At 45.5% G+C, this 142,117-nt stretch overlaps 4 protein-coding genes across 8 annotated transcripts in view; 3 read left to right on the forward strand and 1 right to left on the reverse strand.

The window, feature by feature from the left end:
• Positions 1-1,839: 1,839 nt before the first annotated feature.
• Catspere (catsper channel auxiliary subunit epsilon) lies at positions 1,840-59,934 on the forward strand. Of its 3 annotated transcripts, none has more exons than XM_090341520.1 (22): positions 1,840-1,937; positions 3,426-3,474; positions 4,760-4,833; positions 5,199-5,271; positions 5,690-5,757; positions 8,077-8,101; positions 9,564-9,641; positions 15,494-15,600; positions 18,503-18,995; positions 21,064-21,541; positions 26,630-27,072; positions 27,467-27,525; positions 28,954-29,029; positions 31,867-31,919; positions 32,779-32,829; positions 33,593-33,626; positions 33,895-33,971; positions 43,129-43,228; positions 47,626-47,712; positions 49,073-49,230; positions 57,511-57,564; positions 59,438-59,934. In XM_090341520.1, the coding sequence occupies exons 1-22, from the start codon at positions 1,873-1,875 to the stop codon at positions 59,589-59,591; spliced, it is 2,856 nt and encodes a 951-aa protein (XP_090197646.1). In that variant the 5' UTR covers positions 1,840-1,872; the 3' UTR covers positions 59,592-59,934. The 3 variants fall into 3 exon arrangements, with proteins under 3 accessions (XP_090197646.1, XP_090197645.1, XP_090197648.1); XM_090341519.1 differs by having other exon boundaries at positions 33,892-33,971; positions 59,438-59,933; XM_090341522.1 differs by lacking the exons at positions 57,511-57,564; positions 59,438-59,934 and adding an exon at positions 50,383-50,709 and having other exon boundaries at positions 33,892-33,971.
• A 4,697-nt stretch (positions 59,935-64,631) lies between these two features.
• On the forward strand, positions 64,632-111,114 carry Desi2 (desumoylating isopeptidase 2). Of its 2 annotated transcripts, XR_016536900.1 has the most exons (6): positions 64,632-65,064; positions 94,434-94,506; positions 98,716-98,809; positions 99,958-100,099; positions 107,724-108,024; positions 110,951-111,114. XR_016536900.1 is itself a non-coding variant. In XM_090341523.1 (5 exons), the coding sequence occupies exons 1-5, from the start codon at positions 65,023-65,025 to the stop codon at positions 107,955-107,957; spliced, it is 585 nt and encodes a 194-aa protein (XP_090197649.1). In that variant the 5' UTR covers positions 64,632-65,022; the 3' UTR covers positions 107,958-109,158. The 2 variants fall into 2 exon arrangements, 1 of the variants encoding a protein (XP_090197649.1); XM_090341523.1 differs by lacking the exon at positions 110,951-111,114 and having other exon boundaries at positions 107,724-109,158.
• Positions 111,115-130,673: 19,559 nt separating this feature from the next.
• Cox20 (cytochrome c oxidase assembly factor COX20) lies at positions 130,674-132,659 on the forward strand. The gene is made up of 4 exons (XM_090341526.1): positions 130,674-131,007; positions 131,338-131,452; positions 131,548-131,611; positions 132,267-132,659. The coding sequence occupies exons 1-4, from the start codon at positions 130,963-130,965 to the stop codon at positions 132,421-132,423; spliced, it is 381 nt and encodes a 126-aa protein (XP_090197652.1). The 5' UTR covers positions 130,674-130,962; the 3' UTR covers positions 132,424-132,659.
• Positions 132,660-139,515: 6,856 nt separating this feature from the next.
• The window catches only part of Hnrnpu (heterogeneous nuclear ribonucleoprotein U), a 9,687-nt gene continuing 7,085 nt past the window's right edge, over positions 139,516-142,117 (reverse strand). For both annotated transcript variants that reach the window (XM_090341524.1, XM_090341525.1), the window contains exons 9-14: positions 142,048-142,117; positions 141,775-141,943; positions 141,431-141,685; positions 141,041-141,225; positions 140,759-140,830; positions 139,516-140,356 (exon numbers count right to left, since the gene is read on the reverse strand). The exon at positions 142,048-142,117 is cut by the window's right edge and continues 59 nt beyond it. In XM_090341524.1, the coding sequence (XP_090197650.1) occupies positions 140,303-140,356; positions 140,759-140,830; positions 141,041-141,225; positions 141,431-141,685; positions 141,775-141,943; positions 142,048-142,117 (805 nt within the window). In that variant the 3' untranslated portion in view covers positions 139,516-140,302. The remainder of the gene's footprint in view (positions 140,357-140,758; positions 140,831-141,040; positions 141,226-141,430; positions 141,686-141,774; positions 141,944-142,047) is intronic.

Consider the following 142,117-nt stretch of genomic DNA (forward strand, 5'->3'; position numbering starts at 1 on the left):
ATAGAGTGCTTGCCTAGCATACACAAAGAACTGGATTTGATTTCTCGGTACCACATTTACAGAAAAAGCCGGAAGTGGTGTTGTAGCCTTGAGAAAGCCTAAGGACAGTGCTCAGGCCCTGAGCTCAAGCCTCAGGACTGGCCAATATATATATATATATATATATATATATATATATATATATATATATATATATATATAAAAGAAATAGCTGAAGGTGCGGGAATATTTTGAGATTACTTGTGGACTGTTCATTTTATTTCAAAATCACCTTCTGTAAATACATTTTACCCTATTCAGAGTAGCCAGTCCTGAGTAGGCTGTGAGCATGAGTTCAGCCAATCTGCACAGCTGAGTTAGGGATAAACTCTGAGCTAACTGCCTGCTCTGCGTGCCTGCTTGCCAGATTTTTAGTTGATGGTACACCCTTTTGCACAGGAGTAAATTTTGGCTTGAGGAGGCAATTTTTATTTTCTAGTCTATCGTTGTGACTCCGATGGTACTTGGAGAGCATATTTGTAACTGTGGTTAATTGAAGATAAAAAAAAAAGTCTCATGGACTTTCCTGCTAGCACTGCCTTCAAACTGTGGTCCTCAGACCTCAGCCTCCTGAGGAGTTAGGGCGACAGGGATCCGCCAGCCAGCACCTGGCTTGCTCTAGTTATTATTATTATTATTATTATTATTATTATTATTATTATTATTATTATTATTTTGCCAGTCCTGGGCTTAAGCTCAGGGTCTGAGCACTGTCCTTGGACTTTCTCAAGGCTGGAGCTCTACCACTTGACCCTCAGTGTCACTTCCGGCTTTTTGTTAGTTAATTGGAGGCAAGAGGCCCATGGACTTTCCAGACTGATTTTGAATGGTCACCCTCAGATCTCAGCATCCAGAGTAGGATTACAGGCCTGAGCCATCAAGCACCCAGCTCATTGGCCATTCTTGTCATTGTTTTACTGAGTTCATTGAACTTTTTTTTTTTTCCAGTCCTGGGGACTGAACTCAGGGCCTGGGCACTGTCCTTGGACTTTCTCAAGGCTAGAGCTCTACCACCCGAGCCACAGCACCACTTCTGGCTTTTCTATGTATGTGGACTGAGGAATCGAACCCGGGTCTTCGTGCCTGCTAGGCAAGCCCTCCACCACCGGGCCAAACTCCCAGCCCCTGCTCTAGTCATTTTTGAGCTAGAAATGGGTGCAGTGTCCAGGTGTCCGTGGCCTGTCATGCTAGCTACTCAGGAGGCTGAGATCCGAGGACCACAGTTCAAAGCCGGCTGTTCTAGTCCCCGTGAGACTCTTACCTCCAACGAACCACTCAAAACCCAGGAAAGCCCCAGGACAGTGCGCGGGCCCTGAGCCCAAGACCAAGACGGGCCAACAAACAAAACAAAACCAAACATGGTGCAGGGGATAAAAAGAGATGGCGGCCGGCCGCTGAGCCCCGGCCATGAACAGGCTTTTCCTGGCAGGACAGCCGAAGCCCCGTCTACTCAGATCCCTGCGCTGCCATCGTGGGGCATCGCCCCGGGCTGGGAGTGGATCCACGCCTACGGCTCCCGAACGCCCTTCTACGGTCCGGAGGGGAGGAAGCGCTCGCGCCCACCAGATGCCGGGGACGAGGGGAGCCGGAGAGGTCAGCCCGATCGCAGGCCTTGCCCCCTGGCCTCGTCGAACGCCTGGGCCTCCGGCGACGCCTTCTTTCCCAGTGGCTTTGCCCCGAGCCTCCTCCCCCGGGCGCGTGCCCGCGGGGAGGGCCCGTGAACGGGGGAGACGCGCGTGACCGGGGGACGCGCGTGCCCGGTGGAGGGGGCGCGTGCGCGTGCGCGGCGGGGAACGCGGCGGCGGGGCTGTTGGCGGAGGCGCAGCGGGCGCCATGTCCGCCCGGGCGGTGGCGGCGCTGCTGTCCTGGCTGAGCTGCTGCGGCTCGGCCTTATGGAGGTAGGGCACCGCGCCCCGGCCTCACCCGCCGCCCCACGGAGGGTTTGAGGGCGCTGCTAGCGCCCACTCCTCTCTACTGTCCTCACGCGGTGCCCTCCACAGCGCAGGCGCTGGGTTCGGGTGCGGGAGGCCGAGCCCCGGCCACGCCCCCGGGATCCGGCCACGCCCCGGGCCCCGTCCCCCCCCCCCGCGTCCGAGCCCGGCCCCGCCCCCTCGTCCGGCCCCGCCCAGGGCCCCGCCCCTGCGCCCGGCCACGCCCCCGGCCCCAGAGTGCGGTGAGGTCCCCAGGGTCGCTTGGCACCTGCGGTCAGTGAGGCAAAAAGGAGAACAAGGCTGCCTGTGGACTCCGGGCTCATCAGTTTCTCCTTTTGTTTGAAAACCAGATGTCACCAAACACTTCTGTAAAGGATCCAACAGTATTTTAGACTTTTTCAGGCAATCCTAGCCGCACAATCTTATATTAACCCTACTCAGATCTCTGCCCTACTTAGGGAATCGCACAACGGGTGCAAAGCCAAGCAGCTGGAAGCTCATGCTTGTAGTTCCAGCTATTCATGAGACTGTGGCTCAAAGCTAGCCTAGGCAACAAAGTCCATGAGACTTCTATCTCCGATGAAGCATCACCACCAAGCTGGAGTGGGGGGCTGGGAGTAGAGCTGTGGTTCAAGAATGCTAGCTGTTTGCAGAAAGGCTCAGAAATAATGCCCAGACCAAGTTCAAGAACCAGAACCTTCTCAGAGACAGAGACAGATAAAAACAGAAATCTTTTTTTTTTTTTTGCCAGTATTGGGCCTTGAACTCAGGGCCTGAGCACTGTCCTTGGGCTTTCTCAAGGCTAGATCTCTACCACTTGAGCTTCTGTGTATGTGGTACCAGGGAATGGAACCCAGGTCTTTGTACATGCTAGATAAACACTCTACCACAGGCCAAACTCCCGGGCCCTGAGACAGAAATCTTAAATTCAAAATGATCATGAAGGGCCAGGAGTTTGGCCTAGTGGTAGAGTGCTTGCCTAGCATGCATGAAGGCCAGAGTTCCATTCCTCAGTAACACATACAAAGACAAGCCAGAAGTGGTGCTGAGGCTCAAGTGGTAGAGCTCTAGCCTTGAGAAAGCCCAAGGACAGTGCTCAGGCCCTGAACTCAAGCCCAGGACTGGCAAATAAATAAATAAATAAATAAATAAATAAATAAATAAATAAATAAATAAATACTGGTTGTTATCCAGATCTTACTAATTTTTAATTTTGATTTTAACTCAAGCTATAAAGGAAGGAATCAGAGACAATATCTTCAACAATTTTTACCCCACAAGTATATGTAGAGAGTATCTACTTCCTATTTCACTTAGTAACTTCCGGTGGTGAGTCAACCCTAACACCGTACTGGGAGGGAGGAGACCCCTTCCCAGGAAGTGGGTACCATCCACACAGGCCCTTTTCTTTGGAGAACTCACTGCTAATATTTATATTTGCCCTTTTCTCTACAGATATACAAGTAACAGCCCAGATTATCGCATTTTTAGTACCAGAAGTGCTGTAAGTGTTATCAACAGGCATTATAATCTTAATTTATGTTTTTTAAAAAAAGCAGTATTTATATATGTACAGGGACAGATGTTAGAGAGTGAAAGTGGGACCCAGCTCCAGCTGAGTAGAGGACAAGAAATGATAGAAAGTGGGCCAAGATATAACAGAAGGGGCAAAAAAGAATCTCAGACTTACAAAACAGCGAAGAAGGGGACAGGAAAAAAATAAAAGCAATCAAGTCCTCCTGACTGACAGCGATATGTATGGATTCCTAGTTTAAAGTGGCTTTTTGCCTGGTCCCCAGACCCATCTGAGCATGAGTTTCCTAGAGGCTTCAAAGCTGATTTTTGAAGTAAAGGAGAACGGGACGTGTGTTAGGCCTGGATGTGGTATAGTAGAAGTGTGTGTGTATGTGTGTGAGACCTGCATCTAATCCTCAGCCGCAACTAGAAGTTTCAAAAGCTTATTAACTTTTGAAGAGAGGAATGTCTTAGGAAGTTGTGTCTCCTTTGCCATGTGACTTCATACAGCTTGGGAGAAAAAAAACTCAATTTCAATAAATAAGAATCAGAAAACTAAACTGTCCAATGAATACTGAGGGGGGCATTTTGAAGCAGTTTTCTATTTTTCTTTTTTAACAGATGAGCCATGTTTGGATATTCACTGTCGTAGCTACTACTCTTACTGCTTTTGTTTTCTCTGGTCAGTCGTGGGGCTTGAACTCTGGGCCTGGGCATTGTCCCTGAGCTCTTCAGCTCAATGCTAGCACTCTGCCACTTCAGCCACAGCACCACTTCTGGCTTTTGGGTGGTTAAGTGGAGAGAAGAGTCCCATGGACTTTATTGCCCCAACTGGTTTTGAACTTCGATCCTCAGATCTCAGCCTACTGAGTAGCTAGGGTTACAGGCATGAGTCACCACACCCGGCCACCCTCACTTGTATAAAGAACATGTCCATCAATCTCATTCCACTTAGACCGAGCCAACCACTGGTCACCTCCTGTCCCGACCACGGGCTGCCTCCTATAACATGTGGTCCTCGGGGCCTGACTGCCATCCCTGGGCATGGCATCTGCAAGGCTGGCCCGTGGGCTAGCACAAATCCACTCCTCCTTCCTTTGTAATGGCTGAATCCTGTTCCAGCATTTGGATTTACCAGGTTGTATTTAACCTTTGGTCAATCACAGATAATTGAGTTGTTTCTGCTGGGAAGCTGCTGTGAATGTTGCTGCTATGAATATTCACATAGGTCTTGAAAGAGATTTTCCATCTGGGCTCCTTACTTCCTTTTGTAGATTAAATTACACTATGAAGGAACAGCTTTTTCTGAGTGGAGTGCGCCAGGAACTTGTGTTATCCAAGATAAAAGGTAACATTTTCACCACAAAGATCACTGCGTGGGGACTGGGAGTTTGGCCTAGTGGTAGAATGCTTGCCTATCAAGCATAAAGACCTGGGTTCAGTTCCTCCGTACCACATACTTTGAAAAAGCTGGAAGTGGTGCTGTGGCTCAAGTGGTAGAGCGCTAGCCTTGAAAAAGCCCAAAGACAGTGCTTAGTCCCTGAGTTCAAAGCCTTGGACTGAAAAAAAAAAAATAGTGGGGAACTGGGCCCGCATTCGCACATGCACACACACACACACACACACACACACACACACACACACAGGGGCAGAGTGTTTATTCACCTCATATGCATTTCTAGTTACTTTTTTCCTGTTCTTTCTCCACATTAGCTCACCCACAACAGAACTGCGTTGTTCCATTCCTGGTATTCAGATGATAAAACCAATAGTTACAGGCCCCCCGGTAAGTTGATTTTAATGATTTGTAATGTATTGATGAACTCTCGCTTGATTGTCCCTGTTATACTTCATTTTGCCTTTTTTTTTTTTGCCAGTTCTGGGCCTTGAACTTGAGGCCTGAGCACTGTCCTGGCTTTCTAAGGGTAGAGCTCTACCACTGGAGCCATGGCACCACCATTTCTAGCTTTTTTTTCTATATAGTGGTACCGAGGAATTGAACCTGGTCTTCATGGATGCTACGCAAGCACTCTACCACTAGACCAAACTCACGTCCCTTCATTTTGCCTTTCTTTTGAGCTTTTCAACCTAATTTAATATGTTGTTAAATAGTATTATAAGTATAAAGAATTATTTTAAGCTAGGTGCTGGGGGCTCATACCTGAAATTCGAACTGCACAGTCACCTTTTGCTTTTGATTTTAGGAAGAAGAAGCACGATACTTACGTATAGAACACTCACACATCTGCTTTATGTGGTATTACAGAGTTATGTAAGTCATGTGCCATGAAATACAATGTGACACTACTTAGCCTTTCATAACTTACAAATGCATCTTTTGGGGGGGGGGGTCATGGGGCTTGAACTCTGGCCTGGGCGCTATCCCTGAGCTCTTCAGCTCAAGGCTTCCATGATACCCTTGAGCCAAGTCCCACTTCCTGTTTTCTAGTAATTAATTGGAGATGAGAGTCTCTTGGGCTTTGTATTGCTTTGTATTGCCCAGGCTGGCTTTGAACCATGATCCTCAGATATCGGCCTCCTGAGTAGCGAGGATTAAAATATGAGCCACTGTGCTGGCCCAAATGCATTTTCTGTATTATAGTTTTCATACAAATTTTCCTTCACCAGCAAGATATTCTCCAAGTAATAGTTATCTACAAATAATTAAAACACTATATGGACTCAGGCTACCTATTCATACTTTATATAAATGTTTTCAATTTTCACAGTAATTACATAAGTGTAAATTATTTATTGAATAGAAAATAGAAGTGTAGGCTGGGCATGGTGGCTCATTCCTGTAATCCTAGCTACTCTGGAGGCTGAGATCTGAGGATCTAGGTTCAATGTCAGCCCAACACAAAAGGAGCTGAGATTATCTCCAGTTAATCTCTAGAAAAGGGAAATGGGGCTTGGCTCCAGGGTAGGATGGAAGCCTTGAGCTGAAGAGCTCTGGTACAATGCTCAGGCCCAGGGGTAGGGAGTAGCTTTGAGCGGAAGAAGTCATGGAGAGCGTTCAGGCCAAGTTCAAGCCCCATGACCCACAAAAAAAAAATAGAAGAAGAAGAAGAAAATAGAAGTATAAGTTTGGGTGAGTTAAGTAGCACAAAAATTCAAAGCTTAGCCAGGTGCTAAAGGCTCACATCTGTAATCCTAGCTACTCAGGAGCCTAAGCTCTGAGGGTCAAGGTTCAAAGCCAGCCCATGCAGGAAAATCTGTCAGGCTTTAATCACTAGCTAATCACCAAAACTCCGAAAGTGGAGCTGTGGTTCAAGTGCTAGAGCTCTAGCCTCAGCAAAGAAGTATACGCACCAGCTCTCAGCTTTAAATGCCCTGTCAACGCAGGGCTCTCTCCTCTGCCGCCTTCTTCTCTGCTTTTCAATCTATCTCAGAAAGCTGAGGACACTAGGGAATGTCACACAGAGCTGCCAAGTCGGCTGTCCGCCCACCCCCACCCAGTGTCATCACTTTAACCTCAGCAGAGACTGACTCCTGCTCAGTTTCAATGCCCAGGCTTCTTTTGCCATCTGCTCAGATCTCCTTCTGTCTTCGGATTTGCCTTCCCAGATGCACCAGTAACTCACTGTTGCACTTTTCTTCTTTCTTGTATGTCTGACAAATGACATCAAAAAGGGCAGTTGTTATTATATCAGAGATGTCTTGTGTGTATGCATGCGTGTGTGCGTGTGTGCATGTGTGCATGTGTGCATGTGTGCATATGTGCATGCGTGCCAGTACTGGGGCTTGAAGTCAGGGTCTAAGTACTGCCCTTTAGCTTTTTCTGCTCAAGACTGGAGCTCTACCACTTGAGCCACAGTTCTACTTCTAGTTTTTTTGTGTGTTTCATTGGAGATAAGAGTCTCACAGACTTTTCTATTCAGGCTGGCTTTGACCCCCGACCCTCAGATCTCAGCCCCCTGAGCAGCCAGCATCACAGGCGGGAGCCCCAGCATGAGGCAGGGATTACTTTGGTCACCCTGGAATGTCACTGAGCCCCATTTAGCACTCAAGTTCTGTGTCATCGACAGAGCACACAGGAAAAGCTGTGTTCATTGGAGCGTCTCAGAAACTCACTACGTCGTGTTTGCGGATTGCGTACATATGGGCGTTTTGTTTTGAGCAGAATTCTGTCCTAGGCACTACAAGTGGAAGAATATAATCCTAAAGTGCTATGCAGAAGCATACAAGGGGGGAAGCCATGCAACTAGACATATAATTGGAATTGTTCCTTTCAAGCTGGTGAGTGACAGATGAAGGACTGGATGTAAACCACGCCTGTAACCACTGCTCTTCTGATGTGAAATGAAGACATCAGGTGAAAGTGGAGGCAATGTGACCTTTGGTAATGTGTGCTTGCAGGCTGGTTGGGAAGTGGGCCAGCCTGCACTTGTTCCAACTGCTGTGGTCACCAAGGAAAGCGGTCACAGCACGGTACAAAACAAACAGTAATTCCTATGTGTCCACCTCTGTTTCTGTCTCTTACACTTTGCCTCTTAGTGTGTATATGTAATGGAATATGAAGAGAATTTTCAAAGAGTCACAGGCATCAAGGTGTTAACTAAATTATGTTTCCTCATTTTTTTCTCAACAGAAATATTGTGGAGAATTTAACCCAGGTAAATTGTATTTTCAGTTTTGTATATGCTTTATTAAAAATAATCACTATTATATTGTTCTCTTGTGTTTTTCACAATTTCCAGATGAATACTTTTCCAAAGTCGAAGTCATTTCTGCCATAAAATCTGTGTGTGGGGGGGTTGCGGGGCGGTCATCCTGGGACTTGAACTCCAGGTCTATATGCTTGCTCTGAGCTTTTTGCTCAAGACTGGAGCTCTACCACTTTGAAACACCGTTCCATTTTGATCCTTTTTGTTTAATTGGAGATATGTCTCTTAGATGTTCCTGCCCATGCTGGCTTTGAACCCTGATCCTCTCAGTAGCTAGGATTACAGGTGTGAGCCTGAGGGCTTCATAAAATCTTCTTAGGGCAGTAGCCTTAAAAGCCTCCATAGACCTCTACAGGGAACCATGAGGTCTACTGGGAGCACCCATGAAAACAAAGCACTCAAACAGCAGAGGAGAGCAGAGATGATGATCTGGCTGTCTTCCTTTGCTACAGATATGAAGGGAATTTACACACACACACACACACACACACACACACACACACACACACACAGAGAGAAACAACCATTCTTCTTACCTCAGTAGGCCTTTGGATTCTTTCAGTTTTGTTTTGTCTTGTTTTTTTTTCTTCTTTGTTTATTTCGTTGGTTTTTTTTTGTCGGTCCTGGGACTTGAACTTTGGGCCTGGCCGTTGTCCCCAAGCTCTTCTTTTTTTTTTTTTTTTTTTTTTCCCAGTCCTGGGCTTGAGCTCAGAGCCTGAGCACTGTCCTTGGACTTTCTCAAGGCTAGAGCTCTACCACTTGAGCCTCAGCACCACTTCTGGCTTTTTTCTATGTATGTGGTACCAAGGAATCGAACCTGGGTCTTCATGCATGCTAGGCAAGCACTTTAACCACTAGGCCAAACTCCCGGCCCCTCCCCGAGCTCTTCTGCTCAAGGCCACCATCCTACCCCGCGAGTCACAACCTCACTTCCGGTTTTCTAGTGGTTAATTGGGATAAGAGTCTCAGGTTCTTTAGGGCTGACTTTGAACCTTGATCCTCAGATCTCAGCCTCCTGAGCAGCCAGGATTACAGGCGTGAGCCACCGTACCCTCCCAGCTTCTTGTGATGTTTTTAAATGAAGTGAATAAACAAATTAAATGTAGGGGGCGGGAGTTTGGCCTAGTGGTAGAGTGCTTGCCTAGCATGCATGAAGACCCGGGTTCGATTCCTTGGTACCACATACTTAGAAAAAGCCAGAAGTGGTGCTGAAGTTCAAGTGATAGAGCTCTGGACTTGAGAACAATCCAGGGGCAGTCCTCAGGCCCTGAGCTTAAGCCCAGGACTGGAAAAAAAAAAATTAAATGTAGCAGAGTCATAATGAATGAAACCATTCTGTGGTTGTGTGGCCACAAAGAAAAAGCAAGATGTGTCTAGAATGTTAAGAAAGTGCAAATGTTTCCTTTTGCAGATTATCACAATCTGGGTGTATGATCCTGAAAACGCAAACTCTGATGAGATTCTGTGGACTGCAGACACCCCATCAGCAGTAAGTAGGAGCAGCCTTACTGATCGAATAAAATGCTTTCTTCCTTCTGGAAGGGCTGTGAGTCATTTATAAGCAAAACTGATAGAATTTAACTGTCCAGAGCTCCCTTAAAACATTTTCATTACCCAGCTCTTTAGCCAGTACAGAAATTTTGAACTTGTGCTCTTCACTAAAATTAGAATTTCTCCAGAATATTCTTAGCCTATTTCTTATATTCTATAGCTTCATTATAGGTGCAGAGACTAGCCATTAACATGTCTACGCTGAAGCCATCCCTCAAAAATCTCTCTAATGACATCCCATGCTCATGGCTAGGGAGAACCAACAGAGTGAAAATGGCTATACTGCCAAAATTGATAGACAAGTACAATGCAATCCCCATCAAAATCCCAAAGACATTCTTTACTGAAATAGAAGATATAATCCAAAGGTTCATATGGAACAAGAAAAGACCTAGAATAGCCAAAACAATTCTAGGCAAAAACAGCAATGCTGGTGGTATTACAATACCAGACTTCAAACTCTACTATAGAGCTATAATAACAAAAACCACTTGGTATTGGCACAAAAACAGACCAGAAGATCAGTGGAACAGAATAGAAGACCCAGAAATAGATCCACATACCTATAGTCAACTTGTATTTGATAAAGGAGCCAAAGATATACAATGGAACAAAGACAGTCTATTCAATTATTGGTGCTGGCAAAACTGGGCAGCCACATGCAGAAAACTAAAAATTGACCCTAGTCTTTCGCCATGCACAAGTGTTAACTCAAAATGGATCAAAGACCTCAATGTCAAACCGGAAACCATGAAACCGCTACATGATAGAGTAGGAGAGACACTGGAACTCATAGGCACAGGCAAAAGATTCCTGAACAGAATCCCAGGACCACAACAGATTGGAGAGAGACTCGATAAATGGGACTACCTAAAAATAAAAACTTTCTGCACAGATAAAAGCATAGTCGCAAAAGCAGAGAGACAGCCAACCAAATGGGAAAAGATATTCACCAATAATACATCTGACAAATGCTTAATATCCAGAATCTACAGGGAACTCAAGAAACTAATCCCCCCCCACACAACCCAACAAACCAATCACTAAATGGGCAAGGGAACTAAAGAGAAACTTATCAGAAGAAGAGATTAAAATGGCAGAAAAACATATGAGAAAATGTTCATCATCCATGATCATAAAGGAAATGCAAATAAAAAACACCCTAAGATACCACCTTACCCCAACAAGAATGGCCAAGATTTTGAACTCAGACAATGACAGTTGCTGGCGGGGTTGTGGAGAAAAAGGAACCCTACTACACTGCTGGTGGTATTGTAAGCTAGTTCAGCCACTCTGGAAAGCAGTGTGGAGGTTTCTTAAAGAACTGAAAATTGACCTTCCCTACAATTCTGCCATACCACTTCTGGGCATCTACCCTGAACATCATAACCCAGGACATGATAAGGACACCTGCTCAGCTAGGTTTATCTCTGCACCATTCACAATAGTCAGGCTATGGAAACAATCCAGATGCCCTACTGCAGATGAATGAATACAGAAAATGTGGTATATATATACAATGGAATTCTACATAGCCAACAGACAAAATAAAATAATGGCATTTGCAGGGAAGTGGATGAATCTAGAACAAATCATGTTGAGTGAGACAAGTCAAGACCAAAGGAACAGAAGTCACATGGTATCCTTAGTATGTGGCTATTAGATCCACACAGTACAAGAACGAGGACTCAATATTTGCATACCCAATGTTATGGAGATGGTAATGGAAATATAAACACAACTACATAGACATAAAAAACCTATGACTCTATAGATATAATGTTTTATTTCATAAATTAATATGTTTCTATGACATACAAACCCTTAGCCTAATTGTGATTAAGTTCTAAATACTAAGTCCCAGTGATTGTAAATAGAGATTCCCTCCTTGAACACTTGTATGTTAAACTTGTCATTTAAAATATGATATAAAAATCAACATTAATAAATTCTTTAAAAAAACCCTATGACTCTATAGATATAATGTTTTATTTCATAAATTAATATGTATCTATGATATACAAACCCTTAGCCTAATTATGATTATGTTGTAAAAACTAAGTGCCAGTGATTGTATGTAGAGATTCCCTTCTTGAACACTTGTTTGTTAAACATGTCATTTGAAATATGATGTAAAAATCAATGTTAATGAATTCTTTAATAAAAAATCTCTCTAATGAGGCTGGGAGTGTAGCCTAGTGGTGGAGTGATTGCCTAGCATGCATGAAATCTTTGGTTTGATTCCTCAGTACCAGATACACAGAAAAAGCTGGAAGTGGTGCTGTGGCTCAAATGACAAGTGCTGGCCTTGAGCAAAACATGTCCAAGGACAGTGCCCAGGCCCTGAGTTCATGTCCCAGGACTGGCAAAAAAAAAAAAAATCTCTAATGCTTTAGGATTTCCTAGAGTGTCAACACAATAAAAATAGAAGTCCTTTCTTTAACTTGTTATAAATTTACCTCTTCTAAGATTTAAGTTCTGTCTCCTATTACAAATAAAATGTACTGAAGCCAGGCATCGTGGCTTACCCCTAAATCCTAGCTGCTTGTGAGACAGAAAACATGAGAATGAAGTCTGAGGCTAGCCTGGGCATAAAAGTTCTTGAGAGTCCAGTTCAACCCATGTCTGGACATAGTATTACATGCCCATCATCCTGGCAGCACAAGGAGGCTGGCGGGTGCCGTCCCTGAGCTCTTCAGCTCAAAGTTACTGCCCTACCCCCGAGCCACAGCACCACTTCTGGTTTTCTGGTGGTTAACGGGAGATAAGAATCTCATAGACTTAGTGCCCGGGCTGCCATCCTCAGCTCCCAGCCTCCTGAGTAGTCAGGGTTACAGGTGTGAGCCTCTGCACCCAGCTGGAGCCAAACTGTTTTTTATAAATCACCATATATGCTTGAAAAACTTAACTTTCTGCATATGTTTTATTTGCTTTGTTTTATTTTGGTTTCTTTTGAGATAGATTCTCTGTGTATGAGCAAAACTAACCAGAAATTCATTCTAGTACAGGTTGGCCTCAAACTTACTATCCTCTTGTCTCAACCTCCTTTTTTGTGCTGGTTCGAGGGCTTGAACCCTGAATGCCATCCCTGAACTTTTGTGCTTAAGGCTGGTACTCTACCACCTAGCCATAGGTCACTCCCAGCGTTTTGGTGTTTAGTTGAAGATGAGAGTGTCACCAGCTTTTCTGTCCTCACTGGCTTTGAGATCCACAGTCCTGAGACCTCAGCCTTCTCATAGGATTGCCAGCACCAGCCACTGGTGCCTGGCCTTGTTCAGTCCTCGTGACTGCTAAGGTAACAGGTGAGCCTGGCAAGCATGAGACCTCAAACGCCACAACCAAAAAAACAAATGGTCATGGACTCCTTTTTGTCGTTGTTGTTGTGTTGGTCAGTACTGGGGCTTGAGCGCAGGGCCTGGCCACTGTCCTTTAGCTTTTTTGCTCAAGGCTGGTGTTCTACCACTTGAGCTACACACCTCTGTGTTCGTGTGGTTTTTTGAGTCTTTCAGACTGCCTAGGCTGGCTTTGAACTGTGATTCTCAAGTATCAGCTTCCTGAATAGCTAGGATTGTTGTAAGGGATCTCAGATGTGAATCCAGTCATGAGAAAACAGAGAAGTGGTATTTAGGAAGGTGGAGTGGGGAGCCAACATCTGCAGGACTCCTGTCTCCAGACACCTGCAGCCCTCTAATGCACTTCTGACTGTTAGAAAACAGAGAGGGCAGGGCCGGGAGTATGGCCTACTGGCAGAGTGCTTGCCTAGCATGCACGAAGACCCAGGTTGGATTCCTGGGTACCACAGAAAAAAGCCGGAAGTGGTGCTGTGGCTCAACTGGTGGAGCTCTAGCCTTGAGAAAGCCCAAGGCCCTGAGTTCAAGCCTCAGGACTGGAAAAAAATACTTGTAAGAATAACAATACAAAGATCTATGATAGTGTAATGAACATTTATCCTGTCATAGGTTACTGGTAACAAAATAAAAAAACATGCTTCTTCGAGAAATCATTTTAGTAGTACAAACCAAGGTGTTTTGTTTTTTTTAAATATGCCTAACTTTTGATCCAGGAATCACTTTTCCCAGAATCATCTTATCAAAATCAGTAGTCTTAACTGTGGAAAGACTGTATCTGATTCTGCCCAGCAGTGACGAAACTCTCTGAACATCTGATGGGCGAGTGTTAAGTGAAGTGCCTTGGTGCTCTGCTTGTAATGTGTGAGGAAGAGACTCATGGCCGAGACTCCCTCTGGGTAAGTCTGGTGAGAAGGCATTCAGTGTGGCTCAGTATTTGCTCCTAACTTCCCTGTGGCATTTTTTTTTAATGAAGTTATCTTTAATGACTCTGAATCCCCTTCTCAATGGAAAAAAAATGCATTTTTTTTTTTTTTGCCAGTCCTGGGCTTGAGCTCAGGGCCTGAGCACTGAATGTCCTTGGACTTTCTCAAGGCTAAAGCTCTACCACTTGAGCCTCAGCACCACTCCTGGCTTTTTCAATGCATGTGTTACCGAGGAATCGAACCCAGGTCTTCCTGCATGCTAGGCAAGCACTCTACCACTAGGCCAAACTCCCGGCCCTTTATAATCTTCTTGAATGTGTTTCTTGCTATACTGTATTTGCATCTCATCTTCTGCAATTATGAACACGTTTATGAAAGGGAGTTGTAGTAAAATTGTGAAACATGGCTATGATTTTCAGAAACAAAATTAAAGCATCTGTCGTGAATTCTAAGCGTTTGCTAGGCACAACTCTGTTTCTCTGTCAGATTCAGTGAAGGTGTGTTTTGCTGAAAGTCATCAAGACGGCTAACCCACAGGGCCTGAAAGCGGTCAGGCAGCCCGCCTCCCTAGAACAGTCACCTTGCTGAGCCTCAGCGCAGCCCTCCCAGGGGCTCTGAGGGTGCTCCGCATCTTTCCAGAAAGTTAAACAAGTGAAGTCGGGAGGATTACAACAGAAAGAAGCTGCGGGATTCTACACTGACCTCGTTGTTGGGAGATTTTATTGAAGGGATTCCCTGCCATGAAGCAGTTGCTTCTTCAAACTACCCTTCTAGGAACAGTCGTGGCTCAGGTCAGCTTCTACTCCAATCACAAGCCGAAATGAGGAAGTACATAAGCTCTGAATTCTGAGAGACTTTTTCTTAAAAACTGCATACCTTTTGAAACCTGCCTAAAAAGTGACGATGGGTTCCTAGAGGAAGACTCTAATGCTGAGCTCAGAAAATTCATGATAGTCACTGAGATTAAAACAGAGTTATAGCTGGCCACCCATGGCCACCTGTAATCCTAGCTACTGAGGAGGCTGAGATCAGAGGATCATGATGAAAAGCCAGCCCTAGCAGGAAAATCTCCAAAGAAAACGCCAGCAGTGGAGCTGTGGTTCAGGTGGAAGAGTGCTAGCCTTCAGCCAAAGAAGCCCCGGGGCAGTCACTAGGCCCTAAGTTCATGTACCAGGTCCAGCATGAAATCAAAGCAAAACCAAGACCAAGAACGAGACCCTGATCCTTCGTGGTGTTTTCAGCAGGACAGGCACTGAACTCTGCCCTGGTTGCCGCTTTGCAGGCTGGGATGGAAGCCAGAGCTCTGCACACACTGGACAAGGGCAGCCAGGAGCTGCACCCCAGCCTAGACCTTCCAATCCGTGCTGTTCTCCCAGGGAGGAGGCTAGGCAGTCAAAGAAAGGGAGCAGAGCCCTGAGAGTGGCAGCACTCAGAAATACAAGAGGAGTCTAGACTAAAACAAATTCACTACAGGATGCTGCTCTTCTCAAAATAAAAACCAATTGTGTTTTTTACAGAATTCCATTGTGTTAACCAAGGTACTGTCTGCCTTGGGACAGAAGCCTACAATACATACACTTTTGAAGAGGAAAATGTACTCCCCAGATGACATCAAGAATGAGGGGTATGCATTCTGTGTATGTTGGGGGTGGGGGGCATGTGTGTGCACACGCATGTGCACGTGCTTGTCCTGGGGTTTTAACTCAGAGCTTGGCTGTTGTCCCTGAGCTTTTGTGCTTAAGGCTCACACTCTATCATTTGAGTCACAGCTCCACTTCCATCTTTCTTGGATAGTTACTTGGAGACATCAATTTCATGGACTTACCTGCTCAGGCTGACTTTGAACCATGGTCTACAAAACTCAGCATCCTGAGTAGCTAGGATTGTAGGCACAAGCCACTGGTGCTTTTTTCTTTTCTTTTATTAAATTTCAAGTGTCTTTAGAAATCAAGAACATTAGAAATTTAAAAGAGATTTTTTTTTTCCAGCTGGGAGTGTGGCTTAGTGGTAGAATGCTTACCTAGCATGCACGAAAACCTGGGTTCGATTCCTCAGTACCACATACATAGAAAAAGCCAGAAGTGGGGCTGTGGCTCAAGTGGTAGAGCCTTGAGAAAGCCCAAGGACAGTGCTCAGGCCCTGAGTTCAAGGCCCAGGACTGGAGAGAGAGAGAGAGAGAGAGAGAGAGAGAGAGAGAGAGAGAGAGAGAGAGAGAGAGAGAGAGAGAGGAAGGGAGAGGAAGAGAGAGAGGGAGGGGGCGAGGGAGAGTGAGTTCAAGGCCCAGGACTGGAGAGAGAGACAGAGAGAGAGAGAGAGAGAGAGAGAGAGAGAGAGAGAGAGAGAGAGAGAGAGAGAGAGAGAGACAGAGAGACAGAGAGAGACAGAGACAGAGACAGAGAGAGAGAGAGAGAGAGACAGAGAGGGAGGAGGGGGAGAGGAGGGGGAGGGGGAGAGGGGAGAGGGAGAGGGAGAGGGAGAGGGAGAGGGAGAGGGAGAGGGAGAGGGAGAGGGAGAGGGAGAGGGAGAGGGAGAGGGAAAGATTTTGTTCAACCCCTACTAGGATTTTATGGAATATAACTTACGTGTCACTTCCAAGAGATTTTTTTTCCTCGTGACACAAAAACATAGTGGGAATGGCTCCCTGCCCCCACCCCGTCCATGGCTCTGCCTGGTTTGGATATTCAGGTAGCATCATGTCCTCAGCACTTCACTGGTTTTTTTGTCTTGTGCGTGGCTAGGTCCCCTTTGGCATAATCATTCTTCCAGCCGTGAACGTTGTGGAAGCCGCCCCTCTGGGGCCGTGGTGAATAACAAACACTGTGTGAAGCTCTGGGTCTGGGCCTAACTGCCACACATTCCTTCCTCTGGGGACTACACCGGGGACAGGACTTACCCGCTATCTTCATGCTTAATGTCCTGAGGAGCTGCCAGAATGTTTTGTGCAGCCACCATACCAAATTCGACATTCCTGTGGGTAGTGTATGAGAAGGCCATGTATCTCCACATTCTCACCAACACTTGTTATTATTTCATTTTTACATTATGTAACTGGGGGGGGTGAAGTACTCTGTCATGTGCTTCTGGGCTGTTCTCAGGACTAATGATGCTCAGCACATTTTCATCTGTATCTTCTACCTGAATATCTTCAGATCCTTCCTCGTTTTATAATTGGGCTGCTGCTCACTGTTCCTAGTAAGCAGGAAGTAATAGCATCCTGACTGCTATTGTCAAGGCACTGGTATGTGAATGACAGCTCAGGGATGGGTCATATGGAAGCGTCCATTGTTCCACCTGGCCCCTTCCACGTGCAAGCAGAGGCCTGACGCCTAGTGAGTCTCTGTGGATTTTGGAGGCACCCTTGGGTGTATTTCTCCAGACCTTTGACTAGTTGGTCCAAAGAGCTGCTGGTTTTGAAGTGGCTCTGGACAACACTGGCTCTGCAGGGGTCCTTCCCTGTGCTGACCGCTCTACCACCCAGGCCAGGAGCCCCCATGGATCTGACAGTGGCAGACTGGGATGTTACCTAAAGCCCTCGGCAGGCCCAGGAGTACAGTGCAGAACCTGAGGATATTTGGATCTAAGCTCTGCTGTCAGATCTCTACCTTTATCTCAGGGTCAGTGTGCGCTCTGCCACTGGGCTTCAGTAGCTGCTGACGGCTTGACCCCTGCTCCCTGAGCGTGCAACCCACGGGGCATACAGCAAGACAGGACTCCACCACCAAATGAAAATGGTGTCTGGTGGCCAGGCTCTACCTGACCTCACATGGCCACGCTGCCTTCCCTCTCCCAGCATGTGCCTGTGGCTCCAAGGGGATGAAAAGTCGGCAGCTGGTCTTAATGGCACAAAGCACCAGCCGAAAGTGGACAGTTGTAGCATTTCAGTCCCTTGCTGGGCAGCCCTGGAGTAGAGCAGTAAAGGGTGATCTCAGCGAGCAGGGCACTGGTGATTCTCTTTGAGTGTGGGTCTGCACTGGCTCCTGGGCCGTGGATGGTGGAGGACTTCAGAAGGGATCAGGAAACTGGTGGCAAATTTGGAGAAGATGTATCTGGCTAAACCTCTGTATGGACAAACCATCGATCAGTTATCTGTGTCTCATGTGAATGCCCACAAAAGGGGGTGGATAAGGTAGCCCATTCTGGGAGTGTCAGGCAGCTCCTTTTCCAATCACTGCTGCCATTGCTCTGAGCAAAGTGGCCCAGGTGGCAGTGGTGGAGGTTAGGCCTAGGTCCTCAGCAGAGACTGCATTCGCCAAGGGCAAGCTGGCCAAGGCCCCTGTTCCATGCCCCATCTGCCAGCAGCAGCAGCCAACTGTGAGCTCCCAATATGGCACCAGTTGCTAGGGTGTTCAGCCAGGACCTAATGGCAGGGTGATTGCACTGGACCTTCCACCATGGAAAGGGAAGTGTTTGTGTCCTTACTGGAATAGACTAGACTTACAGATTTGCTTCCGTGCCAAGCACCCCCATGGAGGTGCACACCCACTGCTCATCTGGTCCTTACCTCATTTCCCTCCTGTTGCTCTTAGGACCTGGACAGTTGAGATACCGATGACCTCCGATGACATGATAAAGGAGATCAAGGGGAACCAGGTGGCGTTTCAGGATTGCTTTATTGCACACCTGCCTTTCCTGCTGACAGTCCCTCTGCTCACCATACCCGAGACTGCTGGCTTTTTACCGCTCACTTCACCAGCCGGGACTCCACTGATGGTTGTCTGGAACGCCTGTGTTCCTTCCTTTGCTGTGGTGGTTGCCAACATGGAGACCTTTCAAACCAACGATTCTTTTCATACTTGGAGCAGAGTGAGAGTGCCTCCAGACACTCTGAGTGACGTGCAAAGGCACAGTGTCACTGATGTCATCCTGTTGAGCCAAGAAATCGTTTTTCTAATCCAGGGCTCTCTCTACCTGAGAACCCTACAAGAATTTACGAGGCTTGAAAGCGACAAAGGCCTTCCTGAGGGCGGGGTCCGTGGCATTGAAACAAGAAGATGGTGCGGGGGCATATACATTTTTAAGGTTAGTGGAAGATTCTCTATTGTATATGTCTATTACAAATACACATCCAGCGGTGTTTATCACGTAACTTATTCAGTGTGACATCAGAGATGAAACAGCATTCTGTACTGATATTTAACCTGAAGCTCTATTCTAACTCAGCTCCTCACAGGCTGCTTTATAGGAAAGATGCATCCCCCACAACAAAGGATTAAAATGAATTGTGTTGGTTATTACTCCACTGCTCAGTCATATCTGGTGTAGGGCCACTGGAGCTTGAACTGAAGACCTCATATTCTCCTTCAGCTTGTTTATTCCAGGCTGGGACTCTACCCCTTGAACCACAGTTCTAGAGACAGCCTCTGGCTTGGCTGGACTTCTGGGTGGCTTAGAGATATGTGAATATTATTAGGGTTGGACATAATTTTACTATTTTGGAGTCTATTTCCTATTAATCCCATTTATTCTCTGTTCCTTTGATTCTCCTTTCTTACTATATTCTAGATAATATCTGACTTTTTTTTTGTCAGTTATGGGACTTGAACTCTAGGCCTGGGCCCTGTCCCTGAGCTATTAAGCTCAAGGCTACTGTCCTACCCCTTGAGCCACAGTGCCACTTCTGGTTTTCTGGTGATTAATTGGAGATAAGAGTCTCATGTACTTTTTAATGCCTGGGCTGGCTTTGAACCACGATCCTCAGATCTCAGCCTCCTGAGTAGCTAGGATTACAGGTGTGAGCCACCACACCCGGCTATATCATTTTTTAAGAACCTCTATTGTTGGGGCTGGAGTTTGGCCTGGTAAAGAGTGCTTGCCTAGCATGCACAAAGACCCAGGTTCAATTCCTCAGTACCACATGCATAGAAAAAGCTAGAAGTGGTGCTGTGGCTCCAGTGGTAGAGTGCTAGCCTTGAGAAAGCCCAAGGACAGTGCTCAAAGTTCATTGCTGCTTCTTTTTCTATTGGTGTTAGTCTTGGGGCTTGAACTCAGGGCTTTGGCCCTGTCTCTGTCTCTGTTTTTTTGCTCAAGGGTAGCATTCTACCACTTTGATTCACAGCACCACTTCTGGTTTTTGGGTGGTTAATTGGGGATAAGAGTCTCATGGATTTTCCCGCCTGGACTGGCTTCAAATCTCAATCTACAGATCTCAGCCTCCTGGGTTGCTAGAATTACAGGCGTGAGCCACTGCTCCCAGCACTATTTTAAAAGGGAAGAAAGTTTTGTTATTTCTGCCAGGTGATTTTAAAAAGAAAGTGAGATTTGTTATTTCTGCCAGGGGCATTGGCTCATGCCTAGAGGCTGAGATCTGAGGATCTCAGTTCAAAGCTAGCCTGGGCACAAAAGACCGTGAGACTCTTATCTCCAGTTCATCACTAGAAAATGGGAAGTGGGACTGTGGCTCCGGGGTAGGGTAGTAGCTTTGAGCTGAAGAGCTCAGGGACAGCATCCAGGCCCAGAGTTCAAGCCCCGTGATCAACAACAACAGAAAAATGTTCTGGTATTTCTGATACTAGGAACAATATGTGAGAGAATAAAGTTGACATAATAGCTTATGATTTTCATGTGATGTGATATATTTTTTTCATATATTTTTATTGTAATTAATAGAAGGGTTACATTATATTCACCAGATAGAAGGTGCATTAATTCACATACATTGATACCCTTTCTCATGTCTTGGTTCCATTTCCCTTCCCCCCACCCCCACGTGATGTGATATATTTTTCCATTTTGATTTGTTGATATCAGTTATGGGGGGAGAGGGTCATGGTTGTATCTCCACACCTTTACTTTGTATTCCAATCACTCACCCCTTTATAATGTGATGTTTTTATTTAATATACTTGTAAACTTGAAGTGTCATTCTTAAATACATGATGACAAAATTGACCATTAGTGCAATTTGCTTTAGGAATTCATTTTCTTGTTACTGCAGGGTCCAGGGCCTTCATGTATTCTCATCTCCTGCTCTACCTCCAAACCACAGCTCAGCCCCTGCCTTTTCTTTGTAAATGGAAGCTGCTAGGCATCAGACATTGTGAGATGTTTAACACTCACTCTTCTAATTGTCTTTCCATGTTTCTCACAGATTAAAAAAGGCCACAGTGTCATATTGGCCTGGACAGAAAATGAAGTTTACCTCGGGTACTCTTCAGACACATTTGTCAAACTAACAACCACAGAAAACCTGAAAAGTCTCCTCGGTCTTCCGTCACAGGACACCCTGACCATACAAAACCTGGAGTACACCCTGCACCCCGCAGAGTTCGCAGTGCTGCTCCAGCACTGTGTCGCCTGCACCGACACCAAAAAGATTTACATCATGATATACAACGAGTACTCAACACAGTGGGTGTGCCAAGACTTTACACTCGATATCCCCATGGATACGATACTCATTCCACGCTTCTTGTACTCAGCAATGCCAGATTTAATACTCTGGGACAGCCACCGAGTGTACTATTGTTACCAAAATTTCACTGTGACTGGAGTTGTACGAACAAGTACTGGAGAGGAAAATCTATCACAGTTATCAGGTGGCAGCAAAATTCATGACATTTTTGTAGGTGAGATGCTCTCAGTCCTGCTGGAAGTACTGTAACTTCCTTAGGAGGGGGTGGTCATTTCAGATACTCCGGCACGAGGGCTTTCAGTGGTTCATGGCACCTTTCTCGCCACCTAGAAATGAATGGATCTGAAGTGCAGCTACTGTCACTATGATCTCACAGAGCAGCCTGGTAGATCCCGATTCTTCTTCCCAGCTTCCTGTTGGTCAGTGAGTAGATGCTAAGGAAGCAGTTTATCTGGCGCACTGTTGGGGTAGACAGAGCTGTGCTCTCTGAATTCTGGGGGGGCCCATACTGGTGCTGCTGAAACCCTGGCTTCCCAGGTCTTTCGTTTTCAACCTTGTCACCATGTGGCTTGTCCTGGGGTGTCTCTGTCTCCACATGGCCCAGTCAGACTGGGTGCCTGGCCACTCCAGGAAGAAAGACATTTCTTAACCAAGTCCAATGATCCTATTTCCAAAAGTGTTCACGCTCTAAAGTGGACTTGGGGGTCAGAACTTCAATGCATCTCTTACAGGAATGTGTTGTAGAACCTGGCTCAGTGGCTCACGCCTGTTATCCTAGCCACTCAGGAGACTGAGATGGGAGGAATCACAATTCAAAGCCAGCCTGGGCAGGAAAGTCCCTCTGTGAGACTCTCATTTCCAAAAGGCCAGAGTACTGGCCTATCACAAAAGCTCCGGCACATTGCCTAGGCTCTGAGTTCAAGCCCCAGGACAGATAAAAACAATAACAAAACAAAACAACAGGGGCTAGGAGCATGGCCTAGTGTAAAGTGCTTGCCTAGCATGCACAAAGCCTTGGGTTGATTCCTCAGTATCACATACACAGAAAAAACCGAAAGTGGTGCTGTGCCTCAAGTGGTAGACCACTAGCCTTGATAAAGCCCAAGGATAATGCCCAGGCCCTGAGTTCAAGCCCCAGAACTAGCAAAAAAAAAAAAAAATAGGGGCCGGGAGTTTGGCCTAGTGGTTAAAGTGCTTGCCTAGCATGCATGAAGACCCGGGTTCGATTCCTCACTACCACATACATAGAAAAAAGCCGGAAGTGGTGCTGAGGCTCAAGTGGTAGAGCTCTAGCCTTGAGAAAGTCCAAGGACAGTGCTCAGGCCCTGAGCTCAAGCCCAGGACTGGCAAAAAAAAAAAAAATAGTAGACTTAGATAGGCTTATCTGCAAGTCCACAACAAGCCAGTGAAGTTTCCTCAGTTTCCTAATCTATACTATACTCCTGTTTCAATTAGACAAGGAATTGTACCTAAAATGCTTAGAAAAAAATGCTTAGCATTTGTCAGCATCACGTTATCGGAGAACTCCTTCCCAGCTCTTAACAAATTAGATGTGTATTTGTTTAGTAGGCAGATCTTTCACAAGAAATCAACTGGGACTTTGTTCTATTTGCTGCTTTTAGACCTCCGTATCTAGAACAATGTATAACCAGTGCTCTTCAGAATAAGTGAATTTTTAAAAATTCACTAAATACTGTTTTCAAGGCACAATGCAAGGGACTGGAGCTGCCACACTGAGTCAGACGCCATCCCACCCTCCCCAGGTTTAGAAGCTGGCAGAGGACGGACACCAATGCGCAGATCAGACAGAGCCAGGAGAGGGCACTGTAGACACACACAAATGACTCCTTATCCACATTTGAGGGGGCTGAGTGGGGACTGAGGAAAGATTTCTATTAGAAATGGCATCTAAACTGAGATCTGGGAAATAAATGAAGACTGTTGAGTAGAAAGACAGTGACGGCCCGAGGCACAGGCAGGATGAGAGAGAAAGTCAACAAACTAGACACATATTTCTCCTGGAGAAAAGTTTCTTCAGCAAAACCAGAGTCAGGCCATGTAAAGCCTGATAAGCCTTGAATGTTTCCTCCCCCGAGACCCTAGAGAAGCTGAGATGGTTTCAAGCCAGAGAGAATCAGGATTATGCTTGTATTTTTTGTTTTTATCTTTTTGTGCCAGTCCTGGGGCTTAAACTCAGGGCCTGGACACTGTCCCTTACTCAAGGCTGGCACTCCACCCCCTTCCAGCTTCTTTTGTGTGCTTAATTTGAGAGAAGAGTCCCACAGACTTTTTTTTTTTTTTTTGGTCTGGGCTGGCTTATAATACATCCTCATGTCTCACCGTCCTCAGTAGCTAGGGTTACAGGCATGAGCCCCTGGGACCTGACTTTCTGTAGTGTTTTTAAAAGCTCATGGGCCACTGTGATAAGGAAATTCATCAGAAGGACACATTGGGGGATATTTAAGAGGATTTCTAATACTAAGTTTGAATATTCCTCCTCAGAATCATGAAATAAGACGTTCAGGCCACCCCTCCTGAGTGAGCGTCAGAGCCGTTCCTGTTTCTGTCAGCTCACTTTTTCCCACCCTTTTCAGAAAACAAATGCAAAATACAATGAGCATACTTTCAAAGCAACTCAGTATATCAAAAACTAATACCATTTCAGCCACTGGATAATGTTCCATTTTCTGTGTTCACTGGTGATTAACAGAGCTAGAGATACTTAGATAGCAAGGCGGTTACAACTGATACTCAGAGAACATACAGATATACGCAAGAATTTCTGTACAAATAACTGAATTCCTGAATTGAGAGGCAAGGTAAAAGTAGATAAGTCCTCCAGTCACCTTCCAGCAAGGTTTACCACAAACCACTCTTCTAGAAGTACATGAAGGTGTCGGCATTTAACTTTTCTATTATTTACCATTGTGTAGAAAAAAATGTAATTTTCATTTGATGACACATCTTGTAACTTGAGGTGTTTAGTTTCATGTAGCAGCTGTATTCTTTTGCTTCAGAATTTTAGAATTTTTTTTTTAATTCTTGCCAGTACTGGGGCTTGAACTTAGGGCCAGGGCACTGTTCTTGGACACTTTTTGCTGAAGGCTAGTGTTCTACTGCTTGAGCCACAGCACCACTTCTGGTTTTTTCTATGTATGTGATATGGAGGAATCAAACCCAGGGCTTTGTGCATATTAGGAGAGCACTCTACCATTAGGCCACACTCCCACCCTCCTGTTAGACACTTTTGCATGGGGGTTATCTATTTGCATATGGTTTTTTGTTGTTGTTATTGTTTTGTTTTGTTTTGCTTTGCTGTTTGCTTTTTTTTTTTTTTTTTTTTTTTTGGCCAGTCCTAGGGCTTGAACTCAGGGGCCTAGGCACTGTAACTGAGCTTTGTATTCAAGACTAGTGCTCTACCACTTGGGCCACAGCTCCACTTCCAGCTTTTGATGTTTAATTAGAAATAAGAATCTCATGGACTTTCTTGCATGAAAGATCATTTTCATCTCTTCACTGGGAATTTGTGTTTATCTTTAACTGTGAGACAAGTTTCTTGGACACAACAAATGGTTGGATTTTGTGTTTTGCTCCAGTCTGTTATTCTGCATCTTTTGGTTGGAGGATTGAGCCTGTTGGTGTTTAATGTTACGACGGAGTGATATGCCATGTTTCCTGCCATGTGGTTGTTTTCCTGCAGTGTACTTTTTCCCTCTGTGTTTACTAGTCTGCTGGTGATTTTTAATTTTTTTAATTTCCAATCCTGGGCTTGGGCTCAGGGCCTGAGCACTGTCCTTGGACTTTCTCAAGGCTAGAGCTCTACCACTTGAGTCACAGCACCGCTCCTGGCTTTTTTCTATGTATGTGGTACCGAGGAATCGAACCTAGGTCTTCATGCATGCTAGGCAAGCACTTTAACCACTAGGCCAAACTCCCGGCCCTGGTGATTTTTATTCAATGCTGTCTTTTCTTGACTTTGATTGTTTTGCAGTGCTGCTTCATGAGTTCCTTTAGTTTTTGTTTTAATGTCATGGAAGTTTTTAGTTTCACCATCAGTTGTGAATATTAGTTTGGCTCATGAACTTTATCTTCCTATTATTCTGAGGTTACAGAACTGTCAGTATAGAATTCTGGCAAGGCGTCTACTCCTGGTTTATAGACAGCCACGTGTCCCAGAGATCCCAGGGGAAGGAATGGGAGCAGGGGTCTGTTCCAACCAGCCCCATCAGATTTGTATCCCACCCTCGGTTGTCCTATAATCTCAGGCCCTGCAGGCCCTTTCTTACAGAGGGGCTAAGGGCTTCCCACAGGAATGTGAGGGGAACATTCAAGTCCCTCATCAGGACTATCTCAGCCATGTAAATCGTATGATAATTGAGTGAGATGCAGTGACCAGAGCGGAAGTGAGTTGGGAAAGTAGAGGAGTTCTCTAGTACAGGTAGAATTCAGAGTTCACACTTGCAATCCCATTTCCTAAAATCATACAGTGATTGTGAAAGAAATGGTTTAGATTCAAAATATGCTCTGAGTGCCAGTGGCTCACACCTGTCATCCTAGCTCCTCAGGAGGCTGAGATTTGAGGACTGAGGTTCAATGCCACCCCAGGCAAAAAAGTCGGAGCCCCCCCCCGCCCCCCCCCCCCGCCGCCTCTTTCTTTCTCTTTCTCTCTGCCTGGGCGCTGTCCCTGAGCTCTTCAGACAAGGCTAGCCCTCTACCACTTTGAGCCACAGCACCATTTCTAGTTCTCTGGTGGTTAATTAGAGATGAGTCTCATGGAAGCCAGGTGCAGTGACTCACGCCTGCAATCCTAGCTACTCAGGAGGCTGAGATCTGAGGATCACGGTTCAAAGCCATCCCAAGCACTAAAAATAGTCCAGGAGAGTCTTATCTCCAATTAACCACTAGAAGGAAGTGGGGGGGGAGCTGTAGCTCCAGGGGTAGGGTGGTAGCCTTGAGCTGAAGAGCTCAGGGACAGCACCCAGGCCCAGAGTTCAAGTCTCATGGACTTTTGTGCTTAGGCTGCGATCCTCAGATCTCAGCCTTCTTGCGTAGCTAGGATTACAGGCGTGAGACACCAGCACCTGGCCGTGTGAAACTCTTATATCCAGTTAACCAGCAAAAAAGTTGGAAGTGGAGCTGTGGTTCATGTAGAGTGCCAACCTTGAGAGAAAAAAAACAAGCAAGAGTACAAGGCTCTGAGTTCAAATCCCAATACTGGCACAAAAAAGAAAATATGCTTCAGTAAAACAACATGATTCCTGGTTACTTAAAAATAATACACAGTTTTCTCTTTTTTCCCCAGATACTTTTGGAAATATTATAATACAAATGGAAAATAATATAATGTTTTATTTCAAGATTAACACTAGAGATGTAATAAAACTGCACTTGTGGACAAATGAGACAGTGAAATCCTGCTTCTACATCAGCTCAGCTTCCCAGGTATACCTGGTAAATGTGTTTGACGATGGCAGAATAATACCACAGGAGTACCCCTTGAACTTGGAAGTACAGAGTGTAACCTCAAGAACAGAAGACAAATGCCCATACATGGTATTTCAAAATAATATTTTTAACCTTTTTTATTTTTTGGACAAAAGAGAAAGCCTCACCATTTGGTCTCAAATAGTTTACCCAGAAAACGTTGGTGTATATATTCTTGTGGAGTCATATGGCCCCCAAATATTAACAATGCACACAGTAACTCAGTATGAAATCGCCCTGGGATACTGCACAAAGACTACAGTAAGTTCATATTTTAAATTCCTTCATTTGATTTTAATAAATACACAAAGCATAATTATTTTTGCTTCTTTCTGTGTGTGTGTGTGTGTGTGTGTGTGTGTGTGTCTGTGTGTGTATGCTAGTCCAGCAGCTTAAACTCAAGGCCTCGATGATATCCTTGAGCTTTTTTGCTCAAGGCTAGCACTCTACCACTTGAGCCACAGCTCCACTCTCAGCTTTTCTGCTAGTTCAGTGGAGGTAAGAGTTTCCTGCACAGGCTGGCTTTTAACTGCTAACCTCAGATCTCAGCCTCCTGGGATGACAGGTGTAAGAACCCAGATGTGGAAGGCTGTGACTTTCCATGTGGTCTCACCCCTACTTTCCTGCTTCATATACACTTAATTTTCTTTTTCAGACAATTACATTTACTCAAGATGCAAATTATGAATCCGTACAGGATTACTTCAATATGCAGTAAGTGTGGCTTTTAAAATTGCTACCCCGCTATTGATTTGTAGATAGTCTTTTATTAAAATGGCTCCATATATATTTTCAAATGTCCATGACATACAGATGACATACAGACCCTCAGCCTAATTATTATTATTTTTTGCCAGTCCTGGGCTTGAGCTCAGGGCCTGAGCACTGTCCTTGGACTTTCTCAAGGCTAGAGCTCTACCACTTGAGCCTCAGCACCACTTCCGGATTTTTTCTATGTATGTGGTACCAAGGAATCGAATCCGGGTCTTCATGCATGCTAGGCAAGCACTTTAGCCACTAGGCCAACCTCCCGGCCATCCTCAGCCTAATTTTAATTATGTTCTAAAATCTAAGTGCCAGTGATTGTATATAGAGATTCCCTTCTTGAATACTTATTTGTTAAACACATCATTCGAAATAGGATGTAAAAATCAATGTTAATAAATTCTTTAATAAAAAAAATGTCTATTACCCCACTGCCCTCTGTCTGCCCTCTAGTGGCCTGAGCTCCTGGTGCTTTGGGTTGGGTCTTTAAGGAGAATCATGTTGAAGAAGAATACAGATCAAATTGCCCAGGATGTTTTCGTTTTGTGTTCTCCTGGCTTTTTGTGTGCAAATCAGGCTTTCAAGCTCTTTTCTTCGTTTATTTTGGAACCTTCACGTTTTGTCTGAACACAAAATGATTTATGAACGTTTGATAGGAAAGACTTTTCGCCGGGCACTGGCGGATCACATCTGAAATCCTAGCTACTCAGGAGTTTGAAATCTGAGGATTGCAGTTCAAAGCCAGTCCATGCAGGCAATCCCAAGAGACTCTTACCTCTAATTAAGCACCAAAACAAAAACAAAAACAAACCAGTCAGAATTAGGGCTGTGGCTTAAGTGGTAGCCTTGAACAAAAAGAGCTCAGAGAGAGAGCCTAGGCCCTGAGTTCAAGCCCCAGGATTGGGGCACGCACACACCCAGGCACAGGCACACACACCATTCTGTTTGATTTCCCTCTGGACTGTAGTCTGATGATATGACACATCTGTAAGAGGTTTGGAGCCCGACTGCTCTTTGCTGTTTCTGAGCCGTCACCTGGGAGGGGGTCCTGCAGTGCCGGCCGGGGACTCTACACAGGGACCCTACGGGACTCCTAACTCCTCATTCTGGCCTCCACCTGGGAGCAGGCAGGCCCACAGGCCGCAGGCAGAGTCCTGCCAAACCATACCATCCAGGTGCAAGGAGATGTTTCTACTTTGCACTGGGCCTGCCATCTGGGGGGGTCTGGGGGAGGGAAGTGCCCTGCCTCCACCAGCAGGGCCCAGGCCCCCTCAGGAGGCCTAGTGGTGTCTCACTCGGCCTGGGGACAGAGACGTGTGAGTTGGTCATGACTCCCCCTCTGGCGGTTCTCTAGTGACCTGTGGTTGCTTTTCCTAGAGAGAAGAACTCAGGACTGGTGCTCATTCAGCTTCGACCTAGTGAATACTCAAAGACATGCCCAGTAGCCCAAAAGGTAAGCGAGACGAATCCAAACCTTCACCTCCAGAACAGTTGGCATGGCCAGTCGACCTGATGGCACATACTGTCTCCACTCTCTACTTGGCAAAGGTTCTCAGCTCCCAGTGCCCAATGGCATTGTTTTTATTTAGAAATCTTCCTCATGTGAGTTCACCATCTAAACTGGGATGTGTAAACAGACAAAGTTCATGTGAATGCACATGTGCACGTGTGTCTCTGTCTGGGGGGCGGGGGTGTTGGTACTTGGGCTTGAACTCAGAGCCTCATGCTCTTGCTTGCTTTTTTTACCTCAGGCTAGTTGGTGCTCTACCACTTGAGCCACATCTCCACTTCTGCCTCCCCCCCCCACCCCCCAGTTAATTGGAGATAATAGTCTCACAGACTTTTCTGTCTGAGCTGGCTTTAAGCCTTCAGCCTAGATTTCAGCTTCCTGAGTAGCTAGAGTTACAGCGCGAGTCACTAACACCCAGCAATAATTGGCTTGAGAGCAGACGGTGTAGAGGGAAATGGAAGCTCACGGGACAACTGAAGTTGGGTTTGTAAAGACTTTTGCCAATGTGTGAGAGTTACAGCTGGCCACCCGTGGCTCACACCTGTAATCCTAGCTACTCAGGAGGCTGAGATCAGAGGATCATGATTAAAAGCCAGCTCTAGCAGGAAAATCTGTGACACTCTCATCTCCAAAGAAAACGCCAGAAGTGGAACTGTGGTTCAGGTGGAAGAGTTCCAAGCCCCAGGACACACAAACAACAACAACAACAAAAAGTCTGGGCTGGCTTTTAACTGCAGTCCTCAGATCTGAGCCTCCTGAGTAGCTAGGATTACAGACATGAGCCACCGTTCCCGACTCAGCCCTATTCTTTTCAATGCTTGCTATCTTCTTAGGTTTTTATTTAATGTATACACAGTAATTGTTTAAATTCTGTATAATCTGAATATTATTTTTAAGCAACGTGTATTAAGCAGTTCTAGTTAGGGTAGGGGACCTGGTACCAGTTCATTTTCTTTCTTTTTTTTTTTTTAACCAGTCTTGGGGCTTGAACTCAGGGTCTGAGCACTGTTCTTGGGCTTTCTCAAGGCTAGTCCTCTATCACTTGAGCCACAGCACCAGTCCCAGTTTGTTCTGTGCATGTGGTACCCAGGAATCAAATCCAGGGCTTTGTGCATACTAGGCAAGCACTGTACCACTAGGCCACTCTCCTGGCCCAGTTCATTTTCTTAGTGGCAGAGATTTAATGAAGTTAATAATCTTTCCATCTTAAATATAATCCTGTGCATCTATTAAGTATAACCTATTATCTTAATGAAGCTGCACACACACAAAAAAACCTTTTTAATTTAAATGTTCGTCCTACTACTCAGAGTAGAATTCTACTCTGTCCTTCCTTGGAATTATCACTATTATCCACCAGAAGTGTACTGGGGAAAATGCAATCTGCTTAACACTTCAGGGGAGGCAGAGTGGTGCCCACCTGAGTCCCTCACACTTGGAAGCTGAGGCAGGAGGATGGCTTAGCTCAGGAGTTCAGAACTCGCCCAAGTCCTGACACAATGACATAAACAGATGTCTGTGAGCATAAACATATGTGTGCCTACATATGTATATGTGTGTGCAGGCATAAATGGGTATGTATGGGTGTATATGAGTGAGGTTTTATTTTGTTCTTTTAATGTCACCCATTTTTGATACTGAACTGCCTTTCTTGGACAACTCCACTGTGTGAGACGAGGCGCCATGCCAGCAAGTGGTGGTGTGCTCAACTCTACCAGAACTGTAAAACGTAACACACACCTGTGGGGCTTTTTGTGCATGCCAGTTTGGGTTTTTGAGATTGGCTTTTACAAATACTTTGGCCAGCTCATAACTCATGAGCTTCCTGCCTCAGCCTCCTGAGTTATGAACTTACAGACAGAAATAGCCCACGGGGCACTTATACTTTTGGAAAAAAATAAACTCCCCATGAATCCTGTGCACAGAGACCTCGGCCTCCTGTGGCCGCCACAGGACTGTGAGGCACTTGGCTAGCACAGCCAACAAAAATTTGGGGGTCCAGTGGCAAAAGGCAAGTGTGAAATCCAACAATGGTGTCATACAGACACGCTGTGCATGGCGCCTTGTGTGGCTTGCGAGGGAAGGGGTGAGCGCAGGTCCCGGCACCGCTGCTGCAGCTGCTTCCTCTGAGCAGAGCAGAGCCTAACGCGGAGTAAGCGTGGAGGAGGCCACGGCACCGTTCCTCGTGCACAGCGTGATACACCATGAGTCTCGAGGAAAGAAAAAATCATAGCAGTAGCTGGGCCCATTGTAGGCACTGCCAGCTTAGCGACAGGGGCTGGTGGGCAGCGCAGAGCCCTCAGCTGTGGTGGAGAGGAGACCAACTCCATTGCCTGGCAGCAGGTAGGGAGGCTGGGAAAGGTCCTCCGGCCACCAGGGCAGACAGGCAAATGGAAGCAAGGAGAAAGGGCCTCGTGTGCCACGGGGGTGGTAGACTGTGTGTCCCTCATCCGAAATTTGACATCTGGGTAGGCTCCAAAGGCTGAACATTTTTGAACCCCACCATCACACGTGGAAATTCCATACCTGACCCCAGGGGACAGAAGGAAGGAACACCCAGCACCCGTGGGCTGTGTGTATATGAAGCGTCAGTGAACCCCCTTGTGAGGCTTGGGTCCCCTCCCTCAAGACCTTGTTCCCGGTGAGAAAGCCCTGGAACTCCCCATGCCAGCCATTCCGGCTGTGCCGCTCCTTCTGTTCAAGTCCACAGTGCCACCGCCGTGGGCTTTGCCGACAGCTTTGGCTCCTGTGACTCACTAGCGACCTTTCTTCATTTTCAGGTGTTCCAGATAGCCGTGGGCTGCGATTCTCATAAATATATTGCTGCTAGTGGGCAAGTATATTTCCATGTGCTCTTTTAAGATGTAAAATAAACAGTCTGGTAAGCAGTCGTGACTGGTGGTGATGTCAGCCTACTGGCTGACACACCCATCATGAAATCTGAAATCGAAGGAGCAAGGGTGTAGGATTTCAAATCATTTGAACTTGATGCCAAGTTAAATAGTCCATGCGAATCAAGGAAGGGATGTCTTTATCACCAGCATGTGTTTATTCTCCTTTCCTTTCAATAAGCCTGTTACTTCTCTGGGCTCTGCAGTGCACAGTTTGCCATTATCTCTGCTTTGCACAGCTGTTAGAATTCCATTTCCCCTAGGGCAACCTGCACGACCCAGGAGGCCGTGGCCTCTGCGCCAAGCCCGGCCACGACCAGGACACACAGGCACTAAGCGCGCCTGGCACACGGCGGGGCAGCCCTGCCTTAGGGTGGCAGAGTGGTGCTGCATAGGGTGGAATGCCACATTTGGGGACCCATGGACTCACAGATAATTGGAGCATGAGTACTAGGGTACATGTTTCGTTTGAATATCTGTTTTCATTATTTGGGGTATGCGGGGCTGCTGGGTCCTGTGAAATCCTGTGTCTAATTCACTGAAGAACTGCCCAATTAGCTCTCACAGCCGTGACCATGCTCCACTTCTGGCTTTTTCCTATGTATGTGGTACCGAGAAATCGAACCCGGGTCTTCGTGCAAGCTAGGCAAGCACCCTACCACTAGGCCAAGCTCCCAGGCCCGAGTAAGAACCCTTTTTTGGCCGTCTCCAGTGAGAGAATGGCTGAGTGAAGTGCTTCAGTGTTCCTGTAATAGGTGTGAGATACTGATGTTACCCACCTTACTCTGTTCCATTCTGCAGGTTTAGTAAGACTGAATGTCAACACCGTGATTTCTCTTATGTGATTGACAAGTAAGAAACATTTTCTAACATTTGACATCAGTGTACGACTAATAATTTACCAGTAGTGAGTGCTTCGATGAGCTCCTCTCAGCATGTGTGGGTCTGGCTTGACACTGGGTAGTCAGTTGCTATACTAAGTGCGTAGGCATGGAAATGAATCTTCTCTGAAACACACAAGACAAAGGCTCCATATGATTGGGGTATGCAGAGCAGGTCTCAGTCTCCAATCCATGCTGTTCTGTCTGGTTTAAGGAAAACATGCAAGAGGATTTTCTTCCGATATCGTCTCTCCCCACTCCTACGTGCCTGTAATAGTTAAGTCATCACAATTTGTAGACTCCTTTGAATTTATAAGAAAGAAAGAGCCCATTGTAGTAAGACATCTAAATTAGGAGGTAACTGCAGTTGCAAAAGACACATCTATTCTTACTGATTCTGAAGTGCCTTCTTTCATCTATGACCATTCACATGAGTACAGCGCAATGAACACAGCCCCCATAAAACTATGCATCGGTCCAAGCAGGAAGGAGCTAGGCTGTAGTCTCGAACCATTCGTACTCAGTATCTGAGAATGGTGTGGCACATACAGGAGAAGGCGGTTGTGAATGTGTTCATGGATGTGAAAATACGTATATAGAAAGTGCTCAGTCATTTTTAGCCACATTTAGCTACTTTTGTGATGCCTTTTTTACCTAAACAAAGTCGTCATTTCCATTTTTAAGTTTGAAAAGAGGAAAGGGAAATAAATAATAAAAACTATCTTTCTTTACAGGTCATATCTGCGACATCGACCACCTAAAAACTTGGTAAGAGGGGCCAGAAGTTTGGCCTAATGGTAGAGTGCTTGCCTAGCATGCACGAAGACACAGGTTCAATTCCTTGGTACCACATATATATATATATATAAAAAAAAGCCAGAAGTGGTGCTGTGCTCAAGTGGTAGAGCTCTAGCCTTGAAAAAGCCCAAGGACAGTGCTCACGCCCTGAGTTCAGGGGGAAACCGTTTGAAGAAAACTAATTCTGTCGATGGGCCAAATACATACTGTAACTTAAGTGCTTTTCTTTTTCTAGAAGGTAAGGTATGACTGGGGAAAGTATGGCTGCCCAATGAAACTTGATTTCAGAGAAAAGTTTCAACCTTTGATTCAACTGTAAGTATAATTCTCATTTAAAATTTTAAATGATTTTCAAAAGTTTCACAATATTACTCATGCACCTAATGATGTGTTTTTAGCACAAAGTACATCTAAAATTTGGACTTCAATGCTAGTTTTACAAAGTTGGGCAAAAGTAGTCCCTGTGTATTGAGAGAGATTGCATAGTTTAGCAGCCAGGAGGTGAGTGGGCCATAGCCAACGCCTAGTGTTTGGGGGTTTCTGTTTTTGCTTATTTCCTTGTTTATATAATGCTTTATCCCTGAGATATATGTGTTACATATATACATATATGTTATATTATATATATATGTTATATGTATGAGGTAGACAGTTGAATACATTCTTCAAACCTGCTCATTATTATTATTATTATTATTATTTTGCCAGTCTTGGGCTGAAGCTCAGGGCCTGAGCACTATCCTTGGATTTTTCTCAAGGCTAGAACTCTACCACTTGAGCCTCAGCACCACTTCTGGCTGTTTCTAAGTATGTGGTACCAAGGAATCGAACCCGGGTCTTCATGCATACTAGGCAAGCACTTTAACCACTAGGCCAAACTCCCAGCCCTCTGCTCATTATTATTATTTCCAATACCAAGCACTGAGAATTCACATATTTATAACAGAATTTCTGTATTCAGAAGTTTGAGTGTCTGATGAACTAGGAGACTTAGGACTTGCCCTGCTAAGTAGAAAATAAGAAAAACTGGAGTGAGTGCGTGGCAACCAATGAGTCTCAGAATGAGAGAATCCAACCCAGTAAAACCCGGTAAGATGGTTCCAGAAGTTGTTTTAGAAAACCTGCACTTAAAGCCAGGCACAGTGGCTTACGCCTGTAATCCTAGCTACTCAGGAGGCTGAGATCTGAGGATCAAGATTCAAAGCCAACACAAGCACAAAAGGACCTGAGACTCCAATTAATCTCTAGAAAATGGGAAGTGGCACTGTGGCTCAAGGGCGTAAGGTAGTAGCCTGAAGAGATCAGGGACAGTGCCCAGTCCAAGTTCAAGCCCCATGACCCACAAAAAAAAAAAAAGAAGAAGAAAAAAAGAAAACCTGCTCTGAGTCACTGAGGCTTAAAGAATGATGACTTATTTAGCTGAGTCAGAGGGAGAAGGAGAGACATGCAGAAGGGATTAGTGTATATCATCGGGTAGGCCCTTCAAGCAAAAGCTTATGGAAGAAATTCTCTAGGAAATGTCTAATTTTAGAGCACAAAGTGAGTGCCATGTCAGTAGAAAAGGCTGCAAACCTGCATGGGCAGAGTCCAGGTCATGGAAGGCACTCTTCCATTCTCATGGTGACGTGGAATGGTGGAGTATTTGCTAAAGCCAGTCATATGGCTGTGGTACGGAAAGCGCTTGGCAGAAAGACGAGTTAGTGAAATGGTCCAGGAGGTAAAGAAGGACCAAAAAAGTAACAAGTGCAAAGAAAAGGAGTCCCTTCCGAGACACAGATACTAACAATGAGCCCGGCTTGATGGTGCCACAAGACAGGTGAGCCCAAGAAGTGTGGATCAGAAGAGAACTTCCAGCTCCGCCCTCTCTCGTCACCTGTGTCCATCACCACTGACGCTCAGGTACACCATCTGAGCCAGAGAGACGCTTGGAAGCCAGCGGCAATGTCACGAGGTCCAAGATAGTTGTGAGTGATCAGAGGTCGTTGGGGTATCTAGGTAGTCTGACTGCCACCCTCTTCCCAGCCCAAGTCCTGGGTGACAGAACAGGATGACATAGAAATCTGAACAGGACAACTAAGAGCCACTTGCCACAGACAAGAATATCTTGGCAGATGTGGCTTACGTTTGCAGAAATGGAGCTCTCTGCTGCCACACCAGTTACCACAGGGAAGATGGAGGAGGTATGTCAGCACCCACAGGATAGTGGATCACTGCTGAACTTGCTACCCCTGGAGGCCCAGTAAAATGTAGAACAGAAAGGTATTCAGAAGGATGTGGAACCCTAAAAGCAAGCCATTCCCAAGATGAAGACACTGAAGCAGAGCACGCACGCCCCACTTCTTTCCTCGAGAGACCAGTGTTCTGCTCACTGATGTCCCTCCACATAAAAGGGGACACGTAAGCACTTAGTAATATTCCTATGAGATTCCCCAGCGTGGGAGGGGGCTCCAAAGAGAAGCAATCCATGGCAAAGATGATCCCTACCAAGACAAGACGGTGCTCGAGAGTGAGCGGAGCCAAGTGTGCAGAATAAGTCCAGAAAGGACGTTCACAGGAATTTCAGGATGACTTAGAGAAACGAACGGAATAACAATTTTCAAGGTAAACATTTTTTCCTGGGAAAGAAATGAGAATTTGTAAGCAAGTATCACATTTGGAGACCTAGTGAACTGGCCCTAAATCGTGCCCAATTGCATGGGACACTGGTGTGTCACCTTGGCTCTAAAAGCAGCTGCTATGTGAAAGTTGTGTGCCGAGGCAGACTGCAGGGCATCTGCAAGGTGAGGTCCAGGCAGGTGCAGGCAAACGTCATCTACAATGTTTTCACTCGAGGAAAGAGAGGACAGAGAGGAACTGACTTATAAAGAAAAACAGAGCAAGGTACTGATGGCTCACACCAATCCTAGCTGCTCAGGAGGCTGAGATCCGAGGATGGCAGTTCAAAGCCAACCCAGACAAGAAAGGTCCATGAGACTCTTATCTCCAATCAAGCAGAAAAAAAAGGCAGAAGTGGAGGTGGCTTCCTAAAGAGAAAAGATAAGCATATTTCCAGTGGGAGGATAAAGGTTAAACATGAGTCGTAATTGTGGTGATATAGCAGACTGAGCTAATGAGTTATCTCCATCCACAATAGATGTGTCAGGGGCAAGAAATAAATTGAGAACTGCTCACCCAGCAGTGAGCTGAGGCCTGTCTTCATCCAGGAGGCTGGATCTGGGGATGGGCAGTTGGGCTTGACAGCCTCTATAGGGCCTGGAAACTCCTTTATTGATCTTTAGTACGTGAAGAGTGTGTGTGGGTGTGGGTGTGTGTGGACTAGAAGGAAACTAGAAAACTGGAACTAGGCATGGTAGTAAATCTCTGCAATCCCAGCACCTGATAGCCTAAAGCAGGAGGATCAATGCTCAGGGCAGCAGACTAAGGTTCTATCTTAAAATGGGAAGGAAAGGGGAAGAGAAAGTATAAAAGGGATAGGAAAGAAGGAGGGAAGGAATGAAGGAACAAACATGGACAGCACCCAAGCCCTGAGTGCAAGCCTAAGTACTGGTACACCTACACACGCACACACACTCACACATACACGCACAGAAGAAATTGAAGATAGCTCAATGAAAATTATCCAAATTGAGCCACAGGAGGGAAAAAAAACGTCTAAGTGTCTCTGGAATAATGTCAACAGTTCAACTTAAAAATAATTGAAGGAGAGAAAAATAAGAGAGGAAAAATGTCTAATCTTGGCTGAAATGTACCCAAAACATCAACTGTAGAGCCCAGAAAGTCAGTGAACCCTACACACTATATCATTAATTTAAAAAAAAAAAAAAACAAGCCAGGAGCACTGGCTCATGCATGTAATCCTAGCTACTCAGGAGGCTAAGATCTGAGGATCAAGGTTCAAAGCCAGCCCGGGTGCAAAAGGACCTGAGACTCTTATCTCCAATTAACCTCTAGAAAAGGGAAAGTGGAGCTTGGCTCAAGGGTAGGGTGGTAGCCTTGAGCTCAGGGACAGTGCCCAGGCTGAGTTTAAGTCCCACGATGCCACCAAAAAATAAATAAATAAAAAATAAAAATAAATAAATAAAATTTAAAAACAGTTAAAATGCTAAAAGTAAGTAAGGATAAAAATAAGTCAGTCATTAAAACCTGTTGGGGACAAAAAGATTCAATCTATTCAGAGGACAAAAGATAAGAATGACAGCTGACTTTTAGTTGGGCTGTGTGACACTGGAATGGGTTCAAATTCTGGAAACAAAGGAATTCTCCAGTTAGATTACCACACAATTTGGCTGCTCCTTGGGGCATGAACCTACCCTGAAGGTGAAAGTGAGGAGGTATTTGAACTTCATAAAAGAACTTCATTCACTCAAGCTAGATGTCAGATGGAGGCAACTAGCTGTCCCATCAGGAGATGGTTAGTGACAAAATCTGTTCTCCACTGGCAGGCTGAACTAGGAGAGTGCATCTGGTGGGTAGGTGTGATACGTGCCCTGGGGCACTCCCAACACACCATGAGTTCATTGCATCACAGCTTTGTCCTGAGTCCAGAAGGATCTGTGCACACTGGATGGAATGTTATTTAGCCATGGAAAGAAAGAAAATCGTGCTGGGCGCCAGAGGCTCCTGCCTCTAATACTAGCTACTCAGGAGACAGAGATTTGAGGATTGCGTTCAAAGTCAACCCCGGCTATCTGTGAGACTCTTTTTTTTTTTTTCTTTTTTGGTAGGTTGAAGGACTTGAACGCTGGGCCTGGCCGTTGTCCCTGAGCTCTTCAAGGCTAATGCTCTAGCACTTGAGCCACAGCACCACTTCCTGTTTCCTGGCAGTTAATTGGAGATGAGTCTCATGGATTTTCATGCCCGGGCTGGCTTTGAATCTCGATCCTTAGATCTCATCCTCCTAAGCAGCGAGGATCACAGGTGTGAGCCACTGGTGCATGGCTAGTCCCCAATTAGCAACCAAAAGACTGGAAGCGGTTCTGTGGCTCAAAATGGTAGAGCACTCGCTTGAGCTGAAGAGTTCAGGGACCGGGCCTAGGCCCCGAGTTCAAGCCGCATGACTTTTACATGATCCTCGCTCTGAGTGGAGTGAGTAATCACATCCGTGGAGACAGAAGTGCAGGGTGTAGGGTGGTTCCAGAGAAGCAGGAGGAGGGGTGGAGAATTATTTTATAAGTAGAGATTCCTCTTTGCCAGGTGAGCCGAATTCTGGAGATGGGTGGTAGTGGCAGTAATCCAGAGAGCTGCACACTTCCATGTGGTTAAAATGACATCTTTTATGTTACTGACATTTTACTATAACACAAAATTAACCTATACTTACCATACACCACAAACAAGGTGAAAAGGGCCTGTTGTTGACACACAAATAGCACAGGACGGCACTCTGGCCCAGAGAAAATGTCCCCAAAGCCAGGTTCCCAGCTAGCAGCCAAGGGCCAGCCCAGCGAGCCACCCTTTGGGAGGGTAGCATTCTCAGGCTGCCAACTTAACTCTTTTTGCAGAAGATAAACTATTTGGTAACCAAAGACACTGCATTTTAAAACAATATTCCATTTCATACGCATCAAAATGGAAAAATCACCTATCAATTCTACCAACTGCGGGCAAAACCATAGAAAAAATGAAGATCCAATCTGCAGCTGACAGAAGTTATCAGCTAGTGCAGCCACCTTGGGGACTGTGTGGCAAATCTGAAAGACTCGATTTTGTTAGGGATTTTCTTTATACACGTCCTCATGGATGAAACGTCAGAAACAACCTAACACCCCGTGAATGGAAGCCTGGGTGGAGAAAGGGCGTCACTGGCTAAGATGGGCAAAGTGGGTTGTTTGAGACACAGGGAATGAGATGCGTACCATGAGTTCTGAACTGGACAAAGAGGGAAGAGAGGTAGGGAAGAGCTTCTGCTGAAAAACAACAACAACAGAGGCCAAACAACTAGAAATCTCTTAAGAGATATCTCAAAACAGAACATTAAAATGAGAAAGAAAGGCACAACAGAAGCTCCAATTTAAGGTCTTACATACTCGAAAACCCGGCAAGTAATGGAGACTCGGTGACATGTAAATCTGTGCACACGTAAAGCACAAAGCACGGATGGAAATGGGAGGCAATGGTCTTTACATCCCTTTCTGGTGTCCTGCATACTAGAAACGTTGCACAATTAAAATAAAACTGGCTAGAGGGGTCGGGGGCTTGGCTCAGCGGAACAGCCCTTGCCTGGCAAGCGCAAGGCCCTGGGTTCGGTCCCTGGCTCTGGACAAACATAAATAAACAACTAACACTGGCTAGAGAAACAAGCAAGGCCAGACAGCAAGTTAAATGTGGAAGAGCTGACTCTCCCGGACTTCGGGGGGTGTGCAGGCAGATGGAGGAGGGGCTGCTTCAGGAAGGGGACTAAGGACTTGAGAAAGATCCTGTCTGGCAGTCTTGGCTGAGTCCATGGAGGAGGGGGGAAGAGGACTCTACAGAGAAGAGGCTTGGGAAAAAGGCAAGCATCTATGAGGGCAACACAGAAGGGACTGGCATAAGACTGGTAAGAAGATCCCTGGGGAGTTGAAGGCCCATCAGAGGTGAGGGAGGAGGAATGGGTCCGGTCAGCAGAGGTGAGGGAGGAGGAATGGGTCCGGTCAGCAGAGGTGAGGGAGGAGGAATGGGTCCGGTCACCGCAGATGCTGCCTTGGTGAAGACATCACATGGTGAAATGCCAAGCGTTGGATGCACAGGAATAACTGACTGTGAGTGAACCCAGCGCTGGGGAGACGGATTCAGATGGCCAAGCAGGAGACCAGGAAGCAAGGAAGGAAGTGCTGCACAGAGGTCAGGAAGAACTGGACCTGGATGTGTCTGTGAGCTGCTGCAAAGATGGAGGAGGCACAGCCAGAGAAGACTCCAGAAGCTTACTGTGGACGATCACCGACGCATTTTCCTAACAACATATTCATTTCTCTGCTACTGTGATACGCTTTTTTCCCCAGTCTTTCTAGATTAATCAAGTATTAGAAGGAACTACAGAAAGAAAGATAAACAAGGCTCACTGTTCAGTTGAGTTACAACAAAGCATAGTTAACAATCATACTCAGTCAAACATTTCTCACTGGCAAAGTTCGGTGCTCAGCTCGTTTTGAAAATCAGGCTGGCTTTGAGAACCTGGCAGCAGTGGCCCACCGAGAGTTGCAATTGTTAGTCTAAACCTCTCAATTCTAACAAAGTCCCTGCCCTTGCAGGGAAATGATCTAGAGCAAGGTTGGACAGAATTTTACAAGTAAAATAATAACAAGCTGGGTGCTGGTGGCTCACACCTGTAATCCTGGCTACTCAGGAGGCTGAGATTTGGGAATCAAAGTTTAAGGCCATTCTGGACAGAAAAGTGTACTAGACTCCAAGTCGAAAATAAGCAGCAAAGGGCCGCGAGTTTGGCCTAGTGGTAGAGTGCTTGCCTAGCATGCATGAAGACCCGGGTTCAATTCCTCAGTACCGCATGCATAGAAAAGCCAGAAGTGGTGCTGTGGCTCAAGTGGTAGAGTGCTAACTTTGAAGAAAGCCCTGAGTTCAAGCCCCAGGACTGGCAAAAAAAAAAAAGCAGCAAAAAGTCATGCTAGAAGCATGGTTCAAGTAGTAAAGTGCAGCCTAGCAAGTCCCTGAGTTCAAACCTGCTATCACCAAACAGAAAAATAAAAAAGATTCATCTCCAAAGGCTGGAGTGTGACACCTGAGGACATAAGGCACCCAGCTGGATCTGCTTCCGGCACTCCCAGCTTGCAGGAGGGCTTGAGAGCACGGGGTCTGGCTGCAAAAGGGGCTCCTGGAACGGAGTTTACTGCCCTGAGCCCTGGAGACCCCTACCGCTCCCTCCAGATCCAGCAGAGCCCCATGTTAAAGCACTCTAACATAGAAAACGACATCTATACTGAATACAATGGCATCCACCAGGCTGTGTGCAGTCGGTTTGCAGAGCAACAGGTCCAAATGAGAAGCCAGTTGCTAGGAGGTTAATAGCCAACTGGTGACATTTCTAATCTATACCAAAGTATATTAGTGAAAATAGACACTTATTGTTAAGGCAAGTGTATTTGTCACATGTGCTCGGTGAAAGGAATAAAATATTATCAAACATGATTATAACCGGAAGTCACGGGTCATGCAATGCATGGATATGGCCACAAGATGGCACGATGGCTCTTTGCACATGTGAAAGTCAAAAGCCAGCGCTAGGGATGGTTCAATAAAGATCTTTTTTTTTTAATTTTTAGTTTTTGGCTGTTTTTCTTGTTTTGGAAAATATAAGACTTTGCAATATTTCTCAGTAATTCAAGAGCTCCATGACTTTTGGAGGGTATGATAAAAAAAATTCTGCTCCTTTAATAAAGCTGCTAGAGTGAGAGCTTTGCAAATCCTTAACTAACTAGACATTTGTGTGTGTGCCTTGTTTTTCCTGTGATTAGAGAGGTACGTGCTCAGGCTGGAATTTTAGGGCTCTCCAAAGCCTTTCCCCCCACCCCACCAGGTCAAGCATCCGAAAGCCAGATATAGCACAATCCACAGTGGAGATCTGGGGGGTGAGACACTGTCTGGGACTTACTTTTTATGATGTATCAGGAGAGATATTAAAAGCAGAAGGTGGGTGGATAACTGAGACCAGGATGCCTCCGGTGAGTTTAGCAAACAGCTTCAGAAATATGATCAGTAACGGTTGGAGAAGGAAGCCAGACTGTTTCCATTCCTGCGAGTCCGCTAATACCAAGTGTGGACTCTGCTCACTGGGGCTTTAGCTTGAGTCTCAAGGCTCTATTTTTGTGTGTCAGGAAAAACAGGCACTGCAGGAGGCAGTTTCACACCTGTGAAACCCCTGCATCTGAGGGACGTACTGTCAGCTCGCGGGGGGGGGGCACTGCCGGGGTTCACAGTCGTGCCCCCGTTTTCATTCTAGTTGGGAGCAGGCAGCAGATGAGTTTGTGGATTAAACGACGTGAAGGAGCCAGCCTAGCCCTTCGTCCTCCATCACCCAGACCTCCCCCTTCTCCTGAACCCTCTTCTCATCACACACTGTTCCTGTCCAATTGAACCAAACTTTGTCACTCAAAGTTGACATTCTACCGCTTGAGTCACCACTTCCAGCTTTTTGCTAGTTAATTGGAAATAAGAGTCTCTTGGCTTTGTCTGCCAGCCTGGGGCAGACTTCAAGCCACGATCCTCAGGTCTCAGCCTCCTGAGTAGCTAGGATTATAGATGTGAGCCACGAGATGCGAGCCGGTTTATTCATGCACGCTTGACAGAAGCAACCTTTCCAATTACAATCATCTACAGAGACGCAGAGGAAGGGCTGGAGAATTTAACTTCCCCAGGATCAAATCACAGAGCTACAAGTGGTAAAGACAGAGCCAAAGCATAAGCCCATTTGACTTAGAAGCAGAACCCCCCACCCCGCTGGCTTAAGCTACAGTTCTAGTTCTGTGTTTGTGGTTCCTTTCAGATTTGATGAAAACGGCTACGTGAGAGATGTTGAAGTAAACTTCATAATGTGGGAGATACACGGCCGGGATGACTACAGTTATAATACCTCTATGATCCAGGTAGGAAGGCTTTGAATCTAAGCAGAATTCTATATGCAACGAGATGTGTTTTTCTAAGGAAACGGTAGCCAAATTGTGTCCGGTGGAATTTTTGTTTTGCTTTGTTTTGGTCGGTCACGGGGCTTAAACTCCGGGTCTGGGCACTGTCCCTGAGCTCTTTTTACTCAGGGTTAGTGCTTTACCACTCTAAGCCACACCACAACACTCCCAGCTTTTTGGTGGTGAATTAGAAATAAGAGCTTCGTGGACATTCTTACCCGGGCTGGCTTCGAACCAAGGTCCTCAGATCTCAGCCTTCTCAGTAGCTGGAATTGCAGGCATGAGCCACCAATGCCTGACTTCCATAGAAGTCTCTTTAAACCTATATTCTGTTTTAAATAACTACTAAAATTCATTTGTCACCAAAAAGCCATTGTTATATAAAACAGACAGAAAGGGGTCTGAAAAAAGTATGTTTGGAGTAGGATAATGTAATTACGTGGGAATACTCTGTCTCCACAGGGTAGTTAGTGTTAGATTCTTGGTCTTTCACTCCTCAGTGACATCCCTCACACACAACACAAAGGCCCATGGTGTGCCCCACCAGCTCCCCCTCTCTTCCTGGTCTCCCCTCACCATGGCCCCACACACTAATTCCCAAGGCACAGCCTGCCTCGGTGGTACCAGGAGTCCTGGGTCCCTGGCCCTCCGCAGGGGCTGCACGAGCCACCATCCAACAAACTCACCCAGAATATGTGCTATATCCACGACGGAAGCCCCTGCTCCGCCCCTCCCTGCCCCATAGTCTCACCTCCAAACCACTGTCCACACCCTACAAATCCCTCCATGGACCACAGGTCTATGTCCTTTCTCCATATTATTAACATACCAATGTTCAGGTGCCAGGACTCCCACCTCTAATCCTAGACACTCAAGAGGCTGGGATCTAAGGACCACAGTTCAAAGACAGCCCAGGCAGAAAAACCCATGAGACTCTTTTCTCAAATAAACTACTCAGAAAAGGCCAGAAGTGGCACTGTGGCTCAAGTGGGAGAGCGCTAGCTTTGAGCGCAAAGAGACTCAGGGATGGCACCTAGGCCCTGAGTTTAAGCCCTAGGACAGAAAGGGGGACGGGAGAGGGGGAGGAAAAGGAAAGAAACAGTGAAGTCCACAATATACACAAATAGATGAAACCTTAGGATGCAGCAGGTCTACAAAATCACAAATTGTCCCTCGGAACAACGGATAAAATCATTTGATAATTGGGGGAAAAACAAGAGAGAGAAAGGGGTCTAAAAAGCAAATCTCGGGAGCTACAGGCCAGCCTCGTGTGTGAAGATCCCTCAGTGTGGAACACACCAGGGCTTTCTTCCTCACATCCAACGGCTACGTCAGCACCTTCCACCGTGTGCAAATGGAGAGACAGATGCCTCAAAAAAATCTGTGATACAAGAAAAAAAGTTGGAACTCAAAGCTTAGAGGGTTTTCTGATAAAGTCTACCAAGTACTAAAGAAAAATATAAGCCAAGTCCTTCCTTCCTTCCTTCCTTCCTTCCTTCCTTCCTCCAGTTCAGCCATGCCCCAGCCCTTTCTTTCTCTGTGCTTTTAGTTATTTTAAGGTTCAGTTTCTCACCCAGGCCATCATTCACTGTACTTCTCCTGTCTCTGTCTGCTGCAGAGCAGGGTCTGCAAGTGTACACCACCATACCTGAGAGGAAATTTTGCTCTTTGGTTTTTGGGCTTTTTTTGCCAGTTGTGGGCCTTGAACTCAGAACTTGAGCATTGTCCTTGGACTTTCTCAAGGCTAGAGCTCTACCACTTGAGCCACAGCACCATTTCTGGCTTTTTTCTATGTATGTGGTACCGAGAAATCGAACCCTGGTCTTCATGCAAGCTAGGCAAGTACTCTACCACTAGGCTAAATTTCCAGCTTGTTCCTCAGGTTTATAAAACATTTCCAGAAAATGGAAGTTTGGAGTGACTTTCCAGTTCATTCCGTGTAGCCAGGACAGTATTTCAAATAATTATACCACAAATATAGATATAAAACATGTAAACAAGCCAGGTGTAGTGGTTCATACCTATAAGCCTTAGCAACTAAAATCTGAGGATCACAGTTCAAAGCCAGCACAGGCATTAAAGTCTGTGAGGCTCTGATCTCCAATGTAGCACCAGAAAACTGAAAGTGGAGCCTTGAGAAAAAAAAAAAAGCTCAGGGACAGTGCGTAGGCCCTGAGTTCAAACCCCATGACCAACACAAAACAAAACCAAGTCGAGCAGTGGCTCACGCCTGTAATCCTAGCTATGCACAAGGCTGAGATCTGAGGATCAAGGTTCAAAGCCAGCCTGGGCACAGAAGGACCTGAGACTGTTATCTCCAATTAATCACTAGAAACCCTAGAAAATGAGAAGTGGGGCTGTGGCTCAGGGGTAGGGCAGTAGCCTTGAGCTGAAGAGCTCAGGCCCAGAGTTCCAGCCCCATGATCTACACACACACACACAAAAACAAACATTAGCAAATCACATCCAGTCATGTCATCCAAGAATAATATATCCAATCCTCCAATCCTAGTCTTGTTTGTTTTCAGAAGACTTGGTATATCATTTGAAAAATCAAATATTCAATACATTACCAGAATAAGGGGAACAAAGCCTTAAGATTATTGTTATAGCTGATGAGAAATTATTAAGAATTTATCATCTGGGAAAGATGATGCATTGTACTCATAACCTGACTAATGGAATTGAAGCATCTTTATATTTAATAATAAAATAAAATAAAAGAATATATTATCTATATATAACATCAATTTTTAAATCCTAGAAAATTATAAATTGTAGCAACTTCCTTTTTTTTTTTTTTTTTGGGTGGGTTATAGAACTTGAACTCTGGGCCTGGGCACTGTCCTTGAGCTCTTCAGTTCCAGGCCACTGCCCTACCCTTGAGCTAAGAGGTTAATTGGATAAGAGTCTCAGGTCCTTTTGTACCTGGGGCTGGCTTTGAATATTGATCCTCAGATCTCAGCCTCCTGAGTAGCTAGGATTACAGATATGAGCCACCGCACCGGCTAGCAACTTCTTTTCTTTTTGGCCAGACCTGGGCCTTGAACTCAGTGCCTGAGCACTGTCCTTGTGCTTTCTTAAGGCTAGAGCTCTACCACTTGAGCCACCACACCATTTCTGCTTTTTCTATGTATGTATATGTGGTACCCAGGAATCAAACCCAGGTCTTTGTGCATGCTAGGCAAGCACTCTACCACTAGGCCAAACTCCTGGCCCCAGCAACTTCTCTCACCTAATAAAATACAGACACAAAAAACTATAGCAAATCTTACATTTATTAGTGAAAGTTGTTTTTTGTTTTGTTTCCTTTTCCTTTTGGTGCCTATATCGAAGCTTTAACAAGCCTCACCCTCTTGGCTTTCGTGCTCAAGGCTAGCACTCTACTATTGAGCCACACGTCCACTTCCAACTTTTTGCTGGTTAATTAGAGACAGAGTTTCTAGGATTTGTCTGTCAAGTCTGGTTTCCAACTACAACCCGCAGACCTCAGATCTGAGCAGCTAGGATTATAGGCATGAGCTGCCAGCACCCAACAATGGTGAATTTTTTTTACATCTTCCCTCTGAAATCAGGAAGAAAACAGGAATGGCTCTCACCATTTCTACACAGAATTGTTCATGGATATTTTTACAGTATAATGAAGAAGAAAATAAAGACAGATAAACTGGGAAGGGTGAATTAAATCTGTCTTATCTATAGCTGGGCACTGTGGCTCATACCTATAATCCTAGCTACTGGGAGGCTAAGCTCTGAGAATCACGGTTCAAAGTCAGGCCAGATCGGAAAGTTCATGAGACTCTTATCTTCAATTAACCAACAGAAAAATGGAAATGGCACTGTGGCTCCACGAAGTGGTAGGGTGCTAGCCTTAAACAAAAAGAGCTGAGCCACAATGCCCAAGCTGAGTTCAAGCCCCACAGCTGACCAAACGAACAACAAAAAACCCCTGTCATATCCATCCACACGTGACAAGTGTCAACATGACACAAATAGAGTATATGTGGGGACATTTTCCAAACATGGGATTGACATACAACAGCACACTGCTCTCTGTGCATAAGCCGACATCCAAAACGTGGGAGTTGTGAACATATCACCATTTCCGGGGCATCCGGATGTACTTTCACCAGCGGATAATGTGATGGAGCATTGCTGCGTGTGTGCACAGGTGGGTTTTTTTTTAAATTCTTTTTTGAGTTGTTGTTGTTATAAAGGGGATGCAGCAGAAGGGTTACATTTCGTAAGTCAGGTAATGAGTACATGTCTTTTGTGTCAGTGTCACCTCTTTTTATTTTATCATTGTAATTAATAGTCAGTGTCATCTCTCGCTTCTATACTTGGTGATATTTCCACAGAGTGGATGTTTAAATGAAGCACAGACCTGGGAGTCGATGCTGGAGCAGAACGAGAACCTGCCACTAGAGGAGGTGTGGGGGCCCGAGGTAAGGGCCCATACTAACCAAACCTGGTGGCGACACTTGGGGTTCACGTTTGTAAAATCCGCTAGTGAAATCTGTTGAGCTGCATTCTTTCAAAACTGTTTTGTCTTTATTTTTCTTTGGCTTTTCTTTACATTTTGCTACCAACTTGTCACTGTTGAAAATCTGCAAGACTCTGTATTAAAACATTAAAAATAGGCCTGGGGCCGGGAGTTTGGCCTAGTGGTAGGGTGCTTGCCTAGCATGCACGAAGACCTAGGTTCAATTCCTCGGTACCACATACATAGAAAAAAGCCAGAAATGGTGCTGAGGCTCAAGTGGTAGAGCTCTAGCCTTGAGAAAGTCCAAGAACAGTGCTCAGGCCCTGAGCCCAAGTCCAGGACTGGCAAAAAAAAAAACAAAAAACAAACAAACAAACAAAAAACAGCAGTGGTACTGTGGCTCAAGCAATAGAGCTCTAGCCTTGAGAAAGTCCAAGGACAGTGCTCGGGGCTCAAGCCCCGGTCTGGCCAAAAAAAAAAAAAGTAGGACTGGATGCCAGGCACTGGTAGCTCACACCTATAATCCTAGCTACTCAGGAGGCTGGGATCTGAGGATCAAGGTTCAAAGCCAGTCTGGGCACTAAAGAACCAGAGACTCTTATCTCCAACTAACCACCAAAAAACCAAAAGTGGTGCTGTGGCTCAAGAGATAGTGGAGATAGAGTGGTAGCCTTGAGCTGACCAGCTCAGAGACAGTGTTCAAGCCCCATGACCAACCAAAAAAAAAAGGAGTGGTAATATGGTTCAAAAGTGGCAGAATCCTGCCTAACCAACAAAAGGCCCTGAATTCAGTTCTCAGTGCCACCAAATAATGATACTATGAAATAAACATATAAGTAAAAAATAGATTTAAATTTAAGAATAAAATATAAAGGGGGACAAGGGATAAAAAAAGTATCCTTTTGGTTTATACTGTGATATTTACAGAGAACCACAGAGGACAAATAAGAGCCCAGGGGAAGACAAAACCCAAACAGTATACACCTTGACCAGTGTGACCCTCTGGGTATCCACTTCCAGCCTCTTTCCAGCCAGCATCCTCCATGCCCTGCTGCCTTGTTTAGGGGAGACACTCCTCTATTCTCAGTGCCCCACAGAGGGATTTTTACATATACAACAAATGCAGCCTTTGCTTCCACACGGCTTTGCTTTTAACCCAATTTTTCAGGATAAAGGCTGAAAATGCTATTCAGCATTGCGACAACAGAGAATAGAAGTGAATAGCTATGCAGCTCAAATAATTGTCTAAATATATAGCATCTAGTTTCATTTACTAAAGTCAGAAAATGTTCTTAAAAGTTTTGTCTTTGTTTCTCTTTCAGAACTATAGGCCCTGTTTTTCGTATGCTATTGGAAAACCAGGAGACTTAAACCAACCGTATGAGATCATCAACATTTCTAATCATAACCACTTATTTTGGCCCACTGACCATACAGGAATGTATGTGTTTCGTGTGAAGATCTTGGATCCAAACTATAGGTAAATATACATGTTTTATTAAGATGATTTTAGCAATAATTCCTCAAAATGGAATTGTTTTCTTGGTTTAATTTGACGCCAACTAAACATCCAGTTGTTGTTATTTCTTTATTTCCTTTTTACTTTCCTAGTAAGTACATTAAATATTCTTTGGGGATGCCAGGACATTTTCTGCTAATCATTAAAGCACTCAATTTGAAAACTCTGCTGTTGCCATAGACCCAAACATGACACAAACGCAAAGGCGTCTTTAAGGGGCTTGGGATTAAGCCACAAGAGAGACCAGTGAGGGTCCTCTCACCAGCCAGGCGCAGCGGGACAGCCTGCTCACACTGCTGCTGCTCTCCTCAGGCCCCACGGTGATTCTGAGAGGGGAGGGGAGGGCCTTGGGGGCGGCAGGAGGACACTTTCTGGAGAACGTGGAGCCCTGCTCAGTTAACCCCTGGAATGACCACAGAAGATGGCTACCTTTGTATGTTGAGGGTCTTATCCTGTCCATCTGTAGGTTCCAGTCAGGATTTTAAACTGTTTATGGGACATGCTCATTTAGAATTCCACTGTCCTCTGGGTTCATGATACAAGTCCTTAATTCCACAGACATTCATTGAGAAGGACATGCATGAGCACCGTGTTTAAATGCCTAGGAGTGTTTAGATGAGATAATGTAAGTTGTCCCTTCAGCAGAAAGAAGTGATTGTGACAGAGGATGTAAAACAATACAGTATCTGATATAACAACAGAAATGCAACACAGAGGTGGGCAAGGAAAATGAGAAGCATTTTCCTACTGTACAGCAGGGATGAGGCCGGGAGCGTGGCCTAGGGCTAGAGTGCTCGCCTAACATGCACGAAGCCCTGGGTTTGATTCCTCGGCACCACATATACAGGAAAAGCCAGAAGTGATGCTGTGGCTCAAGTGGCAGAGTGCTAACCTTGATCAAAATATGTCCAAGGACAGTGCCCAGGCCTTGAGTTCAAGCCCCAGGACTGGCAAAAAAAAAAAGCAGGGATGAGTTTGCAGAAGAGGACACATTGAACAGAAAACAGTATTATAGGATGAATAAGAAACAGCAATGCAGAGAGAATAACAGAAATCCTAACAGAGTGAAAGCTTCAGGATGTAAAAACCTATATCAACTTTTGTGTTTTAAAGGAGAATCTGGTAACAGAACTAGAGAAATAGAAGAACCTCAACTGAGGAAAGTAAGGAAACAACTGAAGCTTTACGTAGTTAATATGGAGACTCGTGGTACATTTTAAGAAAGTAATAACAATAATCTGATAACAGTTTGACACTCTACTATTGGGGTAAGAAGGTCAGGTAGAAAACTATGACTCGGAAGTATGGCCGAGTAATAGAGCGCTTGCCTAGCATGTACGAAGCTCTCAGTTCAATTCCATGATGCCACATACACAGATAAAGCCAGAAGTGGTGTGGTGGTTCAAGTGGTAGAGCACTAGCTTTAAGAAAGTCCAAGGACAGTGGCCAGGCCCTGAGTTCAAGCCCGAGGACTGGCAAAAAAAAAAAAAAAAAAAAAAAGAAAAAAAGAAAGATTGAGTTGATGTAGTTTATTCTTGGTTATCAAAATATTCGTGGAGCTTTGGATTTTACATTGGTGAATTCATAACATTTGGAAAAGCGTGACACACACCAGACGATCTCAGTTACCTAAAAGGGATTGGTGTTACATGAGCATCTAGACCATCATGTCCAACTGAACTGCTTGTGGCAGTAACACTTTGCTTATATATGTTTTCTTTAATGCACATGTTCAATAAATTTTATTTAAAAAAAGAAAGGAAGTAAATAAGTCATGGGGCTTTTTTTTTTGCCAGATTTGAGGAGATAAGAAATGTCCCATTAGAAGTAGAATGACTGGGATAGTAACTCTAGCCAGAAGTTTATTACAAGGAGGCCATAAATAAACTTCCAGATTCTCTGACAAGGTGATTATGGTTGTCAGAGGGCAAGAGTGCAAACACTAGAGCAGTGCTTGCAGGGTATGGGAACAGATGCTGTCTTTGGGCTGTGCTGGGTCTAACTGGCTGTTGAGAGGATGGCTAGATGACTACCACGTCCGCACACAAGAGCAGCTGCCGGGCAAAGTAACCGAGGAGCTCCAGTTTAGCAGGATAGGTTTGGAGAGGTTTCTAGTTAAATCTCCTCCTCTTTATCTGGGCTGTCACATTCAATAGCCACTGCCACTCTGAACTTTCCCAAAGCTCTAATTTTATACTAGGTCAGGTTCTACATGCAAAAGTTCAATATGCATATGAATGCTTATGAAATCAAACTTATTTTTTTTTTGTGGGTCATGGGACTTGAACTCTGGCCTGAACTCTGAGCTCTTCAGCTTAAGGCTACCACTCTACCCTTGAGCCAAGCCCTACTTCCCATTTTCTAGAGGTTAATTGGACATAAGAGTCTCAGGTCCTTTTGTACCTGGGCTGGCTCTGGACCTTGATCTTCAGAGCTCAGCCTCCTGAGTAGCTAGGATTACAGACATGAGCCACCCTGCCCTGCTAAATCAAACTTTTGTTGGAGTGGGGAGCATGAGGCTTAAACTCTGGGCCTGGGCACTGTCTCTGAGCTCTTCAGCTCAAGGCTGCCACCCTACTTCTGGAGCCACAGCGCCACTTCCTGTTTGCTAGTGATTTATTGGAGATAAGAGTCTCAGGGCTGGCTTTGAACCTTGATCCTCAGATCTCAGCCTCCTGAGTAGCTAGGAGCACCCTGCTAAATCTAACTTTAAAAAAAAATAAGCTTACATCTAGAGTCCCTGCTGCTGCAGGGCTCTCAGACTGTGGGTGGAAACTTTCTTAAACATCACCAACTCCTCTCAATTCCTCTCCCTTGCTGGGCACCAGTAGCTCGTGCTGTAATCTTAGCTACTCAGGAGGCTGCACAGCTCAAAATCAGCCTGGAAAAGAAAACTATGAGATTCTTATCTCCAAGTAGCCACTAAAAAGCCCAAAATACTGCTGTGGCTCAAATGTTAGAGCATCAACCTTGTGTAAAATGCTGAAGAGAGAATGTGGTTAGTATTTTGATCTGCGTGTGTCTTCACCCAGCCCTGCAGAACAACTACAGTCTTCATTTTTGTGGAATCTGAGCCTTCCTCAGTGAAAAAGTGAGGGGTTGCCCTCCCCGTCCTCCTCTTCGGATTCCTAACCTTATGTGAGGAAGAACCCGTCTATCTTGGTCACAGGTTCAGAGTTCTGACCTCATTATAAGAACCTTACAGTCTCACCAGTGACTACTCATGCTCGCTTTATGACTTCCTTTGCTGTGCAATTTATCATCCAAACTTCTGAGAGCCAAATGGAGGTGGATACCAAAACCACTGTAGGTCACCAGTGCACGATGATTACCTAATCATAAAAAGCAGCCTGCAAGGCCCAGACCCTGCTTGAGGCCAGTGAGCTCCGAGTATACTTTCTTTGGTTGTAAAGTAAGGTCCCTGCTCACAATAGTACCATATGGAGGACACCCAGCGTGTTTCTAACAGGTGTGGCAGGCATTGAGTTATACAGAAAAGGTAAGTATATCACAGGTGGAATCACCATGTCGCTACATGGTGTCTGCCAGCCACCAGGTGGCAGTCTGATGCCTCTGGCTTCACGTCCTTTGGAAGGCCTAAGATTGGGCTCTACTGAAGGCAAACTGGATGGTTTCTAGGGCTGGCAACCACACCAGCGCTGCAGAAGGGAGATATGGGCATTCTGCCCACATAGCTTACAGGCCATTAAACAAGCATTTGGATGGCTAGGAAAAGAGGCTCTTTTGATAAACATTCATGTCAGATATGAATATTCTAATTCTTCAGCCTTGTTGCAAGAAGTTCATCTGCATGCCTTTTCCCTAAAACCTCTTTGCATCAATTCTTGTTTCTTCCAAGTACTACCTGACTACCATCCAGACCTTGAACTCATGTCTGTGACAGGCCGTCTCTCCTCTTAGGAAAGGTAGGAACATAGATCTTGCAGAATGTTCCTCATACTTGCAGGCTTTATTTTCTCCTTTGTTCATCAAGACTGTTCCTGAGTGGAGCTACAGTCCATCTCTGGATTCAGGGCAATCTGCAAATCCTGCAACAAAACCATGAAGAACTCTACATGTCGAGGCATACTTGAGCTATGACTCAACTCTTCATGCACGTCCTCCCAAGACCAGCTCTGCACTGAATCACGCTGTGGGTCTGCACTTCACAACAGGGGTCAGCTGGCTTCACAGCGACCGATCGTGCTGTCAGCTCAGTTTTTACCAAGGCCTTAGCCATGAGCAGCTTCTCAAAACGATGTCTGACAAAATAGTGTTTGCATTTGCTTTAAAATTATAGAGGCATGTTCTGACCTTCCTCATGTAAACCTGACAGGCACAAGCACCCCTTAAAGTTCCCAGGGCCTCACCACCCACCGGTAGAGCTTCTGGTCCCAAGAACTACACCACAGTGGTTTCCCCTCACCCAGGCTCTCGGAGTGCTCTTTACCCTGGATCCCAGTCATCAATTTATAGAAAGAAGCACATCGAACTAAGTGTGCTATGTTATCCTCAGATCCAGCCTGGGACAAAAACTTAGAATAAGCATCCTCTGCTGTTCTGGGAGGAAGCCCGACCAGCAGCTGTCCTTCCCTCGTGAAGGTGCATTGTGTACACAACAAGGCATGGGAGCAAGACTGCTCCACAGGACTTCTGTCAACCGTATAATGGACCAGCAGTGATGTCCTATGAAACAATGAAAGAAGCAAGCTCAGTCCTGAAGTGGCACCAGTCTAAAGTGAACGTTAGGACTGCAGGGAGGGTAGAAGCATCTGCTTCTGGTCTTTTCTGCCTTCTCTGCTTACTAGAAGAGGAGGGAATATTTTATCAAATTAATGCATGTTTCTCACATGCTTGATTTGCTTCAGAAAAGTCATTGCTGTTCTCACGACAGTCTCCTCAGTTCTCCTGATCCATCCATTTTCTGAACTCAAAAGAAGTTAGTGTTCGTTCTGTCGCTCAGATTTTTGGGAAGTGGACTGTGAGATGAAGATCAGCCTGCTGGAAGTTTATTGAGAAGTATTCTGTGATCACCAGCTTTGAGGCCGCGAAGGAAGTAAAATTGCGGAGCAAAGGTGGTCAAGGCTGCAGTGTGGTTCAGTAAAGCCTTCAGCGGATCTCACAGGAAGCCCAGGGCCTGTGATGGCCTTGCAGGGCTGTTCTGAATTGGAGGACAGGAACAAGGCCTTTGTGCCTCTAAGCCAACTGACACTGGGGCAGATGACTGAGGGAAAGCGGCAGGCCCTGTGAGTACCGTGAGTACATCGCCTCTGATTATGTATTTCAGAATGGAGGAAACACTATAGAAGGTGGCCTGAGAGCTACGGTGAAGAGTCAAAACTCAATCTGTACTTGCCTTCCGTGTTCCCTTTCTCCATGGGCCACCTTTAGATTGGTTCCACTGTTGAAATAAAAAAAAACCTGTAAGTGCTGGGCATTTCTGCTTTCCCAGTGCACATTTATCCTGCAGAAAGCCTGAGGGAAGATTTCAGACAAGGCACGAAGGTTGTTTTCATGGTTTCTTCCTCAAGGATTCTCATAAACTTAAGGGGTTTTGAATACACCAGCAGACAGGTGCAGGAATTAGCTAAAGCTTTACCTAATTACAATGGCTATTGCATGGCTTATATCAGGCAGCTGCACATCAGATTTACTTTGGTTGTAGAAATCAAGTAGGATCTTGGAGAGCTGCTTGTGTATTTCAGTCCTGGAGGCCCCATAATCAACTATCCACGCCCACAGATTCATTCACGTCTACGCATGAGGAAGACAGTTTGTTGAAGGAACACAGCCTCTTGCATCTCTGTTGAGCCATTTGCCTCTGCTGTGAAAGGCCCCTGCATCCTTACTGAAATGGAAGACCTCATCCCAATACTATCATCTCCTTCCTATACCTAAAAAACCACCACAAAACACTGCTTCTGAGCTCAGTAACTTACGTCTGATAAAGTCATGTCAACATCCCTCTTTCCTTGGCCTTAGATTTATTTCTAATAGGGATTCTGGCATCTGGATTTTTATTTGATTTAGGAAAGCACTCTATTTGTCCTATGGTTTAGAAAGAGGAATCCTGAAGTCTCCAAGTATACTTAAGGATTTACATCTTCATCCTAGCAGGTTTGGCTTTTGTTGTTTTCTTTTCTTTTGTCATTCTTAGGGCTTGAACTAGGCACTGTTCCTGAACTGCTTTTTGCTCAAGGTAAGCACTCTACCCCTTGAGCCACAGCTCCTCTTCTGGCTTTTTTTTTTTTTTTTTTGGTCATTTACTGGAAATAAGAGTTTCAGCTAATTTTCTCAGTTCATTTCAAAGTATGATCCTCAGATCCTTAGTAGCCCAGCCTCCTAAGGAGCTCGTATTACACATGTGTACCTCCAGTGCCCAGCTAGTTCTATTTTGATGTCATGTACTTTGAAGCTTTGTTTAAGGTGATGCGTGTTCAAGATTATTATCTCATCTTTGGGTTTTTTTTGGGGGGGGTGTCATAGAGCTTGAAGTTGGCCTGGGCACTGTCCTTGAGCTCTTCAGCTCCCACCCTAACCCTGGGCCTGGACATTGTCCCTGAGCTCTTCAGCTCAAGGCTACCATCCTACCCTTGAAGCTCTACTTCCCAGTTTTCTAGAGGGTAATTGGAGATAAGAGTCTCAGGTCCTTTTGCTCCCCAGGCTGGCTTTGAACCTTGATCCTCAGATCTGAGCCTCCTGAGTAACTAGGATTACAGGCATGAGCCACCGCACCGGCTATTATGCCATCTTTATTGTTTTCTATGCCTTTCTTGTTCTGGCCAGACAAAGAATAATTTAGGCTTAAGCAAAGTACCCACTTCTTTGTTAAGTAGTTTGGTAAGACCTATTGTATAGTATTCTTTTCTTTCTTCTTGAGTCATGGTCTTACTATAATAGCCCGGGCTGGCCCCAAACCTGCGATCTCCTGCCTCGGCCTTCCAAGCATTGGCCCCCACACCCAGTTATCGTACAGTATTCTCAGAAGTGACTAACTTTGCTGAACAGTTAGCAAATACTCAATAGAAGTTAGCTCTTCTGTCTTCTCCCACATGAACGTAGGCGAAGTCTCATTACTTATTCACATTCTGCCCCACTGCAAGCAACATGCTAAGTCATGAGCACTGACTCTCAGTAACTTCAGAAATGATAATGCCACCCCCTACTTTGAGCTCCTGACATTTGCATCCCGTAGAAGACAGTCTTTATCAGGTGGCCCCATAGCTCCAGGGTCAGAAAAACCTAATTGCAAAGCCAGGTGTCAGTGGCTCACACCTGTAATCCTAGTTACTCAAGAAGCTGAGAACTGAGAATTACAGTTCAAGGCCAACCCAGGCAGGCAAGCCCATGAGGCTTTCCAATTAACTATCAGAGTTGGGGGGCCAGAAGTGTAGCCTAGTGGTAGAGTGCTCGTTTAGCATGCACAAAGCCCTAGGTTCGATTCCTCGGTATCACATACACAGAAAAGGCTGGAAGTGCACAGGGGCTCAAATAGCAGAGTGCTAGCCTTGAGCAAAAAAGTATCCAAGGATACTCAGTGCCCAGGCCCTGAGTTCAAGCCCCAGGACTGGCAAAACAAACAAAAAAAACCCTATCAGAGTTGGAAGTAGAGCGGTGGCATCAGTGCTAGAGCACTAGCTTGGAGCAAAAAAAAGGGACAACACCCAAGCTGAATTCAAGCTCTAGGACTGGCACACATCTAAAAAACAAACAACCCCCCCCCCCCCAAAAAAAAAACCCAGTCCTGAACTGAAGCCCAGGCTCTCTTACGCAAATAACTGTGCAGACTGGTGCACGTTTCTTAGCCTATGCACACCTCATCGAGAAGGAAGGGCACGAGGCCACAGTGCACATGGCTCGCCAGCACCTCTCGGAACCAGCAAGCACTCAAACTCGCACTTGTCTCTAGGAGCAGTAAGGGGTGAGGGCAGGCTAGCTGCTTGCTATTTCTGTCACTACCTGTTGGTGCTCGGACCCCTGCTGCCAGGATTTCCTTGCCCAGTAACCACTGCTGACATGCTGTAAAGCTGAGGGAGGGACGGTTAGGCCTGGGGACCCTCGCCCCGAGGATACAGAGAGGGAGAAGACATCCCCCCGTGGAGACACAGACCAGTCTCCTCTTCTGAGTCTTGGCAGGAAAATGACTCCTTAATAAATGGATTTGTTACTGTAGAGATTTGGCGGGGGCGGGAGGGTTAATAGATCTAATTTAATCTTCAATATGACTTTTCTGATTTGCAGTTTCTGTAACCTGACGACCATATTTGCCGTGGAGACCTACGGAATGATTCCCAAGTAAAGACCAGAGTGTGGGCTGTTGGGGGCACGGCTAGGACAGACAGAAGGAAGGCCAGCCACACAGACGCAGTCTGTCTGTGCGGCAGGGTCCCTGGAAGCAATCCTGTTACACACATATTTTGTCGGATGTAACGGAATGAATCTAAGAATAAGAGCCGACTTGTACAATGTTTTCATTGCGAAGCCTGTGGCTTTTCTATAAGTCCTGCCTGTGTTTTTCATGCCTTTGGTGGCTTTGGCTTCATTTTGATTTGGCTCTCTAGGAAATGATTTCCCAGATGATAGAAACTTGTTACTTTCCTGAAGTCCTAATATTTTCACATGACACAGGTCATGTATGCCTATGTCGGATGACTTGAACACAGTATGTATGTGTGTTATACATACCAGGGAATCCACAAGGATTGCTAAAACTCCTTTTTATCCATCACTTATTTATTCCTTTGTTTCTAAACCCATTCAGCCACTCTACCCATTCTGTCTCTACTGCATCTTCCAGATATGCTTGCAGAAAGCCAAGGTAGGAGCCGGGCACTGTGGCTCATGCCTGTAATCCTAGCTACTCAGGATGCTGAGATCTGAGGATTGAGGCTCAAAGCCAGCCCCAGCACTAAAGAACATGAGATTCTCATCTCCAATTAGCCACCAGAAAACTAGAAATGGCACTGTGGCTCAAGGGGTAGGGTGGTAGCCTTGAGCTGAAGAGCTCAGGGACAGCGCCCAGGCCCAGAATTCAAGCCTCATGCCCCCCCACAAAGGAATTATGGCATAAAAGGAAAACAAAAGGAGCACTAGTACTAGGATAGCAAGTAGAAAACAGCACTTAAGTGTTTGACCTAAGAAATAAAGCTACTCTCACAAAAGACACCCAAACAGTCATGATCAAAGATCAGAGCTCTGGCACCCAACTGGCAGTGCCACCCAATAAGCAACATACATACACACCCACACACATACACACACATACACATACACACACACACATACACACACACACATACACACACACACACGCACACACACACACACACACACACATGCACACACGCCTGGCTGAACCTCAAAGTCAACACTCCCCAAAGTAAATCAGCCTAGAATCTCTTGGGCCTAGGAGTTTGAGGGCAGCCTGGGCAACTTAGAGACACCTCATTTCCTCACCCCTTAAGGGGGAAAAACAAACACTCTTGCCTATGAATTTCCCCAGCCATTTCATTCCATTTCTTCAGCCACTAATTTAGTAAAAGCCCACATTATCGCTCACCTAGCTATTATAATACCTCAAAACTGACTTTCCTGTCTTTATACCCAAGGTTCCTTCCTACCACTCCGAATCCTGAAATGTCACTCTACCTATCCTCCTCCTCCTCTTCCTCCTCCTCCTCCCTCTTCCTCTCTTTCCTTTGCAATGCTGGGGATGAACTCAAGGCCCTACACAGGCTAGGCAAGCACTGAACCACTGAGCCTCACCCTGGCCACCCTGAGGGGGTGGCCTTCCTCATCTCTCACCACTCTGCCTGGCCCCCACACTGAACTCATTTCTGCTCTCCATCAACCAGGAGTGATCTGCAGTCTCTCCTTCATCCACAGCCTGACACACACATCCCTCTTTGCCTAAAACACCGCTCCAGTGCCAGGCATGTTAGCCAGCTGACTCTTGCCTGGATCAGCCTGCTGTCTCCTCACCCTGAAAGCCTTCCATGAAGCCTGGCTCCTTTCACACTTCTCCCTCTGTGCTCAATGCCTTGAGCACAGACACCACACCTTAGAAATCTGCATTCGCTGGCAATAACCCAGTAGGTTGGAGTAAGTGAATTAACAGCCAAGTGTGAATAAAGACCTCCGGTGATATTTGTCATTGTTCTTATTCCAGGCCAAACATCTACCTGGTGGCTTCTTTACTCTTCATCCTGGTACTCCTGTTCTTGTCCATCCTGGTCTTCAGCTACTTTTACTACCTGGGGATTTACAGACAGTTCATCTACGAACCACTTCACAAGCCACAAAATAAACAAAAGAAAAGTTAGGGGTCGAAAAAGTTTGTTGTGGAAATGTGGATATAATGTATGTGTGTATATGTATATATGTAGTTAATTGAGTGTGTTTGACAATGAAATACTTGAATCAAATTCAATATCTGAAAAATATTCTTAAATTACTCCCCAATATTTTCATATAGATTGTGTTATTAAAGCTTTTGTTCTCACTTAAAGATATTCAATATTGTTTTACTGAATTTTTAAAAGAAACTAAATTTGGTTATTAAAATCCTTCCTTAAAATGAAAGCATGTTGTAAAAAATGTATAGATATGCTGAACATTATTTTGCATGAAATTTTTTAATATGGCTGTAGTTAATTTATATTTAAAAAGTGTGCAGAATTAAAGAATGTCTTAAACAGATGTCACAAAGTTTCTAGCAGTGGATTCACGTATGAAATGAGGCCGCTGGTGCTAAGCTCCAATTCTCACTTTCTACATTTCACTTTGGTGCTCTGAATATGTTCTTTAATTTGTTTAATTACAGCTATCTCAACAATTAGTATTTGAGTCAGTCAGGGTTCAACAGGATAAGCAGAAGGAGGTGGAGAGTGAGTATGTGCATGTGTGTGTGTTGCATGTATATATGTATCATGTGTGTGTTCATGTGTGTATATATATGGTGTATATCTGTTTATATATGTGTGCATGTGTATGAGTGTGGTATGTATGTATTGTGGTATGTGTAAGTGTATAGATTAAAAAAAGAGTAGCTAGACAAGTCTGAAACCTATTGCTTAGGCAGCAAGAATAGATGCTCATCAGATAGCTGTTTCCCCCAAGAATTCCTTATTTTACTAAGATCAAGACTAAGACAGGAAGCCAGGCATTAGTGCTCACACTTGTAGTCCTAGCTACTCTGTTGGTTGAAATCTGAGGATTGGGGCAAAAAAGTCCATGAGACTCTTATCTCCTCTTAACCACCAAAAGGCTGGAATTGGAGCTGGAGTGTATGTGGTAGATTACCAGCCTTTGGCAAAAAAGCTAAAAGGATAATACCCAGGCCCTGAGTTCAAGCCCCAGTGCTGGCAGGCATGTATGTACACAAACACATGTGTGCACACACACACACTCATAATTAGATGGGGATACCTGCTGTTTTTATACCATGGACATTCTAGCAATAACCACTGTACAAATTCAGGGAAAGACAAAAGTCTCTCTTTAACTAATAGAATTACACAAAGCCAAAACCTGTGATTGAGTCATAGCGGCAGAACAGAGCAGCGACTGCACTTTCTGAAGTCAAGAGCTCACTTTGCTGTAATGACACACAAGGAGCATCCAGCACTCAGTCTACAACAACTTAGTCTATGGGGTTCTGGGTAGCATCTATTCACACACACAGACATACACCCCCCGCCCCCACCCCCCCACACACACTATGGAGTATCGCAATAAAAAGTCATGGTCCCTTGCAAAGTCCTCAGACCAGAGTAAATATTCAGGTCCAGAACTTACCAGGTACTGGTGGCTCATGCTCATAATCCCAGCTCCTCAGGAGGTTAAGATGTGAGGGTTTGGAGCCAGGAGTGGTAGAGTGCTTGCCTAACATGCACAAAGCCCTGAGTTTGATTCCTCCATACCATACACACAGAAAAAGCCAGAAGTGGTGTTGTGGCTCAGGTATCCTTGACCAAAAAGTGTCCAAGGACAGTGCCCAAGCCCTGAAGCTCAAGCCCAGGACTGGCCAAGAAAAAAAAAATGTGAGGATCCAAGTTTAAGCCAGCCAGAAGATCAAGCTGAGAGATTCTTATCTCTAATTGACCGGCTAAAAGCCAGAAATGAAGCTGTGCCTCAACTGGTAGAGTGCTAGCCTTGAGCAAAACAGCTCAGGGTCATCACCCAGGCAGGCACAGGTCTCCAAGGCTGTGATAGGATGTTTGCTTTGAGCTGTTTCATGACCCTCAGATCTCAGCCTCCTGAATAGTTGGGATCACGGATAAGAGTCCCCCAGTCCCTGCTTCACAGCTTTTTGTGCTACTGAGATTTGAATGGGCCTTGTGCTTGTTATGCGTGTACTCTACCACTTGAGCCATGTCTCCAGCCCTTTTTGCTTGAATTATTTTGGGGACTGGGATTTATGCCTTGGCTAACATGGGCCACAATCTTCCTATATCCCAACATAGTTAGAATGACAGGCATATCCAGCTATTGGGTGATTTTTTTTTTTATAAGCCAGGGCTGAATTTGAACTGTAACTCTCCTGATCCACATCTTTCAAATAATTAGTTGAGAGTGCAGATGTAAGCTACCTCTCCTGTTTTCCTCAGATCTAATAAATAGCATCACCATCAACTCAAATGCCCCTAAGTCTCGAGTTATTCTTTTTTTTTTTTTTTAATGGGGCTTGAATTTGGTCTGGGCACTGTCCCTGAGTTCTTCAGCTCAAGGCTACTCTCCTACCCCTTGAGCAACTTCCCGTTTTCTAGAGGTTAATTGGAGATAAGAGTCTCCGGTCCTTTTGTGCCCGGGCTGGCTTTGAACCTTGATCCTCAGATCTCAACCTCCTGATTAGTTAGGATTACAGGCGTGAGCCACTATACCCAGCTCAAATTATTCTTATACTCTCTTCTTAACAAACTCAATTAGGCAATTTCACAAAACATTTCAGTTCTAATTTTCTCAGTCTTCCTCAGTATCAACATCTATGCCACTTTTGGGCATGTCATTCTTTTTTTTTTTTTTTGCCAGTCCTGGGCCTTGAACTCAGGGCTAAGCACTGTCCTTGGACTTTCTCAAGGCTAGGGCTCTACCACTTGAGCCTCAGCACCACTTCCGGCTTTTTTTCTATATATGTGGTACTGAGGAATTGAACCCGGGTCATTGTGCTTGCTAGGCAAGCACTCTACCACTAGGGCCAAACTCGCAGCCCCTGGGCATGTCATTCTTGGTCAGCTTCCAGCCAGGTGACCCCCTCCCTTCTCCCTCCCCCTCCAAAACCCATGCAACTTAACACGCCATTTCCCCTTTTCTTTTCTCTTTTTCTTTTTTTTCTTTTTCTTTCTTTCTTTTTTTTTTTTGCCAGTCTTGGGCTTGAACTCAGGACCTGAGCACTGCCCTTGGACTCTCTTAAGGCTTGAGCTCTACCACTTGAGCCTCAGCACCACTTCCGGCTTTTTTCTATGTATGTGGTACCTAGGAATCGAACCTCGGTCTTCATGCATGCTAGGCAAGCACTCTATCCCTAGGCCAAACTCCCGCCCCCATTTCCTCTTTTTTCTTTTCTTTTCTTTCTTTCTCTCTCTTTCTCTTTTCTTTCTTTCTTTCTTTTTTTTTTTGTGGGCTGGAACTCAGCCTGGGTGCTGTCCCTAAGCTCTTCAGCCTCACGATTTTACTGCCCAGGCTGGCTTTGAACCACGATCCTCAAATCTCTGAGTAGGTAGGATTACAGGTGTGAACCACCACGCCCTGCCCCAGGCTCGGCCCATTTTTGTTTCTTTTTAGACACCGCAACAGAAGTAATCTTTTAAAAATACACAATACATATTCATGTGGTTGCCTAGCCCAAATCCTCAAATTTTTCTTTAAAAGCTAAGCCCTGGCCCAGTGCTGATGGCTTATGCCTATAATTCCAGCTACTCAAGAGCCTGAGATCTAAGGATCGTGGTTCAAAGCCAGCCCAGGCAGGAAAAGTCGGTAAGACTCATCTCTCCAATTGAACAGCAAAGAAGATGGAAACGAGGCTGTGGCTCAAGAAGCCGGGCACTAGCTTTGCGCAAAGGTAGGGGACCGTGCCAAGGCTTGAGAGGCCAAGCCCAAGGGGAAGAAGCACGTCCAAATCCACCCACGTCCACAGGCCCTCCCAGGGTGCGGGCCTGTCTCCTGCCTGCCTGTCTCCTGCCTCCCTGCCTGCCTGCCTGCCTGCCTGCCTGTCTCCTGCCTCCCTGCCTGCCTGCCTGCCTGCCTGTCTCCTGCCTGCCTGCCTGCCTCCTGCCTCCCTGCCTGCCTGCCTGCCTGCCTGTCGCCTGCCTGCCTGCCTGCCTGCCTGCCTGTCTCCTGCCTCCCTGCCTGCCTGCCTGCCTCCTGCCTCCCTGCCTGCCTGCCTGCCTGCCTGTCTCCTGCCTCCCTGCCTCCCTGCCTGCCTGCCTGCCTGCCTGCCTGTCTCCTGCCTCCCTGCCTGCCTGCCTGCCTGCCTCCTGCCTCCCTGCCTGCCTGCCTGCCTGCCTCCTGCCTCCCTGCCTGCCTGCCTGCCTGCCTGCCTGCCTGCCTGCCTGCCTGCCTGCCTGCCTGCCTGCCTGCCTGCTTTCTTCCACGGCCTCCCCGCTCCCGAAGCGCCGACCCCGACCTCAGCTGCCTCCACAGCACAAAGGCCGCTCCCGCCCCGCCCAGCTCCGTGCACTCGCGATCCCTTTGGCCCTGGTACCGCCGGGCTCACTTGGTCCTTCAATTCACGGTGTCCCTCCCTGTGCAGCCCGGCTAGGAGGACTCTCCGTCCCGTCTCCTTTCGTGTTAGTTTTCTGCAAAGCACACATCACAGATGTCTTGCGTGTGCCGTGACTGCTGAGTGGACACAGGGCCCTCCTCTCCGTGCGGGGCTGGGCTGCCCTGCAGGGCCGGGCTCTCTCCCGCTCCCACTACACCTAAGTCCCCGCTGGAGGACACTCCGTCCCCCCGGGGTGCTGGGCCTGCCTTCCTCTAATTCTCCAGGGCTATCCAGGCTAGAGGGCGGCAGGCGGGCTGGGGACTCCAGTCCTCCCTGGTTTTCCGTCACGTTTCGGCTGGCTTCGCCAGGCTGCACACACACGACATCAAAAGCAGCAGAACCGGCGCTGGAAGCTCAAAGACTTCTCTGCCGGCCAAGGACAAGCAGCGCAGGATGCGTGACAGACCCACGGCCATTGTGCACGCCGGGAAATGTAGTATTTCTGCAACACCGCCCCCCTCCGCCTCGAGCATGCTGGGAATTGTAGTCACAGGCGCCGAGACCCGCCTCTGAATGTTCAGTAGCGAGTGGGGGTGGGGGTGGGGAGCCAGAGGAATCCCGCTCTGCATGCTGGGAATTGTAGTCTTTCAGGGACCTCGAACTTCCAAAGAGCGGCTGGCAGCCGAGGCTGCCGCCATTTTAGGTCCCGAGGTGCGGCGTCCGAGCACCAGAGCGCAGGCGGGCTGAGTCTCGGCTGCGAGGCGGGGCCGGCCCGGCGCCCGCCCTCGCTCAGGCTCCGCCTTTCCCCACGTGTCTGCGGCCGAGGGGAGGCGCCTGAGCCGGAGCGGGCAGCCACCGGCCCGGCCCCGTCCTTCCACAGGCTCCCGTCGGCGGCCCCGGAGCGGCCCGGCTCCCCGATGCTCCCGCCTCGGTGGCGGCGGGTCGGGCTGGACGCTTAGTGCCCGCCTCAGGCCCCGGAGACGCCCGCCGGGTGGAAGCGGCCCCCGCCCTGCGGACACGGAGCGGCGTGAGGCGCGACGGCGGCGGCGAGAATGGGGGCCAACCAGTTAGTGGTGCTCAACGTGTACGACATGGTGAGTGCGGCGCGGCCCGCGGCCCGCGGCCCCGCGCCCGCCCCCGGCCCCGGCCTCGGCCGGGGGAGGGGACCGTGGGCCGGGGGGGGGCGGGAGGCGGCCCGGCCGGCCACGCTCCCGCCGGGGCCCGCCCGGGGCCCGACCTCCGCGCCTCGGCCCCGCGCTCCCCGGGGCCCCGGCGCCCCTGCGCTCCGGCCTCGACCCCTGGCGGGGCGGCCGTGCGCCGCCCCCCGGGCTGGCGTCGGGGCCCGCGCTCCGGGCCGCCCCCTCGCGCCTCCCGGTCTCTGCGCGGCGTCTCCGAGCGGCGGCTGTCGGGTGCGGGTGCTGCAGCCTCCCAAGGTGAACGGGAGCCGGCACCCCCTCGCCTTCCCGGCGACCTCATTAACATGGATGAGGCGGGGTGGAGCAGGAAGGGAGCCCCGCTGCGTGACGTAGAGAACTCGGCGGGGCGCCTTGCTCAGGTCCTGGAGAACACTTCACGGATGGTGGCAACAGGTGGCTCGCAGGCCCACCCGGGAGGAGAGGGAAGAACCTGTGTGTCCCGACGGCTAACAACTGCGAGTTCGAGGACTGGCTCACCTAGTCTTCATAACGGAAGACCCCCAGAGAAAGCACCCACGGAAGTTGTTCTAGTTGGGTTTGTTGGCTTGCCTTTGGCTAGCTTGTTTTGTAATGACCTCTCTCAGAAATGGTCAGAATTTCTTGTAAATGGACCGACCAAAGGAAGATTCCTCATCATTTCTGTTGGCTTATATGTGCTGAAGAGCAGAAATCCTACAGCCCGAGATCCTTGATTGACACAGATCCAAATTTATTCTCTAGCGTTGTTTATAACTCCCCCCCTTCCTAGTTCTGGGACTTGAGCTCAGGGCCTGGAGCTTTCTCAAGACTAGCGCTCTACTACTTGAGCCACAGCACCACTTCCAGCTTTTGCTGTGTATGTGGTAACCAAGGAATGGAACCTAGACTTTCATGTGTGCTAGGTGGCACTCCACCACTAGGCCAAACTCTGCCCCTTGTTTATAACTTTTTAAGTTCTACTGCCTAATGTAGGTAAAAAAGAACTAGACTTGCCGTGTCTGGGAAGTGGCATGGGGCATGGCATCTGTCTGCAAGATTCCTCTACTGTGTTCTGATGTAAGCCTAGTGAAGCCTGTTAGAAAAATTAGAGAAGACTAATCTGAATGAGAGATCCCAGACAAGTCTGGCACTTTATGGTCTATGTCACATAATTTGCCAGATGTGGCTGGGCATCAGTAGCTAATGCCTGTAATCCTAGCTACCTCAGGAGGCTGAGATCTGAGGATTTAAGTTTGAAGCCAGCCTGAGTAGGAAAGTACGTGAGACTCTTATCTCCAATTAACCACCAGAAAACCTGAACTGGCACTGAGGCTCAAGGAGTAGGGCAAAAGCCTTGAGTTGAAGAGCTCAGGGACCATGCCCAGGCTCAGAGTTCAGGCCCCATGACAAACAACTAAATAAATACAATTTAGATTGTGCAATGGCCAGAGGCCATAGTTTCAGAGCTAAAAGAAATTGCTGAGAGTAGAGTTTTGCTTTTAAAATTAAACTGAAAGCCAGTTGCCTCTGGCTCATGCCTGTAATCCTAGCTACTCAGGAAACTGAGATCTGAGGATCTTCCTTCAAAACCATTCCAGGCAGGAAAGTCCCTGAATGTCTTATCTCCACTTAACTGCCAGAATTGGCATGGTAGCTCAAGTGGTAGAGCTCAAGTGGTAGAGTGCTAGCCTTGAACTGAAGAGCTCAGGGACAGCACCCAGGCCTAGAGTTCAAACCTCTTGGCTAAATAAATAGATAAACAATCTGAAAATACATTACTTGGCATATAGTGGGCTTCCTGTGCAGGTATTCTGTGAATCAGGAAAATTGTAATTGTGGCAAATCACTAGAAGTAATAAGCCAGTGTTTTTTAGGGGAAGATTGTTCTGAAGAACATTAAAATATTAACTAATTAATAAAAACCCTATTTCTCATGCCACTTTTTTTTTTTTTTTTTTTTTTTGCCAGTCCTGTGGCTTGAGCTCAGGGCCTGAGCCCTGTCCTTGGGCTTTCTCAAGGCTAGAGCTCTACCACTTGAGCCTCAGCACCGCTTCTGGCTTTTTCTATGTGGGGTGCTGAGGAATCGAACCCAGGTCTTCATGCATGCTAGGCAAGCACTCTTAACCACTAGGCCAAACTCCCAGCCCCCTCCTCATACCACTTTTGTAGTTACAGAACAAGCAGGGAAAAAAGGGCTAAATGGCCTGCCCAGGTGGCTAAAAATGGTATGTGTATACCATATTTTGATTCATTATCTTTTCCACCAAAAATTTTCTGTTATTTCTTACATATTGCTTTTTCCTGTCAGCAGAAGCATACAAATCAGAATGGTAGGTAGTTGAATTATTTAAAAAAAAAACTTGATTTTGTATGTTGTTTTTTTTTGTTTATGTTTTATATAACTGAGGACCTTAATTAACTTCTTATTTCATTGGGGTGCTATAGAATGAGCAGTTTTAGAGTATCGTAAGCATGATGCAAAAACAGTGACAGTTCACGACAGAGTAGCATAATTTTGACAAGAACAGAAGAGGCAAAGGGGACTAGATGGTTGTGGGATTGGAGCATGCTGGAACCTGCAGCTCTATTGGGTCTTCCTGGCAGAGAACAGTTCACATGAACGGAAGAGCAAGGGAAGGAAAGCTTAACTGGTCCAGTATAACTAGAGGAAGACAAAACTGAAAGTTCTGCTAGTGCTTCTTCACCTGTTGAATTGAGGGTGAACTTAAGCAGAGGGCTGCATGTGCTCTGTGAGCCAGGGAAAACCATTTTCATGGTTCCTCTCATTTTCATGGAAAGGAACTGTGATCAAGTGGGTTGAGGTACAAACTTTTTGGATGGTTGTGGGGCCTGAACTCTGGCCTGGGCACTATCCCTGAGCTCTTCAGCTCAAGGCTGCCACCCTAACCCTTGAGCCATGGGGCTATTTCCTCTTTCCTAGTGGTTAATTGGAGATAAGAGTCTCATGGTCTTTAGTGCCTGGGATGGCTTTGAACTGAGATCCTCAGATCTCAGCCTCCTGAGTAGTTAGGATTACAGGTGTGACCTACCGCACCGTACTTACTGAGGTACAAAATTGGTCTGTTATTCCCATTTTTCTCATATCAGTTTGTAGGATACATATATATATATATATATATTCTGCTTTATATAAAGGCCAGTTTTTGTATCTTTGGTTATACTTTCTGTTCCTCATGATGCCATTTGGTGGAGATTGCTATCCACAGGGCCAGTTCCTCACCTATTCCAAACATAATGTGAAAATCACCCTTTCATTGGCTGATAATCACTGGGACATGTATCCCTATACTTCTTGCTTCAGCTTTGACCCAAGTTTTTTTTGTGCCTGAGATTGGATGACTGTGGATCACTTACCTACCATAAGTAACTATTCCAGGTCCCCTATATTAACTTTGCTCTCATGAAAGTTTATCGTGCAGTGCTATTGTTACTTATTCTCTCCCCAGTGTTTTTCCCAGTCCTGGGGCTTGAACTCAAGGCCTGAGCACTGTCCTTGGACACTTTGCGCAAGGCTCTGCCACTTGAGCCACAGTGCCCCTTCTAACTTTTTCTGTGTATGTGGTACTGAGGAATTGAACTTGGGACTTCCTGCAAGCTAGGCAAGCACTGTACCACTCGGCCACACTCCAGGCCTTTGTTTGTTTGTTTCTATATTGTGGAGTCATCTACCACCAATAAATTATATCATAAAGTCATTTTCTGAGTCTTGGGAATGAGGATTCTCACATACTTCAGATTTACCTGGCTACTTGGCAAGGCAAATGACGCAGATTAGTTTCGGTTACTGGGATAAATCTCGTGCAGTTGCTTTGGCACAATCTTTGTAGACTTCATGGATCAAGATTTTGTTCATATTATCTACTATTATTAGCTACTACATTATGTACTACTAGTGACCAATGAATTTCTCTTCTTCCCTCTTCTTCTTCTTCTTCTTCTTCTTCTTCTTCTTCTTTTTTTTTTTTTTTGTTGGCTGTGGGGCTTGAACTCAGGGCCTGGGCCTGGGCACTGTCCCTGAGTGCTTTTGCTCAAGGCTAGTGTTCTTCCACTTTGAGCCACAGCATCACTTCCCATTTTCTTGTGGTTAATTGGAGATAGTTTCTCACACTTTCCTGTCAGGCTTTGATCAGTGATCTAGCTCAAAGTTAGCCCTCTATCACTTGAGCTACAGCACCACTTCCAGCTTTTTCTGTTTATGCCGTACTGAAGAATTGAACCCAGGGCTTGATGCATGCTAGGTGAGCACTCTTAACACTAAGCCACATTCCCAGTCCCCCATGAACTCTTCTTTTTTTTTTTTTTGGAGTCTTGGGGGCTTGAACTCTGGGCCTGGGCATTGTCCCTGAGCTCTTCAGCTCATGGATACCACTCTATCCCTTAAGCTACAGTGCCACTTCCACTTTTCTAATTGTTAATTGGAGATGAGTCTCATGGTCTTTAGTGCCTGGGCTGACTTTGAACCTCGATCCTTAGATCTCAGCCTCCTGAGTAGCAAGGATTACAAAAATGAGCCAGCATCCTGGCCCTACATTTTTGTTTGTTCTCAGTGTTGAAGTTGGAACCCAGACCTACATATATACTGGTCAAATGCCCCACTGCTAGCTACATCCTCAATCGTAATTACTATAACTCTGCAGTCAGTTCCTTGGTTTCTTTTTAGCAGCTTGGTTTCTTTTAATTTATTTGATTTCTCTGAAAATATCACAACCTGTCCTACAGTAGCTTAAATTGATACTTGTTATTTGGACCATAGATAAACAGTCCCAGGGTTTATTCAGTAGTTCAGTCCTAAGTGTTTTTTAGAACCAAGATTTTCCATACTACTGTTGGAGGATTTGTTTGTTGGCTTTATTCTTGGGTTTTTTCTGATTACAAAAATTACATAGCACTAAAGTTTTGGTATCTTCATTACACAGGATGTGTCTCTCTTTTTACTCAAGCCAGTCCTGGGGCTTGAACTCAGTTCCTGGTCCTGGGGCTTGAATTCAGAGCTGGGGCACTGTCCCTGGGCTTCTTTTACTCAATGTTAGCACTCTACTACTTGAGGCACAGCACCCTTCTAGTTTTTTCTGTTTAGGTGGTACTAAGGAATTGAACCCAGGGCTTGATGCATGCTATGCAAGCACTCTACCACTAAGCCACATTCCCAGCCTCTGCTTCTGTCCTTTTAACAGAGAAGAACTTTGCCAGATGCTGGATCTCTTCCAGTTCCTCCTCCAGGGATTGTTCCGAATTGGTTCACATGTAACTAACTGCTGAAGCTGAGCAAATGGTTATCTGTCTTTTCTAGCCTAGTAAGAAGATAGATAGTTGGAAATGTCAGTTAGCTAGAATGGGGGCTGTTTACTTTTTCTGAATATTCTCTAAATTGGTAACTTTGTATTTTCACTGGTACTGATCAAGGTCAGTACTGGTTATCTTAGTTTCAATCTGTAGAATTACTATTTCCTTTTTTTTTTTTTTTTTTTTTTTGGCCAGTCCTGGGGCTTGAACTCAGGGCCTAACCATTGTCCTTGGACTTTCTCAAGCTCTACCACTTGAGTCTTTGAGCTGACTGATCTCACTCAAAGCTGCCCACAAATCCCAAGGGTACCCTAAGTGCTATCCAGCTGTGTTACCTGATTCCTCTGGTCAATGGATTTACCCACTCTTTAACTACAATATTTGATACTCTCATCCCCGTTCCTTGTTCTTTATTTTTCTTTTTTTCTGTTATGGAACTTGAACTCTGGGCCTGGGCATTGTCCTTGAGCTCTTCAGCTCAAGGCTACTGCCCTACCCCCTGAGCCACAGCGCCACTTTTGGTTTTGTAGTGGTTAATTGGAGATAAGAGTCTTGTGGACCTTAGGGCCAGGAGTTTGGCTTAGTGGTAGAGTGTTTGCTTAGCATGCACGAAGATTCCTTGGTACCATGTACATAGAAAAAATCCAAAAGTGGTGCTGTGTCTCAAGTGGTAGAGCGCCAACCTTGAGGAAAGACCAAGGACAATGCTCAGGCCTTGAGTTCAAGCTCCAGGACTGGCAAAAAAAAAAAAAAAGAAAGAAAAAAAGAAAAAAGAATCTTGTGCACATTAGTGTCCAGGCTGGCTTTGAACTGGGATCTTCAGATCTCAGCCTCCTGAGTAGCTAGGACTACAGGCATGAGGCACTGCGCCCGGCTTCATTCCTTGTTCTCAACTCAGTCTTAGAGATGACTGACTTTCTAGCTTACTTCACTCAAAAAGGGAGAGAAAGGCAGTTGAAAATAATTTTCTCATAGTTCCCTCAGCACTAGTCCATTACATCTGCCTTCCATGGAATGAATTGTCTTTGTCCCTGTGTGCAGCCAAGCCTGCTGTTCTGTGTCCCTCTCTTGCTTATCTGTGTAAACTTCTCCGTCAGACTCAGCACTATCTTGTTCCTCTGTTGTCCCCTCATGTTTTTTGTTCCTGTCTCCATTCTATAAATCATTCTATTCAGTGGACTGTACACAGCAGTGTACATTGTCATAGTTCCCCCAGTGGAAGAGGGTTACTCCATAGTTTAACACTACTTTTACTTAGCATACACCATCATTGTACCATGCTCTGGAGATCAGAATTTTTTTTGGCGGGGGGGGGGGGGGGGGGGGGTTGGGGGAGGTCTGTCCTTAGGCTTGATCTCTGGGCCTGAGCTCTTCAGCTCAAGTCTAGTGCTCTTCCACTTGAGCCACAGCACCACTTTTGGTTTTCTGGTGGTTAATTGGAGATAAGAGTCTCAGGGACTTTTGTGCCTGGGCTGGCTTTGAACCTCGATCCCCAGATCTCAGTGTCCTTGGTAGCTAGGGTTACAGGTGTGAGCCTCAAATAGCATCAAACTCAACATCCTCCTGTCTCAGTCTCACTAGTACTAAGATCACAGGCTTATACTGCCATACTAAGAAGAAATGTATTTTTGTTGTTGTTGTGTGGTTTTATTAGCATTGCTGGGGGTTTGAACTTGCTAGGCAAATGTTTTACCATTTAGTCATATACTTGAACTTTTTGTTTTATTTTTCTGATGAGGTCTTGGCTTTTTGCCTGGACTATCCTTAAATCACAACCTGCCTCCTATACCTGGAATTATGGGATGAACCACCATACTTGGCTTGATTTTGTTTGTGCATGTGTTATTTTTGTTTGTTTTTTTTCCTAGAGTTAGTGCTAAGGGCCTAGGTTACCCTTTACCCCTTGAGTCTTGCTCTAAGCCCCTTGCCTTTTTCCCACCTTGTGCTCATACTGGGATCTCCAGTGGCTCTCTCTAGAGGTCTTGCTTAGTGTTTTGTTCTTCTACAGGAACTCTGTCACCACTAAAGCCAAGCCTTCACTCTGGCTCTTCAGTAGTTGGAGATAAGGGATTTATTTGCCCAGACTGGCTTCAAATTTTTTATTAATTAACTTATTATTGTTATTTTTCTTTGATCGTGGAACTTGAACTCTGGGCCTGGGCTCTCTGTCCCCGAGCTCCTCAGCTCAATGCTACCTCCCTACGCCTTGAGCCACAACACCCCTTCTGGTTTTCTGCTGATTAATTGGAGATAAGAGTCTCATGAACTAGGGACCGGGAGTTTGGCCTAGTGGTTAAAGTGCTTGCCTAGCATGCATAAAGACCCGGATTCGATTCCTCGGTACCACATACATAGAAAAAAGCTGGAAGTGGTGCTGAGGCTCAAGTGGTAGAGCTCTAGCCTTGAGAAAGTCCAAGGACAGTGCTCAGGCACTGAGCTCAAGCCCAGGACTGGCAAAAAAAAAAAAAAAAAAGAGAGTCTCATGAACTTTTTGGACTTTTTAGTGCCCTGGCTGGCTTTGAACCCAGATCTTCAAATCTCAGCCTCCTGAGTAGCTAGGATTACAGATGTGAGCCACCACGCCTGGCTTTGCTTGGTTTGTTTTTGAGACAGGGTTTCACTGGCATCTTACCTGGTCTGGCCTTCACAGTGCTCCTTCTGCATAGTTGGGATTACAGTTGGGATTATTACAGGGCCACAGCCCAGCAGAAATGTATTGCATCTATGAGATTAACAGACAGCAAAGATCTTTCATTCCCATTCTCTTTGAACTGATTCACCTCTGGATACACTACTGTAGCAGCCTGGTTTTTCATTCTGCTTGACCTGGAGGGCAGAGATGATTTCTCCTCTTTGCTTTCTCCTCAGTGTTCATTGTGTAGTAATTGTAAGGAGGTTGACTAGGTTTGCCCTGAATTTACCCATGATTCATCTTCCTGTAATAATCCCTTCCTCACAGTGTCTCTCTTATTCATCGTTGCTGCTTGCTGATGGGGCCAGCAAGTGCCTTGTCCATGTTCTAGGCTAGGCTACTGCTTACTTCCAGAGGCCTGCTGCTCTGATTGTTTGTTTGTTTGCTTTGTTTTGGCCAGTCCGGGGGCTTGAACTCAGGGCCTGGGCACTGCCCTTGCTTTTTTTGTTTAAGGCTAGCACTCTTCCACTTAAGACACAGCACTACTTCTGGCTTTTTCTCTGTGTATGTGGTACAGAAGAGATGAACCCAGGGCTTCATGAATGCTAGGCAAGCACTCTACCACAAGGCCACATTCACAGTCTTGTCCTTTTTTTGAAGGGCAAGGAATGCCTTACAGTGTCATCTAGACTGGTCTCAAATTGCTGGGCTCAACCGGTTCTCCCATCTCAATCTCCCAAGCCCACATCTCTCTGGCCCCTTTGTTGTTCTCTTTAACAGATTTTTTTTCCCATCCTGTCCAGTGATTCTGGTGTAAGAAAAACAGACTTTTCTATTAACATGAATTGTTTAAAAGTTTCTGCCTTGACCTGGCAGCGAGACTCATGATGCTTATTCTGCTAAGATAATACAAGCAAACGAAGAAAGGAAAAGCAGAACTGTTTTATTGCTTTAGGACAAGGAAGGATATTTGAAATGTAAGATTTTGTCTTAACTGGTTGTTCGGATTGAATTAAGATATACTTCTGATTTTTCAAGAAAGTAGCTGAGGATATGGGCATGTTTTGAGATTGCTTGTGTGCTGTTAAATATATCTCAAAGTCTCTGGATTTGGTTTTGGTTTTGTTTTGATGCCAGTTCTGAGACTTGAACTCAGTACCTGGGCACTGTTCCTGAGCTCTTTTCGCTCAAGGCTGTGCTCAAGGCTAGCCCTCCACCATTTTGAGTCACAGCTTCTTTTCAGCTTTTTGTTAATTGGAGATCTCTGGGGACTTTCTTGCCAGAGCTGGCTTTAAACCTTCATCTTCAGATCTCAAAGTATTAGTGGTCATTTTATGTAAATACATCTTACCCTCTTCATACTAGCCAATTTGAGCAGATTGTGAACCTGAGGTCAGCCAGTCCTAGCAGAGGGGGGGGCCTGCAGTGATTGGAATAAAAAGACAGCAACCTTTCTATTCTGCATGCTTGCTTGACAATTTTGGCTAATGGTGCACCTTTCTACAGAATTAAACTTTGCCTTGCCAGATTCCTTTCCAGGTGGTTTCCTTAGGTGATACTCCAACATCCCAAGCCAGTTCTAACACTGTATTGCTTCAGAGTGAGAATATAAGTAGGGGGAGGGGAACCAGTAAGCTGCTATACTCAGCCTTCTTGTTCTTAGTCTATCTGGAATCTGACATAAGATATGGTGGGATATAGCTCTCCGTGGCATATTTTGCAATGTGTCCATGGCAAAATATGAATATATCTTACCTTTTCTTTGTAGCTTTGTGACCTTGGGAAAGTTACTTCTGTACCTCAGTTTCTCTCGAAAATGAGACTAATAATGGTACCTTGCTTATCGTGTTCTTGGTAGGTATTGCTTGAGTGAATTTAAACAAAAATGCATGGAATAACAGAGTGTACATGAAAATACATAAACTGTTGTTATTTCCGTTGTCATTTTTTGCAGAACTATATTAGCAAAGCATGCTGCCTTTTGTATGCTTTCTTTATGGTTTCTTGAAAGCTTGTTTGGAGGTTCTAGCAAGGGAGCACAACGACTGGTATACCCTGACCAAAATCAGTCCTCCTCCTCTTATGATTCCTGATAGTTAAATTGCCTCACTTGTTTTTTTTTTTTTTGGCTAGTCTTGAGGCTTGAACTCAGGGCCTGGGCACTGTCTCTGAGTTTCTTTTTTTGCTCAAGGCTAGCACTCTGACTACCACTTGAGGTACAGCACCACTTCCAGCCTTTTCTGTTTATGTGATACTGACGAATTGAACCTAGGGCTTCATGAATGCTAGGCAAGCTATCACTTAGCCATATCCCCAGCCCTACCTCATTTTTTGTTTAAAGGAATGTTTCCTGTAGAAAACAATACTTCCCAATTTGAAGCAGTAAAGCTAGAGTTGTGTTCCATTTGAAATTAGCACCAAAATCCTGTATGCATGTAGGTATGTGCATATGTGCATATGTACACGTGTATGTATTAGGATTAATTTTTCGTTTTTGTTGTTGTTGCTTTTGTTTTTCTGGTTGGTTGTGGAACTTGAACTCTGGGCCTGGGCACTGTCCCTAAGCCCTAAAGCTCAATGCTACCATTCTACCACTTGAGCCACTGCGCCACTTCCTGTTTTCTGGCAGTTAATTGGAGAGAAGAGTCTCATGGACTTTTGTTATCCTTCTCCTTCCAATTTGGGATTTAGTTTCAGTCATAAAATGCAAATTTAGCTGGGCATGGTGGTTGATGCTACTCAGGAGACAGATCTGAGGATCGAGGTTCAAAGCCAGCCCAGGCATTAAAGAATGTGAGACACTTACCTCCAGTTAATCACTGGAAAACAGGAAGTGGGGCTGTGGCTCAAGGGGTAGGGTGGTAGCCTTGAATTGAAGAGCTCAAGGACAGTGCCCAGGCTGAGTTCAAGCCCCATGACCCACAAGTAAAATAAAATAAAATAAAATGTAAGTTTCTAAGTTACTAAATTAGTAGTCCTAGAGCTTCAACTCTGGGCATCATACTCTTTCTTGACTTTTTTCATTCACTGTTGATGCTTTACAAGTTGAGCTATTCCTCCAGTCCGAGGATTTGGGTTTGTTTTTGTTTTGTTTTTTCCTTTCTTGTTTTTGTGCTGTTGTTACTCTGGTCCTGGGTCTTGAACTCAAGGCCTAGGTGTTGTCCCTGAACTTTTTTTGCTCAAGGCTGGCACCCTACCACTTGAGCCACAGCTCTATTCCTGGCTTTCTGGTAGATTATTGAAGATAAGATTCATGGACTTCCCTGCCTGGGTTGGCTTTCAATCCTGATCCTTAGATCTTAAACTCCTGAGTAGCTAGGACTACAGACATGAAACTAGTGCCCAGCCAGTCCAATTTTTTTGCTCTCGAGGTAGACTCTCAAAAGAATTTTCTGCCCATGCTGGCTTCAAACCACAATCCTAGAGTCTAACCTCTTGAGCTGCTAGGATTGAGTATGAGCCACTGGCACCTGGCTGAACTAATTTCCTTCTTAAACTAAAATTGTCAGTGTTTCAAGGTCATATGAAGAAATGAGAGGGTATCTCTTTGGAAGTGGAGTTACATGATTTTTTAAAAAAAGAAACCGGTAGATGAAGGCTAGAGTCCTGATCTGTTGATGGCTGCTCATTGGCTGACTCTGGGGAAGTTACTGGCCTAAACATTCCCAACATAGTTACATATTGCACATAGACCAGCAAGCCCCAAGACTGGCAAAAAACAAAGCAAATATTTGTTAAATGAAAGAATGAAGACTTTCTTGTCTGTGATAGGTCGCATTTAAGAACAGGACTGAGCTGGGCACCAGTGTCTCATGCCTGTAATCCTAGCTACTCAGGAGGTTGAGATCTGAAAATCATGGTCCACAGTTATCCGTTTTATCTCCAGTTAACCACCAGAAATCTGGAAGTGGCGCTGTGGCTCAAGTGGTAGAGTGGTAAACTTGAGCTGAAGAGCTAAGGGACATCACCCAGACCTGGGTTTAAGCCCCACAACTAACCAAAAAAAAAAAAAAAGTACAGGACTGAGTGAGTGTTTAGTTCAGTATTAGAGCACGTGTGGCAGGAAAGTGGCAAGCAGCCCTGTGTTGAATGTTCCACACCAAATTCCATGAGTGGAACAGGAGAAATGGCTCCGTGTACTTACGTGGTAGCCTAAAATTGAGGAAATATGGTACTATTTTGGACAGAACTAAGGCTTCTTTATACATTATGCAAACTAAATTTTAGAAGCAATTACACTTGTCATAGGATTTAATTTTTAGGGCCCATAAGAAGCTGAAACCCACAGTCACTGAATTGTTAAAGTTGTTTGAAAGAGAACAGGTTCGGGGCTGGAAATGTAGCTTAGAGGTAGAGTGCTTGCCTAGTGAAACCCTGAATTTGGTTCCTCAGTACCACATACACAGAAAAAGCCAGAAGTAGCACTGTGTTTCAAGTGGTAAAGTGCTGACCTCGAGCTCAAGGACAGTGCCCAGGCCAAGAGTTTAAGCCCCATGACCAACAACAAAAAAAGTTATCAAACATGTATGAAAGTTATCAAACGGATGAAGAAACCAAGGCTAAAGAGCTAAGTCTTCTCGGCCCAGTGTCTTTTCTACTGTAGTTCAAAGACTTCAATTTGTATTAGTTGTAATTGTAGAATACATTCTTTATCTGTGATTAATTGGAATGTAATAGAAGATATCCTTGTGGTATAAACAAGAATTGAGGAACATGGAGGATTTTCCACTGTGACCCGACAAGGGGCTGACAGAATAACCAAATGATGTCCTCAGCACAATTTAAGCAATGTGGTTGGCGAGGATGTTGTGGTGACTCCTCTGTTGCTCTGTGGTCTGCAGGAGACAATTTTGTGGCAGCCTCTGGCTGGCTTTTCTTCGGTGTATTAAAGAGTTTGAGAAGAAGAAAGCTGCAAGCTGAAGTTCAGATGGAGATAGGGAACAACACGGATGTCTAAACTGGCAGCTTCATAGTCACCTCCTTCAGTGCACCCCCAAACCCCAAACTACAGTACTTCTCCCTCTATGGATCAGAACAGCATGGTCTTCAAGTGCAAGTTTTCTTTTCTTTCTTTTGACAGTCCCAGGGCTTGAGCTCAGGGCCTGAGCGCTGTCCTTGGGCTTTCTCTACCACTTGAACCACAGCACCATTTCTAGCTTTTTTCCCCTATTGTATATGGTACCAAGGAATCGAACCTGGGTCTTCCTGCATGCTCCCAGCCCCATAAGTGCACGTTTTCTCCCCCCCCCCCACCCTCTTTGTAGGTTATAGGGCTTAAACTCGGTCTGGGCACTGTCCCTGAGCTCTTCAGCTCAAGTCTAATGCTCTACCCCTTGAGCCAAGCCCCATTTCCCATTTTCTAGAGATTAATTGGAGATTAGAGTCCTTTTTGTGCCCAGGCTGGCTTTGAACCATGATCCTCAGATCTCAGCCTTCTGAGTAGCTAGGTTACAGGCGTGAGCCACCATGCCCAGCTTTTTTTTTTTTTTTTTTTTTTTTTTGTGGGTCATGGGGCTTGTTAACTCCGCCTGGGCACTGTCCCTGAGCTTTTCAGCTCAAAGCTAGTGCCCTACCTTTGAGTCAAGCCCCACTTCCTGTTTTGTAGAGGTTAATTGGAGATAGAGTCTCAGGTCCTTTTGTGCCTAGGCTGGCTTTGAACCTTGATCCTCAGATCTCAGCCTCCTGAGTAGCTAGGATTACTAGCCACTGCGTGATCCACTGCACCTGAGTGAGTGCAAGTTTTCTTAACAAGACTGTCCCACAGTGTCAGTTTATACAGTGTTTCAGCACAATCACCTCAGAACAATAGTTAAACTGGTCTGCTACACACTAATTATGCCCTTGCCCTTGGACTACACAGTAGTCCTGCCCCAATTCAAATAAGCCAGCTTCTATCTAGGATTGTTCTGAATAAACATGCTAGTTTATCCATTTTTCCCAAGTATGTGTTTTTAGACTTTTGGCATCTGCTGCTATTAAGACAACAAATCAATAAAAACATATCCAGTACAAATTAGTTGAAATCTTACTGACATCCAGTCATATCTAGTTGCAGCTTGCTTGATTTGTTTCTCATAGATTCATATTCTTGGCTGGGATTTTATTTCCATATTTATATTTTTTTGTTACTAACATTGCTTCTAGTTTGTAAAATGGAGTTAAACAGAGCAATATTACATCATGAGTATATAAGAGCACATGGTTTTACAGAGGCTCATTGAGCCTTGAAGGGTTTTTGTTCAAGAGATGCTAAATGAATAAGTTTTGATGGTAGTAAGATAATTTTTAAAAGAATGACAAAACTAAATTAGAGAAGCATTGAAAAGCAGTACTACTAATTTTGTGAACTTTTTTTTTTTCTTGTCGGTTGTGGGACTTGAACTCTGGGCCTGGGCACTGTCCCTGATGAGCTCTTCAGCTCAAGGCTACTACTGCCCTACCCTAGAGCCACAGCACCACTTCTGGTTTTGGTTTTCTTTCTTTTTTTTTTTTGGTCTGTTGTGGGACTTGAACTCTGGGCCTGGGCACTGTCCCTGAGCTCTTTAGCTCAAGGCTACCTCCCTACTCATTGAGCCATAACACCATTTCTGGTTTTCTGGTGATTAATTGGAGATAAGAGTCTCATGGACTTTAGTGCTCAGGCTGGCTTTGAACCAAAATCCTCAGATCTCAGCCTCCTGAGTATCTAGGGTTACAGGCTTGAGTCACTGCACCCAGCTTCCGGTTTTGGCTTTCTGCTGGTTAATTGGAGATAAGAATTTCAGGGGCTTTTTGTGCCCTAGTTGGCTTTGAACTGCTGGCTTGGACCATGATCCTCAGATCTTAGCCTCCTGAGTATCTAGGGTTACACTTGTGAGCCCCAAGTGCCCTGGCTAATCTTATGAACTTTACTATCAGAGAATAGCATGAATAACTAGCAGCAAAAGGTCATTATCATTAGAGGAATTTCACAGCTACAATCATTTAGGAAAAGCTTTAGCCCTCCTGTATTTTTCATTTATTTACAGTTACTCCGTTAGCTCTTCACTTAAAATAGGCATCATCCATATTGTCTGGCTAGCCCTGGCAAGACTTTGAGCCAGAAGGACCTGATAAGGGGTGCTGACCTTGAATTAAACTGTCTTCAGCAGGCAGCCTGCGCAGTGTTTAAAAGATTGAGCCTCCCAGGCATGTTATCTAATAATTGAGCTAGGAAATAAGCCCTAAGAGAAGCAGAAGTATTCGGAGGTTATTTCTTTATCTGACCAACTCTCCTCTCCCTGAAAGGGCTTACCTAACTATTTTCTTCCGAATCAGTTCAAGAAAAAAAACAGAACAAAAAACTTTGCAATGTAAATTCTGAAAAGTGAAGAGGTGGCTGATCTGAGAACATTTATAATTGTTTTTCCTGCTATGGTTGAGGTATGGTACAAAATATAAATGTCCTGTTTTCTTTGTGACTTGAAAAGCACATATGTTTAGAATATTAGAGTTAAGGATGCATTTCTTAGTTTATGAAGTAATTTATTTAAACAGAGTTCAAACAACTCAAGTGGACTTTCTTTGATATTATTAGAAAATGTTTAAAGGTACTTAGTACTTCAGGGGTATTCTCTCTCCCCCTTCACCCCCCCCCCCCATTGAGAGTCCCATGGGCATGTATCACTTAACAACAAGGCAATCATTAATTGCCTATGTACATTATCAGGCAGTTTTGTTCTGCAAATACTATAGAATGTATACTCTCACAAACGTAGATGGTATAGATAGATAGATAGATAGATCGATCTATCGATTGATCAGTCAACATAATGTGGCCTATTTGTTTGGGTTATTTAATTTGGGAGCTTTTTTGGTTTTGCCTTTCTGTGTGTGCTAGAAATGGAACCCAGGACCTTATACAAGGTATTGTAGACTCAGATCCAGTCAAGAGACAAAGTAGGCCAGCCCAATGACTCAACACCTGTAATGTAGCTCCTTGTGAGATTATGATCAAAAGGATTGCAATTTCAGCCTAATACAGGCAAAAAGCTCCTGAGACCACATTAAAAACAGGGACAAAAAAAACCAAACAGGGGCCTAGTGGTAGAGTGCTTGCCTAATATGCATGAAGACATGGGTTCAATTCCTTGGTACCATATACGTAGAAAAAAGCCAGAAATGGTACTGTGGCTCAAGTGGTAGACTTCTAACCTTGAAAAAGCCTAAGGACAGTATTCAGGCCCTGAGCCTAAGACCAGGACTGGCAAAAAAAATAAAAATAAAAAACAAACAAACTAAACATGATGGTGCTTGTTTCCCGGCAGGAAACTTAAGTGGTCCAGGCCAACTGGAAGAAGCAAGACCCTCAGAAAACAAAAAGGCTGGAAGCATAGTTAAAATGATAAAGCACCTGCCTAGCAAGCATTGGACCTTGAGTGGTAAACCCCATTGCTGCCATGTCCTATAAGACCTTTGCCTGTATAGCATGACATTCTAGTTCATAGTAGCTCTTCTTTCATAAGTAGAATGAGCACACTAAAATAATATAGTAAATTTATAAATCAGTAGAAGTCATTTATTATCTTTATCAAGTATTATGTTCAGATTATATGTACATAGGTAGAACCAGCAAGTAGTGCAGTAGGCTTATTTATAGTGGCATTACTATAAACAGTGAGTAATACACTGCACTGTGACTTTAATTTGGCCATGTTATTGCTAGGTATGTTATAGACACAAAACAGCATATGTGGGCTGGGAATTTGGCCTAGTGGTAAGAGTGCTTGCCTAGCATGCAAAAAGTCCCAGGTTCGATTCCTCAGTACAACATACATAGAAAAAAGCTGGAAATGGTGCTGTGGCTCAAGTGATAGAGTTCTAGTCTTGAGAAAGCCCAGGGACAGTGCTCAGGCCCTGAGTTCAAGGCCCAGGACTGGCCAAAAAAAAAAAGCATATGTGACACATGACTGTCTCTTCAACGTTTATGTTGGACCACATCTCATTAAAAACGAACACACAAGGAAATAGACATCTTTTTTTGCTAACCAGGAAAAAAATACAATGTCAGATTCCTTTCTTTTTTGTCAATTATGGGGCTTGATTTCAGGTCCTGTGTGCTGTGTCTGAATTGTTTTGCTCCCGGCTAGCTCCACCACTACCATTTTGAGTATCAGTGCCTTCTTGTTTTTGACTGGTTGGTTTTCTGCTCGGGTTGGCTTTGAACTGAGATCCTCAGATTTCAGCCTCCTTAGTAGGTAGGATTACAAGTGTGAGCCACTGGCGCACAGCTTCAGATTCCTTTCTACAAAAAAAATAAAATGTGGAGTTGGGTATGTTAGCTCACACCTGTAATCCTAGTTATTCAGGAGACCGAGAGCTGAGGATCAAGGTTCAAATTCAGAGCCAGCCTGGGCACAAAAGGATCCGAGACTCTTATATCTCCAAATAACTCTAAAAATTGGAAAGTGTGACTTGGCTCAAGTGTAGGGCAGTAGCCTTGAGCTGAAGAGCTCAGGGACAGTGCCCAGGCCAAGTTCAAGCCCCATGACCCACCAAAAAAAAAAAAAAATCTACTAAAAAAATTAGTTGTTGGGTAACTTAAGGTATATGATAAAATCCTTTCCCCCACATTCCAAATAAACCTATAGTTTGCTAACTATAAAACACTTTGTTAAGGGAGGGGCTGGGAGTTTGACCTAGTGGTAGAGTGCCTGCCTAGCAAGAAGGAAGACTCAGATTTGATTCCTCAGTACCAACTACATAGAAAAAGCTAGAAATGGTGTTGTGACTCACTCAAGTGGTAGAGCTCTAGCCTTGAGAAAACTCAAGGACAGAGCTCAGGCCCTGAGTTCAAGCCCTGGGACTGACAGAAAAACAAAACAAAAAAAACAACCCCAAAACACTTTTGTTCGGATATGATGGCACTTGCCTGTAATCTCAGAACTTAGGAGTCTAAAGTAGGGATTGGGAGTTCACAGCTAGGTCTATATAATAAAGTAAGATACTATCGCAAATATATTTATGTGTATATGTACACACACCCTATGGTAAGTTAGTAAATCCTTTACCGTGTGTGTGTGTGTGTGTGTGTGTGTGTGTGTGTGTGTGTGTGTGTGTGTGTGATGAGCTAGTATTTGTAATATGAGAGTTTGGTTGTGACATGTCTGTAACGTTTTGTTGTTCTTGTTAGTTGTGGCATTTGAGCTCAGGCTCTGTATACTGTCATCGAGCTCTTTTGCTCAAGGCTAGTGCTCTATCACTTTGAGCCACAGTTCCACTTCGTTATTTTTGTGTGTGTTTGTTTTTTGCCAGTCCTGGGCTTGAGCTCAGGGCCTGAGCATTGTTCTTGAACTTTCTCAAGGCTAGAGCTCTATCCCTTAGCCTCAGCACCACTTCTGGCTTTTTTCTATGTATGTGGTACCGAGGAATCGAACCCAGGGCTTTGTGCATGCTAGGCAAGCACGCTACCACTGGGCCAAACTCCTGGCCCTTCTACTTCCAGTTTTTGAGTGATTAATTGGAGATAAAAGTCACACAGGGTGGTGAGCCACCAATTCCTAAACTTTTTTTTTTTTTTTTGCCAGTTCTGGGTTTTGAGCTCAGGGCCTGGGCACTATCCTTGAGTTTTTTTAAGGGCTAGTGTTCTACTACTTGAGCCACAGTACCACTTCTGGCTTTTTCTGTATATGTGGTACAGAGGAATTGAACCCAGGGCTTTGTGCATGCTAGGTGAGCATTCTATCACTAGGCTACACTCCTGGCCCCCTATACTAATGTTTTTAAACAGCTTTTTAAAAATTAATATACTGTACATCTCCAGTTTGTCTATCTGTCTGTCTATAGGTCTATCTGTCTCCCTGGGCTTGAACTCAGGGTGTGCATGCTGTCCCTGAGCCTTTCTCCACAAAGCTAGCACTCTGCCATTTGAACTACAGCTTCACTTCCAATGGAACTACAATTTTACCTTTTTTCTAGTTATTTGGAAATGAGTTTCACAGACCTTCCTGCCTTGGCTGACTTTGGACCACCATCCTGAGATCTCAGCCTCTTGAATGGCTAGAAATACAGGAGTGAGCCACTGATACCCAGCCTGTTAACAGTTAGCTACATTGAAATGAACAGTGCAGTGCAGTGAATTTTAGTTCATTCATAGAGTTATGGAGCCATCATTACCATAAACTTTTGGGGGGGGGGCATGGGATCAGTCATAGTACTTGAACTTGGGGGCCATGGTGCTGTCCCTGAATTCTTCAGCTCAAGGCTAGTGCTCTACCCACTTTGAACCACAGTGCCACTTCCAGTTTTCTGGTGGTTAAGTGGAGATGATGAGACTCGTGGACTTTCCTGCCTGGGCCGGTTTTGCCCCGTGATCCTCAGATCTCAGCCTCTTTAGTAGCTAGGAGAACAGGCATGAACCACCAGCGCCCAGCCAACAAACAGTTTTTTGTTATTGTTGCTGCTGCTGTTTTGTTTTGGTGTCCTGATTTATTGGAAATATTACAGCACAGTAGGTTAAACAGTTCCACACAGTATTTTGAAATTCATCCCAACAGTAGGCTGAATGACCTGCAGGGAGGAGAGGCTGCCGAAATCCAGAGCTGAGACCTCTAGGACATAATTATCCCTCCTTTCTTTCCCCTTCCCCTGCAGTTTGGTAGAGATGCCCCACAGCAGATCTCTCTGAACCCACTTCATCAGGTACATGTCATACCTGGCGATGGTGGTGATCACCTCGCACACATGAATGTGGCCCATGTTAGTGATCCTGGCAGAGGAGGCCACAAACAGTTTCTTCCACAAAAAATTCCCTAAAGTTATCCCATTAACAGTTACTTCTCATACTCCCTAAACTTATCAATCATCTGCAACCTTTCTCCCTGTATAAATGTTCCTGTTTGGGACATTTCATATAGATAGAATCATACAATAGGATGATTTTCAGATTGGCTTCTTCCATCTAGCAATGTTTTCAAGTTACATTTATATGAGAAAATGCTTCAATTAGCTTCATTCCTTTTTATTGAGAAATACGTTGTACCTCTTTTGTTTTTCCATTCTTCAGTTGGTAGGCTAATAGTTTGTTTTCACATTTTGATTATTAATTGCAATTTTTATGTGGCTATATATCTTTATTCCTCTTGAGTATATGCTTAGAAGTATAACTGCTAGGTTATATGGCAACTCTGTGTGTAATCATTAGTAACTGTTCAGCTTTCCCAAAGCATGCTATATTCCCACAAGTAATAATGAGAAGTTCAGTCTCTCCACATCTTTTTTTTAATTGTCTGTTCTTTTGCTTTGTTTTGTGCTAGTACAGAGGTTCGAACTGGAGGCCTTGCATTCTCTCAGCACTAAGATTGGGGTTCTATCTCTTGTATCTTAACTTCGTACTTTTTGATGGTTAATTTGAAGTTAAAGTGTTGAGTGAACTTTTATGCCTTTATCCTCCAATCTCAGCCTCCCAAGTAGCTAGTGTTATAGGTATGAACCACCCACACTTTAGCCTGCCTTTCTTATTATAATCATTTGAATGTGTGAAGTGATAGCTAATGGTGGTTTTGATCTGTATATTTATCTTCTGTGGAGAAATGCTTATTTAGATCATTTTTCCATTCTCTAGTGGTTATCTTGTCCCAAGAGTGCTTTGTATACTTTAGCTATAAATCACTTCCTGGATAATGTCTCTTTAAGTACAAAAGTTTAAAATTTTGCTGCAATTAAATTTACCTAGTTATTGTTGTTGTTGCTTGTGTTTAAATATCAGATTTAGGCTTAATCCAACTTTGAAAATGTTTGTTTTCTAGGCATTTTAGAGTTTAAGCTTCTACGTTTAGGTAGTTGATCTGTTTTTTTAACCTTTATTGTTGTTTTAGAGGTGATATACAGCAGAGTTACCTTTACATAAATCCTTTTGTATAGTGTCATCTTTTGTTTCATTCTTTCTCATTCCCTCCCTCCCATCTGCACCCAAGAGTTGCATAATTCACTTTGATCAATATCTAGTGCAGCCCGTGTGTTCCACTGTTGTACTTTTTCACTTTTTCCTCTGATTCTGTGTCTCCCCCTACTCTCCTCAGATGTGTATATGAATACACCATATATAAGATAAAGAATACAGAGTCATCAAAAAAGAAAAACCAAATTAAGACAAAAGTCCTTTGTTTCCATATCTTTGGAATTGATTTCAGTATATATATTATTTTATATACATGTGAAGTGTTGCTTCTGCATTGGATCTTTGTGATTCCTCTCCTAAGAATATCTTCTTTTGGTCTCACTGTATGTGAATATGTAGAATTTTTCATGTAATTTGTCTTATCTCAGTACATTTTATTTAGTTATTTAGTTGCTAATTGTGGGGCTTGAACTCAGGGCCTGAGCACTGTCCTTGGGCTTTTCTCAAGGCTAGCATTCTGCCACTTGAGCCACAGTACCACTTCCAGCTTTTTCTATGTATGTGGTACCAAAGAATTGAACTCGGGTCTTTGTGCATGCTAGGCAAGCACTCTTACCACTAGGCCAAACTCCCGGCCCTTAATCTCAGTACATTTTAGTTCTAACTTATACATATGAGGAGAACAGCACCATTTGTCTCTCTGATTTTAGCTTACCTCACTTAACATGATTTGTAGTTCCGTCCATTTCTCTGCAAATGAACTTACTTTATTCTTTCTAATGGCTGTGTAAAATTCCATTGTATAAGCTGGGCGTGATAACTCACTCCTGTAATCTTAGCTACTCTGACTGCTGAGAGCTGAAAGCTGAGATCTGAGGATCGCAGTTCAAATCCAGCCTGGGCACTAAAGTCTGTGAGATTCTTATCTCCAACCACCAGAAAACCAGAAGTGGTGTTATGGCTTAAGATGTAAGGAGGTAGCCTTGAGGTGAAGAGCTCAGGGACACCCAGGCCCAGAGTTCAAGTCCCACAACTGACCAAAAAAAAAATTCCATTGTATATAGGTACCAGATTTTTTTGGGGGGAAGGGCCGGTCATGGGGCTTCGGCCTAAGCACTGTCTCTGAGCTCTGCAGCTCAAGGCTACCACCCTACCCCTGGGCCTGGGCATTGTCCCTGAGCTCTGCAGTTCAAGGTTACTGCCCTGGGTCCTTTTGTCCCCGGGGCTTGAACCTTGATCCTCAGATCTCAGCCTCCTGAGTAGCTAGGATTACAGGCATGAGCCACTGCTCCCAGCGAAGTACCAGATTTTTTTGATCCATTCATCTGTTGTGAGGCGTCTGAGTTGTTTCTGTATCTTGGCTGTTGTGAATGGTGCAGCAATGAACATGGCTGTGCAGGTGTCCTTACCATATCCTGGCTCAAGATGCTTAGGGTAGATGCCCAGGAATGGTATGGCTGGGTTGTAGGGAAGGTCTATGCTTTGTTTTTTGGGGGAATCTTTGGATTGCTTTCCAGAGTGGTTGTACTAGTTTACATTCCCACCAGCAGTGCAGTAGGGTTCATTTTCCCCCACATTCCTGCTTGCATTTGTTGTTAGAATTCAACGTGTTGGCCAATCTAACTAAGGTAAATGGCATCTCAGGATTATTTTGATTTGAATTTCCTTTATGTGTTTATTTGCCGTTTTTACCTCTTTTGAGAAGTCTCTTCTGAATTCCCTTGCCCATTTAGTAATTAGTTTCTTGAGTTCCTTGTATATATAGAATATTAGGTCTTTATTTGTTATATTGCTAGTAAAGATTTTTTCCAAATTGGTTGGCTTTCTTTTGATCAAATTTGAATAAATAGTTTTGTGTATTTTGTGAGGTAGGAGCCCAGCTTCACTCATTTGTATTCATGTGTCCAGTTGTCCCAGTTCCATTTGTTGAAGACTCTTCTAACCTCCAACTAAACAGTGTTATACCAGTAACATGCTGTCATCACTGCTGAATTCTTTTGCTAAGATTTGAAATAAGGAAGTGGAATATTTCTAGCCTTTTCTGATTATTTTGGATGTTCTGACTCTTGAATTCCCACCCAAATTTAAAGATTTGTCAATATCTGCAAAAAGACAGTTGATGAGTACAGTGAATTTTCAGTGCATTTGAGGGGCAAGAGAATATTACCAACTTAACAATATAAGTTTTGTAGTTCATGAACATGGAATGTTTTTCCATTCAATTCTTTTCATATATAAGTCATGTATTTATTAATTATATTCCCGAGTTGTTCCCCCCCCCCCCCCCAGTCCTGGGCTTGAGCTCAGGGCCTGAGCACTGTCCTTGGACTTTCTCAAGGCTAGAGCTCTACCACTTGAGCCTCAGCACCACTTCTGGCTTTTTTCTATGTATGTGTTACCAAGGAATTGAACCTGGGTCTTCAGGCATGCTAGGCAAGCACTCTACCACTAGGCCAAACTCCGGGCCCTTGTTTTGTTTTTTGGTCATGGGTCTTGAACTCTGGGCCTGGGTGCTGTCCCTGAGTTCTTCACCTCAAAGCTTCCTCTCTACCCCTTGAGCTACAGTGCCACTTCCAGTTTTCTGGTGGTTAGTTCTAGATAAGAGTCTCACAGACTGAGCCCTGTCCTTGGACTTTCTCAAGGCTGGAGCTCTACCACTTGAGCCTCAGCACCACTTCCAGCCTTCTTCTATGTATGTGGTACTGAGGAATCCAACCCAGGTCTTTGTGCATCCTAGGCAAGCACTCTACCACTAGGCCAAACTCCTGGCCCCACATATTCCCCATTTGAAAGGAAAAGCATTCAGTATGATATATGACATTAGATGTAGAGGTTTTCATTAGATATTCTTTATCAGACTGTGCTTATTTCTTTTTTTTTTTTTTTTGCCAGTTGTGGGGCTTGAACTCAAGGCTGAGCATTGTCCTTGGGTTTTCTCAAGGCTAGAGTTCTTCCACTTGAGCCTCAGCACCACTTCCAGCTTTTTTCTATGTGTGTGGTACCGAGGAATCGAACCTGGGTCTTCGTGCATACTAGGCAAGCATTTTACCACTAGGCCAAACTCCCAGCCCTAGATTGTGGATATTTCTTTGTTGATTTTGTCATTGTTTTGCCATTCCTGGGGTCTGATCTCTGGATCTGGGCACTGTTCCTGAGCTGATTTTTTTGCTCTTGGCTAGTGCTCTAGTACTTGAGAGATGTGGATTTTTGTTAAATGCTATTCTGTCTTTTGATATGTGTTGATTTTTTTTTTTTTTGCTAGTCCTGGGCCTTGGATACTTTTTGCTTAGGGCTAGCACTCTGCTACTTGAGCCACAAGACCACTTCTGGCTTTTTCTGTATGTGTGGTATCAAGGAATTGAACCTAGGGTTTCATACATGCTAGGCAAGCATTCTAACACTAGGCTATGGTCCCGGCCCAAGTGATTGAAATTTTTAAAAATTTGTATTTGTAAGATATGTTGATGTATAGTTTCTTACGCTTCCATTGTTTAGGTTAGCATTGTCCTCATAGAATAAGTTGGACAGCCCACCCGCCCTTCCTTCCTTCCTTCCTTCCTTCCTTCCTTCCTTCCTTCCTTCCTTCCTTCCTTCCTTTCTTGTACGATTGCATTCCTTTAGCATGTTCAAGGCCCTAGATTTAATTCCCAGCACCACAAAAAAGGTTTGAAAACAGAACAGACTAACCTATAAAGCTAACTAAGGTCATAGCAGTGGTTATCTACGTAGAGAAGTTTTAGTGAGAAAAGTCATAAAGAATGTCTCTGAGCTACTTCTTGACAGTAGAGAGCTAACGATGTCATTCACTATAACATCTGACAGTTGGTGATTGCTCAATAGTATTAGGCTGGATATGTGGCTGGCTTTATCCCCCTTCTGTCTCAGAATTCCTAGAGGTGGTAGAATATATTTTTAGACAGAATCCTAGCAGCAAGCGAATCCATAATGCCTCATTTGCACATTCTTCCTCTCTTCAGTTTTCACAGGTAACAGGCAAGGTCAGTATTGCTCAAATTAATGAATGCCATTCCCTTCCCTTTTTTTGGCCAGTCCTGTGGCTTGAACTCAGGACTGGGCACTGTCCTTAAGCTTTTTCAAGGCTAGAGCTCTACCACTTGAGCCACAGCACCACTTCTGGCTATGTGTTACCAAGGAATCAAACCCAGGTCTTCATGCATCCTAGGCAAGCACTCTACCACTAGGCCAAACTCCCAGCCCTGGGTACCATACTTTTTAGGAGCAATCCTAAATCCAGTGGCTCTGGCTTTTTTTTTTTTTTTTTTTGGTCAGTTGTGGGACTTGAACTCTGGGCCTGGGTGTTGTCCCTGAACTCTTCACCTCAAGACTTACCTCCCTACCCCTTGAGCCACAGCGCCACTTCCTGTTCTCTAGTGGTTAATTGGAGATAAGAGTCTCATGGACTTTACTGCTGGGGCTGGTTTTTTTTTTCCCCCCAGTCCTGGGCCTTGAATTCAGGGCCTGGGCACTGTCCCTGGGCTTTCTCAAGGCTAGAACTCTACCACTTGAGCCACAGCACCACTTCTAGCTTTTTTCTATGTATGTGATACTGAAGAATTGAGCCCAGGTCCTCGTGCATGCTAGGCAAGCACTCTACCACTAGACTAAACTCCCCACTTGGGGCTGGTTTTGATCCACGAACCTCAGATCTCCCTAGATCTCTCAGCCTCCTGAGTAGGATTACAGGCATGAGCCACCATGCCCAGCTTGGCTCTGGCTTCTCTCTCCCCCCTTCTCTGTCTCTCTGTCTCTCTCTCTCTCTCTTTCTTTCTTTCTTTCTTTTTTTTTTTTGTGGGTCATGTGTCTGTGAGAGAGGCCTGGTCTGTTTCAAATGACATCACAGGCTTTAAAGACAGAGGGGTCCTGGGTAGTGTGTACCTGTCAGTGTGAATGGAAGTGGTGATTATTACTCTTATTGTTTGACATGGTACTTCACCTGATTCACCAATAGAATTTTTAAGTACCAGAGTCAATTTAACTATGTACCTTGGTTGCTCATCTCTATTCTGTCCATAGTAAACATTCAAGACCAGAAATCATATTTTGACTAACTTTAAAAATCTGTTGGGGCCAGGAGTATGACCTAGTGGTGGAGTGCTTGCCTGGCATGCTCAAAGCTCTGGGTTCAGTTCCCCAGTACCATATACTCAGAAAAAGCCAGAAGTGGCGCTATGGCTCAAGTGGTAGAGTACCAGCCTTGAGAAAGCTCGAGGACAGTGCTCAGCCCTGGACTGGCAAAAAAAAAAAAAAAAAAAATCTTTTTACCTTTACTTCTCTAGGTCTCAAATTCCTAGGATAAGGCAGGCACAGTGGCTCACTGCCTGTAATCCTAACTACTCTGGGGCTGAGATCTGAGGATCAAGGTTCAAAGTCAGTTGGGCACAAAAAGACCTAAGACTCTTATCTCCAATTAAGCCCTAGAAAAGGGGAAGTGGGGCTTGAGGCTTGGCTCACAGGTAGGGTGGTAGTCTGGAGCTCAGGGACAATGCCCAGGCCCAGGGTAGGATGATAGCCTTGAGCTGAAGAGCTCAGTGACATCACCCAGGGAGTTCAAGCCCAATGAGCCACCATTTAAAAAAAAATTCCTAGGATAAAAAGGTACCTTTTCCTTATGGTAAGTCTAAGTAAATGATTTCCATTCTGAACCTGGGTTGACAAGAAGCAGTCATACCTGGGGGTGCTTGTGTCCATAGGAGAGACAACAGAAGGCCACAGCTGAAGAATGTATGCTTGCAATTCTACCTCTGAGGACTGTTTAGATTCCTGCTGCTTATATCTGAAGTGGAAGGTTGCTATCAGCCACAAGGGGTCTCATCTCATCTCTGCCTCCAACAGAAAGTACATTTTCCTTTTTGGATAGTAAACCCTTGCAGAGAACAGACCTCTGGAATTGGGTGGAACAACCTGTGCTGAGCAAGTTTCATAAGGAAGTTTGGATAAAGAAAGACTGTTTATCTCCACTCAAGCTGAGAAACTGGAGGAATGGCAAAGGCTGTCAATTTGGATATGATTGTGTGGGGCGGGGAGGGGTGTCATGAACTGCAGGCTGCAACACAAGAGCAGGGTCTTGACTAAGGTACCCTTTCCTTCTTACAGTATCTGATTGAAGGGTAACCCTGTTCAAAAGGCTTGACATGGTTTTGAATTTTAACAGAACTTCAACATTATTTCAGCTCATCAAAACACCATCATTGAGCCGGGAGTTTGGCATAGTGGTAGAGTGCTGGCCTAGCAAGAACCAAGACAGGGGTTCAATTCCTCGGTACCACATACATAGAAAAGAGCCAGAAGTGATGAGAAAGCCCAAGGACAGTGCTTAGGTCCTGAGTTCAAGGCCCAGGACTGGCAAAAAAAAAAAAATCATTCTTGCCCACTGGATTCTTCTCTGATGCTTCTTCAAGTGGTTCTGGTTCTGGCTTTCCTTACTCAAGGAGAAGTGATCTGCCATTAAAAAATTACTGCATGGTTGAAGCAACTGCTCCCTTCAGAGCTTTGGTTTTGTAAATTGTTTTATAAGCCATTGTTTTATGTGTTTCTTAAAAGTTGTGAGTTTTAGTGCAGTTCACTAGTCCATCCTCTGAAGACATGGAAGTTGGAGTTACCCATGTTGTCACATCCAGAAAGAACTGTGCAAAGATAGTAACCAGGCTGATCTCTAAGCGCATGTCCCAAGGGCTCACTGCTTGCTCTTCAGAATCCTTTTTAGGATCATTAGACACAATGTTGCAAATGAACTATGCAGCTTGTGGGCAGGGACAGGAGGGGAAAACAGAGAGAGTAAGGGAAGGGATGACAATTATAACTATGTACATCACCATCATCATAACATCATCATAAACATCATCGAGTTTGAAGAATTGGTTTAGAGTCTTAATTTGGTGGGATTCCCCGTGAAGCCATCTGGTCCTGGGCTGTTTTTCTCTTGTGCATAGTTTTTCTCTTTAAAAGCTCTTTTGAGTTACAAGTTTTGTTTGGGAGAGGTGGTTTGTTTTTGTTGGTGTTGCTACTGCTGTTGTTATTGATGGTTCTGGGGGTTTGAACATGAGGCTTCATATTTGCTTTGCAAGTGCTCTACCACTTGAGCCTTTCACCAGCCTCTTTGCTCCGATTATTTTTGAGATATGATCTCTCTTTTCGCAAGCCTTTCTCCTACTTATGCTTCTTATTGTAGTTGGAGTAACAGATGTATGTCCAGCCTAAAGAACCAACCTGGCTGGAAGTTTGGACTAGTGATAGAGTGCTCGCCTAGGCATGCCTAGGCATGAGTTCAATTCCTCAGTACCACATACACAGAAAAAGCCGGAAATGGTGCTGTGGCCCAAATAGTAGAGCGCTAACCTTGAGAAAGCCCAAGGACAGACCTCAGCCCCAGGACTGGCCAAAAAAAAAAAAAAAGAAGAAGAAGAAGAACCAGCCTGCTTTTCTTGTGAATGTACCAATAGATCCAGGCTTCACTGATATTTTTTCCCTTGTGATTATGTTCTGTTTAACTCACTTGACAAGAAAACTGACAAAGGAAATGTTATAGACTTTATGTTTGGTCACACTTTATCCAAGATTGGTAATAGTTTCATTTGGGTAAAGTGATATTGACCATATTTTTCCATTACAAGTGTATCTTTTAGCCTTTGGGGAAATTGGGAGAAGGGGATTACTTACCTTGTGACCACATGAATAGACATCATTCTCACCCATCCTTACAGTAGTATTTTGTTTTTGTTTTTGTTTTTGTGGAGTTGTCTGTAAGCTCTTCAGCTCAAGGTTACTGCCCTATCCCTTCAGCCGTAGCTCTACTTCCCGTTTTTTATTGATTAATTAGAGATAAGAGCCTCATATTCTTTGTTCTTTAGTGCCCAGGTTGGCTTTGAACCAAGATCCTCAGACCTCAGCCTCCAGAGTAACTAGGCTTAAAGGAGTGATCCACTGTGCTTAGCTACAATAAGTTTAACACCCATGCTCTTTGCCTGACTGAACTTAGACCTACAAAATGGTGATTAATTACAGATTACCTACCCTCTGATACAGAAGAAATCTAATAGGTTTCTAGCGCTATAGAAGTGTTGTTACTTAGGTACTTGTTTAATAAACTTCTATAACTCTTTTACCTCTAGGTTTAAACCTCTAGTCCTTGACTCCTTATCCCTGCTCTGGCTTTGTACCTTCCTAGCATACTCTCCCAATTCAGTCTTCTTTCCTCTCTGTTCCTGTTCTTCATGTTACTTATTCCTTTACATTATAATTTCAAACTTCAGGCCGAATGAGGTTATTTTAAATCTTCATTGAAAAGAAAAATATCCCTGCTTTCATATACCAGAAAGAAAAAGCTTAGGATAGTAAGAAAGCAGGCGTGTGTGTGAGTGTCTATGTGTCTGTGTCTGAGTCTGAGTTTCAGAGTTGTACGAGAAAATAACAAGAATGGACATAGAGACTTCATGTTTCGTGAAGTTGATTTGTAGATGAATGGCTATTCTGAGTCCTTGTTTTTTTCTTTTTCCTTAGTATTGGATGAACGAATACACCTCATCTATTGGGATTGGAGTTTTTCATTCAGGAATTGAAGTATATGGCAGAGGTAGGTGTCCAGAATGTGTACATCTGAAGATTTTGTTTTTTAAAGCAATTGAGAATCATAATTGTAGGTCTTTTTTTCCTTTATTTTTTTGCAAGCAATATATTATTTTAGAAAGGAATTATTTGTTTATACTGTGTTTTGGAAAAATAACCAACATAGAATGAGTTTGAGAACATACTAAAAATGCAGAGTATATATTCATTTAATTACCTTATCCTAAATACTTTTATTCCCCCTCCCCCCCCAGTCCTGGGGCTTGAACTCAGGGCCTGGGCACTGTCCTTGGGCCTTCTCAAGGCTAGAACTCTACACTTGAACCACAATACCACTCCCGGCTTTTTGTATGTATGTGGTACCCAGGAATTGAACCCAGGTCTTTGTGCATGCTAGGCAAGCACTCTACTACTAGGCCAAACTCTGGACCTCTGATTAGTTTTCTCATATTTGGAAGTTTCTAAAAAAAACTTCAAACTTTGAAAAATGGCGTAACAGAAATATTTTTGGTTGGAAAAGAACTAATGCTAGAGAATGTGAAACTTGAAACTCCAATTTCCTGAGGGAATTTCAGAAATAAAGTAGGCTTTTAGACCCATGTGCAGACCCATACACATAGGTCTAAAGTCTTAAAAATATCACTAAGAAAATCTTGCCTTTAATTTCACCTAGCATTTTGCTTTAAAAAACATGGACTTTGTTATTAAGGTAGCAGCCCTTTCCATTCATTTTTCTTGTGTCACCTTTTATTATGGTAAATATGAAAGGAACAACTGAGTTTTCATTAGCCTCTTCCTTTATCTGTTCTCCTTGTTGGTGCAAAATCATCTGCTCCTGCTCCTGTTACAACCAGTAACTGTCTGCCTTGGCAGATCACATTACCTGGTTCATTGAGGTTATGCTAGCGTGTAAATTGGAATCAAAAACTTAGCCCACGGGCCAGGAGTTTGGTCTAGTGGTGAGAGTGCTTATCAAGCATACATGAAGACCTGGCTTCTCTATTCCTTGGTATTATATACATAAAAAAAGCTGAAAGTGGGGCTGTAGCTCAAGTGGTAGAGCACTAGCCTTGAGAAAGCCCAAGGGCAGTGCTCAGGCCCTGCATTCAAGCCCCAGGACTGGGAAAAAAAACCATCCAGGCAGGATGGCTCACATCTATAATCCTAGCTACTCTAGAGGCTGAGGTCTGAGGATCAAGGTTCAAAGCCAGCCTGAGCATTAAAGGACCTGAGACTTTACCTCTAGAAAACAGGAAGTGGGGCTTGGCTCAAGGGTCATGCGGTAGCCTTAAGCTAAAGAGCTCAGGGACAATGCCCAGGCCCAGATGTAGGGCAGTAACCTTGAGCTGAAAAGCTCAGGGACAGAGCCCAGGCAAGCTCCACCAAAACAAAAACAAAAACCTTACCTCACAGCAAAAATATCTTCGTGTGTGTGTGTGTGTGTGTGTGTGTGTGTGTGTGGCGGGGGCGGGGGGAATACTGGGGATTGATTTTAAGGCTTTGAGCTTGCTAGACAGGCACTCTAACATGAGCCATGCCTCCAGCCAGCCCCTTTTGTTTATTTCAAGGTAAGGTCCTGCTTTATACTTAGGCTGCTCTGGGCTGTGATCTTCCTACTTGTAATTCCTGTGTTGCTGGGAGTAGCAGGCACATGCCACTGTGCCCAGGCATTGTGCTCTCCCTGTAGCTGGGATAACAGATGCACACCCACCACCTTGCCTAGCTGTTAAGATGGAGTCTTGCAATCTTCTTTTTGCTTGAGCTGGTCCTGAGTCCCAGTCCCTTGATCTCTGCAAAGTAGCAAAGGATTATATAGGCTTGAGCCACTTCATCCAGCTCAGAAATGTTTTTATTGTTTGCATGACTGGGGCAGTCTTTATAACTGATAAGAATGTATTATTGTAGTTGACTCAGAGTCAGCTCTGAAGACTATGTACACCAGTGTTAGCTTTTTTCTTTTCTTTCTTTTTTTGGTATTAGGGATTAAACCTAGGGCCTCATGTATGCTGGGCAAGTACTCTATATGTCATTTGAGCTATTCCCCAGGCATTTTGTTTTGCTGACTTTTGCCCACGCTAGCATCAAACATTATAATCTGCCTTTGACTTCCCAAGGAGCTGGGATTATAGAGTGTGCCATTACCCTGGCTTCAACATTATCTGGTTTAAAGAAAAGCAGAAAAGTAACACATTTAAGTGTGTTACTATAATAATTATTGCTGTCTTGGGAGAGGGGTTGCTAGGGACATAATCCAAGGCCTCACGCATATAAGTAGGGATGTCCTCCAGAGCTATACACTGCTAATATTTAACAGAACACATGTGTTCTAATATATCAATCGTCTTCCTAGTCACTGATTCCTTTCCTAAAATGATTTAGGAATAATTAGAAATATAACTCAATACATATACATCTAAACTTAACAGAACTAAGACCAAATACATTCTTGAAAATGAATAATTGGTACATTTTGTCATTTGTTTGTTGTGCTGATCTCAAGGCTTGAACTTGAGCCCTCAAGCTTTTCACTTACAGCTGGCTTTTTTTCTTTTCTTTTCTTTTTTTTTTTTTTCCCTTTTTTTCTTTTTGGTCAGTCATGGGGCTTGAACTCTGGACCTGGGCACTGTCCCTGAGCTCTTTAGTTCAAAGCTTTGAGTTTTCTGGTGGTTAAGATGAGAGTCTCATTGGCTTTCATGCCTGGACTAGCTTTGAACTGTGATCCTCAGATCTCAGCCTTCTGAGAAGCTATGATTACTGTTGTGAGCCACCAGTACCCAGCTACAGCTGACATTCTTTTGTTTGTTTTGTTTTTTGTTTTTGTGGGTCATGAGGCTTGAACTGGGCCTGGGCCTGGGCGCTGTCCTTGAGCTCTTCAGCTCAAGGCTACTGCCCCTACCCGTGAGCCAAGTCCCACTTCCCCCTTTCTAGAGGTTAATTGGAGATAAGAATCTCAGATCTGGCCAGGAGTTTGGCCTAGTGATAGAGTGCTTGCCTAGCATGCACAAAGACCCGGGTTCAATTCCAATGTACCAAATACATAGAAAAAACCAGAAGTGGTGCTGTGGCTCAAGTGGTAGAACACTAGCTCAGGCCCTGAGTTCAAGCCCTAGGACTGGCGTAAAAGAGAGAGAGAGAGAGAGACAGAGAGAGAGAGGGAGGCAGGGAGGGAGGGAGGGAGGGAGAGACAGAGAGAGAGAGAGACAGACAGACAGAAAGAGAGAGAGGGAGAGAGGGGAGGGGAGAGAGTGCCTCAGGTCTCTTTGTGCCTGGGCTGACTTTGAACCTTGATCCTCAGATCTCACCTTCCTGAGTAGCTAGGATTACAGGTGTGAGCCACCACACCGAGCTCCAATGTTGTGCTCCTTTTCTTTTCTTTCCTACAAGGTCATATTATGCTTCATCCAGTGTTGGACTCTTTTGTTTTTTTAAAGAATTTATTAACGTTGATTTTTAATCATATTTTAAATGACAAGTTTAACATACAAGTGTTCAAGGAGGGAATCTATTTACAATCACTGGGACTTAGTATTTAGAACTTAATCACAATTAGGCCAAGGGTTTGTATGTCATAGAAACATATTAATTTATGAAATAAAACATTATGTCTATAGAGTCAGAGGTTTTTATGTCTATATAGTTATGTTTGTATTTCCATTACCATGTCCATAGCTTTGGGTATGCAGTTATTGAGTCCTCGCTCTTGTACTCTTTGGATTTAATAGCCACAGTGTTGTACTCTTATTCCAACATAAATCAGGAGCTTCCAGGACTGAGCATGTAGCTTGGTGGCTCCAGTGCTTACCTTTCATGTCAAAGGCCCTGGATTCCATCCCCAGCACTACAAAGAGAAAAGTCAGGAACATTCAGTACCATTAGACAGTTTGCGTTCTTCAGTAAAGTGAAAATCCCTGAGCTGCCCACTTAGATTGGCGTAACAGCTATACAGAGACTCCACTTTTGATTTGCTCACTTCTTGTCAGCATGCTCTGAATATACATAACAGTCTTTACTGTGAAGTATCTTTCATTATTAAGAGATTCAAAGTTTTTATCCAATCGTTCTCTACTAGTAATAGCTAAATGAGATGTTTGTGAAAGCATTTTATAAACTGAAAAATATTTATCATTATCTTCATCATTTGTTAAAGCCTTATTCAGCATATTCTGGTTAAATTTTATGTGCTATATACTAAAAATCATGAGTTTTCTCTTTTCAGAATTTGCTTATGGTGGCCATCCTTACTCTTTTTCTGGAATATTTGAAATTTCCCCAGGAAATGCTTCTGAACTAGGAGAAACATTTAAATTTAAGTAAGTAGGGAGGATAATTTTTATTACATTTGCCTTAGGTGCCAAAGCTTGTTTCACAGGCATACAGAATTCATTCTGTAGATCAAAATCTTTAAAAAGTTAAAATGTTTTTTTTTCTAGTTGCTGGCACTTTATTTGTTATTTAAATTTATTTGTTTGTAAAAAAGCAAGTCAGTCAAATAAACTGTCTTAAATCTATTGCTTTTATTCAGAATTTACGTATTTCTATTTTTTCAATATTTTTGTCATTGTGTAGGTCCATTTCTGCCTCTGAAAATTTGTATACCTAATCTCCCTTTAGTCTCCTATTTGGGAAGTAAGGAGAGAAAGTTTGATATGACTTAACCTTCTCATTTCTCCCACTTAATTCAGAACACTTTATAATTTTGGGGGGGGTTGGAAACTGTTACTAAGATAAAGATACTACATGCAATAATACAGCTAAAATCTGTGGCTCTGAGTGCTTTCTGAAGCCCTAAGAGTTTTAAGCAGAAGTGGAAGATGTAAATGTTAAGTAATATTTAGAATTTTGGTTTCAAGAAGAAATATCTAGTCCTTTAATAGTTAACTTGCCAAATGAAAACTAGTTAATGAAGTTATAAGACAGAAATTCACCATAGGGCTCACAACTATAACATTCAAAACTCTTAGTTTGAATTGAGCTGTGTATATACTACAGTGCAGTGACTTGTCCTGAGTCTTCCTCAAGCTTCTCTCTATGCTGGGCCTCTTGACAAAATGCTCTTTCTGTTATTTTCAGCTGTCTTTAATGTATAAATTGTATCTGACTGAAATTATGCTTTTTATTCAACAATGTCTTGCATATCCTGGGTTTTATTTTTAAGTGGGTGTTTTTTGTGTTGTTTTTTGATTTTTTTTAATACTTTAAATATTGTCAAGTTCCATATTCATCTTACTATAGCACAGTAGGATATAACTATGTAACAATATGGCAAGCCCTTTGCTGACAGAAATATTTTTAGTATGGATCATGTTAAGTCTCATTTACCTTTAGTCTTATTGCATTAGCTGTGATGTTACATCCATTATATAATGTTCCTGAAAATAAGCATGTATTTAAATATATCTGAAACTCACACAACTTCGTTATTTTTCTTCTTTCTTCTTTTTCTTTTTGTTTTTTTAAGAGAAGCTGTTGTTTTAGGGAGCACTGATTTCCTAGAAGATGATATAGAAAAAATTGTAGAAGAACTGGGAAAAGAATATAAAGGCAATGCCTATCATTTAATGCATAAAAACTGTAATCATTTTTCTTCAGCTTTATCAGAGGTAAGTTTCATTTTATCCTAAATGTTCTTCTGATAACTGTTTTGTGGGTCATGGGGCTTGAGCTTGGCCTGGGCTCTGTCGTTGAGCTCTTCAGCTCAAGGCTAACTTCCTGCCCTAGAGCCAAGCCCTACTCCCTTTTCTGGGTGGTTCATTGGAGATAAGAGTCTCAGGTCCTTTTGTGCTCGGGCTGGCTTTGAACCTTGATCCTCAGATCTCAGCCTCCTGAGTAGCTAGGATTACTGGGGTGAGCCACAGCACCCCTTCCCCTACCGGCTCTGATAACTTTTTATCTTATATATGTACTGTCCTACTACATTCAATCTTGATTCTTTTTTTTTCCTGATTAGCCATGTTGTACAAGCTACAGTATTGTTACCTTTCTAAAGCTTACAGTTTTTTAGAGTTAGCAGAGCTTTAAGTAATTCTGTTCATCATGTTAGTCAGCATTCTATGGTTCTGCAAATACCTCGAGAAAGACATCTTAAGTGGATTTCACCTCCCTGGAAATTTGTTTGTGGTAGACTGGTAGACTGCCATTGATTTGGGATCACAGTATATCATAGCAGGAAGTGGATAGTAAGCAGAGCAGTGTATTTCATGGTACTGAGAAGTAGGGGTGGGGGGACCCTAAGATTCTAATATTCCTTTCAAGGGCCTGTTCCCAGTATCCCTACTTCCTTCCATGAAGCCTCACTTTCCAGTAGCATCACAGACTGGAATTTACCAAGCCTTTTAACATAAGGGCATTTGGGACACACTTGAGATCCAAACCAGAACAAAACTAAAACTTCCACTTTCACAAAGGAAATGCCATGCTAGATATTGTGGCTTATACCAGTGGTCCCAGCACTTGGGAGCTGGGAGAAGGAAGGGAATGAGCTGGGCATCCTTAACCCCAGAAAGGGTATTTGTACAGAATGCATTTAAAGGTTCATAAGATGTGAAATTTGGTAGAGGTAATAGACAGCATCTAGTCTAGTATCTCCATTTCAGACAAGGGAACAGACTCTGATTGGAAAAAAGTCTTGAAAGTTGGTATAGGGAATTCAGATTATTAGACTCTGCCTACTCTGAATTCTCATTTGTTTTCTCCCTCAAACTGACAACACCAGTACTACTGCTTTAATCCTGAAACCATCTTAAACTTGGGGCCTAAAGAACATTATACATGCCTGTCAGCTGCCCTTTGGGGGCACAGTTTTGTTTGTTCTGTTTTTTGCCAGTCCTGGTCTTGAGCTCAGGGCCTGAACTCTGTTTTTGGACTTTCTCAAGGCTAGAGCTCTACCACTTGAGCCTCAGCACCACTTCTGACTTTTTTCTATGTATGTGGTACCGAGGAATTGAACCCGAGTCTTTGTGCATGCTAGGCAAGCACTCTACCAGTAGGTTAAACTCCTGGTCCCTACGGCACAGTTTTTATGCTTTAAAATGAGATGTAGAAGTTAAGTGATTTAGCCAAGTTCACCCAACTTGTTAGTGGTGACACCAAGACTAGAAGTCTAGATAATGAAGATGTAAGAAGCTAATTTTGAGCTGATGGCTCACGCCTGTAATCCTAGCTACTCAGGAGGCTGAGATCTGAGGATCAAGGTTCAAAGCCAGCCTGGGAACAAAAAGACCTGAGACTCTCCACTTCTAGAAAATCGGAAGTCGGGCTTACTTAGCTCAAGGGTAGGGTAGCCACAACCAACCCAAAAATAAAAGTCACTATTTTACCTTTACTAAATGCTACTAGTCTAATCTAAATTACCTTTTTTTTTTTTTTTTTTGCCAGTTATGGGCTTGAGCTCAAGGCCTAAGCACTGTCCTTGGACTTTCTTAAGGTTAGAGCTCTACCACTTGAGCCACAGTACCATTTCTGGCTTTTTTCTATGTATGTGATACCAAGTAATTAAACCCGGGTCTTTCTTTTTTTTGGTGGGGGGGGGTCTAGTCCTGGGGCTTGAGCTCAGGGTCTGGGTACTGTCTTTGTGCTTTCTCGAGGCTAACTCTCTACCACTTAAGCCACAGATTTTTCAGTGTATGTGGTACCAAGGACTCGAAGCCAGGGCTTCATGCTTGCTAGGCAAGCACTCTGCCACTAGGCCGTGCTCACAGCCCTAAATGGTTTTTTGAATTAGTACTTTTCATGGGAAATTTTAAAATGTATAAAAGGATAGATGATCATATAATAGCTTATATATTTCAATTAAGAAGCGAAATCTCCAGGGCCAGGAGTTTGGCCTCTCATGCATTCAATTCTTTGGTACCACATACATATAAAAAGCTGGAAGTGGTGCCGTGGCTCAAGTGGTAGAGTTCTATCCTTGAGAAAGCCCAAAGATAGTGCTCAGGTCTTGAGTTCAAGCCCAAGGACTGTCAAAAAAAAATTCCCCAATTATTTTGAAACAAGTATTAGGTCATTTAATTATAAACATTTCACTCCATAGCTCTCAAAAGGATGATTTAATTTAAATTTTTTGGGGGGCGGGTGGTCATGGAACTTGAACTCTGGGCCTGGGCATTGTCCTTGAGCTCTTTAGCTCAACCCTGGAGCTGCAGCCCCACTTCCCATTTCCTAGAGATTAATTGGAGATAAGTCTCATGGACTTTAGTGCCCCAAGCTGGCTTTGAACCTAGATCTTCGAATCTCAGCCTCCTGATTAGCTAGGATTACTGGCATGAACCACCGCCTGGCTTATTTAATTTTTTTGGTCAGTCTTTTTTTGTCTGTTGGAACTTCTGAAAAAAAGAAAGTCCACATAAAAAGAAGCAATCTCTAGATAGTAATATACTATTAGTGTTAAAGTACTTTTTAGTGGCTAGTGAAGTGTCACAAAATCAGATGTCCGTTCCTGCAGTTCTTTACTGCTGCCAAAGAAAAGCTTAGGACTCCTTAGAGTCTCGAGTTGAGATTCTGACTGCCTGAACTTGACTTGTGAGCTAAAACCTGACATTATCTGCTACCCATGGTTTTTACCTAAGCACAGTTCAGTCAAATGGAAATTCCCACCTTTTGTGGGGGACCTTCCACCTAAGAATTGTGGCACACAGGACACGCTTCAATGAAGGCTAAGCTATAGAAAATGACTGTTGACTGAGCTGTCTGGGGTACTTTCAGGTGGCTCCAAGAAGGAACTACTTCTGGCTGGGCTCAGTGGCTCAGCCTAATCTCAGTTACTAAGGATATAGTGATTAAAAGGATCATTGTTCATAGCTGGCTTGGGGAAAATGCTAGCAAGACCTTGTCTCAGAAATCCAAGTGTGACGGCTTATTATTAATCTGTTAAACCAAGGTATATGAGAAACCGTAGGTAAGTGCTAGTCCAAACTCCAGTAACCCCAGAAAAATAGAAAGGATCTCTTCTCTGGTTGGACCATCTAAAACCCAACTTCTGTGTTCCCATACAGGAGCTAATTACACTCCTGAATCTTGGTGGTTGTCTGAAGTTCCTAGTGGTAAGGAAGCCACATCACCAGGAATGTGGCCCTAGTTTGCAACAGTAGCTGATCCCCTCTTCTGGTGTACACACTTTAGTCAATGCAGCTGTCCACAAAGTGGGACAATTGCTTACAGGCTATCATTTATCTTTTGTGGGGGTGGGGGGGGTCATGGGACTTGAACCTCTGGCCTTGGTGTGCTGTCTCTGAGCTCAGTAATAGGCTACCGCCCTGCCCCTGGGCCTTGGTGTTGTCCCTGAGCCCTTCAGCTCAAGGCTACCAGCCTACTCTTGAGCCAAGCCTCACTTCCTTTTCTAGAGGTTAATTGGAGATAAAAATCTCGAGCCCTTTTGTGCCTGGGCTGACATTGAATCTTGATCCTCAGATCTCGGCCTCCTGAGTAGCTAGGATTACAGGCATGAGCCACCTCACCTGGCTAGGCTATCATTTATTCAAAGAGAAACAGTCAAGATAAAAGGGACAAGTAACCTATAGAAACCCATTTTGAATTTTTCTGAAAACTCACGATTTTGGTTTTCTAGTATTATACGTGATTCTAACATGCTTATACAAAAATATTTTTCTATAAAATCTTTTGTTCTGCCTGGCACTGGTAGCTCAAGGATCACGGTTCAAAGCCAGCCCAGGCAGAAAAGTCCATGAGACTCATTTCCTGCCACCAGAAAACCAGAAATGGAGCTGTGGCTCAAAGAGGTTGAGCTGAAGAGCTCAGGGACAGTGCCCAGCCCAGAGTTCAAATCCCACAACCAACCAAAAAAACAAAACAACACACTTTTGTTTCTGCTGAGTACACTAGTGACTAATGCCTATAATCTTAGCTACACAGAAAAACAAGCTTGACAAGGGTCTGACATAAATCCAAAAAACTCTCATTAACCAGCAAAAAGCTGGTACTGGAGGTGTGGTTTAAGTGGTACCAACCTTGAGTGAGTAGGTAGGCAGACAGATTTCCTCTTCGATAAATACCTTCCAGGAAGTAGTGGATCATTTTGAAGTTATGATTGTAATATGATGTACTGATTTTGCAATGAGAAAAATAAACCCAACTCCTGGCACCTATAGAAACTCAAAGGAAAGAAAATTTTTTCCTGGCCGGGAGTTTGGCCTAGTGGTAGAGTGCTTGTCTAGCATGCATGAAGACCTGGGTTCAATTCCTCAGTACCACATACATAGAAAAAAGCTGGAAGTGGTGCTGAGACTCAAGTGCTAGAGCTCTAGCCTTGAGAAAGCCCAAGGACAGGGCTCAGGCACTGAGCTCAAGCCCAGGACTGGCAAAAAAAAAAAAAAAAAAAGAAAATTCTTTTTCTTTCCATACTGAATCACTGAGGTTTTTAGTTGTTGTTGTTGTTTTTATTGTTTTAGGAGGGGGGCAGGGGGAGTTGTTTTCATGGCCTTATATTTGCTAAGTAGGTACTCTACCTACTATTTGAGCCACACCTCCAGATGCTCTGCTTTTCAACTGCCTTTTCTCCCTTCCATTCTCCATGCTCCTTTTTAAACTGCTGCATATACTTTCAGTGCAATCCGCTGTTGACCCTAAACTTATAGCTGACAGTGCTCACTGAGCAGGCATCCAGAACAAAACATTGACACTGAGTGCTTTCAGTAATCTCTGAAACAGTGGTATTGAAAACCCAGTGGTGCCTCCAGATTTCACCCATTCTAAGTCTGCTTGCTTGCTTGCTTGGTTTCACTAATCACTCATAGTTGTGAGTGCACCTACAGACCAAGTCCTCTCCCCAAATGACTACACATGACAGTGGTTTCAGGGACATGTGGCACTATTCCTGTCTTGAAAATGTAGTTTTGCATGTTTCCTCCTCCCTAGTTATAGACATATCTTGTCTCTGCACAGTCACTCTTTGGGTCTCAGCTCTGATCAATAAGGTATCTTAAGACTTCCCTGCTCAGGCTGGCCTTTGAATTATGATTCTTACATCTCGGCCTCCTGAGTGGTTAGAATTACAGGTGTGAGCCACCAGTGCCCAGCTTAACCAAGTTCTTATTAATGCACATGGATGATAGGTTTTCTGCTATTGCAAAAAAGAAAACATAATATTATAAGGAATTCCCCACACATACCTCTGTATATATCAGCGTGTCTCTTGAGATAGATTCTTAGGAAAAGAAATCTTGGATCAAAGCTTAAAGACAGGGTAGGGAATTTGGCCTAGTGGTAGAAGTTCATGAAGACCTGGGTTCAATTCCTCAGTACCACATGCATAGAAAAAAGCTGGAAGTGATGCTGTGGCAGACCACTAGCCTTGAGAAAAACAAAAGTCCAAGGACAGTGCTCAGGCTCTGAGTTCAAGCCCCAGGATTGGCAAAAAAACAAAACAAAAAAAAAACACCTTATAGGAAAAGCTGATTCTGCTGCCTGAACTGAATATTGTTTGATTACTGACCACAGTAACAAAATTTTAAATTACAGCCCAATTTATACACATATATGCACAAAACTTAAGGTCACAGTTGCCTTACTATCAGTAGTCTACTTCATTTTAAATCAAAAGTTAGATCGTAATGCTAAATTAAATGACATTGGCCTTGATTTGAAGTCTTTAAAACCTTGACTCAAAACTTGGTAAACTTTGGAAGGAGACAGATGTTAACTACTTTTGATTTGCAAACTATTCATGGTCTCAACTCTGCTTTCCCCCATTATAGTAAAGAGTCATAGGGCAATATCAAAATGAATAGATAAAACACGGGTATTCCTATGTATATATAGTAGCTGGTTATAGATCACAAAACTTTGTTTTAGCTTATCAAGCTACAATTAGGATAGCATAGACCTCAGCTTAACCCCATGGAGATGTGGAGGAGAATATAAAATATGAACACAAAAAGGACACTGTTGAATGAGATAGTCATAGCTATTAACTACAACTTATGTGATGAACTTCCAAATTCACAGAGAACCCTGAGTACTTTGGAGGTGTACAAGACAATATTTGTTTACCTCTGCTTTCGAGACTAGAACGGTAGGAATGGTATATGAGGTCATTGCTCAACTTCCTCCTAGATCTTCCCACATCCATATTCCTCAAACATTTCATTGTTTTGCTTGTCCTAGGATTTACACTCTGAGCCAGGACACTGTCCTTGAGCTTTTGTACTTAAGGCTAGCATTGTACCATATATGCCACAGCTCTGCTTCTGGCTTTTTGATGATTGATTGGAGATAAGAGTCTCATGGATTGCCTGTGATCCTCAGATCTCAGCCTCCTAAGTAGTTAGAATTGAAGGCATGAAGTACCTGCATCCAGTTTTGAAACATTTTTGAAGTACTTTTCTGGCTCTGCCCTCTCAGGTTCTGTAACAGGAGCTGCACAGTAGAGTCAGTTCTTCCACTGGAAATGGAAATAGGAAAAGGACTCTGGAGTCACCCCCCAAGAAGGCTTCCACCCTGTACTGTCTCTACCCCTGCTAGAGTCTGGGCTGAAGTTTGGCCGAATTTCCATGTCTTGTCTGATTGTGGCTATGCTTCTGCAGAGGTATCCGAGAGCCAGGTCTTCATCTGGGACTATCTTTTTCTGGAGCTTCCTTTGGAACAGTGTGTTAGGGTAAAGGCCAATGGGTAGTGGACTAGGAAAAACTGAATAGCCTGGAGAAAAGTAGGAAAGAATCTGTAAAAAATGAGAAAAATTCAGCTGCTGGAGCTTCTTTATGTTAGCCAGCATCTTGTGTCCCCCTCCCCTCCCCCCCCCCACACACATTTGTAGGGCTTGAACTCGGCCTGGGCATTGTCCCTGAGCTCTTCAGCTCAAGGCAACAACTCTACCTCTGGAGCCATAGCTCCATTTCCCATTTTCTGGTGGTTAATTGGAGATAAGTCTCAGGGACTTTAGTGCCAGGGCTAGCTTTGAACTGTGATTCTCGAATCTTAGCCTCCTGAGTAGCTAGGTGTACAGGCATGAGCCACTGGGCCTGGCTCTTCTGTGCTCTTTACTCCTCTTACATATGACCTTAAGCCCTTCAAGGATCATAGGTAGATAGAAGCTGAGTGGAATTAGCCTGACTCTGCTGAAGCAGTGAGCAAGCAGCTTAATAAGCTAACAAAGTCCTGAGTTACAGAAGGCTTGGTAGGCAGTGGCTTTTCTGAACCACATTTCCCTCCTACCTTGGCAGCAGGCCAGTCTATCCTCACCCCTTTCCTAATAGAAAACTCTCTTCCCCATAGATTCTTTGTGGGAAAGAGATTCCTCGATGGATCAATCGACTTGCCTACTTCAGTTCCTGTATACCCTTTCTCCAGAGTTGCCTCCCAAAGGAGTGGCTCACTCCTGCAGCCCTGCAGTCCAGTGTCAGCCAAGAGCTCCAAGATGAGCTGGAAGAAGCGGAGGATGCTGCTGCATCTGCCACGACGGCAAATGCTGCTGCAAGCTCCAGATCCGGGCGCCACACTAAGCTATAAGTGTCTCCCAAAGTCACCTTTGGAACTGTCTCTGGCAGTTGAACATCATTAGAGAAAAGAAAACAGAGTAAGCATCCTTTGGGTACTTTGTATGCAAAGATGGCTCTCCCCCAATCCCAGTTTTTCAGCTCAGGATTATATTTGTAATCTTAAAAAAAAAAAAAAGGATATATATATCTATATCTATATACACACACACACACACACACACACACACACACACACACACACACACACACTATATCTATCTATCTATTCCCTTGGCGCAGGAGGGAGAACTTTCTATGAAGCAAGATACCCTCTGGTTTTTTACCCACTTGTAAAATTGGATTTACTTCTGTTTTATACAAGCTCTGTTAAGTTATGTTTACAGTATTTTGTATTGCTGTTTACAAATCTTGCATGGACTTCTGCCACTGTAAAAGAAGAAAATATTCATCTTCAAAAATGAGGCAGGTAATCTTCATACACTTCCTGACAATTGCCAGAGCAATGGCATAAACAATAGGCACACAAAAAGTTCCTACACAGAGTTTCCATCACCTGCTTAGGAATTGTCTTTTAGATTTGTATTTTAGCATTTTGGGCAATCCGATGCAGAGAACCAGACTGGCTTGATACATATAGGAGCACATGGTTGGCCCCGAGCACACAGGCGCCCAGCCAGGACCTCCTCACACCCTTCCTTTTCTGAGGAGCCCATCTCCCAGGTGCCCGTGGGGCAGTGGCTTTCATCCCAAATATCCGTCCACCTAGGCTGATATTCTCCTGTCTACCTGCCTAGCTTGGATACCTTTGATTCAAAAATTAAGATGATTTCCATTGAAGACATTCTTGTAACTGATGAGTGTTTTTGCACATGTGTTAGGAAAGGGACTCCATTTTTAATAGCTAATAATTTCTTCCCCACAAAAGATTTCCTTGATGGGGTAGGAATAGACTAAATAGTAGCCTTCTGTGCAGCAGTGTGAATTGACATCAACTGCTTTTAACTCTTCAGACTACCTTTTATACTAATCCTCAAAATCATAGCTAATGAAACACACCAGAAAGGTATTTCATACTCCTTGTTATTTCATACTTTTTAGGTTCCATACCAGAAAAAATGTCAGGATTGTTAGTGATGGGGTAATCTCCCCTTGTAATAGAAAGCTTATTCTTACCGACTTCTTGTTGGAAAAAATCATATTTATATGTCTTTAAATTCCCTCAAGTGTATGTTTCTTAATCTAACATACTCTTTTGAGATTGAAGTTGTTACCACAGAAAAGGCCTGCTTAGCAAGGAAGCAACTGCTTATGTCTGCTTCCAGTGAGTCCTTTGTGTGTAATAGCCAAGTCATTTCATGTCTTGGTCTATGAATGAAATTCACTGAATGACTGTCCTACATAAAATATTGGAAAGAAGAAAAATGATGCAAGGCAGTGACTTCAGCATTATATATGCTTATGTTCTTGGTTTTGGCATTTTTTTCATTTATTTAAATGTTTGAATTGTATTGTTTGCTCTCTATGCGAACATAATAACTTTTAGTTAACCACATTTTTAACTTTCCCATAAGCTGATTTTTATCAACTTAAGCACAACCTGTTGATAGGGAAAATAAACCTTGGGTTCTAAGCATATGCCTGAGGAAAATGAAGCTACTTTATGCTTTCTGACTGTTTTATATCTGTATCCAGCAAGGAAAGCCTTGACAGATCAATGTCAGTTCTGTTGCAGGCAGAGCACTTGTTTTAAGAGATGTGATAGCGATGGAGGAACATATGACTTCAGTGAAATATTGACTTAGTTCAGCTTGTAGATGGAGTCTGGCTCTAGCAGTACGTTGTTTACTGTGCACAGAATCTTAACACACAAACCTGATCAGTAAGAAGTATTTAATGCTGTCAGCTGGGGCTTTTTAAATAGTCTGGATCACAGCTTCTGAAGTACACGTGTTTGAAACCTGGGCTACTGCCTCAGAGGAGTAACCTGCCTTGGTTAGATATTCCTAAGTGGCCATGAATATCTCATTCTGTGCCTGCTTATTTAGAATGCACATTGGTGACTTGATGGGTACATCACTGTAGCTGTTTTCATCTGCAGCATTTGCAGCTTAGAAATAATGTGAAGGGCCCCAGTAGGGGGGAAGAATCAGTGGCATAAGGCCAATTATCTTACTGACAGTCAGCAGATAAAACTCTAGACATGTGACTGCTTACAATCTAGTTGTAGCTGAAGATCAAGACAATCTCAGTTCAGTCCTTCTCTACAGTTCAAATTGCCCCTAAAGGCTTCAAAACGATTCTTGTTATTTCTACCTGGACTCGTCCTTTAGAACAATTCATGTTAAACATCTGATCATTAATGTACATGTAATCAGTAGGTTCAGATGAAGTTTTTATAGTTGTAACCAAGTAAAACACATTTCTCCTGGTGGTTTGAACGTAATAATAGTGTTACAAGTCAGATGATTCTAGTTTCTCCTATTTGTTTTAAAGACTCTTTGTGGGGGGCGGGGGAGGTTAACCCTAAGCAAGAGACATCAACTTTGGCAAGTGTGGCTTGTGGAAGAGCAGGTGGTGGTACAATCTGAGAGCACCGCCACTTGATGCCTGAACTCCAGCCAACTGTCGCTCTGACCCCCAGCAATAGCATAGATGACCCATCACCAGCATTGGTGCAGAGCAGGGATTTCTGGCTTTGGTCAGCACCAAGGACAGCTGCGTGGCTGTCTTCCTTGACCACTTCCATCACACAGTGGTAGCAGCATTCGCTGTTTCAGGGTTCTAATCTGTGTCTTTTTACAGCTCCATTTCAGTAAGATGCCCTGTGATTTTAACACTATTTTTTCCTTAAATGACCTGTTTAAAAGACTCGTTTTCTTTAGCAAATTAGCCATACTGTTTTGTATCCCCCTTCTCTTTAGTGTGGTTTGAGGGTGCAGCTTAATTGTTAGACTTTCATGGTCCGCTCAGTCCCTACACTGATACGCGCACGTCTTTGTGTAGGAAGGTGCTCAGCTGTCAAGAATCTCCACAGATGCCACTGTCCTGTCAGAGTGTTTCTATAAAAGTACCAGGCGTCTTCACTTTTGCTACCTTGATAATAGCATTGGGCTATCATGTTATAACATTGAAATACATCAATTTATTAAAAATACTTTTGTAAGAAATGTTTTATAGTGCTTTCTGACCTCCAGGAGACTACATCATTGTGTATTTGTGTTGGGGGGGGGGGCTTATGTTTAAACCACTTAATCCCTTCTGCTCTGTAGGAGCGTGGCCAGTTCTCCATCACTGTTCCTCCTGTGTACTTTAATCCTGTGTGTTGCTCTTGTGCTCGGATCTGTGTGCCAATATGGTTGCCGTGAAAGAACACAGACCACATGAGCAGACAGAAGGGCCTCCCCAGAGAATAGAGAGAGAGGCCTGCAGAGGAAAAACACCCACCCCACCACTCACATCATGCTCATGCACACAGGTACACCCTCTCCCCCCTCCCATCCCCATCTAGACAGTGAGTGGTCAAGGAGGAGAAACTGGGTGGGGGTCTTGGCTCCTTATCTGCCTGCTTGGCACCTATAATCTAATCCTTCTCCCCCTTCTCTCCATTAGCCTTTTTTTTTTTTTTGCCAGTCCTGGCCTTAAGCTCAGGGCCTGAGCATTGTCCTTGGATTTTTCTCAAGGCTAGAGCTCTACCACTTGAGCCTCAGCACCACTTCTGGCTTTTTCTAAGTATGTGGTACCAAGGAATCGAACCCGGGTCTTCGTGCATGCTAGGCAAGCACTCTACCACTAGGCCAAACTCCCGGCCCTCCATTGGCCTTTTTGTATCTAGCTAATATTCCCCTCTACTAATTTACAGTATTCTCTTGAATGAGGTACTGCAAAAGATGTGTTGCAGGCGCCGGAGTTTGGCCTAGTGGTAAAGTGCTTGCCTAGCATGCATGAAGACCCAGGTTCGATTCCTGGGTACCACATATATAGAAAAAAAACTGGAAATGGTGCTGAGGCTCAAGTGGTAGAGCTCTAGCCTTGAGAAAGTCCAAGGATAGTGCTCAGGCCCTGAGCCCAAGCCCAGGATGGGCAAAAAAAAAAAAAAAAAGAAAATGTGTTGAAGTCTGTGTGAGCTGTGAGTGCTTGTCCACTCTTCGCCTTCTGTTCTCATTAACAGGACAGGAACCAAAGGGGATCTGTCCCTCAGGTTGACAGGGCTTCTAGTAGACCAAATAGGAGGTTACCGACTCAGATCTGCTGCCGTTGCATCAGGCTCTTACCTTCAGAAAAGAGGAACACAAGAGTATGTCTTTCCCTCCATAGTTAGACCTGAAACTCTCCCTGTCACCTGGATACTAGCCTTGTTCTAACTCATAGAAGTCTGTTGAGCTACACGCCAGTGGCTTGCACCTGTAATCCTAGTAATCAGTAGACTTGAGATCTGAGGATCATGGTTCGAAGCCAGCCTGGGCAAGAAAGCCCATGAGACACCAATCTCCAGTAAAGCTAGAAGTGAAGCTGTGGCTTAAGAGGTAGAGTACCAGCCTTGTGAAAGCTCAGGGATATCACTTTGCCCCTAAGTTCAAGTCCCAGGCCCAGCATGCACCCACATATATACACCCAGGTCTGTACTGAAAAGGTCAATGGTGTCTTGCTAAAAGTTTTGTGGGTTTCTTTCTTGCAGGGGGGCGGGGGCAGGACATCATGGGGCTTGAACTCTGTCCCTGAGCTCTTCAGCTCAAGACTACTGCCCTACCCTTGAGCCAAGCCCCACTTTCCATTTTCTTTTATTTTTTTCATCTATTTTTATTGTATTAATAGAAGGGTTACATTATATTCACCAGATAGAAGGTGCATTACTCCACAAACATTGATACCCTTTCTCATGTCTTGGTCCTCATTTCCTACCCCACTCTCACCCCTCATCCACTTTCCATTTTCTATAGGTTAACTGGAGGTAAGAGTCTCATGGACTTTAGTGCCCAGGCTGTCTGTGAACCTTGATCCTCAGATTTCAGCCTCCGGAGTAGCTAGGATTACAGGTGTGAGCCACCACACCCATTTTTTGCTGAAGTTTTTGAAAAGTAAATTGATGGTAAATATCTACCTTTTTTTTTTTTTTTAACACTCTCAGCCTAGATAATTGCTGAGCCCTCTTAGATCTGTTTCCCTCCCCCAAGCCAGGTCAGGAAGGCATTCATTTTCCAAACACCAGGTGGCCACACCAGGGCTCCACAGTCCTGCCCTGGCCCAGGAAGGGCTGTGGTTCTAAGACTGGGCCACCTGTGTGCTTCCCAGGACAGCCATCTCAAGGCCATCCCTGACACCCCTGCCCACCAAAATGACTGCCTCGCTCAGCCCTCCCTCCTGGTGGACACTTAGCAGGCTTCATGGCAAGGGAACAAGCTGCTGCCACGCTGCTGTCCCTCATTCCAGTCTCCCAGGTGGTCTGTGTTGTTGGGCAACATTCTGACTCTTTAAAAGGCCCAGCCTGTAAACAGGAGTAAAGTTAGCCTCATGTCTAAGCTTGCCTTCAAAGTAGCATGAAGGAGGCATGGTCTGGTCTGCATGGAAAGAAGATATGTCTGATAGGAAGAACAAATGGGAAAGGATTCCATCCAAAGTACTCAGTCTAATGGCTGATGCATACATAGCTGCTCAGACTGGGGTGTTCAGGTTACAAAAATAGAAAGGACTAGAAGCAGAGACTGCCAGACTTAGCCCTCAATAAGGAAGTGTCACCAGGCATGGTGGCTCACTCCTGTAATCCTAGCTTCCAGGAGGCTGAGATCTGAGGATCACAGTTCAAAGCCAGCCTGGGTACTACAAAGCCTGTGAGACTCTTATCTCCGATTAATCACCAGAAAACTGGAAGTGGTGCTGTGGCCCAAGGGGTAGGGTGGTGGCCTTGAGCTGAAGAGCTCAGGCACAACACCCAGGCCCAGAGTTTAAGCCCCACAACTGACAAAAATAAGTCTTTCTCTTCTGCCAGATCCCAAATCCATTATCTAGCCCTTAGCTGTGTTTGTGTGCCTGCCCACCCCAAGTGGGCACACACCACTGCCAGGCCTCTCCAGTCGATACTCTATACCTTCTCTCCAAGTTCCTCACACCTTTTATGTCTTACAGAAATACAGATATATAAGCAATTGGCCTACAGTTTCCCAATTTAAGTGCTCATGGATTTATGGATTTGTACTGAGTCACTGTGCTTGTTTCTGTGGACAGCCTTCCTCCTGCTGTCAGGCCATCTCTCCCTTGTCTTAATTCATTCACCACCACTACCCCCCAGGCTTGGGCTCCAAGTTATTTTCTCTAACATTAGATTATCTCTCCTCTGGATCATTCCTTTTTTTTTTCTCTTTCTTTCTTTCTTTCTTTTTTTTTTTTGCCATTCCAGGGGCTTGAACTCGGCTTGAGCACTGACCTTGAGCTTTTTCCTCAAGACTAGTGCTCTGCCATTTGAGCCACAGTACCACTTTCAGCTCTTCTATATATGTGGTATTGAGGAATTGACCCTAGACATTTGTGCATGCTAGGCAAGCACTCTACCACTAGACCAAACTCCCAGCCCTTGGCTAATTCATTTTTAATAATTTTTTAGTTTTTTTTGCCAGTCCTCAGGCTTGAACTCAAGGTGTGAGCTCTGTCCCTCAGCCTCTGCTCAAGGCTAGCACTCTACCACTTGAGCCACAGTACCACTTCTGGTTTTTTTCTGCTTATGTAGCACTAAGGAACTGAACCCAGAGCTTCATGTATGCTAGGCAAACACTCTACCACTAAGCCACATCCCTGGCCCTTCTGGATCATTGTTGTCAGCATGGCAACATAGTTTCTCATGGAAAAACAAACAGAGTTGATATGGTAGCACACACCTATAATCCTAGAGGTACAGAAAGCCATAGATAGGAAAACCATGTATGGGACTGGGCTGAGGTAAAAATTTGAGGCCTTACCTGAAAAATAACTAAAACAGAACTGGAGACATGACTCAAGTGGTAAATCACCTGCCTAGCAAGCAGGCCCTGAGTTCAAACCCCAGGATTGCCACAGTTCTCCTTTGCCTTCTTTACAGTAAGCAATGTTTACTCTCTCCACAGCAAAAGTCTACTGCTTCATGTCTCCATTCACAAATTTTAAAAGTGCTTGTGAATTACTTGTACAAATTGGCACATTAGAAGTAGTTCAATGGTAGAGTGCTTACCTAGCATGCACAGAGCCCTGGGTTCCAATCCCAGCACCAACACAAAAAGTGTCCTAACACTCATAGGCCATCCCCAGTCACCTCTTCTCCACCCATACGCTAGCGCCCAACCAGAAACCGTATGAGTTGTTCTGTGCATTTCTTTATCACTTAACACCTACATCCCCATGCTCCCTCAGGATTTTTGGTTTTGTCTATTTTTAAATTTTATATATAAATCAATAGGTTCATATTGTATGCTATGCTTTCTAAATTCTATATTTCTATAAATATGCAGGTTAATATGTACAGTTGTAATTCATTTTGCTGTGACATTGTATTCTTTGGTACAGACATCATAATTTTATTTATCTACCATACTTTTAAAAGCCCTCTGAACTGTAGCCAGTTTTGTGGCCATATCAAGCAATATTTCTGTGAACACAGCCAGGCCCAGCTTAGGACAGCTGCCAGGATTTCTCTTGGACTGCTAGCTTCTGGGACTGCATGTTCAACTTTACTGGTGTGCAATAATCTTCCCGTTACACTTTTATTAAGTAAAAGCCTCTTCAGTCTCTTATCTGCTCATCAAACAGAACTTCACAATCTTGTTATTTCCTTACAATATCATGCAAGGGAATTTCCCAGAGCATAGCTTTCCACTGTTTCAGAATTAACTTAAGGCATTAAGGGTGAAAAGCATACCAGCCTCCTGCACTGCCCACTGGGAAGCTAACTCAACATCAGCCATCATCTCATGAACGTCTTGTTCTATGATGAGTGGACACATGAATATTTAGTAATAGAGTCTGGTTAGACTTCTACAACTTTAGGAAATAAAAATCTTCATGGGGGCCGGGAGTTTGGCCTAGTGGTAGAGTGCTTGCCTAGCATGCACAAAGATCTGGGTTCGATTGTGGCTCAAATGGTAAGAGTGCTAGCCTTGAGAAAGCTCAAAAACAGTGCTCAGGCATTGAGTCCAAGCTCCAGGACTGACACACACACACACACAAAAAATCTTTGTGAAGGCTAGGCGTGGTGGCTCACGCCCATAATCCTAGCTACTCAGGAGGCTGAGATCTGAGGGTTGCCATTCAAAGCCAGCCCGGGCACTAAAGACTTACAGTCTCGTCTCCAATTAACCACTGGAAAATGGGAAATGAGGCTGTGGCTCAGTGGGGTAAGGCAGTAGCCTTGAGCTGAAGAGCTCAGAGACAGCGCCCAGGCCCAGAGTTCAAGCCCCATAGCTGACAAACAAATACCCTTTGTGAAAATAACTAGAAGGTAGCCTCCAAAAGAAACCTGTTTTGGGGAACTTTTCTTCCTTGAGAGTTTGCTATTGTGAATGACATCTTGATATTCCTAAGTCACAAGGAGTTAGAAGCTCTGCCAGATCAGAAGAGGGCCGTGCACTTTTCTTTATCATAATGGGAGCACATCAAAGCTCTTCACACCCACAGTATAGACAGTTAACATATATTGCCTTGGGGAATTCAAAATGACTTCCAACATGGCTGGTGACAGTTTGGCAACAGAAGATCTGGTCCTGGTTACCTATTATGTGATGCTGGCTAACTCTTAAAGGTGAGTAAGTTTATACTCTGAGCAAAGTTTGAGTTTGACTGATATATTGCTTACATTGAGAATGTTTTGGGTTTTTTTTTTGTTTTGTATGTATGTATGTATTTACTTATTTATTGTTATGGGGCATGAACTCTGGGCCTGAGCACCGTTCCTGAGCAATTCATCTCAAGGCTAATGTTCTGTCACTTGAGCTACAGCACCACTTTTGGTTTTCTGGTGGTTAATTGGAGGTAAGAGTCTCATGGATTTTTTTTTTTTTTTTTTTTTCCATTCAGGGGCTTGATTTCTGGGCCTGGGTACTGTCCCTGAGCACTTCAGCTCAAGGCTAGCGCTCTACTACTTGAGCCACAGTGCCACTTCTATTTCACACACTTTTGTGCCTGGGCTAGCTTTGAACTGTGATCCTCAGATCTCAGCCCCTGAGTAGCTATGATTACAGACGTGATCCACCTCGCCTGGCATATTGAGTTTTTAGTGTCAGGTGTGGCAACACATATCTATAAATCCCAGCACTTTGGAGATCAAGTCAGGAAGCTCATAGCTTCTTACCAGTCTGGGCTAGAAAGTTGAGTTGACTGGACCTAATGATTTCTTTATAGGAGTATTTCTAAATATTGGTCTAATTTCATTAACACAATATTATGTGTCCAGTTGTTTCTCAAGTGTATTTTTTATAGGAATACATTTTATCTTATTTTTCAATTCTCAATGTAGATTGGGAATCCCTAAAAATACAGAATGCCCTAAGATCCTGACATACTACTCGTATCGGATTTTGGAGCATTTTGAACTTCATGTTTCAGAACAGGGTTGCTCCACTGGTAAAATCTTAGAGAGCTATTTTGAAATTAAAAAGACCTCTAAGTGAGGTCTGAAGTCGTCCTAAGGGTCAAGCAGTTCGGATGAGGAGTCCTCAGCTTGCATACTGCATACTGCATTAACCTGTTAATAATACTCTGCTGCTATTCCCATTTCTGCTGAACACGTGCTCATGTCCTACTGTTTCTCAGTATTCATGTGTGCTTTCTCTTCCTCTTCCCCCATCCTTCCCTCTCTTGCCAGAGTTGGATTTGTTGCTTTTAAGACTTTTTCATTCCAAAGTAAATTGTTTTTATTTTCTTTAATTTTATTGCTTTTACTTTCTTTGGTTTGTTACTATGTTGATGGTTTACTATCATTTATTTCAGAACAGTTTCTAATTCTCAGTGTGAGCTGGTGCCAGCAGTACAGACCTGTAATCCTAGCTTCCCAGGAGGCTGAGATCTGACGGTCACGATTTGAAGCCAGCCCAAGCAGGAATGTCCATGAGATTCTTGTCAAGTCCGGTCACTCTGTCCACGGTACCAAGCAGAAAGCTGTGTGGATTGAACGGGCAGTTTAGCATTCAGTCAGTTTCTCCAGCGTGGCGTTGCCTTTTGCCAGTTAGGTACACTGTCGCCTCATGTTGACCTGGTTGGTAACTAAGCAAATCCGCTAGAACCTAACTACTTTCCCCAAAGTCTATTTGATTCATAGGGTGGGCGAGTGAGGTCTCAGGCTCAGTGTCAGCATGTGAAATGGAGCTGGGTCACTTGAGGGTCTGGGGTCTGGGGGAGGCGATGGAGAGGACAGGAACAGTGATCAAGGTGCATTGTAGGGCCGGGAGTTTGGCCTAGTGGTTAAAGTGCTTGCCTAGCATGCATGAAGACCCAGGTTCGATTCCTCGGTACCACATACATAGAAAAAAGCCAGGAGCGGTGCTGTGACTCAAGTGGTAGAGCTCTAGCCTTGAGAAAGTCCAAGGACAATGCTCAGGCCCTGAGCTCAAGCCCAGGACTGGCAAAAAAAAAAAAAGGTGCATTGTACTTACACATTCACATGGGAAATTCAGATCCCCTTTACAACTGCTTCAGGGAAATGAAATTAGAATTGAAGCCTGCAGGAATGGAAAGAAGAGCATTATTGGAGGTAGGCCATATTCAAACCATAGCTGCCATTCATGGGACATGCACTGGCGTGCACCAGCATATGAGCAGCCACACTGGGGTGGGACAGTTTGGTTCTGGGACCTTGGGAGGGCCTGGAGGACCCAGCTGGCTGGACAGCAGCTGTCCAGAAGAAGCTGGGTGCCCTCCACATCTGCTGACCCTGAGGAAGGAACTCCTGGACCCAGAGTCCTACGGGGAGACCTGGAGTCTAAAGGCTGAGAAGTGAGTGAGAAGAGCCATTCCTCCCTAGGGTGAAAATGGGGCGAACTTGAAATGGCTCCCATAGCCCTGACTCCAAATAAGCAGCCGGTCACGGCTGGAATACAGAGGGCCACGTGGGATAAGGAATGCCAGGACAAAGCAGTGTCTGTCAAGACAGGTGTTGGACCAGGGAGGCTGCTATGGCTGTGGGGAGCCTTCTACTCTTCCCCTTCGGGGTCACATCAGCCCAGACGGAGCACTTGTCTCCCAAGGCCTAGGGCTAATGCCAAACCCTGGAAATTCCTGGAAAATCCCAGGGAGACTTGAGATGTAGAGACGTAGAAAGGAAGAATACAGTTGGCTTCCAGCTTTCTAGACAGTGAAAGAGCGTGGTTCCCAGGAGATGGCCGTGACTAGCCCTATCCTAGACCCTTTGCTGACCAGGTATGGGCAGGAGATGAAATGGCTGTGCATGTGGGGGAGGTGTGCTCCTCCAGAGGAGGAACACAGGAGTATGATTCCCCCCCCCCCCCCCGCGACATTCCCCCGATGGAAAATCAGAGCCTCCAGGAGAAGCAAAAAGGTCCGGAGGAGGTGAATCAGCAAGGATGTGGGTGTTAATGAGAATCTGGTCCAGCTGTCAAGGGCCCTGGGTCTTGGTCCTGTGCTGGCCATGTGGAGACAGGGAAGGGGCCAAGCTATGCTAGGATGCTGGAACTGCAAAGTGCAAAGTGCAGCTCTTCCAGGATACCCCGGGCTTGGTGGCAGGTGAGTCAAGAGCCTCGTGGGCCATGAGGCCGACATGGAAAAGGAAGATCATCCCAGTCACAGGATGAAGTTTTAGAGGGAAACCATGTACAACTGAGTCCAGACAAGACCTCAGCCGGGAGTTGCAGAAAGAATCTCTGGGACAGCTGCAGCCCTGCTCTGAGCTCGCCACCAAAACTTCAAGGCCCTAACCACCCATACACACAGTGAGTGTACTGACGTGGGAGGGGAGATTTCAACACGGACATGGCACTGGCTGGCACAAAGTTTTCCGCAGGGGGTTCCACCAGCTGTGTCAGAGAGAGACACGAGTGGAAACAGCTGGAAGGACAGGCTCCAGGTCCCTGCCTCTCCCTGGTGAACCCAGGGCTCTAGACTTCAGGCTTCATCTCTGGATAGTTCTGGAAATCTGAGCCCAGAGCACTGGCTGCTTGGGTTCTTGGTAGAGAAGGACCAGCCTCCTGGTCCACAGGTGGCCATCGCGCAGTCTCCCCACGCCTGCACACAGACGGCATGAGCTGTCTTGGGCTTGTTCAGGATTACAGCTTGGTCAGAATAGCTGAAATGATTACATTTGTGATGAAGTCATAATTTCCCAAAGACATTTGAGTTGCGCATGTCTGGAATTTCCTTTAAAAATATTTGGCTCATCCCTGTAATCCTAGCTATTCAGGAGGCTGAGACCTGAAGGTTAAAGTTTGAAGCCAGCCTGGGCAGGCAAGTCCGTAAGGCTCTTAATCTCCAATTAACCACCAACAAGTCAAAAGTGGAGCTGTGGGGCCAGGAGTTTGGCCCCACAGTGGTAGGGGCCAAGCTGTGCTAGGAGTGGTAAAATGTTTGCCTAGCATGCACAAAGACCCGGGTTTGATTCCTTGGTACCACATACATAGAAAAAGCCAGAAATAGTGCTGTGCTTCAAGTGGTAGAGCTCTAGAAAGCCCAAGGACAGTGCTTAGGCCCTGAGTTCAAGGCCTAGGATTGGCCAAAAAAAAAAAAAGTGGAGCTATGACTCAAGTGGTAGACTGCCAGCCTTGAGCAAAAAAAACCCACGTGAGAACATGAAGTTCCAGCACGTGTGCACACACATGGCCAGTCTGGAGGCAGTCAGTGAGTGGTTCAAGTCTCACATCTGAGGAAAAAGGCAATAAAGATTAAAATGTGATCAGCACAGTGGCACCTGGGAGGCTCCCCACCCTGACTCCAGTGACAAAGCAGCAGAGGGGACAGCGAGTTGAGGCCACCTAGCCACCTCCCCTGACGTCTGGGCTGGAGCATTCGTCTGGTGTAATGAGGCTGGGGTCTGCGCATGGTGAGAGGCGCGGCTGAGGGCTGTTCTGCAGGCTGGGCTGAGCCGCTGGATCATGACTCGGATTTGCCTAAGGGCTGCACTGATGAGGCGCATGTTTTATTTCAGGGACTCAACACATGCTTTTTAGCCAACCATTTTCATATTAAACGTTTGACAGCACATCCTCAAAAGCAAATATTTATGTGTGATTCATGTTGTTCCTGAAAAGAACCAAAGGCTGGCTGTGGTTTGGCCGTGGTTAGGGCTGTGTGGCTCCTGCCTGAGGTGTGGAGGGACCAGAGGGCGTGGATGGTGCCCCTACCCATTCCCTTGTCTTTGGCCCTGGGGAGCCCAGAGCATGATTTTTGCAGGTCCACCCCAAGCACTTAGTGTCACCTACTGTGACCCACAACCCCCAGGGAAGAGGACAGAGTTTGAACATCCCACAGATGGAAATTGGGGCCAGGCAATATGGGTGCAGCACCAGGATGTCCTGTTATCAAGGGTGCCCCAACCCCTTCTGCCATAAGACCTGTGCTCTCCGGATGTGGAGGTGTTACCCACACTCCTCACACTAGCTGTCACGGTGTCTTGAATTGCCCGGGTCACATGCCAGTACGTGCCAGTTCCTACCAGGGACAGCAGCATGCACGGGTGTGAGGGCACTGCCCTGGCCCTGGGGAACACAGCTGGCTTCGGTGACCAGTGTGTGGATGACAAAAGCTGGCAGTACTCGGAGCACAGTGTCCGGGACATCCTTCCCAGTGTGCCCAGGTGAGGGGTGTCACCTCTGCCCAGCCCACCACCCCCCACTCCTCCGAAGCCTTCACCAGGGATCTCCCACAAGCACGGCTTGCTCTGCACCTCACAGCACAGCATTCTCAGATTGTACCTTGCTTTTGTTTGTTTGTTTCTAGAAGGCAATGTAAACGGGTTGTTAAATGTGTACTCCTTCGGAGTGGAGCACTTTAACACTCGCTGTAATTGGAACTTTGCTCAAGGTGTGTGAAGGAAGTTGTCCACCCCCAGTCTTTCTCTTTTTCAGGCAGGAAGCTGTTGAGAAAGAAAATAAAGGATTTGGTTTTACTGGACATCCAAACCAGAACGGTGCTGGCTAAGTCTCAAGTTGGCGGCTAGGGTTTCTGGATGGAGGGCACTGCATTCATGGCCATGTTTTCCTGGGCAGATCCCAAGCGGTCTCTCCCTGCTGGCCCAGGCTCCCTCCCCCTCCCCCCCTTCACAGAAAAGGTGTGGGGGGGGCGCCATGGCCATCTCTGGCCGGGAAGCTGCACCCTGGTCTTTGGAGAGAGCCCAGGAGCCCAGCCTCAGCCTTTTGCAGGCTCAAGGCTTTTTCCTTGAAGAAGAGAAAGCAAGTACCTCCTCGCACTCCAGTTTCCAGGCAACCACACTCCACGGAGTCCGTGTTTTGACAGTTCCTGGTTCACGGAGCACTGCACAAACTCCAGGCAGAAGGACACTGTGAAATGACACAGGTAGCTGTTCCTGGCTTTTCTCACATTGCTATCCATAGATGTCTTCTTTTTCTTTGCCATTATTTTTCAGGCAGGGTCTGACTGTGTTGCCTAGGCTGGCTTCCAACTCCTGGATGGAACAATCCTCCCATCTCAGCCTCCCCCAGAAACGGGGACCTCAGCTTCCCGTCCCAGCTCAGGAAAGGATTCTCAGGAGACCCGTCTCTACCTCTTGTTCTTAGCTGATGACTCAGCCCCCGACCCCCCAGCTGCTCTGAACCAAGGCTGTCCTGCAGCCCAGCCTGGCTCAGCCCCAGAGCTGCTCAGTGCCCATGGCTGAATGGCTCTAAAGTGCTCCCAGGACGCCAAGACAGGGACCTTGAGAACAGGAAGTAGAGAAGGGTGCTGAGTGAATCCACTCTGCCACACAGCTGTGCACTCAGCCTGGAAATCACTCCTTATCCGCCCCTACTTCCCCCGTCCTCCCTGAGGTCAGAGCAGACTGCTCCTCTCGCTGGGAAGTGCCAGGTGCATGGAAGAAGGTTGCTAGCTTGTTGGGAGAGCCAGACCTGCAGGGCATCAGCTAAAGATGGTTGCTAGTCAGGTGAGGTGGCTCACACCTGTAATCCTAGCTACTCTGGAGGCTGGGATCTGAGGATCGCAGTTCAAAGTGAGCCCAGGCACTAAAGTCTGTGAGACTCTTACCTCCAGTTAACCACCAGAAAACCTGAAGCGGTGCTATGGCTCAAGGGTAGGGCAGTAGCCTTGAGCTGAAGAGCTCAGGGACAGCGCCCAGGCCCAGCGTTTAAGCCCCATGACCAGCACCAAAAAAAAAAAAAGTTACTGTGGGACTGTCCCTAAGAAACAGGGTGTGCAGGGACCCCCTGGAGAACAGGAGTGGGCCATGGGGAAACTGGCAGAGAGAGGCAAAGGAAAGGGCCCGGGGGGGGGGGGGGGGGAAGGGAGCTTGCTTCTTGGGATGTGTGGTCTAGGCAATCTGAGTCTAGACTTGGTGCTGACAGGAAGAGGGTGGTTTTGGTGAGGGTGGAGAGTGAGAGGTTTGGGTTGGTTTTTGTGGTTTTGTTTTGTTTGCCAGTCTTGGACTTGAGCTCAGGGCCTGAACACTGTCCTTGGACTTTCTCAAGGCTAGGACTTTACCACTTGAGCCTCAGCACCACTTCTGGCTTTTTTCTTATAGCTTTTTTTCCCCCCAGAGCTGAAGACTGAATTCAGAGCCTTGCGCTTGCCAGCTAAGGGCTCTTCCGCTGAGCTAAATCCCCAACCCCCCGGCTTTTCTCTATGTACATGGTACTAAGGAATTGAATCTGGGTCTTCCTGCATGCTAGGCAAGCACTCTACCACTAGGCCAAACTCCCAGCCCCAGATTATGGTTTTCTTTGGGAGAGGAACTTTTCTCTTCCTGAGATTATTGTCAGATAAACCTGAAGTATAAGAAAAATTCTGTCATCTCTGCTTTGCCTTTTCACCTTTTAGGGAATCACACCTTATCCGCCCCTACTTCCCCCGTCCTCCCTGAGGTCAGAGCAGACTGCTCCTCTTGCTGGGAAGTGCCAGGTGTATGGAAGAAGGTTGCTAGCTTGTCAGGAGAGCCAGACCTGCAGGGCATCCATTCTCCATCAGCTAAAGATGGGATTGAAAGCCGTGAACTCTCCACCAGCCACCGCCCGTGGACAGACAGGTGCACACACACTCGGCCTGTGGCTGCTCCCCTGGGCCTGCCAGGGCCTCACTGGTGGACACATCTTCCGCTGCGTGCAGTTTCATTTCCCTACCCACGCGTCCATCAGTAGTCGTCTTAGCTACGGTGGAAACACGTGTGCAGGCAGCTTCCGGCTCATGTCAGCCGGGTACAGGGTGGGTCCGTTTGGTTTCGGGAAGGAGCGGCACACTGTTCTCCAGATGGGCCGCATGAATTTCCACCCAGCAACTGTGTGTCTGCGCATTCACGACTTGGTTTCTTTTTTTCTTTTTGGGTAGTCGTGGGGCTTGAACTCTGGGTCTTTGAGCTCTTCAGCTCAGGTTAAGTTTCTACCACAGAGCCTAGAGTCACTTCCAGTTTCCTGGTGTTTAATTGGAGATAAGAGTCTCACGGACTCTGTGCCTGGCCTTGAATTGTGATCCTCGGATCTCAGCCTCCTGAGTGGCTAGAATTACAGGAGTGAGGCACTGGTGCCCAGCTGTTCACTACTTGTCATCTGGTATCAGTGTCCCAGCCAGGAGACCAAGTTTCACTGTGTACCCTTGGCCCTGCCCAGGAGAGAGACCCTGAGTACTTTTTCATGTGCTTGAGTCCAATCTGACATAAAACATCTCTTCAGGACCAGGAGTTTGGCCTCGTAGTGGAGTGTTTGCCTAGCATGTACGAAGATGCGGGTTTGATTCAGTACCAGAAGTGGTGCTGTGGCTCAAGTGGTGGAGCACCAGCCTTGAAAAAGCCCATGGACAGTGTCAGGCCCTGAGTTGAAGGCCCAGAACAGGGGCGGGGGGGGGGGGGGGGAGATCTTTAGATCATTTGTGTTTTGTTGTGGTGGTGGTTGTTGTTTGGGGGGCGGGTTGTCAGTCATAGGACTTGAACTCTTGGCCAGGCACTGTCCATGAGCTTTTCAGCTCAAGGCTAGTACTCCACCTCTTGAACCACAGTGCCCTCTTCCAGCTTTCTGGTGGTTAATTGGAGCTTAGGGTCTCAAGAACCGTCCAAGCTGGCTTTCAACGCATTCCTCAGAGCTCAGCCTCCTGAGTCGCTAGGATTACAGACACCTGTAATCCTGGTGCTTCCTGGGGCTTGAATTTTGGTCCTGGGCGCTGTCTCTGAGTTCTCCCTACCCCTGGAACCACAGCCTCACTGTCCCTTTTCTAGTGATTAACTGGAGATAAGAATCACAGCCTTTAGTTCCCGGGCTGGCTTTGAACTGCAGGCCTCAGATCTCAGCCTCCTGTGTAGCTAGGATTACAGATACCTGGTGCATTATTTCTTGTCATAGATTGTTTCAAGTTCATTATGTCTTCTGAATATGAATCTTCTGACAGATGAACGTTTCACAGACATTTCTTGTAGGATGGCTGCCTCTGTGGGTTTGCTGTACAGAAGCTCCTTGGTGTGGCAGAGCACAAAAGCCTTGAGCACCAAAGCTCAGCACATGAAGCCCTGAGTGCAATCCCAGGACCAACACACCCACAAAAATACCAACAGAGCCTATTAGATGCATAGTTCTAGTAGTAGAGTGCCTTCCTAGAATTACAATAGCAATAATAGTAAATACCTGAATTATCAATCTATGCAGCAACAAGTAGATTAGAAAACTCATCAACGGCCAAAAGACATAAATATAGTAGGATGACCTCTGGTGGTAAGATGCAGTGATGCCGTTAGCCTCCCACAATGGATTCCTGATTTACCCTTGGAATAAAATTGAACTTGGAATTTAAGAACCACTCCTGCTGGGCGTGGTGGCTCACACCTTTAATCCTAGCTATCAGGAAGCTGAGATGTGAGGATCTCGGTTCAAAACCAGCACAAGCAGGAAAGTCCATGAAACTGTCTCTAATGAACCACCAAAACATTGGAAGTAGCACTGTGGTTTAAAGTGGGTAGAGCAGGGGGCCCGGGAGTTTGGCCTAGCGGTTAAAGTGCTTGCCTAGCATGCACAAAGACCCGGGTTCGATTCCTCGGTATCCCACATACACAACCAAGCCGGAAGTGGCAGAGACGAGACACAACCAAGCCGGAAGTGCCAGAGACGAGACTGCAACAAGCGACAGAGAGCGAAAGCAAGCAAGCGGAGCCCAACCGAGTGGTGGCCGGAGCGAGCGGGGCCGGAGCGTGCGGGAGCGAGCCGAGCCAGAGCCAGCGAGGCCGGAGCGAGCAGGGCCAGAGCAGGGCCGGGCCGGAGCGAGCGGGGCCGGAGCGAGCAGGGCCAGGAGCGTGCGCGAGCGAGCCTGACCCGAGCGAGCGGGGCCAGAAAGAGAAGGGGGCCAAAAAAATAAAAATAAAAAAAATAAAGTGGGTAGAGCACTGGCCTTGAGAAAAAAAGAGTTCAGGAACAGTGCCTAGACCCTGAGCTCAAGTCCCATGACCAACAAAAACAAAAATCAAACAACAAAACACCAACTACTCCAGAGTGACCAGCACCACCGCGGCAGTCGTGCTGTGCTCGACGGAGTGTGCGCTGCTCCAGTGGTGGTAAGGATGGGAATAGTCCAACACGCAATCTGTGAAGGTGAGCCAGTGCTTCCCTGACTTCCAGTTTGGATTTCGTTTTGTTGTTATTATTTGTGCCAATCGTGGGGCTTAAATTCAGGACCTCGTACTATTGCTTAGCCTAGCTGCTCTGCTGTAACCCTGGTAACGTAGGCAGTGACCTCTCAGCCCCAAATCTCTTTGGAAGTAATTGTACCCTCGCTCGTCTGTTCCTTAGAGTTGTTGTCCCCAGTGGTTCACTGACCAGGGGACCTGAACTGCGCTTGCTGCCCGCTCAGGGTGAGCCAGGGCCGTCCCTGAGCACCCTGCCACAAACACCTGCCCAGCACCACCTGCCAGCAGCGCTGAGTCAGAAAGCATGGGTAGAGGGACCCGGCAAGAGCCCTCCTCCTGCAGCCTTTCTAGAGTTCCTCCTGCCCAGTGCCACCTGAGCGGGAACTGTCCAGGACGCGAGGGTAGAGCGCTCAGGCCTTGCCAGCTGCCCTAAGTCCAGGGCAGTCGGCTGTGCTGCTCCTGCCTTCGGTTTATTTGACACCAATGGCGGGATGGTCAGGCCGGCCTCCCGGAGGAGGGAGTGCTCTGAAGATCTTGGTTCAGAGCCAGCAGTCAAGTCTGTGAGACTGGTGGTGGTGGTGGTCACGGGGATTGAACTGGGTGCTGTCCCCGAGCGCGCTGTGCCCAGGGCCAGCGCCTGACCTCGGGAGCCCCGGCTCCACCATGGCTTTCAACCCAGCCTCCTGAGCAGCCGGGATTGCCGGTGTGAGGGGCAGTGCGCCGCCCACGGCTGGCGTGCAGGGCGGGCGGGCGGCGGGCGGCCCCGGATCCCAGGGCGGCCCGAGTCCTGCAGTGGCCGCCAGAGCGCGCTGTGCGCCGCCCGCAGCCCGGCTCGTCCCCGGCTCGCCCTGGGGGCCCCTGGGAGCCAGGCCGGGCCCACAGCCCCCTCCGCACCCACCCTCGCTCGCGGGACCCTGGTGGGGAGGGAGGTGAAGGGGGTCCCGCCCGCTCCTCTCCAGGTGCTGCAGGGGGAGCTGAGTGGGTCTGCGGCCTTGCTGGAGGACAGAGACCATCCATGCCTCCGCGTCTCCCGCACAGACGGGGCGAAGCCCAGGGCGCGCAAGCCGTGGAGGCCGTCGGGATGCCCCGCCGCGGCCCGGAGACCCGGCGGGAAGCGGGGTACCTGGGCACTCGTCCCGATGCGAGGTTCCAGGCTTCCCCAGAGCAGCGCGCGGACCCGCGGGTCCCCGCAGGCCCGCTCACTCGCCGCACACAGCGGCAGAGGGCGAGGACAGCGGCCCCAGCCCGGTGTGTGCCAGCCCGGACTCCAGCGCTCCTCTCCCCCCCCACCCCTCCCCGTGCGGGAACCCCCAGTCCCAGGCTCTCGTCCAGCTGCTGTGCCCGGGTTAGAGACCTGGCTGGTCCTCACCCTGTGAACACAGAGCCAGGCTGCCGGGGAGGGCGGAGAAGCTGGAACCGAGGTCCTGCCTGGCGCCCACCTGTGTTTCCTGGAGTTTTCCCACATTCGCGCCTCTCCGCTCCCCGATGGGCAGGGACGGGCACACAGAGGCCGTCTGACGGACAGAGCAGCCATGCAACCGCTGTCCTGAACCTGGCCTTCCACCCCCGGTCACCGTCCAGGTCCGCCTGCTCCCCTGACGATGGAATCGCTGCGTTCTCCGTTCCATTCTGCAAACCACACCGGTGGTGGCAGGGCAGCTGAGAGCATCGCTCCAATGAACGCGCCTGCAAAGGGCTTCTGTTGTCTCCTGGCTTCCTTGGCTAGGGTGGTATTACTGGGTTACAAGTGGTCACAAGAGGATGACAACACTTTTAGTTTGTTAGTTTTGCTTTTCCAGTCCTGGGACTTAGGGCCTCATCACTGTTCCTGAGCTTCTTTGGCTCAAGGCTCTACTACTTGAGCCACAAGGCCAGCCTTTTCTGCCTGTGTGGTACTGAGGAATGGAACCCACGTCTTCATGCATGCTAGGCAAGCATTCCACCGAGCCACATTCCCAGCTCTTTTGGAGTTCTTGAGAAACTTCCATACTGCCTTCTACAGTTGTCTTACTGGTTTACCGTCCATCAGCCTGTGTACCCGCCCCCAGTCTGGCCTCATCTGTTTAATTAGCATACTGGGAGGCTTTGAGTTAGTGCTGTTGCTCTAAACTCCAGTTATATCTCCACAGTGATGCTGAGGATTTTGAAGTATAATAACGCTCATGGCCCCAACTTTTCCTTGTGTTGACTTGTTATCACCTGTTGTCAGTACTAAGGATGGAGTCTGTTAGCCACACCAGTTTTCCTTTTCTTAAAAAAAAAAAAAAAGTCTCATTGGGCCGGGAGGGTAGCCTAGTGGTAGAGCGCTCACCTAGCACGCACAAAGCCCTGGGTTCAATTCCTCGGTGCCACATACTCAGAAAAAGCCAGAAGTGGTGCTGTGGCAAAAAAAAAAGTCCAAGGACAGTGCCCAGGCCCTGAGTTCAAGCCCAGGACTGGAAAAAAAAAAAATGTTACTGTAAAGGTGATATGCAGTTACATAGTTCAGGTCAAGAATACGTTTCTGGACACTCACAGCTTCTGGGGACTGGGGTTTGAAGCCAGCCCAGTCCCTGTGAGGCAGCTGTCTCCTTAAACTACTCAGAAAAGCTGAACTGTCGCTGTGGCCTAGGTGGTAGCGTGCTAGCCTGGAGCAGGAGGCGGCAAGGACAGCGCCGAGGCCCCGAGGTCAAGCCCAGAGCTAGCAGCAAACAAAGCCGTCCACCTTGAAGCGCCATCAGATCCGAAATCTCGGTGCGCGGCTGAGAGGAGCAGGAGGGGACACGCTCGAGGCGGGGACGCGGCCGCGTTGGGGCCCCTCCCCTGGGGCCCGCGCTCAACCCCGGGAGCGCGGACACAGGCGGGCGACGTCGGCCCCGCAGGGGCGCCACGTGACCCGGTGCTCCCGCCGCCCTCCCAGCACCCGAGGCCAGGGCACCGAGGAAAGGGCGGGGCGGGGCGGCGCGGCGCCGGCCTCCGCTCAGGCTGCTGCCTCCTCGAGCCGCGGCCCCCTCCCCGGCCTTCCGGCGCTGGCCGGGCCCGGACCCCAGCTTCCTGCGGGGCCGGAGCCAGGGCCGGCCTCGAGCCGACGGAAAACCACCTCGGGGGCCGGGCCTGAGTCCGGGCTCACGGGCGGGAGGCGGCCCGCGCCGGTCAGGGCCGGGGCTCGGTGGACCCTGGCCCGGGCTGTCCGGGGGCGGCGCCCGAGGCCTGCGCGGCCCGCCCGCCCCGTTCGCCTGCACGAAATGGCCCCAGCCCCCCGCGGGCTTCACTGCCGCGCCCGGTCTTGGCTCAGCGGTTGGGCGTTTGGGGAGCGTCCCCGCCGGGGCCGGGGCGGGGGCCGGGGCGGGGGCCGGGCCGGGCGGACCTCGAACTCCCCCGTCCCCGGCGCGCCCCGCACCCCGCCCGCGCAGTGCGAGGACGCCTGTTACCGCAGTCATTGTCCAGGAATAAAAACCCAGACGCTGGGTAGCCAGGAAGAACGCAAGAGAACGGCGGCGCGCGGGCGGCGGGGGCGCAGCCGACCTGGAGGAAGCCCCGGCCCCGCGCCCGGCCCCGCGCGTGCGCCGACGTCACCGTGTCCGCAGCGCGGGGGCCGCCGGGCGCCGCGCGCAGGCTCGGCGGGTGACGGGGTCGAGAGCCGCGCCGTGCATGCTGGGACTGCGGGGGGGAGGGGGAAGGGCGCCAGCACCGCGCGCGTGCGCGGAGGGGTGGCGGCCTCGGACCGCGCGGCGCTACTCCGCCCCCGCCCCCGCCCCCGCCGCCTCCGCGTCTCGGCGCACGTCCGCCCGCGCCAACGCCTCCATTTTGTCCCCGTCTCCTTCGGGCGACCCAGGGACTCGGTGCTAGACGGAAGGGCGAGGACGGGGGCAGGGCGGGACCCCGGCCAGAGGGACAAAGGCCGCGGGGCACGAGGCCCGCCGAGCGCGCGAGCCACTTCCGGCCGCGGAGCACAAAGCAGGCGCGCGCGGGGCGCGGCTGCGGGGGGGGGGGCGCGCGCCCGGAGACGCGCACGCGCGCGGCGGTTACGCGCGGCGGTTGGGCGGAGGCGGCGGGAGGGCTCGGCCTGGCCCGGCGGGCCGGCCCGTGGCGCGGGTCTCGGGCCGGGCCGGGGCCGCGGCCGCTCCCCGGCGCTCCAGAGGGACCGCGCGGCCGCCGCCCCGAACAAAGGCGGAGGCGCGGTCGCCGGGGCGCAGCCTAAGATGGCGGCGGCGGGAGGAGGGCGGGCGGGCGGGGCGGCAGGAGGGCGGGCCACGTGCGGCCGAGGCGCGCCCCGCCCCACGCCGCGCCGGAGCGCCGACTCGTCCGCATGGCCGCCGCCGCGCCGGAGCCTGGCGAGGCCGGGCGGGGCAAGGTAACCGCGGCGGGGGGGCGCGGCCGGGGGCCGCGGAGGGGAGCGCGGGGCAGGGCGGCCGGGCACGGCGGGCGTGGGTGCGGAGCCGGGCGGCGCGGGCCCCCACGGACCCCGAGCCGCCTCCAAGCCGGATGCCCCATGGCGCCCACGGCGTGCGGGCGAGGACAAAGGAAAGGGAGACAGGCGCTTCCAGAAACGTGCTTTATTGACGCGGGAGCCGCGCGGGCAGCGCAGACCCAGGGGTCCCCCCTCCACCCCCCCCTTCCCCTCCCGACGTTCCGAGGAGCACGGGCCCGGCGGGGAAGCCGCTCCAGGGCCGCTTTATTCCAGTCCCTCAGGCTCCTAGGAATCTTAGACGTGCAGAACACGCCCTGTGCTCGGGAATCGGTGCTGTGTGGCGCCTCAGGCTCGGTGGTGGCTGGACTTGGACACTTTTTGTTTACTAGTGAGTATGATCTGCGTGCGACAGGTCTCTGAATTTTCCAGTGCCACAGGGCACCGGCTCATGTATGTGGTCGCCACCCTTCTTCTTCTTCACAGGTAGAGTGAGGAGGTCCTGTGACGTTGGAGTCGGAGGGTTTGTCGTGGTCACTTTAGGATGCTGGTAGGCCTTTACGTTTCTCCGAAAGCCCATTCAACAAGCCTAGCTCAGACACTTCCTTCAGAGTTTTATACTTTCTTTAGTGAAAGTCGGTTTGACAATAGTAGACTTTTGTCCCATTGGTAATTTGCCTACTCATCAGACTGAGGTCAGAGCTTTTATGAATGAAGTCAACCTCTCTACACAAGCTCTGTACCACTTATCAATCTGTATTTTTGAAGAAAGTAGGACAAACCCAAGATTTCCCACTTTCTGGTTCTAGTTCTACAACAGCAAACCTCTTTCAAAACTATTCAGTTTACCTTAAGAAAAAGTGTTTGCACAGCTGGGCGCAATGGCTCACACCTGTAATCCTACTCAGGAGGCTGAGATCTGAGAATCAAGGTTCTGTCAGCCAGGAGTCTCAGGAGAACTAAGGGACCTGAAACTCTTGTAAGTGGGGCTTGGCTCCAGGTAGCCTTGAGCTGAAGAACTCAGGGAGAGAGCCCAGGCTGCTGAGTTCAAGCAAGCGCTTGCAGAGATTTGGACATCCAAGCCACCCGAAACAGAGCACACTGAACACCTGTCACTCTAGTTTTGAGATCCGCATCTGCAAGCACCTTGAAATCCTGTGGTTGCAGTGTTCACATGGTAGAAACATTTCTTTTTTTCTTTCAAGGTTGCATTGTAGGTATAACTATGCAAAGCAAAGGCTCCAGGAAAGAATTGCCCGAGAAGGAATTAAGAACAAGATTTTATATGAAAGCACCCACCTGGATCCTGAAAGGAAACAAGCCAACAGTAGCTACCAGCACAGCACAACTAAGCAGCCTTGAGCACAAGACAGTTAAAAAGTCACTGCATGCACAGTCATGAAGCGCGCACGCAGCACTGTCTGATGCAGCCTTTCTTCTTGGTATGCAACCCAATTCATTCTGATCTTCCACTGGTAGTATATATAATACATATGCCTGTATTATGTATTAGATCTGTGTTGCACCTATCATGCCAGAAGTTACTGGCAGTATGAATTGATACTTCAAGAAATAAAATCAAAGAGATTCATTCATCACCTTATATTTTCTAGTGTTCTTAAGTTATGAAGTATGCAAGGTTTAAACACCCTTCCCCCAACCCAGAAATTATACACTAATAAAAAGACCCTAAAATAAAGCCAACTGCCGTTTGAAAAGCAGAATTATAAATACCTCATCCCTTTCTTATGAGGTACCATGTTTGTGCTAGTCCTGGGACTTGAACTGGGCTCTCTCTCAGCTCATTTTTGCTCACTGGTTCAGGACTTCTACCTTTTTGGGTAGTGGCAGAAAATAGTTTCATCGACTTCCCTGATTCAGCTGGCTCTAAACCATGACCCTCTCAAAACTTGGCCTCCTGAATAGCTAGAATTCAAGAGTGAACCATTGGTGCAGCCTCCCCAGCCCCCGCTCCCAAGTAATGTTAACTTAAAACTAGCAGCTAGATGTTGAAGAAGTAGCTGAGTTGTGCTGTGGAAGGACAGGGCTTCAGCAGGCACTGGTCTATTCCTTGGATGGGTGGGGCTCAGCCAGTGTGTGAGGCAGGAAGATGCCTTGAGATCTGAGGATCATGGTGCAGAGCCCAAGGCAGGAGAGTGTTGCAGATTAACCACCAAGAAGCTGGGAATGCCACTGTGGCTCAAGGTGGTACAGTACAAGCTTTGACAGTGTCCGGGACCAGGGTGGCCATATGACACGTGTGTGCATGTGTTTATGCTAGTCACCCATGCTGAAAGCAGCAGCACTGCAGGGATGGGGGAGAACATTAGTAGGCAGTTCTTGGTAATCTGCCATTTAGCAAGCTGGACAAAGGCCAGCTTTGCCCTCAAGTTTGCTTGCCAAGGGGGTACGTGCAAAATTCGACAGCGGACTCAAGCCACTGTAGCTCTAGCAACACTGCCAATTACAGCTTACCTTGGGCTTACCCTGTAAGAGAAACCTCTTCGCCGGCAAAAATTTCCAAAGCTTTCATCATTATCAAGGTTATTTCCACAACACATTGACCAGCAAACAGCAGACCTAAATTAAAAACAAAGTTAAAACACAATTTGCTTTAAGGTATTGCTTTTAAAATGTTATTGCAAACATTTTTATATTTACAATTCCTCCACCATTCAACTCAATTCTGCATCTCAATTCTACTTTGTTCCTTTAGCTGGATGCTGGTGGCTCATGCCTATAATCTTGCCTTAGGAGACTTACTAGCTGAGGAGCTCAATTTGAAGTCAACCCCAGGCAAGAAAACCCATGAAACTACCTGCAATCAACCACCAAAAAAAGCTGGAAATACAGATGGGGCTTAGGTGGTAGAGAACCAGTTTTAAGTAGTGAAAGCTGAGGGCTCGGGCCCCAAGTTCAAGCCCCAGGATTGGCACACATTTTTTTCCTTTCTCATTGCCCCTCTTTAGGTAAAAAAGGAATAGCTAGAGGTTTTGCTGTTAAGAGCCTAATACAGTGCAGGGCATGCTCAATTCCTCCACACCACATTCACAGAAAAAGCTAGGAGTGGTGCTGTAGCTCAAGTAATAGAGCTCTAGCCTTGAGAAAGCCCAAGGACAGTGCCCAGGGCCCTAAGTTCAGTTCAAGCCCCAGGATTGGCCAAAACAAACAAACAAACAAACAAAAAAACCTGATACACACCTTGAGCCACAGTATGTGCCAATGAAGCGGCCAGTTAATGGTCATTACTGAGGGTCAGCAACAAAGACCGAGTTCCCCGCATCAAGTCATCACCAAGCCACTTTTAAGCCTACCTTCCAGGCCTACTCCGAAGTCTCCAGCTCACTGCCTTCCATTGTCCCATTCATTCCAAACTTCACACTAGGTGACAGGAGCAGTGGTACCAGCTAACTAGCTGATCAAAACAGAATTGCAGTTATTAGTTTAGAGCCTTTGTGTTATGGAGCTAGTCATTCCTACTTCAAGAAACCTTTCTAGTGCTTTATGTAACCCCTCCCTTTCCCCCTTCCCTTTTTTTTAATTGACTACTTTTCCTTTTCAGTAAAAGGGGCCTCAGAGAATTACAATTAGTTTGCTGGACTTGTCATTTTAGACTGGGCATGGCAACAACCGTGACTAATGCCATAACCATGATTGGATTTGCAGGCACCTCTTCAGTCTACGTACCTCTAACTCCATCGCTGGTTTCCCTTTGCTTCGATTACATAATGCGAGGAGGTCTATATAATAAATCAGGATTCAGGATTCCTGTTTATGCACTGTTCAGCACAGAGCTAGGGATCAAGTAAGGTTTGAATCCTTCTATTCCTAGACAAAGATCTGTGACAGGGGCCAAAACACCCCTTTAAAAGTCATGTTAAATAGACGCTATTCTTGGGTAAGCAAATGTAATGAGTTAACAATTTTTCCAATTCAGACTTGTAATGGTTTAACTCATGTTTCAAAGCATCTTAAATAGCCAAATAATTATCAAATTGGGTCAATATGCCAGTGTCTACAACCACCCAGTATCAGTACGACACATCTCATTTTGTATATGAAGATCCATTTAAAAGTTTTTTCCTAGAAAGGTTAACTGTTGTGACAATAAATTTTTATTATGAACATAATTTTGAAAGCACCGTACTTTAAGCACTAAGTTGTAAATGATGGATTTGAGTTGTAAACATTACGACGTAGGAGGTAAGGCCAGGCTGGCATCTTCCTGGCCCAGCCCAAGCTGCTGGGATAACAGGCTGGAGCTGTAATCATACTCTTCCCTTCTCTAGAGTAAGGGTGACTGTATTTTGACATTTCTGCTGTCCATTTTAGAAGTACTCTGGCCACTGAGTATCTCCTGTTTTTCTAATGATAATAAGCAGGCCCAGTACACTATGTCATATGGCACTCCCTTACCTGACCAGCTAAGCTGCATACAACGTTCCCACACTGTGCTTGTCCCTCCACCGTGAAGTTAGGAATATGTTGTTTAGACCTCAACTCCACTGAGCAACAATGCGGTCTGAACTGCTACTAACTCTTCTCACTTGATAAGGACATGGTTCTGGGGCAGGTGGGAAGGTTGATTGAGTACCATCATCAAACTTCCAATTCCTTCTGTATGCCTGGAACTTATTTTCCCACTATACTTCTTTAACCAGTCAAAAGGTATCCTATTTTCCCTGTTTCGCACTCCTGTTAAAAGTGGATTACTAAGTATCATGTACAGGACGCAAACCTAAAAATAAGCATAGGTTTTTTTTCCACTTAAGCTATGCAAAGAAAGAAAACCTTTCTGTTAGGTCTGTCCATCTTAATTTTAGAGGTGCTCCTACAGACCTACCACAATATTAAATACACAAGCAGCAATGAATGTGGAATACCTATTGGAATCTCTGGAACACATTTAGATGGGCCCTTTCTTTTACTCTTCCACACAGCACATTCACATGGACAGACTAAGGAAAAGGAGATGAAACTTAAATCAGCACACTTATTTTGCTTTTTTTTTTTTTTTACAAAAAAAAAAAAAACTGGTATGTTGGAACCTTTCATTATACTTGTCCATAACTCTCCCATCTCCCTTCACTAGGTATTCAAATTGCCAAACTAATCAATACCTTCTCTGTATAAAGCATGGCTATTACATCTGCAGTTGAAGTGTCTATTCTAGCCACTTTTTGAGGCTAACAACTTGTACCAATGTTTCTAGTGTTTGCACAAACAGTATTTTACTGGGAAAAACCAAACACTTCCTCTACGAACATCGAATGGGACTGTGAAAGGAAAAGCACAAATAACTACAAACACTGGGCTCAGTACTAGATACTGTCCTGACTGTTCAGTCTACAGTCCCTAATTCCTACTATCATGGTAAAACTAGGTTGAATACTGGTCAGGTAACAACTTGAAACCTGCCTACACTTTCCTGGATGGATGCTACCCTAGACTTATCTCAGATTCTCCTGTTGAAAAGCAAATGCTCATGGTCAAGAAGGAAATACAGGCTAAAAACAAATCTTTTGACATAAAAACAAACTTGTAAGTTTTCCAAGTTTGTATTCTTGGGCCAATCTGCTAACTTGAAGGAGCTTCGACATGTTAAGTTAGCTAACATGCCTGTTATGAACAGTTCCTACCCTCCGCCAACACTGGGCTCACATCCACTAATGACTCCAAGAAAAACATTATAGGTTTCAGCCTATGATGCCTTACAAATGAATAATGCATCACACCTTTATTTCTATTCAATAGGCAAAAGTGTAGAATAGCAAATGTAGTCTTTCTAGCTCTCCCCGAGTTCACTTTCATAAAGTCCTGGGGTTCTACATGATGACATGCTCCAGTGCTAACACCAAATATGAGTTAGCATGCCTATTTTCAAAATTGTTTTCCACAGCAATGCACTCAGGGGTGTGTGCCTCTTCAATCCCTTGCAAACTGCCAAGAATTGGTCAATACTAAGATTAGGAATATTAATAGGACAACGAGTTAGCTAGACAAGTACCTTTTCAATGCTTGTCAAAGCACCTTAATGGAGCACATTGTCTTCCCTGTTTGATAAGCTATAGAATGGATTCCTCTCTCAAACCCAAGCTAGCTAATTACCAACCAAGGTAAAAGCTTTGCTTTAATGGGATGAAGAGGTCTGGGACTTGTATTTCCAACAGTATTTTGTGATTTATTCTTAGGTATAAGTTCCAACAAATAGGTATAACAATCTACTGCCAGACCTTAACATTACATACCCTTTGCTTTTAACAAGTAAAACATGCTCAAACTTAAACCCAGTTTTACAATCTACCTCAAATGAGTTTAAACTTATACCCAAAATAGGCATTTTAGAAAAAATGGCTTTAGATGGATGAGAGGAGCTTTTGAGCAGATAGGTACTCATTCTCTGCTACAAAAAGTTCATTCTCCTTTAAAAATCTTAGATGTTTGAAGGAAATTATGCAAATTCATCCTAAATTTACTCTCTTAAGGAAATAAAATTCTGTAGGTCTAGAATAGTTATTAAAGTGTTCTTTATGTGCAATATAACTCAGTAAAAGCACAGTCCTAGAATTTAACTTTATTAAAAAAATTAACTCCCATAAAGTACCATCTATGCATGAATATAAAACCCTAAAGTGTAAACACTTAAAAATACTGGCTCCATTTCACAGAACTCTTGATTGCTATAAGACTGCTTATTGTCATTTAATGCCAAATTGAGGACAATTTCAGGGTATCTTCATACGGCTGAGTACAGCCACTGCCTTCTTAGAGGGCCCTTCAAGGGCTATCTTATATAACCCCAAAGCAACGAAAGAAACACTGGGACTATTCATTTTAAATTCACCATTCCTGTAGTGAAGCCTTTTTTAACTTATCATCCTGATAAGGCAGTGCAGTGCAGAGCCTTAAGCAAGGGAACTGCATATGCCAGGTAACCACTGAGCTGCACCCATCATCAGCTTTGAATCAGCATGACGTACGAATGGCAAAGCTTCCCAGGAAGGCACTTCATAATCACGTTTTGAACTAAGCACTGTGTTCCTTCTGAATGCCGTGGGGGCGGGTCATGGCAGGCAGGGAAGAACTGATAAAGCAAATGTCTCAGGCTTTATTCGGCCAAATTTTGGCATTTCTCAAAATAAACCTTACTTTTCTCCATTTTGCCTATCTGGAACATCCCTACGATTTTCCTTGATTTAGTTGTGAGATTGCTCCTATTTCAGTTTCTCATATTTTGACTGCACATCCAGATGTGCTACCTAGTATAATATCCTGTTGTAATGGCAATGAATTTTCAGTAATTTTCACTGCATACTGCAAAGTGTTTAACCTGCACAAAAATTAATACCCATGAGCATCAAGTTTGAATTTTCACTAAGTACACACACACACACACACACGCAGAGCCCAATGATGTATATTGAAAAGTTAGCACATGCTAGTTGTGGCTAGCTGTTAATTACTAAAAAACAAAAGCAAAACAAACACCTACAGTATACTACCCTGTACTGATGTTTCTTTAGGCTAGTCTTTATTCCTATTTCTTATATCATCATCTAAACTGATCAACTCCAGCCTGTAATAAAGACCCTAGGAGAATGAGCTCAAGTTAAACATCTGACTTATAACTACAACAATATTGTAAGCAAACCTCAACTTACCGGAAGCAAGCTTAAACACCATCAAAATACTAAGCTGCAGTTAAAATTTAGTTCTACAGTTTGACTCCTGATGCCTCACATCAGTGAGGGTCCTTTGAGATTTAAGTGTTCTTTGCAAACCCAATAAAATTACAATTAGGGGATCTAATGTCATTGCATAGCTAAAGTCAAGTTAGCAGTGGTGTGTAGTACTGAGATCAATGACTGGCTTGTATGATGCACATAGGCATCACTCCAGGACAGCCGTCAGCATTTTGTCAAGATGGTAAATAGTGCTTTAACTTCTCCCAGCCAGTACTGTTTCCCCTCAATAAATGTTAAATAAAAGCAGTCTGGGGGAAGGGGAAGGGAAGAATTCAACTTTGTAGTCATCGTCAGTGTACATTTAAGTTTTTAAAACCTAAATGTTCCAAGTACAGAGTAAAGAATAAGCTGTCCAGAAAGCACACACTTAGAATCTCTCCTCTTGGGGAGTAGGTGATAAGGGATTTTGAACCTTGATGGCGAGAATCCCAAAACGAGAGTAAAATGAATTCTTTTTATTGCAAACAAAGTCTAAATTAATTTCTCCACCCACTTTCTTTAGAAAGAAAAAGAAATCAGCAGGCTAAGGAGATACCCATTCAATAACTGACATGATTAGAAATTAAGATATAAATGGGTGACTCACAATTTCATTAGCTTACAAAGATGGTGGAGTTAACTACTACAAGCACACTAGTTATACAGTATTTTGTGGGAGAAGGGCATACAGACATAGCTAACTTCATATAGATCCCATTAGACAACTGGATTTACAACAAGTTTTTTTAATAAGAAATGGGCAAAGCCAGCTTTCTTTCAGAATCAAAATGCAGAACAAATGGAAAAATTATGGTATTTAACCTTCACAAGTTTGAGCCTCCACAAATAATGCAACCATGTTTTACATTGTTTAACAGCCCTTCTACATACACTCCATCTTCTCCACCTTGGTTCCAATTTTCACCTTCATTCCCAATTACACCAATTCCATTTTACTTAAACAGAAAAGGCCTTCCCAGTTTTTGTCAGAATTTACTATTTATCGTACCCCTTCACTATTACCCAGCAAACTAGAAGAGAGGATGGAGTGTAACATGAGCATTACAGAGTCGTATGAAATTCATGAGGACCGTCAAGTCCTTACATGAATCTGGTTGCTAACATTTCTATATTGTGACAATGACTCCCGACTGTTATTCTCTGCGAGAAATGGGGGAGTAAATTCTTAATAAAAGACACCAGGTACAAAGCAACATTTTACTTTTGTTGTGATAAAAAAAAGTCACATTTTACAGATAAAATGTAGAACCCTGAAATACTGACACATTCTCTTATCGTGCACAATGCTGAGGTTCTCTTACGATTCACTTTAAAACTGCAATTAAAAATGTACAAAAAAGAAAAGAAAAAAAAAATCAACCCACAAAGCTTCTAAAAAAGGAACCCGCAGGCACTTCCTCTTGTGGAATGTTTAAAAAGTTAGCCTACTAAAGAAAACAGTCGACTTCTTGTGAAGGTTTTGGAGAAATATGTATCAGTTCGTTTTATTTGGGTATTCAATAATATCCTTGGTGATAATGCTGACTCCATGGCTTCTGACCCCAGAATTGCTGTAAGAGAAAATTGTTTTTTTAAAGAAAAAACATCAATAAGCCACTCAAATTGCTTTTAGGAAATGACAATCTAATTCAGAGTAACTGCTGGAAACAAATTTATACTTGTCATACCTGATTTCTATATCAAACCAAATTTACTTTTAATATCCCATTACTTATCAAAATACACATTATAAAAAAAAAACCATGACTTGGGTTAGTTTACACAATTAAATCTAACAGTAAAAAGAACCATAGGTAATTATATATTAAAGTTACTGTGAGTTCCAACCTGTTTAGTATAGCTACAACTAGAAGTCAATGTTACCTTAACTTCAATTCCTGGATATTATCTTTTGAAACTGATTCATGTAAATGGAAAATACAAAGTACAGGATCACGTAAGAAATTACTTACACCCTGCTGCCACTGGTTATAGCCCTGAGATTGATTTTTGTAACCACGATTGTTTCCTCGTCCTCTGAAATTCTGTAAGGGAAAAAAACATTGTTCAGCGCCCTTACTAGCTCAAACAACCCGGGGGGAGGGGGGTGTACCCCATAGTGGATTCAGGTTTTATTCTGACCAGAAATCTAACTACTAAGTTACTACATCTGAAAAGCAAACTTCTAGTTATTGCATAAGAAAACCATATTCTTTATGTTCCCTGAGTCTCCACAAGCCTACTTTCTTCTTTACCTGGTTGTAGTTCCCTCGGTTGGGCATTCCACCTCTATTGTAATTTCCTCGGTTGGAGTAGCCACCACGGCCAGGAAACACAGGGCCACGAGGGTAGGGATAGCCAATGCCACCACTCCCGCCACCGCCACCACCTCGCTGTGGCATATTGCCCCTCCTGTTGTAACCACCACGATTCCCAGGAGCTAAAAGCAAAACACAACTTAAGTCAATCCTTCAGTACCAAAAGTAAAAGAGCTTAATTGAATCATTCACATAAGACTTTCCACTAGTTATTACGATAGAACGAGGTTATGTTAGTGACATAATTTCCATGTAAAAGTTAGCTGAATGGACAGGCTCTGGCCATTCCTGTCCACTTCAATATGGAATGAAATAAAAACTACTTGCCTCCTCCTCTGAAATTGCCGCCACGCATATTGAATCCTCCACGTCCTCTATGCCCACCGCCTCTATTGAACTGGTTCTTGCCGCTCTTATTTTTATTACTCTTCTTTGAGCCAGTATTTTGCTTCTTTTCTGGTGGAAGTGCCTTCTTGCTTTCCTCTTTATATTGCTCCAAAAGTTTTTGGGCTTCTTCCTTCTGAAGTTCAACATAGGTTATTTCATCAAAGCACTCAGCCACCTCTGGCAGGGTAAAGTTTCCTACAGACAATAAAGTCAAAGTTAGAAACCCACTACAAAGATCAGGACACCACAGAAAGCAACAAGCACAAGAAACTTTAGTCATCTACCTTTCATTTTGAGGACTGCGTGCTCTGGCAAGTCCTTCCCCTCTACTTCTGCTTTCTTCTGTGTTCTCTGCTTATAGTCTTCATCTTTTGGGCAAACTACAACAGCTTTCCGCTGGAAGCCTGCAAACAGGCACATTTTTCTCCTCTGGGCAGCAGCAGACACATTTGTCTTGGGAAAAATAAAACTCCAATTTATATTACGTTTAAAGTTTCACTAAACATACTAAATTACACTCATCAGTTAACATCCTTCACCCTTTACTCAGTGCTTACCTGATCCAGAATGAAGTTGCGCTTCTTGCGGGCAGCAATCTCAATAAACTTTCCAAGACACTGTGGGGCT

This window comes from Megascapheus bottae, chromosome 10, assembly GCF_031878675.1.
Source record: "Megascapheus bottae isolate mThoBot1 chromosome 10, mThoBot2.hap1, whole genome shotgun sequence".
In the NCBI taxonomy this organism is placed as follows: domain Eukaryota; kingdom Metazoa; phylum Chordata; class Mammalia; order Rodentia; family Geomyidae; genus Megascapheus; species Megascapheus bottae.

Bases quoted from the DNA above. Each gene is read 5' to 3' on its own strand.
- Cox20 (XM_090341526.1), top strand. From the start codon at position 130,963: ATGGCCGCCGCCGCGCCGGAGCCTGGCGAGGCCGGGCGGGGCAAG. The intron at 131,008-131,337 runs GTAACCGCGGCG...GCTTTATTCCAG, and splicing joins GCGAGGCCGGGCGGGGCAAG to TCCCTCAGGCTCCTAGGAAT. The intron at 131,612-132,266 runs GTAGGCCTTTAC...TTTTCTTTCAAG, and splicing joins GTGGTCACTTTAGGATGCTG to GTTGCATTGTAGGTATAACT.
- Desi2 (XM_090341523.1), top strand. From the start codon at position 65,023: ATGGGGGCCAACCAGTTAGTGGTGCTCAACGTGTACGACATG. The intron at 65,065-94,433 runs GTGAGTGCGGCG...CTTTTTCCTTAG, and splicing joins TGCTCAACGTGTACGACATG to TATTGGATGAACGAATACAC. The intron at 100,100-107,723 runs GTAAGTTTCATT...TCTTCCCCATAG, and splicing joins TTTCTTCAGCTTTATCAGAG to ATTCTTTGTGGGAAAGAGAT.
- Catspere (XM_090341519.1), top strand. From the start codon at position 1,873: ATGTCCGCCCGGGCGGTGGCGGCGCTGCTGTCCTGGCTGAGCTGCTGC. The intron at 5,758-8,076 runs GTAAGTCATGTG...TTTTCTCAACAG, and splicing joins ATGTGGTATTACAGAGTTAT to AAATATTGTGGAGAATTTAA. The intron at 8,102-9,563 runs GTAAATTGTATT...TTCCTTTTGCAG, and splicing joins TTGTGGAGAATTTAACCCAG to ATTATCACAATCTGGGTGTA.